Source organism: Myxocyprinus asiaticus, chromosome 9 (genome assembly GCF_019703515.2).
Source record: "Myxocyprinus asiaticus isolate MX2 ecotype Aquarium Trade chromosome 9, UBuf_Myxa_2, whole genome shotgun sequence".
Lineage (NCBI taxonomy): Eukaryota > Metazoa > Chordata > Actinopteri > Cypriniformes > Catostomidae > Myxocyprinus > Myxocyprinus asiaticus.
The window spans coordinates 39,244,641-39,369,912 of NC_059352.1; the positions used below are offsets into that span (position 1 = coordinate 39,244,641).

A 125,272-nucleotide genomic window follows, 5' to 3' on the forward strand; every position below is an offset into this window, starting at 1 on the left:
CCCGGTCTGTGGATCATCTCAAATTTGAATGGCTGAAGTGCCAGGTACCAATGGATGATCTGTGCATTGGTGTCCTTCATGCGGTGGAGCCACTGGAGTGGGGCATGATTTGAACAGAGGGTGAAGGCCCATCCCAGTAGGTAGTAGCGGAGAGTGAGGACGGCCCACTTGATTGCCAGACACTCCTTCTCAATGGTGCCTTACTTAGTTTCCCTCAGAGAGAGTTTACGGCTAATGTACAGCACCAGCCGCTCCTCCCCCCCCCCACCTCCTGCGACATCACTGCCCCCAGCCCTCTGTCAGATGCATCCGTCTGCAAAATAAAGGGGAGAGAGGAGTTCTGAGCATGTAAGAGTGGTCCCCCACAAAGTGCAGATTTTACTTTTAGAAAAGCCTATTGGCACGACTCCGTCCACTGGACTGGATCGGGAGCCCCCTTTCTAGTGAGATCAGTTAGTGGGCTGGTGAAATCAGAGTAACTAGGCATAAACCTATGGTAGTAGCCAGCCAGCCCCAAGAATTGTCTCACCTCCTTTTTGGTCTTGTTTGGGCAGGCTGCGATCGCTGTGGTTTTGTTAATTTGGGGTTGACACCTGCCCATGACCCAGTGTAACCCCAGATACCGAACTTCCTCAATTGCGCACTTCTTCAGGTTGGCCGTGAGCCCCGCCCGTCACAGCAACCTCAGGACAGTTCTCAGATTTTGCATGTGCTGCCGCCAATCATTACTATAAATGATGACATCATCCAAATAAGCGGCGGTATATGCTGTATGTGGCCTGAGAATTTTGTCCATGAGATGCTGGAACATGGAGGGGGACCCAAACAAGCCAAATGGAAGAGTCACAAATTGGTGTAAGACAAACGGTGTTGAAAAAGCGTTTTTTTCTCGGGAGACTGGAATTAAGTGGATCTGCCAAAAACCCTTTGTTAAATCCAGTGTCTAAACAAACCACCACCCCCGGGGTGGTCTCGATATGGTGCTCTATGAGGTTTGTACGACCAGGAAGATGCGAGAATATGTCTGCGAATTCCGCTTGCAACTTTGCCACATCCGTGAGCTGCGACGGTGAGAGATGGTCTCCACACGGGACCAGGGTGAACTGATTATGTTTGAGAGTAACCTCCAGCCGAGCTCCACCCTCTCTGGAACTACCATCGCCAAGGCCACAGGGACCACCTCCTTCCAAGATTTCAGGAGGTTAAGGTGGTAAATGTGATGCACCCCACCTCTATCCATTCGCTTAACCTCATAATCGAGATCTCTGATCCGCTGTGTGACCTCGAAGGGCCCTTGAGACTTTTAGAGCTTGAGGTGGGCAGTAATACAAGGACTTTATCTCCCTGTACAAATACAGGAGCTTGAAGGGGGAAAACCCCGTTGAGGCTTGCGAGACCTCCCGGACCGCAAATAATAGGGGCTCCAACCACTTATCCCAATCCCTCGCACCCCGTGTATGAACCTACGAATCATATTCATCAGGGTTTTATTGAATCGTTCGACCAAGCCGTCAATTTGCGGGTGATACCTGCTTGTCCAAATTGATTTAATGCCCAATAATTCGTACAGCTCGGGTAGTGTACATGACATAAAAGTAGTGCTTTGGTCGGTGAGCATTTCTTTCAGAATTCCCACCCGGGAGATGATTTTTAAGAGTGCCTCCACAACACTACATGCTGAGATGTTGCGCAGGGGCACTGTTTCCGGATATCATGTTGCATAATCCACTAGGACTAATACAAAGTGATATCTGCGTCCCGATCGCTCTAATGGCCTGACGAGGTCCGTGCCAATTCTTTCGAAGTGGACCTCAATTAGTGGTAGAGGGTGCAATGGTGCTTTTGGGGTGGCCGGTGGATTCACCAACTGGCCTGGCCAAAACAACGAGACATTATTCGATTGTGTTTTTTCCTGTCCTGTCCCCGGCCAGCCATCAGATTATAATGAGCCACCTGGAAAAGAGGTTCCTGACGGTTCTTCAGTACTAATAACTGGGTTGTATTTTCTTTTGTTTGAGTGTCCCTGCATCACTCGATACAACCAATCATTAATAACTGAAAAAATTTAACGCAGAGCACCTGATAGAATAGCACTGGGAAAGTGCTCTTCCCACTCTAGGAGGGAGAGTACTACGGAGACCACATCCTACCGCAGGGAGGTTAACACATGGAGAATACCTCACATGGACTTATTGACCGGGAAGTTCACATATGGAACTAAACCCCTGGGGAGGACCCTACCTATGGAGAGGGTACACAGCCACAGTGGCAGAGGCAGAGTGGAGCTCAACGAGGGGAAGTCACAGTGTTCACCCAGGGGGAAACCGAACAGTGGCAATACATCATACGGGATTACTGAGGGGGGAATCACCACTGAGCTCAAGTACACGGGCTCACCTGAAAAGGGGCATACCATGAGTGCTGGGCCTGGCGGCATTACTCCTCCACCAAGTTCGTCACTGGACAGTGCTTAAGAAATCGAGAAGGCATCCAGTGTTCACCAGTTGCAGGGAACTGTTGTGGACAAGATTATCACATCGAAAGGGGAAAGGCACTAATGCAAGCGATACACCCAACCGGCTGCCCGACCTTATCTATTGGTACCCCGTAACACTCGGGCAGAAACCGGTTCTATGCGGAGGTTGTAGAACCTCGCAAAGGGATTGAGTGTAGCCCAATCCGCTGCTCTGCATATGTCTGTTAGAGAGGCGCCATTCGCCAGTGCCCAGGGGGACACAACACCTCTGGTGGAGTGCGCCCGAACTCCCAAGGGGCACGGCAGTTCTTGTGATTGGTAAGCAAAAGATATGGCATCCACAATCCAATGGGCCAGCCTCTGTTTGGAGACAGCCTTCCCCTTCTGCTGTCCTCCAAAACAGACAAAGAGCTGCTCAGAGTGTCTAAAGCTCTGCGTGCTGTCCAAATAGATGCGCAGGGCGTGAACTGGACACAGCAACGATAAGGTTGGGTCTTCCTCCTCTGAAGGGAGCACTTGCTGGTTCACCACCTGATCCCGAAAGGGAGTGGTAGGAACTTTGGGGTCGTAACCAGGCTGGGGTCTCAAGATCACATGAGAGTGTCACGGCCCGAACTCCAGGCATTCGCTGGTGACAGAGAGCCTCTTGATAGAGGTGAGCGCTACCAGGAGGGTCATCTTCAGCGACAGAGTGCTGAGCTCAACCTGATCCAGGGGCTCAAATTGGGCTCTCTGTAAGGCCGGTAGGAGATCCCAAGAGGGAATCAGGCATGGCCTAGGAGGATTCAATCTCCTCATGCCCTTGAGGAACCTGATGATCAGGTCATGCTGCCACGAGGGTCTCCCATCCAGTGTATCATGATATGCTGCTATAGCAGCCACATACACTTTCAGGGTGGAGGGAGACAGCTGTCTCTTCAGCCTTCCTGTAGGAAGGACAACACAGACCCAACCGCGCACCTCTGTGGATCTTCCCCACGGGAAGAACACCAGTTCATGAAAAGACACCACTTCAGAGCGTACAGTCGCCTCATGGAGGGGGCTCTGGCCTGAGTGATCCTGTCTATCACTGTTGGCGGAAGGCCTGCTAGGTCTTCCGCATCCCATCCAGGAGCCAGATGTGGAGGTTCCAGAGGTCTTGCCGTGGGTGCCGGAGCATGCCCTGCCCCTGAGTGAGAAGGTCCCACCTCAGGGGAATATGCCAGGGAGGGGCTACTGCCAAAAGCATCAGGTCTGAGAACCAAGAACCTGACTTTGCACAATGTCTGTGCAACGAGGCTCACTTGGGGAAATGCGTACTTGCGCAGCCCCCGAGGCCAGCTGTGCGCTAAGGCATCCGTGCCTCAGGGATCCTCGAACAGGGAGTACCAAAGGGGACAATGAGAGGGCTCTCGGGAGGCGAAAAGGTCCACCTGCGCCTCCCCAAATCTCTCCCAAAATAGCTGGACTGCATGGGGGTAGAGTCTCCACTCTCCGCAGAGCGTTACCTGTTGTGAGAGTGCATCCGCTGCATGATTGAGGATGCCCGGGATGTGAGAGGCTCGCAGAGACTTCAACGTCTGCTGACTCCAAAGGAGGAGGCGGTGGGTGAGTTGCGACATGCGATGTAAGCATACGCCGCCCTGGTGGTTTATGTACACCACGGTCTCTGTGTTGTCAATACGGACCAACACGTGCTTGCCCTGAATCAATGGCCTCCACGGGGCCAGCGATATTGCCAGCAACTCTAGGCAGTTGATATGTCATTGCAGGCAGGGCCCGTCCAGAGCCCCAAAACTGCCTACCCATTGCACATGGCACCCCAGCTCAAATTCAAGGCAACTGTCGTGACCACGATGCACCTCGAGACCTGCTCTAAGGGAACCCCTGCCTGTAGAAATGCCAGGTCTGACCAAGGGCTAAAGGTGCGGTGGCACCATGGCATGATAGTCACATGCTGGGTGCTGTGGCACCATGCCCACCCTGGGACTCGAGTCTGTAGCCAGTGCTGGAGCGGTCTCATATGCATCAACCCGAGGGGAAGTACCGCCACCAAGGAATATAACCCAAGAGCCTCTGAAATTGTTTCAGTGGCACTGCTATCCTCCACCTGGAGGTTTTCAGGCAGGCTAGCACCGACTGTTCACGCTCGTTCGTGAGGCGTGCCATCATGGTGACTGAGTCCAGCTCCATAGCAAGAAAAGAGATGCTCTGCACAGGGGAGAGCTTGCTCTTTTTCCGGTTGACCTGAATAAGTACACTGCCAGAGCACGCTCTACCTGGGCTCGACATATCCCTTGGCCGCTCCGCCGTCAAGGGTAGTCAGGGTGGACGAGCCCGCGAAGCGTGTACGGGTGGAGAAATGCGCCTTCCACGACTTCGTGAGCTCCTCATGCACTTCCGAGAAGAAGGGCACCGAGGCAGGGCATGGCCATGAGTCACGCTCCGACCCCAGAAACCAGTCGCCCAGCCGCAAACGCTCAGGGCAGGGTGGAGGGTTCCACTCAAGCCCGATGTTCGCAGCTGCCCGAGCTGCTAACTCAGCGTCCGTTTCATCCTGAGCTCTACCGCCCAAGAGCGGGAGCTCAGTAGATTCGTCCGCTTCCGAAAGCAGGACCCACCTTTTGATGCTGCGACCGACAACTCATCCTCATCGCGAGCCCCGAACGAGACATTAAATCCGCCCTGAGGTGGACCGCCTGCCTCGCTCGTGAATTCAACCGGGCAGAACGAGCGTGCTGGGGGATGGGAGGTCCGCGGGGACTGAGCCGGTGGAAAAACTCTCATATCCACATCCAAATAGCCCACGGCGCTCGCCGTTCCAGCCGCCTGTGTTTCAACACAGGACGGACCGGGTCGGGAAGCAGCCACGGTGGTTCTCTGCTTCATAAAGAAAGAAAAGAGCCACGACCGCAACGTTCTTATGGGCATGTTCTCACAGTGAGAACATGATCCATCCACAAAAGCTGCCTCGGTGTGCTGGTGACCCAAGCACTCGAGACAGATTTCGTGGCCATCCGGCGGGAAGAGATAATGGCCACACCCAGTAGCACAAAGGCGAAAGGACATCTTTAAAAAGACGGCAATCTTTTGTGTGAGCTCTTTTAGAAAAAATATTCTCTTTTTGAATATACTCTTTTACACCTATGGACTCAGCCGCTGAAGCACCCAGGGGAAGCACAACACTCAACCGTGCAAGGGTGACCGCTGATACGTGCCGTAAATCCAGCAGCAACAGTAAGGTGATGGGATGAACACACATGTGCGCTCGGCTCCGAAGAACAAGTCTGAATGAGTGGTGCACGCCATCTCCTTTTATACCCATATGTCCGGGGCAGAGAGCAGCATGCAAATTCCACTCGCCAATTTTCATTGGCCTTTTCTGAATAAATCAAAGGTGATTGGGGCTCTCAAGAGCGAACCCCTAGTGTCATTACATCGACACAACTTCGAGTGAGTGACAGACGGGAAACTGCTTTTTCATAACAAAACATTGACGCACACACACAGTGGCTGCGTGCATCTCTCTCTCTCCCTCTGGCATCTCCGGCTCCTCCTTATCTCTCTCTCCCACTGATTGGGGCAACTCAGCACCAGGCGTGCATCCTCACGGACCGGCCACGCCCTCCTCCTCGTCACAGCCACATTTGGGGAAGCCTCTACTAGCAGAACATCTTTTCCCAATGTTTTTTTAGCTCCACTTTACAAATAGCACAGCAATCCCCTCCAGAAGACAAAGACAGGGAGCCAGGACCAAGCCATCTCACACAGCCCACTTAATCCTCTTCACACTCACTAGTTCCAGGACAGTTCTTTGGAAGTTGGACTTACTTTTATGCCCAAGGTCTGAGCAATATCCACCCCAGAACTCTCTTTACACAACTGGACCAACAGCTTAAAAAGATAAGCCTGAGTGCCCAGGACAACAGGGGTTTGGTCTGGACTGCGAGGTCCGGGACAGATCAGAGCCAATACCAAAATAATTTCCTGCGGCCACGTCCACACTAATATGTTTTCGTTAGAAAACGCATCTTTTTCATAATGTTTTGCCCTTCCTTCCACACCGAGACGCCATTTTTGTCCAGCCCATGTTGTGTTGCTGTGCCTGCTACCCACTTTGATAGTGCTGTTAAAGATAAATGTTACTTTGTATAAACTTTACATTGCATTCCTTCAAAGGCGATGGGAAGTTTACTCAGAATTGCTGTCTGACGACAGAACACGAGGACAATTCCATTTCAGACCTTACATGGAACAGAATTTTTTTTACATGCACAGTAAAGGGATTTAAGCATTTTTATACATTTCAATGTGGACGAGAATCATTTGGAATACATTTGAAAATGGCAGTGTGGTGGAGAGCATTTCAAAAAAGAAAAACGGCATTTTCAAATGTATCCGGAATAATGTGGATGTAGCCTGAGCTCCAATGACTACTGCTGGGATCTCCATATCTACAATCACATAGCCTAGATAGGGGTAAGTTGACTCACTTCAGCCCCAAATGGCCAAACCAGTTACTATGTGGATCGGAATGTCACACAGGTGCAGTGTGTACCAAGGAGGTGCACAGATAGTCAATATTCAGTTAAACATTCAATGCGCCTGTATTCAAATACCAAAATCACTATTCAGTTATTCTACATGTGCAATAAAGGTCTTTAACCCAAACCAAGCCCAATGCTTCCCAACAAACCATTGAGATTTGGGCCAGGTTTGAGCCAGTTTTTCAAGTATAGAGCGAGATAGGGGCTGTTGTATTTTTCTAAGTTAACATGCACTAGATGTACAGTACGTATGCTCCGCATCTCACTTTTGTTTCAGCATCTTGCATAGGACCGCCGCATTTTGTAGACACCATGTCAAGTTAAAAAGAACCTCAATATTAATAAATGCATCTTGAGACACGTGTTCTGTTTCATTTGTTGTGCTGCATTTAGCTTTTTTAGCACAGCTGTCACAAATATTCAACGTTCTGAAGAAAGTAAGGTTGCAAAGAGGACTTGGGACTGTTACACATGATTCCAGATTTGTTTTTTCACCTGGCAAAGTTTCAGGCTTGATAAATGGAAAGGCAATGATTTTTACCCCTTTTGCTCTGGTGTGCAGACTTTAATTCCACAAGTTTAATGCTTAACAATTTAAAAATCAAAGCACCCAAAACATGGCTGATAAACCATAGCAGTGTAACTCCACACTCATAACAAAACTAACATTCGCTGCCTCTCGGAAATATGCAACCTGCCCGGGCAGAGCACATATCAGGTTTAGCACTTAAATTATGTATTTTACGTTGGTTAAGAATACTATGTTGCAGACAGTGACAGTTTGATTATTTTTATTTGACTATAATGTGAGTGATTTTATCATTTGAAGATCTATGTATTGTGATATTAAGGCGCATTGCTCACTGTGGACTTTATTCCCTGTTATTTTGAATAGTGTCTGACGCATGTCCATTGAAATAAAAATGTTTTATATCCGAGTCGCCACTCCTGACAAATAACCATATAACCGAATATTACAAATTGTTCCCGTGCACAACCCTAGTTTGTACCAGGCTTCAAATATTATTGCTTAGTCACTGTCTAGTAACTCTTTACATGCATGTCCATTAACACTCAACTATACAACAGACGTCGGCCTATTAACCCTTCTGGAAGGTGCCTTGTTTCCTGAACCTTTACAGCACTCCTCTTTACTGAACAGTTGGTTATGCTGAAATTTGTCTCACAGGAGGGTGAGTCTCCACCTTTTGCCTTTTTCAGTGACTGAATCAGCTTTTGGATTACTTCGGCCTGGTTTTCTGGATTTTTGTAGTTTTATGCAAAATGTCCACTTTTCCCACAGCGGTAGAAGTAATGATCATCTGCATCATTGGAGGACTTGTGAAGTCTAGGCGTACTACGAATATTTCTGAAAGTTTCCACAGGTAACACTACAGCAGGTGTACTAAGCTTCTTCCCTTGGACTTTCTGTTGCAGTCTCTTTACTTGCTTTTTCAGTGCAGCCACTTCAGGATTAGAAAAAATCTTTCTGAATTTGGAGTCTTAAAGACTGGAGATACTGACACAACTTCTCCACTTTCTACCACAGTTAAGCAGGGTGTGGTTGCCATGAAAGCAAACATGGCTTTTAACTACTTTATCTCTGTTTTCAGGGTCTAAATTTCTATGTGCTTACTATCCACTTCTGTTTTAGTTTGGACTTTGTGCACTGAAGAGTTTAGCTTTGCTCAGGCCCCTTATTATTCTTCTCTATGCGATTCTTATTCAACAGCTCTAAAAAGGATGGAGAGCTTTCCTTCCTTTCCCTCAGCTGGAGGATGACTAACATATGGTCAGATGCTACAGCTCCTCTGAGCAACTGTTTTACTCTGGCTCAGTTCGCACAATCAGTGGGCAGACCACCACACTGTGAAATTTTGGTCAAGGTTTGCTACAGTCTCCTAAGAAAATCAGACAGTTTCTCGCTAGGGTGTTGCTGCATCAAGTGAAAAACAATGAACAGTTCTTCCCCATTTTCTGTGGTACCAAAAGTATTTTCAATAGACTCTAAGCACTTTTGGCTTAACATCTGCATCTGCTGCTTTTACAGCTTTCAGAACAGCCAGTGCTGGACCTCTTAAACTCTCCATAATTCGCCTTCTTTTCTCTTTCGCAGAGCAATCACTCTCCTCTACCATAAGATGAGCTTGCTCAAACCAATGTTCTAAAGGCTCTTCTCCAGCTGGCATTGGTATAGCCAGTTACCATTGGGATATTGTACATTTTCCCCATGTTTACTAATGGTAACTGGCTATACCAACATCAGCTGGAGAGGAGCTGTAGCATCTGACCTGATGTTAGTCATCCTCAAGCTGAAAGGAAGGAAGGAAAGCTCTCCATCATTTTTAGAGCAGTTGAGTAAGAATCAAATAGAGAAGAAAGATAAGGGGCCTGAGCAAATCTAAACTCCACAGTGTACAAAGTCCAGGCTAAAACAAAAGTGGATGGTAACCTTTTTCCCATGTGCTCGTCACTCACTCCTTCCTCCTCCTTACCCCACCACCTTGGCCCAGATACCTGAATGGACATCTATCATGGGTACAGTAAGTACACACTATTGGCTAAACAATAATGAACGTAAAACAAGAAAATACAAAATTTTCAATACAACTAAATACTACACTAAATTATTCCACAAAGTTACATATGTTTATTTTTTCACTGTAGCAATGCCCGATTCATGAATGAATCATTCTTTTCAGCTGGATATTTTCAATGAATCAGTGTAACTGGTTCACAAAACCATTCTGAACAATTATTTTACAAAACAGACTGAATATGTCTGAGTCTGAGTGGTTAAAACAACTCACTGACTCACTGAACTGAGAATCATTTCTTTTGAATGTGTCCGACTTGCAATGAGCCGAGAACCGATGAGTGAACTAATACTAAGATCGTTTGGCATATACAGTGGATTTGACTGATTGGGCAAAAAGTTAGTTACTTAATAGCCAAATTGCAGAGGTGTTAAAGGTATATTACAGATTTTTGAGCTCTCCATCAACATCCGCGGTTAAAACATAAAATTACAAGTTACTTTCGGAGGAACATTGTTTTGTTTTATACATCAGTTTCGGTACTGCTCTTCTGCACAGATTAATCTGATGGTTTTTGATATGCCCATTGGTGTTTGTGATAACCCTATAAGAGTGGATCTGACTAGCTACACAAAGAGTCACTTATAGTAAGAAGAAAGTTCTACAAGATGTACATGCAATAACTATGTTGTCTGAACATATCTGCTGCCAGACCTTCTCTTTATTGTTTTCGGATGTAAACACGCAAGGACGAATCACAGAAGCCTGAAATTTCTAGCCAAACTGAACCTGACAGCTCTTAATGTAAAATAATTATTTGTAGGCTTACCGTATAGTGACTCGGGGTAAGGCAAGAATACAGATTTGTTTTGCTGGCTCAGTAATAAGGTTTTGTTCATTTCTAAGCTAAAATTAAATGAGAAATCCTCCTTAGTGTACCTTTAAGATACAGAACATACCGGAAATATGTTTATGGTTTGAATGTATGACAGTTTGATCAACACAAATATGAAATAGCATTTTATTAATCTGCCATCCTATTCTCCCCCATTGCCGTTCGCTGGAGGGCGCCTATATATACTTGTTCAGCAGAAGCTGCTTATGTAAACACAGAGTCATGCGCAACATCGAAAACCCTGGTGGTCTAGTGCATGATCAATGAGTGAGAATGTTCCGAACTGGCAGGGCCCAGAAAAATGTAAATCCCCGGGGCCCTGGAGTACCTTAATGTGGCCCTGAGAGTAAATGTATTTACATGTTGTAAAACTACAAAGGAATGTGTCCTGTGATGTTGATAGAGCTCAAATATGTTTGAGTTTAACTGGATTTCTTACGTAGGAGTTTCTAGAATTATGGACAGGTACCCCAGGGCATGTTAAACAAACAGCATATATATTTGGTTACAGATCAGACCAATTATTACAAAAGTTATCTCAAAAGCAAAAGTGCATTCATTTATATTTTTAAAGCAGAGTTCAAAATCAGTTTGTGAAACTAAAACTTACTTCACCACACTAATGCAAGTGGTTGCCACATTTATGTGTAGATTACATGGTGAATATGAAATTATGTGTATTTGTTTGACAGACAAAACCCTTCCAAAGACATAAGGACACATGGTTATATGACACACTGAGTGATAATTCAAGTAATAATTAAAATGTGTTCATCAGCAGTTGGTTAGATATGCAATGTTTCCACATAAGTTTGTGTTTGGGTTTGATCAAGTTGAATGCTGAGTTCACGTGCAGGCTACATCATTTGAAGCGGTTTCTCATGCAGTAAAATAGTAACAGGACAATTTAGAAGACAGAGAGCAAAAATAGTGCTGGATGAAGTGGATATTTCAAATCAAATCAAATCACTTTTATTGTCATACAACCATATACACAAGTGCAATAGTGTGTGAAATTCTTGGGTGCAGTTCCGAGCAACATAGTAGTAGTGACAGTGACATATACCAATTTACAATAAACATCAGATTTACACAACACACTTTAAAATCTAATATACACATAATTACACACAACACAATATACAAATAATAAAATACAATGAACAGTATACAATACACACAATATAGAATACACATTATACAATAAAAATAGTATATATAGTATATATAAAATATACAGTAAGTTGTATTGTACTGTATTGACAATCAGGCTGTCGGTTGATAGTAAGTTGCCAGCGCGTTGTTAAGAGAGAATATAATTTATGACAGTCCGGTGTGAGAAAATAAGAGTAATAAAGTGCAGTGCTGATGTATTTGATCGTGAGAGATCAAGAGTTAAAAAGTCTGATTGCTTGGGGGAAGAAGCTGTCATGAAGTCGGCTGGTGCGGGTCCTGATGCTGCGATACCGCCTGCCTGATGGTAGCAGTGAGAACAGCCCATGGCTCGGGTGGCTGGAGTCTCTGATGATCCTCCGAGCTTTTTTCACACACCGCCTGGTATATATTTCCTGGAGGGAGGGAAGCTCACCTCCGATGATGTGTCTGGCAGTTCGCACCACCCTTTGCAGGGCTTTGCGGTTGTGGGCTGTGCTATTGGCGTACCAGGCGGAGATGCTCTCTACAGTGCAGGTGTAGAACCGTGTGAGGGTGTGGCGGTTCATTCCAAATGAGATTATTTACTTATAATCTAATAAAAACAAAACTTGCAAATGCATTAAATCATTTGTCATTGATGAAGTTCTTTGCATATGCAGCCTGTAAACTACTCTGTACCGCAGGTAAAGACATTTAGTGCATCAAAATACTTACAGAACACAAAAGCACTTAAAAGTACCCAAAAACTTCCATGGCATTATTATGTTTATTGGAGATGTGCCTTGGAGTACCATGTAAATATTATGGGTTAATTGCCATCCACCTTTAATAAATAAGTTCATTCTCTTACCTAACCTGGCTTCCAATTTTTTTTTTTTTTTTTTTTTTTTTTTGGGGGGGGGGGATAAATATATTGGACTATATTTTTAAAGTAAAACTATTAATAAAATGCATGTGTGTTTTATATGGTGGACATTTAAAAAAAAAAAAAAAAGAAAAAATAGTATGTTCTACTACAGTATGATGCATAAAGTTCAGTAAACAGTCATCGGACTATATTACATGATGTATGTTAATTTATGTACATGATATATGATACTGAATAATTAAGCACTCGTTAATAAATGACCTGCAGGAGTTGTAAACACTTAAATAATTGTTTTTATTTATTTTTTTCTTAATTGTCCACTTTACATTAAAGGTATACTTTATATGTTACTATTGTTGGTAGTTCATTAATAAATGGTTCACAGGTGTCCATTTTACATTAAGGTACACTTGCATAGCTTATTAATGTTGGTAAATCATTAATAAATGGTTCATGGGTGTCCACTTTACATTAAAGTACACTTTCTTAGCTTACTAATGTGGGTAATTCCTTAATACAGTAAATGGTTAAAGGGTAATTTAGTAAAAAGTCCATGGTTGTCCAGCTTGCATAATGGTACCTGCTAAATAGGTTTGTAAATCCACTTTACATAGTATTATAAGGTACAGATATTGTTACTTAAATGACCCATAAAATTTAGGTCAATAAAGAATATAGATATACTTTTGATAAATGAGAGAAATCAAAGTTACATGTATACATTATTGTTGCTGATGAGCATGAAGTTCTGAAAGGTGTTTAGCTGAGAAAATCCAACTTTGTTACATAGGTTACCACTCTGAGTAGTGGTGTTCTTTTGTCACCAACTCGACAAGTAAAGTGATATTAGTCAAGACATTACAGTAATGAATATAAACAAAACACTTTTTTTAATCTCTCTATAATAGTCTATTTTTGCTGCATCATGACATAAATCATGAATTATGACATTTTATGACTTTAATTGAAATAAGTATCTTTATTAAGCAATTATAACATCTGAGTTTAAATTGGCTCACTTTTTGGCAGGTATTGCATGAAAGTCACCCTTTTTTATTCTTGTTGTTATTTATTTATTTATAAAGGCATTCATTAGTGAGTGCCTTTATAACCCCCTAACAAAGGGAACCTTAATGTAAAGTCTTACCGGTTTTGTAACAGAGCAAATAAGTGCATCCAATGATGTCAAGGTCTATACAACTGCAAATAATAACAGTGAGATACAATCAAGTGTCATAAAGATTATTTCTTAAAAATACTAAGATTTACTCCATGCAACCAGCATCCTATAATGATTTAGAAGTTGATGCACTTTTAAGATCAGCTGCCTGTGGAAATGACAGTATTTGATCTTTCTGATCACAGACTCTAAAGACCTCTTTGCTACTCTGGTTCAGGCCCTTTTTGGCAAAGTTAACAATCTGTCCACTTACTGTCCAGTTTGTTAGCTTTTTTTCTTTTTACATGACAATAAAATAAAGAGGAGCTGCATAAAAAAAAAAAAAACATCAATGGACCACTTCTGGAAAACACTCAGGACATTTTGCAAAGTTGCACTGTTCCTATTTATTTTTATTTTTTACGTGAACTGATGTGAATCCGGGGCAGCAGATGGATAAAAAAAGAAACAAATGTAAAGTTTTGTTTTCACATACATATGTTTTAATCTAAGATCAGTTAGTAAAAGCAGCCACTCATAGCCCAACTTGGCAGCCAATTTATGCCTCCCTCCCTATTAAAAGTGTTCTGTTTGTTTAAAATCTTAGAGCATACAGAGGCAGGTGAGGCATGAAAAACAGATTGTATGAATCTCAAAGTACGAGGATCAATTAAAGAACCAGATCTGTTTTCTCAGAATTTATGAGGAGGCATTTGCTCTTATTCTACAAATTTTCTGCTTTATGCTGTTCTCATTCATGAAAATGTTATTAAAGATGTAAATTTGATTGTTTCTCATAAAATCCTGCATTCTCCCATCCCGTCTTCCTCTTTCCCAACATCTGATGAGGACTGCAAACCTCTCCTAACACTGGCTGCACTCAGGATTTAATTTACCAACAGGATTTTCAAAAAATGCGTTCTTCTTTTGCTTAAAAGATTTCCTGCCAGGTGAGATCACACGATGATCAAAGTGACAGTTGTGTTCTTTAAATAGAAGTAGATGCTTTAGAATTTCAAGAATTATTCCTCTGCTTCTCAATAATGTTTAAGTGTACATTTTAGTGAGGTCGAAAAGAACTTTGGGGTTGAAGATTATACTGAAAATTCCAGGTCTGTGAAGTGCAGTGTTATTATGTGTTTACATGAGTGCAGATTCTCTGGGCTTTTCACTGAACACATATTGCTGTTCACAGTCTGACTGCAACAGCAAGCACAAGATAAGTTAAAAGGCTAAATGTCTGATATGCATGCATGACTATGGAGCAACGCACCAAGATTACTGTACATATTATACATTCATTGCTCATTCAAATGGAAATAACTTGATGCTCACTGTGGATAGTGTGTATATTTGGTGCTAAATAATGTATTATTGTTTCGGTAGGTGTGCAAATTGGGAGATTGTTTTAAATAATTGATAAACCACAAGCGAAGGTCTCAGGAATGTCAGTAATTTGTGGATCGCTGTGCTATGCAAGCTATTAAATGAGACATGCAGGTTAACCTACTGCAGTCCTGTCTGCAATAGAAAAACAGACTATATTCCGTAAGCCCCTTGCACATCACTACACACTTGCTCTCTGCATCTCTTTCCTTAAGTGCTGTCACCACTTTGAAAAACACATTATTTTCTTGTCAGCAGACAGACGGACACAATTTATGTCTCTCCATCTACCTCCAACCGAGCCATTAGGAAGGGCAGCGAGTGGGCGAGGCAGGAACTACAGTTAATGCTCCATTTTAAATCTTTAAAAGCTTTGTGTTATGAAAGAGTGAAGTGAAGCCCTTTGTTCTTACCTCCTGCTACTTTCTTAAGAGTTACTGGTAAAGTACTTTATTAGATAGGTAATACTTTTAATAAAGATTAAAACACAAAAGTGATGGATGAGAATAAGTCTCTACTAAACTGTGAGCATGCAAAGATAAATGTTAAGGTGTGAGCATGCAGTTCAATTAGCCATATTTATTGACCCAAAACAGTTAATATTTATGCAAGCATGTCTGCATGAAAGCACATTTGTATGTATGTGTGTGTGGGGGTGGGTGGGGGGGGTGCAGGTTTAAGTGGTTTACGAGGACTTTTTTTAGGTTACAAACTGGTAATTACAAGGGTATTATGCTATAAATGTGGTTTATGAGGACATTTCTAGTGTCCCCATAATTTAATTCGCTTTAAAAAACATACTAAACAATGTTTTATTGAAATTTAAGTTATTTTTAAATGTAAATAAAAAAATGTACCGCTCCTGCATGAGACACCAGAAACACAGCGATGCATATGACAATTCAAAGAAGTCCATTTAGCACGTTTACACGCATGGATGGACGGAAAATACGCATTTGGTGTGAACAGCCCCTTATTTATATGACACAGCACCAGTTCAAGTTTCTCAAAGTTACCTCTCAAAAAAGTAGCCTTTTGTTAAAACTGATTGTAGGTAAATATCCACTTCATCATGCGATCAGTTTGATCTCCGTGTTCTTAAAAATCCTGATTATGAGATCAAGCTGTAATTATCACTGTAAATATCACTGTTTTTCTGAGTGAAAAGCCACTGCAAATTATTCAGTGCAATAGTAGAGTAGTGAAACGATTCAAAACTATTTTGCTAACCCCTCTGGCCAGTTCACTTAAAAGAACCGGCTCAAAAGAATGATTAATTCTTGAATCAGGCATCACTAGTTCTGATTCTACACAGTAGACAGAAATACGGGACACACGTCATAACTGCTGATATTGTCAGTCAGAGAAATTTTTGTCAGATATGTTGACGTGCTCATGGTATATATTTTGAAGGGATTCGACTGGCCTCGGGGTAAAGTCCACACTTGTTCGAGTTTGAGTCAAGACCGAGTACAAATGCTTCACAGTCCATGACAACACCAAGACTATAAAAATGTAAAACCAAGTCCGGTCGCGAGTACTACAACAATATTTGTGACATAAAAAGCAAATGATGCCATATGACCTCAATCAAATTGTACATTGACAGGAGCAGGGTATGTAACATTCCTGCTAATCATAGAATGTAACATAGAATTTAGGATTAGACCTGATGAATAAACAAACTGCCAGTGTGCCAGTCTGAAAGCTTCACTAAGGTGTTCACTGTTGCAAAATGTCCTCAGATAACACAACGCCTTATTAAAATAAAGCTCCCATTAATGTGGGAAAAACAAACTGATGAAACAGGACTTTGTTTAAAACAATTGCACTCACTTGAAAAAAAAAAAAGAAGAAAAAAAGATGTTTCTCTTTCTTTCTTTTTTTAATACAAATGATAGAGTTAGTCCCGGTCTACTGATTTGATAAGGACAGGCAGCATTCCAAGAGTGCTGATATTTCAACATGATCAAATGGAAAGTTGGCATGTTACTACCGAATGTTCCAATACTTGACATCAACCCCTTATTCTACCAAATAACTGACAAGCATCATCTCCCATCAGAAACATTTGCATCAATTCAAATGTGTTTACCTTTTCTTGTAGTGCTTTTGTGGAGCCTCAGAGACACATGTTCTGGTACAGCTTGGAGCGTAATGCTTAAATACAGTATTTCACACAATGAAAAGTAGGGTAGGGTTGGGCCTTATTAATTTCACTTATTTCCGATTAACACACCTACTGTATCTCTAATGGTAAACTTCACTGTATATCTACAGCTTTTTATTCTCAAAACATGAATAGATGAATAAAAATCTTTCCTTGCACATGGTCAAGACTACATGGGAGACTTTAATTAAAATTCAAACTGAGCCATGGGAACTAAAAGCCTTACAACTCAGAACTCTGACAAGGACTACTGAAAGGGTGAGTTAAGCACTATGGACTAAAGTTATCTACATCAGAGAGAAGATTATCACGCCTGACACACTCTGATCTCTAATCAAAGACAGAGAGATTGTAAATATCCTGATAAAGGGATATACTCCTCCCAAATCCACACACCCCTGAAGCTGTCAGATAAAGTGTGTATGTTGAAAAATATGCTTAAAAGAAGGACAGAAAAAGCTATCTCATCAAAACAGGTCACAGAATCCAAATGAGAACTACTGTACTAAGCTAAATGCTAATACATTCACTGGCTTGGGAAACAAGCTCATGTGAACTTAGTTTATTCAAGAAAAAAAGATGATGAAGAGTGCTGATGCCTCAAAACTAACTGGGTTGATGATCGTATTTGGTTCCAAAGGAAACTAAAGGGAGAATGCTAATGCTCATCAAACACTATGTACATCTAAGTGCACAGATGCATCATGGGAATACCAAGTTCTCAAAGTTTATGCAGAAAATAGTTTTGTGAGTTATGGGTTTTTATGTCATTAAGAGAACCTAGAACATAAAGTGTGGTGTGTTTACCTCATAATGATGTTCATTAGTTACACCTTTGTTCCTCGTATGTATGTAAAATTTATGGAGATTTATTTAACAACTGTCTGGCATGGCATACAATAATTTAAGGCTTCTGTTACTATTACATGTGGTCACAGTATTTTTGCAGATTAAGTTTACCTTCAGCATGCATGAACTCCCATGTGAGTTTCAAAGATAGTAAGCATAAAATTTATAGGATCATCTATGTGAGCATACTTAAACCCAAAAATATTATGTTTCCTCCTCAAAGATGTTCTTTCTATCTGTTTAGATTTATTAATATTTCATGATGAGCCTGCATTGTATTTGTCATGGAGTGCAGTAAGCTAGATGTTTGCAATTTCAACTGAATATGTTTACTTAACACTTTTATTCCCAGCCAATGTCCTAAAAAACATATCAATTATGAAATCACCACCCAACCACCGCCAGAGTCCCCACCTCGTTTTTTTTTGTTTTTTTTAATTATTATTATTGTTTATTTATTTAGGTTCCTTTTTTTAGTTTTTTAGTGTTTTTTCAGTATTCAATCAGGAGACACTTTATGGTTGCAGTCTCTGAGACAGTGATTAAGACAGGTCTCCCTGGTCCTAGGGGGCGCTGCTGCTGCGAAGAAAGAGACCCTGTGTCTTAATCAGCTCCCTAGCTCCCTATGTCGTAAATCAGTACATCTTGAACACGAATTCAGGCACTGGCAAGGGTGTTTATCCACTGAACATTGGGACACTTATGACTCAATGATCTCCGACACGATTACGAGGTCGTGCATTTAAACGCAGCTGTTATTAATCAGTAAAATCGCTGTATAAATGACACTGTCGTGGATTTTCGTGGAAGATATTAAAAGATAAATTACATGACTAAAGATAAAAAATATAACAACTCTAATATTTAAAAGAATGTTTTCCTTTCATGGTTATTATAGGTCAAAGACATTCCAAACAACATCTCTTTTGAAGAGAAAATAAGGATTCGACTTCATATTTTTACACTTGTGCTCATCTTCTGACAACTTGAAAGACTTCAGAAGACATGAAGACGTTTCCTGTAAGGGAACATAGTGAGCAACGATGCTCCCTGGTTTTTATGTTGCATTCTGGGAGTTTTTAGGGAGCAAATGTTTCAGTGCACTGGAACAGTTTTGCTACTGAGACAGCCCTACAAAAATTGCAGAGTCCCAGATCAGTGCTCTGATTACTGAACAAGGGAGCTGATTGAGAAACACTCAGAAAAATGGGGTACGGGAGCGACCGTGAGCACCTAGTAGTTCAAATGTCAGAGTCAGAGTGTCATCATGAAAAGGTCAAAGCCATCAGGGGCACAATTTTGTAAAAAGAAAACAGATGAATAGAAAAAGATAAATAAAGGAATGTGATAAGCAATTTATGAACCTGTTTGTTAGCTAGCTGTTAAGATGTTAGCTAGCTAACATTTGTAAGCTTATAAATAGAGTCCTCGCAAATCCAGCTACTTATGTTCAGAATATTAGCAATAATCAGATTTTTTTTGCCCATCTGACTCAAATCTGTTTCTTTTTTTTTTTTTTTTTTTTTTTTTTTTTTTGCAGTCTGAACGGGAAAAAAACACATGAAATCCGATTTGTATAAGCCTAATGTAAACCACCATGGGTGGTTTTATATCTGATTAAAATCAGATTTTCTTTTTTTTTCCAAATGTGTCTCAGTCTGAATGGCTAAATAAGTTCCCTTTCGATTACGGTTCACTCAACATTGTGACAAACGCTATGGGGAATTCCTTCTCCAACGTCTAGTTGAAGCCCTTATACAATACGCCAATCTTGTTATTGGCAATGGTGAATAAGCCCCGCCCATTTAGGTGTGCAGTTGGCCTATATAAGGGGGTGCGAAATCACCATTTCTGCAGAATTTTCTTCCTTCAAGACAGCGACATCATCTCTCGAACCGGGTGGTTCTGGACCAACATGTCTGGCTGACTCTCATGGAAATGCATGATGCAGAGAGAGCCGCCCTCCCTGACACCCCAGTGTCACTAGCCAGTCTGTTTAGCAACGCTGTGGAAGGCTTTGCAGAGCGCTTCATCGTGGCGCAAAAACATTTGCAAGCGGTGAAGCACTTCTTACCGAAGAGAAGCAGGTATTCCTCTCATCCAGCCCGCTACCCATCTACCTCGGGTCAGTGCCTGACAAAGAGCCACACACTTACCACTCCAGGGCTGCCAAAGGCTGCCACTGAGCCATCAGTGAAGCTGAGTAAACCGTGGTCTGAGCTGAAGCATTGTCCACCTCAGTGCAAACTCCACGCCGACGAAAAAAAAAACTGGGCAGCAGAAGCGCTCCTGATGGGCTCAGCCCCATGAAAGTGAGCCCAGAGCCCGCCGTTCTTCTCAGCCCAGAACCTAAAAATGTTTGATTAGAGGAACACAGTGTTCCACTCCTCTTCCCCACTGCAGTTCGTCGGGAACAGGAAGTTTTGCAAAATGTTTCTTCTGTGTGTCATGTTCAAATAAATATGTTCTCATTAAAAAGAGAAAGGCGCTCATTGCACATGCATGAGACGCTCATACATTCTCAATAAAGGGCTCTTTTCCTCTTCATGATTCTCACACTCCACACATTATGCTTAACCACTGTGGCGAGTGGCACTGTATCACATCTAACGAGCGAGTCAGTTTGCCCGTTGTCCCATTACACGGATGCATGATGGGCTCTAACGGGCATGTCCGACTGGGTGCTAAAAACGGTCGAATACAGCTATACGGTCCAGTTTGCACTCCGGCCGCCTCGCTTCAACAGTATTCTGCCTTATACAGTTCCGTCACGAAATGCGCCGCTGTTACGGGCAGAAATTCACAATCTTCTCGTAAAGGACTGACATAATTCACAATTTTATGGCAGTTGGCAAACCAGCTAATGGTGCATATCCCCCAACTACTGGGTTAGAGTGTGAAAAAGATCAGATATCATCATCCCCAGTTCTTTTAAATTGGACTTCAATGTGTTGCACCTGTGTCTTGTCCAATTATCTCATTAATGCTAAATTAATGTGTTATTTAGGATGTCCCATGGCCAGTAGCAATGTTAACCAACATGCAAACCATGAAATTGCTTGGGGCCCCAGACATTTAGTATCTCACAGGAGATTCTTCTCTTGTATTGATAGACGCAGCATCATATCGCTCCTTATTTGCATAAAGTTAAAATTTTCTTGACTTTGAACGTCACTGAACACACCCACATCCTGTCAACAACGGTCACTGTCAAGTATGTCACCTAAACTGAAGCTGAAAACCCCAAATACTGAATGCTGATCTGCATTTTTTAGTTACACTGACATGTGATCATATATGTGATTTAAAATCTAATTAATAAGTATTCAAGCAGTGATTCATAATTATTTATTAAGATCTCCATTCCTTTTCATGAAGTAATCACGAATAATGTTTTTCTCAAAACATTATCTCTCTCAATATGAAAAACACTAAAAGCCTTTAATTTGTCAAATGTGAACTGAATTGATTGACTGGTTTCTTTAATTTTCACATTGTCAACACAATGCAAATGGAAAAGCAGTCATATCCACACCTGCATTTCCTCTAATTTTCCATTAGAAACCATTATTTCCAGAATTCAAATTGGGAATTTGGGAACTCTACTTGGGAACTGTTTCACTTACGTCTTGTCTCTATTTCTTATTTTTGATGATCACACTTATATCACCTTGGTGAGCTTTGGCTGTATGCTAGTGTCTTTCTGAGCATTCACTTTCCCAGCTGTTCATTATTATTCTTGTCTGCATGATCATGACTCTAGTATTACTCTTTGTATTATGAATTATGGATTAATTTGTTATTGATTACTTTATTGTTGTCAATATACTCTGCACAGTATATCCCTTGTTTCTGTTGGCTGTATAACACAATTATGGGTCTGGGCTGTTATGCATCCATGCCATGCACTCTCTCTCTCTCTCTTTCCCAGTCTTTCTCTCAAGCAAAAAAATATACATAGCAACCAGCAGAATTACTTATTTTTTTATTTTTATCTGACATGAAAAGCTTTAAATGAGAACACAGAACTCTATTTCCAAACTGGAATTATGTGCCGTGTCTGAGCAGAGTGAGAGTAAAGATAAAGCCACAAGAATCTGCACACAAAAGAGCCTTTAAACCTCTCCTGACCCAATCCACACTGTGAATAATCAACATGTTTACGGAAGGAGGAGGTTGTCACCTCTCTGAATTGCATATTATCTGTATAGTGAAGATGCATTATTTCTCATTTAGAAGGTACTCTGTGATTACTTTTCAAGAAAGAAAAAAATAGTAGACTCCAATTTTCTGTCAGAGTTAATGCTAAAGTGTTTAAGTACAAGGAATTGGTCTTCTGTTGTACTTATTTATTTTCATGTATCCTGACTATAAGGGAAAGTTAAACAGAGTTCTAATGCAAGTTACCATAAAAATTAGCCTGAGATCCTTCCCTAGCCTAATGGTCAAGAATATGAACTGCCATGGTTGCTCTGTCCAAAGGACCGTCATGTCTAATCTCATAGTCATGGATTACCTGATGCATATAGTCCACTAAATGGTTAGAGATGGCAAAATCCACAAGTTAAAATCTGATTGGCTGGCCTCTATGCAATAGAGCGCAACAGTTGGTTACCGACTGTAAAAATCTCATTAACTTTCTCCATACACAAATTTATTTTTGACAATAACTTACCATAAAGACCTACCATAAACTCAGAGGTTGTTAATTGTATACACTCTCAAACTACTTTTATTTTTGTATATACATATCTGAATATTTTGCAATAAAATATAAATATGTTGTTTCTACACTTATAATCAACAACCTTAAACCAAGTTTTATATTTTTCCATAATTTTTAATTAGGTTACATCATTTGCAATGCTTCATGGGATTGTAGTTCATTTCCTCCTGAAAGACGGTAAGTACACAGTCTTGTACCGTCATCTTTTTGTCCAATTTTGAAATACTTTTTTGCTCTAAATCAAAGCTTGTAAATCTTGTGATTCACCTCAGAGCTGGTTGGTTTGATTCATGGCTTAGAATGCTTTTATGAAGGATTTAATGAAATCCCTATGGATTTTTGTTGGGGGGATTAACACTTCCAGAACCAAGATGGCTGAAAAGGTGCATCTGCACAGGTGTTTATCAGTCTGCCATGAAAGTTTTATTTGCAAGTTACCTGGTTGCTACAATGAGCACTTCCTAGGAAGATTGCTGGATTCGGCAGAATCTTTAAAAGACTATTGAAAGTTTTGTTTGAGGCAGTATCAAATTAGATATTCTTATGGCAAATTAACAAAAAAAATGTTTGTGTTATACTTGTTGAACATTAAAAGCTGCATTGTGACATTGTGTTTAAAATATCTTCTTGAGACAAAGACTATGTGAGGGTCAAATTCACCAGCAGAGGTCAATGTTCCCAAACTTCTGACATTTACTCTAATCAACTTGGTTTTACATGTCCTGTTTGTCTGTATGTTAAAGATATTTACCAACTATAGTTTTGCAAAATCAGGCTAGACACTACTTGTGTTTCTGAGCGCTCTTGTATCCATTTAATTGAGTACTCGCTTATTTGGAATATTTTTTTGTTGCCACAGTTTATGTTTGGATTTTAGTTTTTTAACTTTGTTTGCCATTGGTTTCCTCCAGTAAGACTCTGCACATGGATCCTAACCCAGTATCTACACTGTTAACATATTGGAGAACTACTGAGACCACAGTCCTGCTAAGTTGCCTGCGTCATTAAACAAGGCACATAAAGCACATTTGTTCAAGCAATGTTGTAGAAATTTAGTGGTAATGCTGTAGAAATGTTGTAGGAAATGTATAGTGTTGTTATAGTAATTTTATTATATTGTTCTTTTCACCCAGTTATATTCCTGTGTATAAGAACCTTTTGAGTTTCTTCTGTAACTATATGTCATTCTGCCTCCCACACAAACAAATCCATTCAAGTTAATGTGTGATTAGGAGACCAGACAAAATGCTTTTCTGCTATTGGCATTTTCAGGTGGATTTAATTTACTTTTGTGATCTTGTTCATAGGTTTTTTTTTTGAAAGTCTAAACACTTTGAAAATGTCAGTGCAATCTCAAATGCACAGCAGTTGTAATTTGGTTATATAAAAAAACTAAACAGCATATGTGTGTTGCATAAATTCTAAATTGTTCTGCATTTTTCCTTGCTGAGAGAAAGCCACAGAGGAATTTATGAAAGCCCAGAGTATATGGCAAAGAAAACATTTAACCACAGCCATGTCAATCTCTTCTTTGTGTTTTCCTTTAGTCAAACTGGTAACCCATATGGCCCTGCCAGTTTCAATCTGTTTGTACCTGTTTGTAGCTCAAAAATTGGCTAAACGTAAACTTCAATAGCAAGAGTATAACTGTAAAACACATTCATTTGACAGGATTACGTTCAGTTTTATTTTTTCATTAAAATTACAGAAACATCAGGCATCAATCTGTGCTCATTTTGGCATAAAAAAATACACATTAGATAACCACACAGATTTATGCTGTGTTGTGTTACTGCATGTGGACAAGGCCAGTGCTTCAGCATAACATCGAGTATGAAATTCCAATTATTCCTTACCCTAATATGCACCTCATTAATTTTTACAATACAATTTGATCAATACATTGTCTCTGATCTTTGAATACAAAATACAACATTTATAAAATTAAATAATGATAAACATTTAACAATAATTTGTGCAGTCCCAATGTCTTAACTCAGGAAGTCATAGGCGAAGATCTTCTATAAAATAATCTGGTTTTTGAAGCTTCGGTTGAGGTCTTTATGAGGCAAGACAATAGAATTTCGAATGATGACTTCTGATGGAATACTGACATTGCAGCCTGAAAGGAAACAAGAGAAAGAAGAGTAGATTTCCTATCGTGGAAAAAGTATTGCTGAATAAATGCAGTAGCACAATGCGGTAAGATGCTTGGTTGATATTATATCTTAAAGCAACAGCTCCACCTATTGGACAGCATCTACAATCACACCTTGTTTATTAACAATTGCTGAAACAGCACCACTTGAATCTGGATCTAGGTTTGTTTTTATAAATATATATAGTATTCACCATAGAATTATTCTAGCACTGTTAAAATAATTTTCTGTTGCAATGCAGCTAACCTGCTGCCAGTTACATCTAGATTCTATCATTAAAGGCATCCTGCCATTTATTGTCTGGTATGGAAGTAGCATCTCAAAAGACTGCAAGGCCAAGGACCTGCTGATAAAAGGTCAGCAGAGTATCACGCAAGATTGCATTTCCCAAACTGCAGGACATCAACATCAGGCAAACTAAAGCCAGAAGAATTCTTAAAGGGATAGTTCACCCCAAAATGAAAATTCTCTCATCATTTACTCACCCTCATGCCATTCCAGATCTGTATGAATTTATTTCTTCTGCTGAACACAAACAAAGGTTTTTAGAATAATATTTTAGCTCTGTAGGTCAATACAATGCAAGTAAATGGTGGTCAGAACTTTGAAGCTCCAAAAAGCATGCAAATGCAGAATAAAAGTAATCCATAGTACTATTTATAGTAAAAAGAACTTGTAAAATATTAAATAATTATGTTTCTCACCCACACCTATCATATCGCTTCTGAAGATATGAATTTAACCACTGGGGTAGTATGGATTACTTTTATGTTGCTTTTATATGCCTTATAGACCTTCACATACTGTATCTGGCCACCATTTACTTGAATTGTATGGCCTACAGAGCTGAGATTTTCTTCTAAAATCTTTGTTTGTGTTCAGCAGAAGAAAGAAAGTCATACACATCTGGGTTGGCATTAGGGTGAGTAAATGATGAGAGTTCATTTTTAAGGTGAACTACCCTTTAAAGCTTACAGCCTCCCGAACAGTGGTCTTTTCTAATTACTGCAGTCAGTCAAACCCTAAAGCAACTTGGATTCACTCAGGAGCTACTACCCCCAAGCCATCTGGATTCTAAATAATAGCACTGCCACTGGCAATAATACAATAAATTACATAATACATAAATATATCTAAATCATCTCCACATTTCTAAACTACTGTACATACATTGAACAAGTTATCTGTCTATGTTAGTTCTACATTGTTGCAAAGGCAAAAGCTTCATACCAAGGATGGTGATAGATGGAGTCAGTCCTCCATCCCTAAACAATGTCTCACTGTCGATTTTGGCATAAGGGTCATTGGGGTTCGGGTCACTTGGGGTTCCCTCCACTCTTGCCCACTTCCCCACTGTACTGTCCCACCCAACAATACTGTTTAACACACAGCAGTGGTCCTGAAAGAGGAATCCAAATTTTTACTTTGACAATTTTATTATCAGTTTTATTTCTAATGTCCACTTGCTTTTTTTGCAAATGTGAACATTACAACTATGCTGACTGACTTTACCTGTAATATGGCTCCATGTAAAATGATGGACTCCCTCACTCTTACACCTCCTCCAATTGTCACCCCTTTCCCAATGGAAACATTGGGACCCAGCTGAAGACAAAAATAGAATAAGTACAATACAGAAGCACATATTTAATTATTTGTGATCCATGTGCATCTACATTCTTCAAATCTACGTGTTTGAGGTTATCCATGTTCTTACCACAGCAGAGGGGTCAATATTTGCTGTAGGGTGGATGTAAACATCTCCTAAAGGTGGACCACAACAAAGGTTCAGTGACTTTCTAGCTGTACTAAATTGAATTTAAATAATACAACTATTTAGTGACATACTAATATTTAGGGTTAGGTGATAGACGCAAAACTTTATTTGTGATATTTTTTAATCATTTGGTCAATAAGAAATATATCACAACATACACATTCTTATGAAAAAGAGATTCAAAATTGTCTGAAAAAGAATGAAAGTTCCTTTTATTTTTTAATTAATGCCCAAAGTAATGGTAGACCTTTCACACATTTGAAAACCTTTTATTTAGTTTCTTGAACAGTAATGTACATTCTAATGAACCCATTAAATTAAATAATTAAATTTAGTTAAAAAAAAAAAAAAAATCTGTTTTATCTCATCCTCAGCAGGAATTCTCAATCCAAACTAGGCTTCTTTAGTTAAACAATATAAGTGTTTGCTTTGATTCTGAAACAAAATCATCGCTTTTTATTTATAATTTTTCTTTTAACATTGACGGATAATTCCAAACATTTACAATCATTTTGACAAACTAAGTGTGAAAAAGTGAAAGAGAGCGAGAGAGTTACCATGAGAAAAAAGCCCACATGCAAAAACAACTTGTAATTGACCCTTTTCACACCACCGCGTTTGTGAAGCGGAAGTCGTCGTAGTTGGATAAACTATGGCGCCGATCAGGAAGAACAGTAATAACCAGTGCCACTACGGTGTTCCTATTTGTGCAGATTCTAAAATTAGACATCCGGATTTGTATTCCCATGAATTTCCAAAAGATGCTGAACTTTTTACAAGCCCTGTGGGTTCAGGCAATTAAACGTGAAGAAGATAACTTCATTATTAAATGAGGAAGCACTTTCGTTTGTGGACAGTATTTGCAAGATGAAGACTTACACCAGTCGCTCACATTGTGAATTGTGAAACCCTTTTAAATCTGAGCTGTACCGTCACAGTTTCAATGGAATGATTACACATCACAACCAACATGAGAGTGTGTATTTGACAGAGTTAGAAGTAAGATCACTCCACTTCTTCACATCCTGCGTCACCCCCATCAGGTATTAGTTTCACCAGGTACAACTCACAGATTTGTTAACTGTGCCCTCTTTTTTGCATTTTTGCAATTTACAGATTTGTAGATTGTTCCTTTAATGCATAAATATGTGCCTGTTGATTTAAAGCACAACCTCTCATTAATAATTTATTTTTATTGACTTACCTTCGTATTCGTGCAGATAACCCTCGAAAAACAACTTGTAACCTTTGTTGAGTTTAGATTTAACCATTGATGAATGATGCGGTCAACGTCTCCAAACCTAAATACAAAACTTAAGGACTGTGAAAACGTCTCGGTAACGTATGTAACCTCGGTTCCCTGAGATGAAGAGAAAGAGACATTGCATCACTAAGCTGACGCTATGGGGAGTGTCCTTCTACATGACCTAGTTGAAACCTTTCTACAATAACGGCAATTCTAAAATTGGTTATGGTGTTTAAGCCCCGCCCTTGTAGGCGCGAAGATGTCCGGTATAAAAGCGGGCACACAAACACCATTTCTCCGAATTTTCTGACTGAGGGACAAAGAGCGCATCGCTCGCACTTCAAAGAACTCTGAGTCTGTAGTACGGCCAGCTTACGCAATGTCTTGTTTCCTTCCTCTCAGGGAATCGAGGTTACATACATAACCTAGACGTTCACTTACGATTCAGTTCACTTGACATGCGTCACTAAGCTGACAGTGACTGACATGAGTATGCCACAAGTGAATGACCTTCATAGTGAGCCAGGAGGGGAACACTCAGAATGGATATATGAACTATAGACATATAGTATGAATTAACCCCTTCACGAACCCAGTCAGGAAGGAATTTTCATTTATAATGAAAGTGCTTGTGACTTTGGGAAATACAACGGTCTGAATGCAGGCAGTTGTGTAAAATGATGGTAAGCCTGTACTTAAAAAGAGGGGCATAAATATATTTTTGTCCAACGAAATAGCAAGTGCTTTAGACAGAAAGGACAAGCGATGAGAGAGATGTTACGTCTAGGTTGTAAAACCTTGCGATGGTGTTCTGAAAAGGCCATCCAGCTGCAAAACTTATGTCTTATAAGGATACACCATCCGTTCATGCCCATGAAGAGGCCATGCCTCTAAGTGAGTGTGCTTTAACACCAATTGGGCAATTCGCACCCTGCGACTCGTAAGCCAGGGCGATCACATCAACGATCCAGTAAGTCTTTGCTTGGAGACGGACATTCTTTTCTTGCATCCTCCATAGCACACAAATAGCTGGTCAGACAGTCTGAACTGGCGGGTGCGCTCAACGTATGTGTGTAGCACTCGAACAGAGCATAACAAATGCAAAGACTTTTCCTCAACCAAATTAAATGGAGGAGGGAAAAAGGCTTGAAGGTGAACCACCTGCGCTCTGAAGGGCGTGGTTAAAACTTTAGGCAAAAAGACCAAAGTTAGGTCCCAAGTTGGGACTGTAGCTAGGCGACGGGGATTTAGCAGCCTCGCTCCCCTAAGGAACTTTATGAATAAATCATGTTTGCCTATAGAGGTGCTGGCTTCAGGTGTGTAATATGCAGATATAGTCACCACATAAACTTTGAGCGTTGATGGAGTAAGCCCTGCATCCAATCGGTCTTGAAGAAATATAAGAATTTCAGGTATGGGGCAGTTCACTGTGTCTTTGCCGCATGAAAAGCACTAATTATTGAACACATTCCGTTTCAGTGCATAAAGGCATCTCGTAGATGGTGCTTTAGCCTGTAAAATGGTGTTCATAACCAGCTGAGTCAGTTCTGGCATGTTTAGCGTGCTCCGTTCAGGGGCCACACATGCAGGTTACCCAGCTTGGGCTGGGGATGCCAGATTGTGCCCTGAACTTGAGAGAGGAGATCCCTCCTCAGCGGTATTTCCCATGGAGGGCTGTCCAGAATCTCCAGCATTTCTGAAAACCAGTACTTTTCTCTTTCAGACTTTGCGTGACAGAGTGAAGGAGGCACACCAGGGGAAACGCGTATTTGCGTTTCGCAGGCCATTTGTGGGCCCTTGCGTCCACTCCTAGTGGAGCTTGAGACTTGGAGTACCAGAGGGGACAGTGAGCATTCTCCACGGAGGCAAATAGATCAATCTCCGCTTTGCCGAATATTTCCCAAATCCTCTGGACAGTCTGAGGATGAAGTCTCTATATGTCCGGCATCGCTCCTTGGCATGACAATAGTTCCGCACCGTAATTCAGACGGCCGTAATGTTGTCCGAGCAAATCAGAACATGATAATTAGTTATTTCGGACTGAAAACCTTCAAGGCTAGGAAAACTCCAGGAGGTTGATGTGCTACGCCCTCCTCGCGCCTGTCCAGGTGACGAAAGCTGGGCGTCCATCACACACTGCCCCCCAATGTGAGTTGGAAGTGTCCATGTTCACCACTTTCTGCCTGAAAATCTGCCCCAGCATGGTACCTTGCTGGTAGAAGGCAGGAGCTGTCCAAGGTGCTAGAGCAGCTAGACAGCAGCACGATATAGTGATGCGCATGCGTCCTTGGCGCCAGGCATGTCGTGACACATGGTGCTTGAGCCAGCACTGAAGAGGTCTCATGTGTAAAAGACCTAATGGAATGATGGCGGATGCTGCCGCCATAAGCCCCAGTGCTTTTCCAAACAGCTCCAGTGGAAGTGTTCTTCCCAGTTTTCAGTGAAAAAGACACTGGAAAATGGCCTGAACGCACTCACTCGTGAGATGCGCACGCTCGCTCAGCAATAAGTCCCTGTGCTGGCATAACAGAACCTCTGAATGGGCCAGTAATAGCCAATCGTTGAGGCAGTTAAAAATGCATGCGAGGAGCCAGGGATAACTCGAACGCAAATCTCAAAACATCCTGTGATGTGGTACAAGTTTTACATAAAAGTACACGTCTTTCAGATCTATCAGCGCAAACCAATCGCGTGGGCAGGCGTGCGATAAGATCTGTTTTTGAGTAATCATTTTGAACGGGTAAGTGCTCGATTAAAATTATCTAAAATTGGCCGAAGCCCGCCGTTTTTCTTTGCTATAAGAGCTCACCATGCGTCCGCGTGATGGGACAGAGGGCAATTTGGTTCGTTCATTATATGATATAACGTGGTGCTCACAATTGGGAAGCGGTTGCGCATAATGTGTGGGCTTTGAAGTGGAAAAGAGCTCTTTGAGAAAGTGTGAGCATCTCATGCATGTGCAACAAGCGCTGTACTCTTTTTTTGATTCTTTATTTGAATGTGAGACACATAAGCAACATTTTAAACAACAGTATTCCTTTCCTGACAAACAGCAGTGGGGAAGAGGGGAACAGCATTGTGTGTCTCCAATCGAGCCTTCTTCGGGACCGGTCCGGAAGGAATGGCGAGCTCTGCATTCCGCTTCATAGGGCTGTGCCCGTCAGGAGTGCTTTTGCTGCACGGGGGGTTTTTCCCATCAGCGTGGGGCTCATGCTGAGGTGGCTGCCTTCGTTTGGGTCACGGCTTGCGTGGCTTTACTGGCGGCTCTGCGATGACTTTTGGTGGTGTTGAGGCAGCAGGTGTGGGGTTTTTAGCCGGGCGCTGGCCCGAAACTGAGCAGGAGCGAGCGGATTGTGATGAAGTACTGCTCCATTTTGGCATAAAATGTCTCATAGCCTGCAAGTGTTGCTGAGTCGTGAAGTAGCGCTCAGCAAACCTATCCACAGAGCTGCCAAATAGGCCGGCTGGAGACACCGGAGCATTAAAGAGAGTGGCTTTTTCCGCAACACGCATTTCCGTAAGGGTCAGCCAGATGTGATGATCCAAAACCACCAGGTTTGCCCATTGACTTGCCAGTGGCCTATGCAGTGATTTTAGTGGCTCGCAGCGCTAAGTCTGTAGTTGTGCGGAGCTCTTTGAACATCTCTGAATCATAGCCTTGCTCGTCCATTTGCTTGAGGAGCTTAGCTTGGAAAACTTGGAGCACCGCCATCGCATGGATTGCTGAACCAGCTTGGCCCACCACTGAGTATGCTTTTCCAGCCAGTGCGGAAGTTAATCGACACGGCTTGGAAGGATGAACGGGGCTTGATTTCCACGCCCCGCTACTCGCTTGGCAGAGATATGCCACCATTGCCTCTTCCACAGGGGGTAGTTGGGCATAACCTTTGTCTTCCCCGTGGTCCACTTTACTGAGGAGAGTGGAATCGCTGTGCGAGCAAGCTGAATAGAGAGCGCGCCAGGATTTTGTCAGTTCATTATGAACCTCCAGGAAGAATGGGGCAAATCTGTGGAACGCTGTCGCTTGACGACGTCCGGACTGCAGGAACCATTCATCAAGGCGAGATTTTTCTGGTTCCTCTGAAGGAGACCACTCGAGACCGAGCTCTTCGACCACCCTTGTAAGGATGCGAAGCATCTCCTTGCCAGTGGCACGTGCACGCTCCTCGCCCTCGCTGGGGGAACGTCCTCCATTGACCACTCACCAGATGCGGCGAGAGACATAACATCATCCCCAGTGGCAGAACCGCCGAACATGATGACGTTGTGCGCTCCTGCAGAGGGCCAAATCTCGTCATGCACATACTGTATGTAGCAGTACATGGAGATTGCCGGCATGAGGTCCACCTCAAATTCATCCTGCTGGCCCTCACAGCCCCACCGTGCCTCCTTGTGTGATCCCTTGGAAGTCACAGAAGAGGCGGGTGGGAGGGCGCAGGAGGCTGGATCGTCCCTCAGAATGAGGGCGATTCACGAGCGAAGCCAGAGGGCAGTCTGTTTCCATGAGAGCTGCCTCTGCGTGGGTGCGGCCCAGACAGCAAACGCAGCTTTCATGTTGAACTGACGGTGGGAAATGTCCCTCACATAAGGAACACTTATGGAACGACATTTTTAAAAAGTTGCGTTTACCCAACTATGACGACTTCTGCATTGCGAACGCAGATGTGTGAAAAGGGTCCATTATTTGCGGCGCCGTTTTGCATAATAGCGATATAGACAATCCAGTTGACACATTTCTATAAGTATATCATTTTAACCTCTATTTTGCAAACCCATACTAATGTTGATAAATTCTGTTTTATGAAATAATCTCAGGTTTATAGAGGTATACTTAATGAAAATGAATACTTTCTGCAGCATATTTCTACCTATTATTTTTGGGGTTCCATCTTGGTTTGTGGCCAGTCTCTCAGGATGTGTCTGATGGTACTGTTTGAGGTACAAGCGGCTAGCATATATTGCTGACCTGTCAATTACATTATATAACGTCAAAACAGTGGCAGAAAAAGGAGGGTAGAAGATAAAACTGGAAAACTGGGAAAAAGTGAAAGACTGAGAGAAAGATAGTATTTTTCATTTACCCCGCAGACTTGATCTGACTCCAGAAATGCTGGATTTTGTAGACATAGAGTTTTTTCTGTCCTGCAAGGCTTGTAAAGATGTCCTGTTCCAGATGAATCACCTCTGGCATCTGTCTGCTGTAAGTGAGCTCTTCTCTATGGGTGTTTTAGCATAAACAGGTCAGACTGACCGACTATTATATAAACCTCTACAGTAAATTAAATACAGCCACAAAGTGGTTTAGGGGCGGAACTATGTCAGTGGCACTCACTGGAGCCTCTCTTGTTGGTTCCTCTGGAAAACCTTCCCAATATGGCTGAAAATTTCTGGTGTGAAAAAATAGATGCCACAGTTGATAATGTCACTTACGAATGTACTGGGTTTCTCGACAAAATGGAGCACCTGAAAGAAAAAATCATAATTAGAATACTTCAAATTATTTTGAAGATTAAGTTTCATCTAAATGAAAACAATCAAACTAGATTGTCTGGCATTCAAGCTGTGTTGTAATATGCATACATCCCTACTCATGCATATAATATGCCAAAAACAATATGCCAATGGAGTAGTATGTCCAAAACCTCAGTACTCATAAAACTACCTGAGAAGTACCCAGATGGCCTTCTATTTCTGGCAAGAATCTGAAGTGCACATCAACTGGACACTTTACTATCCCATAATGCCTTGGGAGCTGAGGAGACGTCACGGTCAAAAGGCTGGATTTAACTTCAGAGAACCACAATTTGGGCAGCCCTTTTTAACTGTAAGTGATATATACAGGGTTCATACAGATTTTTAAGAGTGAAATTCAAGCACTTTTCAAGCATTTTCAAGGTACCTTGATCTTCTTTTTCAAGCACCTCGAAGCTTAAAATATTATCTAATTCTAAATGTTACTTGAAAAAATGCAATGATAAAAAAAAGCATCCTTTGTGATTTCAAACATTGCCAAATCTATAGAAATGAAAGCTTCAAGAATTCCTTTAAAACAGCTAAGACTTGAATCCTTAATATGATAACAACCAAAGTCTTGCATTAACACGTATAATAGATACAGTCAGCAGCATCGGTTATAGGGCATGATTTACTGTGGTGGAATACAAATCCTGGTTACTGTAGTTACTTATTCATTTCCATGTGGAAAATTAAAAGAACGTTTTTTGTTGCTGTTTAAAACTAATATTTTGTCTCCAACTATTCGAACAAAGGCTAAAAGAAAACTGCTTCGAAAAATACAAGCTATTAAGTGACAAAATATGAGACACATGTGAATCTCACCTGTAAACATGCACATCTGCAGCAGAAATACATTTAGTGTGATGGGATTGTTTTCCCCCACACCAGTATAAGACATGACTGCAATTATCAGACTGATGTGAAGAATATTAGGTTATTATGAATATGAGTGATTTCAGCTGTTCTACCAGCTAAATTATATAAGGGATAATTGTACAGCCAGGATAGGGCACACATTCAACAAGGCCTTAGAACATGTAACACTGCTTATCAGAAAAACAGGGTTTCTGTAATTTTAAAATAATCATGTTTTCCACTTAATGAGCTCATGGAATAATAATATATACATTTTAAAATTGGTAAATGTAGGCCTACCAACACATCAATACACAGCCGATGAATAAACAACATTTACCTACAAATTATACTAAATTATTTCATTTAAAACGTCATGAAGGGACGTCTGTGATAACTTTTAAGAGATTTCATAAGCAAACTGTAATATTATATTACTGTAATATAATATTAAATGATTATTGAATATGTTAATTTGATTGTAGTACAACTGTAATATTTCTGTCGTAATTTCATTACATGACACAGCACTGGTCCTATTAAAGTCTCAAGCCTTTTTTTTGACATTTGTATTTCTTGCATAGTTTTTTAAACATGCTCCTCATTTACAATGTGGTGAAATGCCACCTCCTCCTTATTACAAGAACGTTTTGAATTACGTGGAAATAAAGTGATTTCGTAGCACTTTGCATTCTCAACGCACGTATTACGAAAAACGCACCATGCACTAATAGCAAACCAACTCAGAGTCAGAACACTCCAGAGAAGGATGGAGTTTGTGTGGGCTGTTCACTTTTTGCACAATGTAAATCCAGACTGTAAGTACATTTATTTAATCAAATCGCAGCCTTTTAGGGGGTTTAATAAATCGCACTGGTTCATATCGCGATTTTTATTTTATTTTTGATTAACTCAGCCTTACATTTAACATATTTAATTGATCACATACTTTGGCGTTCTGCCCTCCTTTTAAGTATTCATGTGATACTACTGATTGTAAATTATTCCAAAGTAAATTCAATTTTTAACAAAATCTTTGTCTCAGCTTATACCTTCAGAGTGTCTTAGTGCTGATAAGTGCAAACATCCATTGGCATCTTTTTTTTTTTTTTTTTTGCACACTTGTTTTTGAATGCTTCTCCGCATAGAGATATTTTGTCTTGATGTCCAACCAGCAGTCTTTGAAACGGCACTCTGGCATGTTGATGGAAGCAGGAGGATGATGGCGGATTTTTTTGCCACCAATCTACCACAGTTTAGACTAGCATTTCCATGTGTGCACAACATCAAAGCAAGATGCGGAGCTGCACACGTGCGCTCCCACACTGATGAAACACCACAAACATAACAACTGTATAATATCTATTTCAAATCCGAAATTATTTTAGATCTTTTATAACTGTCAACAATCTAAGGAAAAATCAAGCACTTTCAAGGAACATATTCAAAATTCAAGCATATTTCAAACCTTGAAAACCTAACAGTGAAAATAAAGCATTTTCGCAACTTTCAAGACTCTGCATGAACCCTGTATATATACCAAGGAAGTTGTTCCTTGTGCTTAAATGGTGTTTGTTTAACCTTCCTATACTGTTCGGACATTTTTGACCAAAATCCATTTTTCGGATGTAATAAAAATGGTTCCCTTTCGATTCAGTTCAATCGACATTGCTGTAAGCACTATGGGGAGTCCTTCTTAGATGACCTTGTTGAAACCCTTATTCAATCTATATGAACCACATAATATGATGTTTTACCTTGTGAATTTTATTGTTTTTTTGAAAATGTACAGTAATTTCAAACCAGATGATTGCAACACGCTCCAAAAAAGTTGGGACTGTCGAGTGTTTACCACTGTGAAACATCACCATTTCTTCTAATAACACTTATTAAGCATTTGGGCACTGAAGACACAAGTTTGTTAAGTTTAGAAAGTGGAATTTTCCCCCATTCATTCATTATGTAGGTCTTTAGCTGCACAATTGTATGGGGTATTCGTTTCTGGCTGGTATGCTTAATAATGCGCCACACATTCTCTATTGGAGATGGTCAGGACTGTAGGCAGGCCAATCTAGCACCCACACTCTCTGATTACGCAGCCATGCACTTGTAATCCAGGCAGTATGTGGTTTGAAGTTGTCCTGCTGGAAAATGCAGGGACATCCCTGGAAATGATGGTGCTGGATGGCAATATATGTTGCTCCAAAGTTTGTACATATCTGTCTGCATTCATGATGTTCTCACAGATGTGTGAGTTACCCATGCCATGGGCACTGACACACCCCTGGCCCATACAGACACTGGCTTTTGGACCTGACGCTGATAACAGCTTGGATGGTCCTTTTCCTCGTTGGCCCGGAAAACACGACGGCTGTGTTTTTCAAAAACGCTTTGAAATGTGGACTCTTCAGACCAAAAAACACGGTTCCACTGTTCTACTTTCCATCTAAGATGAGACCGAGCCCAGAGAAGTCGGTGGCACTTCTGGACAGTGTTGATGTAGTGCTTCTGCTTTGCATAGTAAAATCTTAACTTGCATCTGTGGATGCAGTGGCATGTGGTGTTGACTAACAAAGGTTTACTAAAGTTATCCCAAGCCCATGTTCATGATATCCAATACAGATCAATGATATTTTTTAAGACAGCGATGTCTGAGGGATCAGAGATCATGCGCATTCAGAAGATGTTTTCGTCTTGCCCTTTACACACCAAGATTTGACCAGATTCCTTGAATCTTTTAAATATATGGTGCACTGTAGAGGGTGAAATGCCCAAAATCCTTCCAATTTGTCTATGGGGAACATTGTTCTCAAAGTGCTGGATTATTTGCTGAAGCATCTGTTGGCAAATTGACAAGTCTTGAACGATCCTTGCTCTTGAAGAACTAGGCTGTTGGATGCTCCTTATATACTATGACACAATTGCCTCACCTGTTTAACATCTCCTGTTTCACATCGCCTTGTTATTTCAACTCGTCAAATTGTTATTAGTCTTAAATTGCCCGTCTCAATTTTTTTGGAGCATGTTGCAATCATCCGATTTGAAATTACTGTACATTTAAAAAAATATATATATATATACAATTCACAAGGTAAAACATCTGTAGCTGTGGTGCTTTCAATATAGCAAAGGGTGAATATAATGTACAAATCACTCCTTTTTGTTTTTATTAGCATTCTTCATACTGTCCCAACTTTTTCGGAATTGGGGTTGTACATTTTAATATGACTTATAAGTCATCGACCTGTGGCTCCTTATGAATATCTCTATTTAGTGTTATAACTCTGGGAATGTAATGTCACGTCACATAATGTTACATTCCCCATAGTGCTTACAGCAATGTCGAGTGAACTGAATCAAAAGGGAACGTCTCCGTTTACACATATAACCTCGGTTCCCTGAGATAAAGGGAACGAGACACTGCGAAAGCTGGCCGAACTACTACTTCAGAGTTTCATAATACGAGTGACTTACTCTTGTCCCTCGGTCAGAAAATTCTGAAGAAATGGTGACTGAGCGGCCGCTTATATAGGCCAACGGCCCGCCCGACGGGGCAGGGCTCAGACACCATTGCCAATCACAGGATTGGTGTGATTGAATAAGGGTTTCAACAAGGTCGTTTAAGAAGGATTCCCCATAGTGCTTCCAGCAATGTCTCGTTCCCTTCATCTCAGGGAACCAACGTTACATGTGTTTCCTTTATCTGAGTGGTACAAGACTTGGTGACTTTCATCCACTTCCCATCTGAACACACACAAAAAATTAGGACTTGATTCGAAAAGTCTAAGTAGTCGTAAAAAAAAAAAAAAAAAAAAGCGACACCTTTACTGTTCGTGGTCATAATTGACCAACCATAGGAAATGAATGGGAAAGACTAAAAAAATACAATCTATAAATCAGCCACAATACAGAACAAAAATACACAGAAATGAAGGGGTGAAACTATACAACATGCTGCATGAGAAACATGCACAAATACACACTTACACACTCACAAACACATAGGTGACACTATAACACACAGCAATTTTTTATTTTTTTTTGTCAAATAAATATTATTAGAGTCACGGGAAAATGTCCACGTCCCTGGATGTAGTATGTCCGAAATGTATTTATAATACTGGCCTGCATACCAAAAGAATGTACTTTTTTATCTACTAAGAAGTACGTCCTTCATTAAATGCAGTACATAATCTGACAGTACATGATTACAGACGCAGGGTCATTTCCATATATATATATATATATATATATATATATATATATATATATATATATATATATATATATATATATATATATATGCATGCCCATTGAAGCAAATATCTGTATTCCTATTACCTCATTTGTTTGCTGCTTTTCAACAATGCAACCGTAGTTCAAGGATTGCTTTCTATTGGCCTGCAACAAGTAAAATAGTTTGGATTAGATTCCTAGATTATATTATCCACTACATATCAACGTTTTCATTCATTAAACTTAAACTTACTGTGGTTCCAAGAATGACACCACAATGACTTTCCCCATGTTGACGATGGAAACGTAGCATTTCTTGCAAGGGGAACTCAGAGCAAACGTCTGCATTCATGAGGAAAAATGCATCCGGCCCTCCAGACAGGATCTGATCACGAAAATGATAGATACCACCACCTGTACCAAGAGCGGCAAACTCCTGCAAGTACCTTCAAAAAATAAATAAATAAATGCATAAAAATACATTCTGTGTTTAAGCTCTGAAATACTGTGCAAATGCCTCTCATGCTGCAATTCCATTTGACCAATCATGCGACAGCATAAAGATCAGACCTGGGAGACAAAATATTAATATATCAATATAGCAGCAATCATATTACACTATAAAAAATAGTCTCCAAATGAGCCTCAATTTAAGATTTCTATTGATCTGAACTGCTCTTGCATTTACCTTATTGAGACTTTAAACTCCTGCTGAGCAGAAGAAATGAAGCGGTTTAGCTCCTCATTGGGCTGATAAAAACCTAATAAGATGATCTCTTTCATATCAGGAACCTGTTATAGAGAATAAATAAGTGGCACTTATATTGATGACTGTCAATAATGTTTAATTTAATAAACTCTACATGTGATCTAACCACAATCAACAGTGCTGTTAGCCTTACTTTGGCACAGGCTTCTATATGATGCTGCAGCATGGGAACCCCTGCCACAGGAAACAGTGGTTTGGGCACCTCGAATGACAGTGGACGGAACCTGGTACCTGAATACAAGAGAAAAAACAATAGACAAAATCATTTTAATAAGGTGTGTTTCATGTTAGGTTTTAAATCTCCATAGCATTTCCCAGTAATTGATTTTATATTAAAATATTAATTAATATTAAAAAAAAACTCTATCTTGTAGTTGAATTTATTTTAGTTTATTAGTGTTGGATAATTTTTTTTATTTATTGCATATTACACAAACAAACAATTAGCATTAAATTGGGAAAAACAGTATTTATACAGTTTACAAATGGAGACAAATAAAACTTAAATACAAAAAGGTCATACATGTTTACACACACAAATGATGCAGACTCTATCTTACAGAATACACATACATTGGACAGCAAAAGTAGCAATTAGACAATTTGTTGGATAGATATTATGCATTTTCTTAAAATGTACTTATCCTGTTAGAAACGCAATATTTTCCAGGTAGTTACCAGGCTCTATTTCAAAAAACATTCCAAGAAAATTAGCATTTAGGATATGTATAGAGCATGTTATCCGGCAATTGCCTTTTGTTTATTATGATGTTTTTATATCTAGAAGACAAACTCCATCAACTAAACTTTGGTCATGATTCTTCTCTCGCCAGCACTAAAGTGTGTTTTAAATAAGTGCACATAACTTGGTGAATTAAAAGTTATAAAGATTATCACCCAGGCTGTATTCTGTTTCCATGGTGAATTTGTAAATTTTCTATCAGATCTAGTAGTTACTGTGGATAGAGCTTTAACAATTAAAGGGTGACTTCAACATTCACATAGATAATGAAAATGACACATTGGGATTAGCATTTATCGATATTCTCAACTCTCTTGGAGTCAGACAAAATGTGACAGGACCAACTCATCACCATAATCATACGCTAGATTTCATTCTGTCATATGACGTTGATGTTGATACTATAGAAATTCTGCCGCAGAGCAATGATATCTCAGATCATTACCTCGTCTCTTGTATGCTGCGATCAACTAATTTTACTCAATCTTCACCACACTATTGTTCAGGTAGAACTATTCTTTCTACCACTAAAGATAACTTCACTAATAATCTTCCAGATTTATCTCATATACTCAGTAAGCCAAAAAGTCTAGAAGAACTTGATGTAATAACAGAAAATATAAATACAGTCTTCTCTAAAACTCTTGATAGTGTGCCCATTAAATGGCAGTTATCAAACCGCTTTTTAAGAAGCCACAGCTTGATCCTGGAGAATTGGCTAATTTTAGATCGATTTAAAATCTCCCGTTTATGTCGAAAATACTAGAAAATGTACTGTCCTCCCAACTATGTTCATTTCTATAACGAAATAGTATATGTGAACAATTTCAGTCAGGATTTAGGCCCCATCACAGTACAGAGACTGCACTTATCAGAGTTACAAATGACTTGCTCTTACCATTTGATCATGGCTGCATTTCTCTTCTAGTGCTTTTAGATCTTATGGCTGCCTTCAAAACCATACACCACGACATTGTCTTGAATAGGCTTGAGAATAATGTTGGCATTTGTGGACTTGCATTAGCATGGTTTAAGACCTGTTTAGCAGACCGCTACAACTTTGTCTGTGTAAACAAGAAATTGTCAAATCAAACAAAATTTAACGGCAGCAATGATCGATCATGAAAACGATGATTGATGGTGATCATGCATGATGTAACATTTCACTTAATTCGAAATTCAATGACAATTACCTGACAACTAAACACAAACATGTTAAAGAGGGAGCTTATTTTTAATTTTGAGATTTATTACGTTATGATTTTGAGGGGTACATTGATTGTCAGAAACGTCTCATAGCAACCAAACTAAAATACGACACTGCAATGCTATTATTATGATCATCAAAAGAGAGTGTATTTAACCTTGTTTTGAACACCTGTGTCTGCAGAACATTTGCTACACACGTTTTATTATAATTTAATGTAAGAACTTCGACTTGTTAATGGATATTATTAAATAAAAGTGAATGTTTGTCACTGACTGCAAACCGCCCTGCCCTGGGTGCCGAAATGTTTGCGTGACGTAACACACACCTGCATCTCGACGAAATGGGAGTTGAAGACACAAGTCCGACATAAAGTGTCATTCCGTTACACTTTCCCCAGTTAAAAAAAGTGTAAATCCAACTCTCTGAAGTTGAATGGAATGCTTCAAGAATAATCACAGCAACAACAATATGGAGCATCACGGCTTTCCCCACAGGAGCGAACAATTGGCGAGACACACACACAAACACAAACACCAAGTGTGTGGCAGTGGACTCACCGCAGCAGGCGAGTGTTTCAAACAGCTAGACAGAGCGCAGCTAAATGGAACAGAATGCAGCATCTTCAAAACTGAACTTCAACTTAACACGCATATTTAAAAACGTGATGGTTATGGCGTCACCTGTTGACCCAACCATGATTTGAAAATACACGGTTCAGACAGTCACTAAAAAAACTGTTGCGCGCTTACTAAGATTACTATGGTAACCTGAAGGAAGAACAGACAGAAGTGTGTTGTGCACATTCTTTCATTGAGTTGGGCAGTGAATCTTCACATAATGACAAAATATGATGCATTATATTTTGACTGCAATCTTTTGTACATTTTGTAACAGATTATTTTATAACAGCCTATAATAATGAAGACGATACACTGGAACAACAAGATGCAATGCAGCAGCCAAAGATGTTTGTCAGACATGTTATTATATATACATTTATGTACATGTCATTGTCCCTCGAGTACTTGATGAGTACTCGAGTAGACAAAATGACCAAAATGCCCATCCCTAGTATGGACTGCCACAGGGATAAATTTTAGGGCCTCTGCTTTTCTCCTTATATATGCTTCCCCTGTTAGACATTATCAGGAATCATAGAATAAGTTTCCACAGTTATGCTGAAGATATCCAACTTAATATTTCTTCGAAACCCAACAAAATTTCACAATTCTCCAAATTAGCAGAGTGTATCAATGAAATCAAAGATTGGATGGCCAGAAATTTCCTTCTACTCAAATCCGACAAAACAGAGGTACTAATTATTGGACCAAAAACCTCTAAAAATAAGCCGCTAAAATATAATTTGACTCTCGATGGATGTACTGTTACATCATCTTCTACAGCGAAGAATTTAGGTGTTATATTTGATAACAATCTGTCCTTTGAAAATCACATTTCCAGTGCTTATAGAACAGCATTCTTCCACCTCATAAATATTGCTAAGTTATGACACATGCTCTCTGTTGCTGATGCCGAAAAACTAATTTATGCATTCATGACCTCAAGACTAGATTATTGTAATACATTACTGGGAGGATGTCCAGCAAGTTCAATAAATAAACTTCAACTGCTTCAAAATGCAGCAACCAGAGTGCAGACTATAACCAAGAAATATGATCATATTAGCCCCATTTTATCATCATTGCATTGGCTACCAGTTAAATTTCGTATTAATTTTAAAATTGTGTTAACTATGTACAAACCTTTGAATGGTCTAGCTCCGCAGTACTTAAGTGACCTTCTACCATGCTATATTCCATCACTTTCATTATGATCGCAAAATTCTGGCCTGTTAATAGTTCCTAGAATATCAAAATCCACAAAAGGAGGTAGATCCTTTTCCTATTTGGCTCCTAAACTATGGAATATTTTCCCTAACACTGTTCAGAACACAGACACACTCACTCAGTTTAAGTCTAGACTAAAGACTCATCTATTTAGCCTGGCATACACTTAATTTATCCATTAACTCACAATTAGGCTGCTTTAGTTAGGTCTGCTGGAACCAGAAACATTTCTCATGATCTATAACTCTGCAAAAAATGTAATGGCATCTACACTAATATTATTCTATTTGTTTCCCTGTCTCAACCTCAGGATTCATATCCCAAGGTTACCAGAGCCGGCCAAATCCAGCTCCGTTCCTGCTTGGTGTCGGACTCCACTGCTACGTGCCTTTGAGTGATGATGACTAAATGCAGCCCGTGCCAGCCAGACATCACTTCAGTCTATTATGATGGACTTCAGAGGATGAACTGATGCCAACTCCAACCATAAGACATGGGATACTTCATATGCCACTGCCTGAACCTTGGACTTAGGACAGACCTCACCGAAATGACCTGACGGTTGAACTGTGATGCACCTCACTGATCTCTGCCTGCATCACCTTGGTCTAATGATGGACTACACTCTTAAAATGGAATACATAGACTATCAATTCATTGTCAACAAAAGCCTTCAGCAGCTAAATAACTAAGGACACTGCATCTATGTGAACTTCTGCAGTTAATCCAGGATGAACTTCAAAGACATTAGTCATTATCTTTACAGCATATAACCCCATTATAAAACCCCATAGGAAAATCCAGAGGAAAGCCATGGTGAATTCTCTTCAGGGTTTGTGGACTACAACCTGCTAAACAAGCTGCTAAAGGCCTCTATTAAACACATTGTTTTTCATAAGTGGTGGGAATACATTTGTTATGAAAAATGTTTAAAGTGGGCTCACATTGACTCATTTAATAACAATTAAGATTAATTAATTAATTAAATCGCTTAGTGATTTGCAAACCCACCAAAAACCAAATTGTTTATGCCCTTGTGAAGCATTCTCACGTTGTATCTTGTGTTGGATGCTGTCACACGAAGTTGCATGTATGACGTCCTTCCCGCCACGTCATCGTAATGTAATAATGTTGTTACAGTTCAGTTCATTCATATCTTCGTATAGGCTTAATAGTCATACAATAAAAAAATAAAAAAGAAGTGTCTCACCTTTTTGAGGGCCCCCAATTAAGATAATCGCTTTTAACATCGTCAAATTATGATGCAGTTCACTGTTCAAGACGATTAAATACTGGTTTAATAACGCTGTTTATATCCCGTCAGTTTTATTATTAGTATTATTATTATTATCGTAGCCGATTCAAGTAAAACTATTTAAAAAACGATCGGAAAGTTTCCAACTGCTTCAAAGTCTAGTTTTATAATAAAGCAAAACTGAGTAGTACACTTGTTCAATCAATACTAAGATGTTTCATTCCACCCATTGCCTACAGTAAAGCGGAAGTGTTTGTACTGCATCCCACCCACTGCTCCGCCCACTATGACGTATCTGCAGTTCTATTCTGATCGTCTGTCTCGGATGAAAATTACAAAATAAAAGACTGTTAGGTGTGCGCAGGGCGTCGACTGGAAGTCGTGTGTTGTGCACTTGGTCGACTTTTGTACAATACTGAGTGTTGATCCAGTTGTTCCATATTTAGGCCAAGCAAGCAGGCATTAAATACAAATTACAATTCTGTCCTCCTAATATTCAGCCATTGTTGACAGATAACAGAAAACACATCTTAATGCTTTCTTTCTTGTAGGCTACCCCTCTTTGGATTTCGCAAGAGGAAAATGATAAAGAAAACAGTTGGGTCAAATGAGACCACATTATTCAGGAAGCGCTATCTTCATCCTGTAGTCTAGTCATGTTTCATAGATTCTGTGGCTATGTGTGCTTTATACAACAATGGCAAATAGCTTTTAACTGTGAACTATTGTTGAACGTCATGCATAAGCCTCGATTCGCGATTGGTTTGAAAGGTGCTGATTGATCTGCAAGTCCAAGTCTCCATGGACATATAAGGTTCTGGTGTCACAAGAAGAAAGACCACACAGGCTGTTCTGTAAACAGTGCCTTCCCTAAATGAGAGCCTTTCCATTCTCAGACACAAAGTGTATAGCAGCATTCCTTTGACACTTCTCTGTGGACATGAACATTCAGGGATGTCCTCTCTCCTGTCACACCCACTGTTATTTTACTGTCTGTTTCAGAGTGTAAATGAAGGTATTAAAATAATACAACAGAAAGGAGGAAATTTGGAAAGTAAAATGTGTTAAAAGGAATGTGTGACTTGTGTGCTTCTATCCAGGGCATCACTGAAACTACCCATCTTGAGAGACAGTGCATTTGTTTGGCCTGTATGGTTATGTTTACAGTAGATAAAGATACAGTAGGGATAGTTCACTCAAAAATTAATTTACTCACCCTCATACTATCCCAGATGTGTATGACTTTCTTTCTTCTGCAGAACACAAACAAAGATTTTTAGTAGAATATTCCAGCTCTGTAGGTCTGAACAGAATGGTGGCCAGAACTTTGAAGGCCCAAAAAACACAAAGGCAGCATAAAAGTAATTCATATGACTCCAGTTGTTAAATCTATGTCTTCTGAAGCGATATGATAAGTGGGTGAGAAACTTAGATGCAAGAGTTGCCTTATAACCAGAACATGTAATGAAAGTCCTAAAGACTTTTATGTGGTGGCTTTAAAATATCCTATTGAAAATGCAGATTTGTTTAATGTTGGTGGAATGAAAACTGTGATGAAAATGTGGAAATGATTACGTTTATGTTCTTCAGGTACCATCTTTTGTCCTGTTAGCTCTTATAAATCTAATTAACAACTTAAATCATGGCATGTGTTTGTCATCTGGGTGCTCTCAAAGGAAAGATGAATAAACTCTGGCCTGTTTTTAAACAAATAATTATTTTGTACATTTAACAAAACTGACGGCAAAAAATTCAACAACACTAGTTTAGAAGTTAGTGGCCTATGCAAAATGTATGTGTGTGTGTGTGTGTGTGTGTGTGTGTGTGTGTGTGTGTGTGTGTGAGTAAACTTGCGTTTACTTATAAAGTTTAATAAAGATCATGTAATATATTAGGGTAGCTGACATAAAATAATTTTGAAAAGTTTAAACAGCATTTTGCAAATTATTTTAAAATTATTATGCATACGGCATTTATGACTTAATATTAATTGAGACTATGGAATATTGGTTGTTTTAAGAATTTATTTCTCACACAGCAGGACCATTTAAAATAAAATTAGTGGGGGCAAAAAAATTTTTTTTTAAATGAATGAACATAAGGTGACCTGTTACAGGACTCATTTTCTTTATTTATTCATGTATAATTTAACCTAAAATCATCATGCTGATGAACAAAAGTCCATGGACATGTTATCATGTGCAGCCACTACTCATAAACATTTAATATAACTATTAACATTTTCAGTATATTCATGATTCCATCCCAATTTTAAGGATTTATTTGTTCTTTCTTTCTTTCTTTCTTTCTTATGTATTACCTTTTATACTTGGCTATATTTTGCACAGTAAGGAATTAGCTTTTAAAACGATTACGTAGTGTATTTGTCTTCTCCCTTGAATACACTTTAGTGAACCATACAAGGACACGTGAGCCTAAATTCCAAGCCAAGAGAGAAGTTTACAGTGGAGTTAAGCTGTGGAAAAGATTGAGGAAAACATGCATACGAGTAGTAGTTAAAATGCTCCTAATAAGTCTGCTTAATATTCCTGCAGGCAATGCCAAATATATACTCCCAAAAGAGAGCAGAACGAAGGGGTCTTTTCATGATGTAGCCTTTACCATTGTTTCATTATTTACAACAGAATTAAGATTTAGCTGACTAGAGTTTCAAACCCACACAATGGTATTGAGTTGTTCAGTTTTGTGCCTTATCAGAATGAGACTCAATTTTGCTATCTGAAACTGGGATTGGTGTTTTCCCCTGATGGTTCCCCTGATTCAGATTATGCAGAATTTTCATTATCACTCATGACATCACATGCAAAAAATTGTAGCGTATACTACAGCTGACCATACATAAAAATCTCATCATTATGGTTGTCTTTTTTCCAGGATTGGATTCTCACAGAATGTAAGGGAGATCAATTGAAAAGCTCTTGCGATGTCAGTTAAAATACTTTTTTTCAAGCCAGCAGCACTGGAAAGTTATTCACTTTTTTGCCAAAGCAAAAACAGCACAGGATGAAACTATTTAATCGAGGAGACACTCTCGTGTTGCGTCCATCCTCCACATGCACACACACACAAAAACACGCACAGAGCAGCAGAGTAACAGAAAGTTTCATAGCCATATAAGGCTGCCCATGTAACATTTTAACATAAACTGTGGGAGACATGCAACTCTGATCAGTAAAATGCATCTTCGAAATGGTCCAATAAGGGGGCCTCATTTCTAGAGAGGTCAAAAGGTTAGGCACATCCAAACAAACACCCACATAATAGCAGGAACACTTATTTTCTGGTATCTCTCCAAGTACAAAGCACAACAGTGCTTAAAATGTGCAGGAGCCTGAGAGTGCATTCCTCTCTGTTCTCTCTCCATCTACCTTAATTTTCTCTTGATTAAAAATAAGTTTAATTACATTTTTGACAAGGGACATTCTCGCCTTTTAATGCGGTTATTTTCAAATCAGGAACTGATTAAAGCCTGATCAGTAGCTGATTTTAGATTTTTAACACTGTTTGTTCCCCTAACATAGAGATAATTAATCAGATTTTGATGCTATATGTTTACCTCCAAGCTCTGTTCTGCTGTGCTGATGCCCGTGCACTGGAAGTGTTTCCCTAATATGGCAATGGTGGTCCACGCCTCTGATGCCACACAGACATGAAATGTGTCCCTGTCTCCAATTACCCTATTATAGAGTGGAGTTTTAAAAAGCTTAACCATCCCCACCCTCACACATCTTTCTCTTTCCCTCTGTATGTGCTCTCTATTCTGTTTTCTCTCTTTCTCTCCTCCCTCTTTCTTTCTTTCTGGTCCAAGGGGGTTGTGCCAGGAGTGGGTTGAGTGGAGAGGACAGAGAGTTGCACAGTGACAGGAAACCACAGATAGAGCAGGACCACCACAGAGTCACTGGATCAGTGGGATCTTGAACGGACAGAGAGGGTACCTGTATCCATTTAAAGGCTTGTGAAAACGCAAGAAACCCTTACCAAGGAGAGACTGAGGAAAGACACTTTCCTAAATTTGTTATTATTTTATAGAGATTAGTAGAGGAAGACAGATGACAGACTTTAGGGCGGCTCTAAAACCCAGCTCTGGGCCTAAGCCAGGGTCTGAGATCAAGACTAACACCCCAACAAAGGTCGATTTCAGATCATTGCTCAACAAAAAAGATGGTTCACCCAGAGCGCCTGCTGCGACCCCACCCCCAAGCAGCACACCTTTAGATTTCAGGTCTGCCCTGAACAAGAAGAAAGCACCAGAACCAGAGAAGAATGAGACAAATGAGCAGAGCTCGAAACCAGTGTCCAAGACACCCCAGAAGGACAAGCAGCGTGGTATCAATGGTGTTAATGGTGGAGCAATAGACAAAAAGGCTAACGCAACAGAGAAAGCAACAACAGAGAAAAAAAGCAGCAGCACCAATGCAGGAAGGCCCACTGAAAAAAATGAGATATCTCCTGAGAAAGCCAGCCAGGAGAAGAAGAGAGACAATGGAGAGATAGCAGAGACTAACAACAAGGTGAAAGCTATAAATGGAGGAAAGAACAATGCAGGAAAACCACCTGTGATCTTAAAGCCTCTCTGTGACATCACTGTGGTGGACGGAGAGAGGCTGAGGTTAGAGTGTCAGGTGACCTCTGACCCCCAAGCTGTCATCACCTGGATACTTGATGGGAAAGTGGTGAAGCCATCCAAGTTCATTGTCTTATCACAGGAAGGTACAAGAAGAGATACATAACCTTTTTGCATGTCGTAGCTAAATTTTTTGGAGACACTGATCTAAAGTTCTTTAAGCGCACTAATAACGATAAGGTCACTGGTTTAATTCCCAGGGAATGCATGCATTGATAAAATGCATATTTTATATGTATATATATATATATATATATATATATATATATATATATATATATATATATATATATATATATGTATAGCCCTTTGTAGCCTATATGTGTCCGATAGGGTGGAGATAAATTGACCACATTGTTATTAGAATAACAATACAGAAATCAACATTGGATCCAATTTTATCAGAAAGATCTGACCAGAATTTAACGTTAAGAGAGTTGTAAAGCTTGTTTGTGCTACAGAAATCCCTTCCAAACCCTGAAATGTTACTTCTGCCTTTTAATTAAGTTTAACACAAGTTTAAATGTGTCCGACAAGTGTAATATGGTGTGGTAACATTGAGTTCTGTTTAGTTATTCAGTGAAGAGGACAATTTAAAACCCTGTTGTCATAAACACCCTGCTTTAGGGCTCTGAGCTTAGACGTGCTGTAAATCACAGACTGAGATGTATGATCATACAGCTGAGGTTGTTTCGTGGTCAACTGGAGTGCCCAGTGAGTGTTATCTTTGGTCTTTGGGATCTTTCACATTAGGTTATTCGATCTGAGGGTTTAAGGTCTCCCTAACTCCTTCCATTGAGATGAGATGGTATGATGAGCTGGGTCACAATTAGAAAGATCTAAAATAGCAAAAGAGGATTCCCTTCAGTCTGAATCACATAGGGATTTGGGGGGGGGGCGGTATGGGTGCTTGTGTGGTTTGAAAGGCCCTTTGTTTTTCTTGTGGATAATTTTTTCTCAAACGTTTGTGATTATCAATTTTGGATAAGAGAATCATTTGCTCTTAAAATAAATTGTACATGGAACCACTTCTGCATTTGAAACTTTTGAATAATATGGAAAATTCCTCTTTTAGCATTCAGCTTAAGAATAGATTCTTGGAAATCAAGGATCCACTTTCTCTGGGAGAGTCATTCAAAATGTATTGCTAAAAGAATTGTACAGCTTTTTTGTGCTAAAGGAACATCAATAGATTTTTTACGCTGTCATAATAGCTAGCATTAGAGTTTTAGTCCTTTCAAGGTAGGAGGCCAGGATTGCCCATAAGATAGGGAGATAAGTAAGACAAAAAAGATTTTACTTGGAAGATTAACACTTGCTAGCTAAGCTAATAATTTTTGATTTCTAACTTTTGTTTGGCATCAGGTGAAAAGTGCTCGCTTACTATCGATAAGGCTCTACTAGAGGATGAGGGGCGCTACACGTGCAGAGCAGAGAATGCAGATGGTAAAGCAGATTGTTCTTGTATGGTCATTGTTGAAGGTAAGTGCCCTGTCTCATCGTTGAGTGAGAGTGCAACAATACCAAATTCCTCCCAAAACTGAATGACAAAAACAATTACGAATATTTTTTGCATTTCTCTAGATCCTTTAGACCCATCCGCAGATAAGAAAAACAAGAAGAGCTCTTCTGCTACTCCAACTACAGAAAGTGAGTAGGAACACCTGTTGTGGTCTGTTCACAGCTCGAGCTGTTATTTTGGATAAAGACGCTTAGTGTAACAGCTCTCAACCTTATACCCCTCTTTGAAGCGAACCATCTGTAACCTCTTAGAAATATTAATAATTCAACATTAATACCCAGTTTGTTGTCCTTCACACTGCAAGCACATAATAAACTGCAAGCACGTAATCAGCTGGAATTAGGGCTAGATCACTAGGGCTTTGGCCTAACAGAGAAGCATTTAGTCCAGTCTTAAATACTCGCACACATCGAATGTACCGTTGCTGAAGCATAAGACGTTTAGTCCAGATTTCTCTTTCAAAATATCCATAATTTGAGATGATAACACCAGTGATAGTACAACAATCATCATATGCACTCTGTATAAACAGTCACTAGGGCTGCCAGCAGTACCAGATAATCAGGGGTGTAAAGTAATTGAGTAAAAATACTTAAGTATTATATTTAAGTATTATTTGTTGGGATTTGTACTTTACTCAAGTGCAATTTAAACAGAATACTTGTACTTTTACTTAATTACATTTCCAAAGAAAAAAATAGTACTTTTTACTCTTTACAAAACTTTATTTAAACTTGAAAAGTACTCACTACATTTTTGCAGATAATGTTCTTTCATCTTACTGGACTGAAGTCGCCTTTTACTGCATCTGACAAACGACAGATGACAGACCAGAGGTCAGTTCTGACCATCTGCAGAGGTGGAATTTCGGATCTGATCTGAGCTTCGGACATGTTGAAATATTTGTTTGACTAGACCGTATGTGACCGCACAACTGAATGTGATGTATTCATTCAAAACTATGAGTACGAAGTGTGAAACACTGACAGTTTTTGTCCTAAACTTTATTCTAAACACCTTTTTTCGCCTATGTCTCAATGGGCTGGGTGCTCTGACATTGCAATTTGTGAGGCCCTCTCTAGTGCAATGAACATTTTGTGACTGTGGCAATGTTTTTGCAAAATAAAAAAATGTGGTTCATTACATATCTCAAGGCATTTCCAAAGGGAAATGTCCATTGTGTGGTGCTAAAAGTGGGTGAAATGTTCTTCCGAACAGATGAGGTTTTTAAGATTAATGTTCTGTCGAGATTTAAATTAGCAAAACCCACCTCCCTACCCTAAACACTAAACCTAACCGATAGTGTCATAAAAAGCAAACGTGAGATGATACTAGATACTTGGACTTTTAATTGAGTACAATTTTCACTCAGTATCCATACTTTCACTTAAGTATAATTTCTGAGTACTTTTTATGCCCCTGCAGATAATACAAAATGATCTTGTATTTAATTGAACACTGTTGCACTTCATATTAGATCCATACGGGACCCCTCTTGACTTTTTCAGAGTCTTACACCCAAATAGCTAAGAAAGCTTTACTATTTAGCCTATTGCATTTTTAATCAGTGTTGCATTCAAGTAGCAATGTTAAAAATTACAGATTGTTTGACAAGCAATTACAAATATTTGAATGCTGTTGATTGTAGCTATGGTACACAGATGTTAGACTTGGGTGGGTGTAGTGTTGTGGGACACTTTAGTATAACATTATAATTCATTTATTTTTACAACAGATGCAATAAAGTCATATATCAATAAGCCAAACCCAAAGTGATTGCATCTCAAATGCATTTAAGCACTTAATTCCGTAAAGCAGGGACTGATATGTTTATGCACATACATACAGTAGCTTGGGGCAGATGCTGGGACTATAGCATTTCGTTTTTGTAGACAACATTGCCAGTTGTGACCTGCTACCATTGGATTATTTAAATCTCAAATGGCGAATGTGATATAAAGAAATTGAGAGAGAGAAAAAATAGAGAGTGTCCTTTTTTTTTAGGTTGGAAACCTAACAGCCACCCTTCTATAGAAGTCAAATGGCCTGTCTGATTCTTTTGTTCCAGCTTTTCATACAACAGTCACACTAAACCTTGACTATTAATCCGTGTGGTCAAAGGAAGAGAAGAAAGTAAACTCAGCCGATGGTGTTTTGGAACATTAGGCTACCAGTTGTACTGCTGCATTTGTGCCACTAGGATTTCATACACATAGCAAATACATATTGATTTACAGTTTGGAGAACAAAAAGCACCAAATTACTGACAAATATCAAGACAGGCAGCTGAGACTACACTATTCTAGTAGTGCATGTAAAATAAAAGCTCCGGTGTTTCAGAGACTCAGAGGGGAAATGAAAGATAGGAAAGAAGCATGTGAGATGAAAGTAGAAGACAAGGCCTAAAATGGTAGATTTCTGTGTACTGAAACAAATACAGATCTGACTCTTCTCTCTGTCTTCCTTCCTTCCCCTGTTCTCCCCCTCTCTCTGTTTGGACTGTGCAAGAGTATTAGCTGGGTTTACATGTTGCATTGTTTCTTGACGGTGATCAAACCTTAAATAAATAGTGGAGAGAGAGAGCCACAGCTTCCTGGATCTTTGAGACCCTATATTTAGCATGCCCCTATAAGGGGAATTCCAGCAAGCAGTGTCCACCCAGGGATGCTGATCAGCAGCGGCAGTCTCCCTATCAATTCCCCCATGTGCCAACAGATAAATATTGACAAGCTATTTCATTTTATACAATGTTAGATATACAGCAGGACTTCTGTCAACAAGGTGATTGGAGGACTGTTTAGCACTAGTGTATGAATGGAGAATGGAAAACATGTTATGCATCTAGTTTAAGTTGAGGTACTACAGGTGTAGGCAAAAATAAAAATTAAACTTTAAACTAATTAATTAAACTTTTTTTTTATTATTGTGACCAATTTCTACTTTTGAAATATGTAAATTAGGTTACATTTTATTTAACATGAAGAACTGTACATATTATGCCTAAAACAAAAGTAATTTTGTTAAAGTACCTTTATTTTTATTTTTAATTTAGTCATTAAACTCATTGGTTGGTCAAACCTTTCTGTCAAAAGGTTGTTTATTTAACAAAATATTTAATGAATTACTTTGTGGGTGTAAACATGCCCTTGCCCTTTTTTAAGATATAATAGACCATCAAATTGGGGATCTGTACATGAGCAAAATGTCACTTTTAGAAAAGATGCTACTATAATTGAAGGTTATATAATATCATAAAACTTCCATCTAAAATAATTGTATGCTTATTGTACCTCCTCTAATGCAACTTTGCCTTTAATCAAGATGGATCTCTCATAAAATGTAGATTCAGTTTTTCTTAACCATACCTCAATACATGCTTTGTGTTCTGCAGATGAAGCCAGAATAAAGAAGAAACCAGCTCCCACCAAACAGGGTAAGAATTCCTTCCCTCTATCCCTTACATAATCAGACAGAGAGAGAGAGAGAATATTCCTGATGAAAAGCATTGCTGCTCACAAGCTTATGTTGTGTTTTGGGTGCTGGTCACCCAGCAAGGGATGCTGGCGTACTGGTGACCCACCCAGGCTTTTAAACTAGCTTAACCAGCTTCACCAGCTAAGTTTTGAGGGTGAAAAGCATTGGAATTGCATGCTGGTTAAGCTGGTCTTTGTAGCAGGGATGATAACTCTTCTCTGTAAAAAATACTGAGTATGAACTCCATGCTTCCATGCAGGTTCACCACCTCAGTTCCTGCAGTTCCCTGGAGATCAGAAGATCAGGGCAGGAGAGAAGGTGGAGCTGTTGTGCAATTTTGGAGGGATGGCACCGATAACTTGCACCTGGCTCAAGTTTAAAAAGCCGGTAGGAAGGGGTGTAAAGGGACAGAGAGTGTGGAAGAGGATAGATGGTGAAATGAGAGTGGGAGAATGGCAGTGGAGTTACTGCTACCTACTGTAGCAGTTGCGTACCTGTCTGGTAAAAAAAAAAAAATGCTTAAAGGCTGCTTCTAATCCACAACTGTGTTTGTCAGACCACATGTTTATGGAGTTGAATACCTTGGAATGAGAGACTGGCATGTTGGTCTGACTTCACAAGTTTCCTTAGATCTTTTAAGCATCTGTCAATTTAACTACTGTAACAAACTCATTTAGCCCTTTATTAGAAACACTATGGTCCTAATAAAGTGCCCGACAGTCTTCTGCTGTTGTAGCCCATCCGCCTCAAGGTTATCTGAGTTACCGTAGCCTTTCTGTCAGACTGTTGTGCATGAAAATCCCAGGAGATCAGCTGTTACAGAAATACTCAGACCAGCCAGTTTGGCACCAACATTCATGTCAAGATCACATTTTTCCCCATTTTGATGGTTGATTTGAACATTACCTGAAGTTCCTGACTCGTATCTGAATGATTTTATGTATTGCACTGCTGCCACATGATTGGCTGATTAGATAATTGCATGAATAAGTAGGAGTACCAGCGTGTATAAGAAAAGGGGGATTGTCTTTCTGGGATACAAGTGGTAACAGTCAGTAACTAAATAGCGAATGCACAATTGTAAAAAAAATTGTAAAAAATAAATACAAAAATGCTCTGAAATAAATCATAAAATTACAGTGAGTCTTATCCAATATACTGTACATAAAAACACGTATACTACTCTCATATCTTCACACAAAGTTAAACTGTTCTACGAATTTCCAAGTTTACTATCCTCTAACTTTAGTTCTCATTGTTCCTGTTTAGATCCAGGCAGGAAGTGGGGTCATTTCCATAGAAACCACAGAGAACAGAAGCCAGTTGACAATCACAGCAAGTGACCAGGATCACAGTGGTTGCTACACGCTGGAGTTGCAGAATAAATTTGGCACCAAGCAGTCCTCACTCAACCTCACTGTCGTAGGTATGGAAGTAAACAAAGACAGGAAGTGACGGACTCTGAGAGGAGGGAAGGAGGCATATGGGATTATAAGAGACTGTACCATATGATTGTGTGTGCAATATTTGTTATTTGTACAAATCTCATTTTGTGTTTATGGCATTTTATGATTCTGAGCCCTGAGACTGCATCTTTTGATTTAGCTCATGACTGTTGCCATTTTAACCCTAAAATGCCCATGTATGGGTCACAGATGGGTTTATCAAGGAAATCAATTTAGAGTATAGCAGATTGTTTAGGGAATTGATTTATAGTATACTTATTACAGTGACAGCACTATGGAGGAATCCAGAATCCAGGAATCTTTTTTTGCATTCTAGGGCTGACTTGTTTAAGAATCATAAAGCTTTTATCCCAATTTGACAACTTTATAGAATCTTCCTGTAAAATAACTTTTTTATTAATGCATTGTCTCAGATTAAGAACAGGGTTAAGAACATGTGCCAGACTGATTTTGCCAGAAACTGGTCTCTGCTTTCAGAATTTTCAAATTGCTTAGTGGCCAGAGCTGGAACCTCAGCTGAATGTATGCGCATACCTTCACGCCACACATTGCGCAAGTGCGAAACATGAGCAAACATCCAAATGAAAATTTGAGTACTGATTACATTAATGTACACCTAATCCTCCTTACCCAAACCATAAACCTGACCCTAAAGGCTTAGATTCACTCACAGCAAAGTTCTTCTTTATTCATCGCTTAGAAAATGAAAGTCGAAACTGAGCAAGGGTGTACTGTTTGGGTATATTCGAACACTGCCTAAGCTGCTGGGGCCAGCATTTAGAGGAGATTTAAATATGAGACGCATGCTGTCCTAACAACAGATGTAAAACATTAACCAATGTGACATTAAAATATGTTTTCAACTACTACATACGTTTGTTTTCAATTACTCCCCCCCAGGCCAGATGGCTCCCCGGCCTGAGTTGGGCGATGGGGGTATATGGCGAGCAGGGCGTGGCCGAGCTATAACGATGGACGGCTTGGGGAGAATTATCGCAATCAGCCGGGAGAGAGATTAGGCAGCAGCCAGTGTTACAGCTAGAGAGAGAGAGTGACACACAAAGCTGTCTGAGTGTTGAATGTTCAGCTGAAAAGCCTATTGTGTTTGAGTGTATTTATGTAGATGCTGAAAAGCATAACGTAGTATGTGTGAAAAATAAAAGTCTTACGTTTGGATGATTACCTGGCTAACGCTTCCTCCTTGAGTTGAGAGCAAGAGATCTGCCACAACTTGAGATCAGTAAATGAAGCTATTGGAATAACTCAATGATGATTTAAAGTAATATAGATCCAGCAGATAATGTGTAATTCTTTAATAATGTGTGTTTACATTCTGCATTTGGGAGCTAATGCTAATGCAAACATGCTATACATAGCAATAATATACACCGGTTACCATCAGTTAATTTATTGTTATTATTGTTATTATTAATGTTGCCGTCAAAGTAGGTAGAGCACCGTGTCCAAAGTTTTAATGATAGTTTGCGCTGGCAAGCTGTTTCAAACCACTGCAACAAACTCAAAAACACCTTATTTTTGGCCATTTTCTGTAAAATTACGTCACAACCGTTCTTTCTTATATGTCACTAGAAGTATATCGGCGCCTTAACCCTAACAGTACTGAGACCAAAACAGCATTCTTTTTTCTTACCTATTTACAAATGTATTATATCGCTAGCCAAACATCAAAGTGATGTGATGTCAAAGTCATAGGGAGTCTGATTAATGTCGCATGAACATACACTACTTGGTGGTGCTTGTCTGGAATTTGTCACATCTGGTCCTAAATTTGGTGAAATATTTTTTTGGAACTAATGCCGATTTCCAGCGAGATCATGTTGCATGTTTCATTAACATTTAGATATCTTCTTGTACATACTGTATGTACATAAAAACATAAAGCATATTTACCAGCCTGTGGTCTCCCTATCTTACAATACATAGCCTTGTTATGTACACAAGTTTCTTGAGCAGTGCCTATAATAACTATAGCAGTGGTGAGCTGACCTCTCCAATTTAAACCTGTCTCCCAGATAAGCCGGATCCCCCAGCCGGCATCCCTGCTGTCTCCGACATTCGCAAGTCCTCACTCACCCTCTCCTGGTACGGCCCCACTTATGATGGAGGCAGCATCGTCCAGTCCTACAACCTGGAGATATGGAACTCAATGGAAAACACATGGAATGACCTCACCTCCTGTAACAGCACCTCCTACCACGTCCAGAACCTTCTCGCCGATCGTCAGTATAAGTTCCGCGTTCGAGCTGTTAATATGTATGGTGTTGGAGAGCCCAGTGCAGAATCTGAGCCTATCACAGTGGGGGTGGAGGAGGTTACAGGTGAGAATGAACATCTGTTTCATAATGAGAGTTAAATTGAGAAAATGGAAAAGATATGACAACCGCAATGAGCTGTTTCAAAAAATTCATATTCTTCTTCAGAAAAAAAGGAAGAGGAGGAAGCTGGAGCCACTGTGTCTGATGATGGTATGCAGTTCAGGCAATAAGCCTACCCATCCTTCCCTCCTTCACTTATGCTATGCAGTGGTTCTTAAACATTTCAGACCAAGTACCACCTTTGATCAGTTCAGAACATCAAAGATCACCTAGTCACTTCAATTTTCTCTCAAATTTTTACAGAAACTCCTCTCCTAATTTTTGGAACTTCCCTGGTTACATTACTGGTACCATGCTGAAAATGTATTATTGAATCCAGTGTTTCTGAGTCAAAAATTGGCCACTCTTAAAGCTTGCCCTCATAAAAACAAGCATCTAGATGTAGCTAAATATCATTTTCTTACTGTACATATCCAGTGTAGGTCTACCACAGTTTGATAACCACTGATATACTGAATTCAGAAGAGGACTGAATTCAGAACTTACTAAAATGATTCTCAAATGCTCAGTTTGATACATTTCCTGTTCATTTCACAGATGAGGAGAAAGAACCAGAGTACCGAGATGTGGCCATTAAGAAAGACTGCAGCGTCAAGGACTTCTATGATATAGAGGACCGCTTAGGAACGTAAGAGACGTGTCCATTATATCCATTATAAATAAAAAATGTGGGACTCTTGCCATTTCTGATTTATATATTTGTACTTCTCTATTCCCATTTCTGTCTCAATGTCTTCTCCAACAAGGGGTAAATTTGGTCAGGTCTTCAAACTAGTGGAGAAGTCTAACAAAAAGGTGTGGGCAGGGAAGTTCATCAAGGCATTCTCACAAAAGGATAAGGAGAATGTGAGGCAGGAGATCGGCGTCATGAACAGCCTCCACCACCCCAAACTGGTGCAGTGTGTAGATGCTTTTGAGGGGAAGTCTGATATTGTCATGGTCATGGAGATGTAAGTCGCAAACCTCTCATGTACTTTTGTTTATTTTGAATCAAAACTTTTTTGTGAAGGCCAAAGGACAGACAGTGGGGTGTGAAAGTCTATGATATTGAGAATCTTTTTTTATTTTTTATTTTTTATTTTTTTTTGTCTTTTCATTTAAACCTGGAAATAAACAGAAAGTTCTAGGATTTAGAAAAATGTGAAACAAAGAAAATAAATGGAAAAAAAATGAAGCAGTAATGTTTGAGATTCTAGGTCAATAATCAAAAGTGAGCAAATGGTGAAAATGAACATGTTAACTCTTTTGAACAAAAGGTCAGATTTCCACTGAAGCACACAGTATGCTCTTTGGAACTTTTTCATATTGTGATATGATAACATGGATCAGCTTGACATGTGCATGCTGTCATTAAAGCAAAAGGGTGTCATACCAAATCCTAAGAAATTCTGAAATTCATGTTCATTTTTACACTCAGATTGTTAATATATTATCTTGTAATGATTGTTATTATTATTATAAAAATGCAGTCTAGAAGCATTTTCACTAATATTCTAGGACTTTTGACCTCACTGTATTCTAGGGTGGGAGAGGTGAGTACATTAGATCACTTTGGTGAAACTAGCCTGTGCTCCCTGGTGGTGTGAATAGAGTCTCTTTGAACAGGCTGAGATGTTTTATAGTTGTTTTTTCAACACACTTAAATCATTTCAACCAGTTAAGCTTTTTATCAGAGGTTGGAATGCAAAAGCCAGCACCCTGTGATTAGAGAAGTGTGTGTAACATGTCCTTATATAAAGACAGGGAGAGAGGGAGAGAAGAGAGAGCATGGATGCTCTGCTTCAGCTTGGCAGCCATGATGGAAAATAGCCCATATTTAAATCTCATTGACTGTAAGAGAATTGTTTAGCACTCAAGGCACAGACGCAATTCATATGATGGTTCAATGGAAAGTCCACATGCCATTCTAATGCATTAATGACATAAAGCTGTTCAGTCATGACGTCAATTTGTAGGCAGACCCGGAAGGCTAATTTACCATGAGTTCCCTCAGGAATGTCTAATGAATGGCCCCTTTATGAATGTCAGAAGGCCCCTCCCTCCAATTACTTCAGGGCACCAGATAAGGAATAGTACAAGTAGTATAAGAATTATCCAAATGGACCACTCAATAAATTAGAAATACTGTATGTAAACTGGAAGGAGTTGGTCATCTGAATAATCTGAATAATTTTGTGAAATTCTAACCTTTAAAGCCTCTACTGTATTATCAACACAAGAAAGACACAGTTGTATTAAAATTAATTTTCTTTAAAAAATACATTAACAAGAATAACTAACAACAACTACAAAAAGGTACTAATATGCTAAAGATACTATGTATTAATTAGAACATAAAGTGCACAGGATGGAAAGATGCAAGTGGTTGAGTTGGATGTAGCTATGGAAGAGTATAAATTGTTATTTTATGGAAAGATAAATTGCTGTTTCTCTATTAACTAATAAGGTGAAGACCTTATTCCTAGCTGAACAAATAACTCAAAAATTATTTGCTAGACTTTGGATAAATAGGTTATGCAATTTAAAGAACATTAGATAAGCATAAGCTAGTAATATACACTAATGCCAAGGTCTCTGAAATGAAGTTTGCATAGTGATATTTACGTTCTGCTTGATCGAGCGATGTGCTAGGTAATAGCAATGTCTTCAACTGGTTGTGTTGGGGTGCGTTGCAGTGGGGAAAGAGGTGGATTCAATTTCAACAGCCTTGAACATTAAGCACTGAGGAATGCTTATCTCTTGGTGCACAGAGAGGGTTCTTACAATCTGGAACATGCAGTTGAAGCCCTGATGTTGGTGCAGATGTTCCTTAATCTGGAACACATAGATGCAGGAAACTTGAAGTGAGGGTTTGCTCGCGAGAGTGGAAAGGATTAGTTCACCCAAAAATATTTCTCTCATGATTTACTCACCTTTAAGCCATCCCAGATGTGTATGTCTTTCCTTCTTTAGCAGAACCAAAATTAAGATTTTTATAAGCACATTTCAGCTCTGTTTGTCCATTCAAAATAAGTGAATGTCTACCGTGAGGCTGTTGGCTGTTTGACAGTCCAAAAGGCATATTTAGGTAGCATAAAAGTAGTCCACAAGACTCCAGTCAATCAATGAATGTCTTCCGAAGCAAATCAATAGGTTTTTGTAAGAAACAAATTAATAATTAAAACGTTTTTAACTTTAAATCGTTGCTTCCGCCCACTGCTGTATTGCTGTTTGAAATGACCTAACTCTTGCGTGACGTTTCTTCACCATGGAATGCCATCTTGTCCATTCTTCACTACACACTTTTGGTAGTTTTTACTGTATTAAGCAGCTTGTTAGCAACCAAACATGAAAATCTGTTCAAGTTGTGGTAATCACAGACCTGTTTTACTCAAAAATTGAACCCATAGGAAATTCCAGAGGGAACTGAGGTCTTGAAAATGCTCATTTTCTTTTGGGTATAAGGGCTATTAACTGAATAGCTCTTTTGATGTAACAGTCTGACTGTGTCTTCTTCCAAACTCATGTACTTTAAGAGAATGTGCTGAATTTAATTAACAACTTATTTCTCAACCACTGATGAAGTACGTGCTTTAGAAATGCAGGTGTATAGTATAAATAAATTCCCTGACATACTACATCTGCTATTTTTGGCATTGTCCTTTGACCTATATGTTCTTTGATCCAGGTGCGGTTCTAGGGTCACTGGATATTAAGGGCTTAGCCCAGACCTCTGTGGATACATATGTGGCCATCCTTTGATTAAAATATAGGAATATAATACATTTTATAATAAAAGTTTAAATGTTACATCTGTGGGGTGTCATTTATATAGATCTATAAATATTAATATTGATAAATTATTGATAAATCTTTAAATATTACTAAAACAAAAACTAAAAGTTCCCACCAACTTTTGTCTCAGCCTCAGATATGCTCCAATATCAGAAGTAAAACAACAAAAACAACAACAACAAAAAAAACATTATTTTTGTCCCTATCGGCTTTCCGTAGTTCTGCGCACACTGTATACAGTTAATACTTTAAAAGACTATTTTTGATTTGTCGGGTGTTTTATGTTAGTTTAGAATTTTGCAGAATGTTAATAGGCTAAAATAGGTGATTATGATACCAAAAAAAATTATAATAATAATAGTTGCTAGATTTGCCAAAGTTTGCGAGGTTAATGGCGTTGTTTCTTAAATAAAAGGTTTTTGCAAATGTCCTGGCTTGTGACTTAAGTTTGCAAATTCCTCGAGCATATCTGTATATAATATTCTTTGTTTTCAGGGTTATCTATCTAAATATTTGGTACTTACTGCATCTGGATGGACCAACTCAGTGCAGTTTGTAATATCTTACCAAGACAGACAGGCATTTTGATCATTCGCACACAGCCGCAATCGCAAGTCACAAGCGCTCTTTTTGGTTGCGTGCACATGTGTATGAGTGCTGGAAAGCAGCTGCCAAAGTGACAGCGCATGGATACTGAATTGAGCCGGTATTTGGTATTATCGATACTGCTTTGACCTACAATATACTAACAAAAATGAAAACATTTATTATAGTACCTATAGCATTTACACTTGAAAAGAGTCCCCAGACTTAAAGTTCTCTGCCATTTTTTTATTTACTCCTTCACTTACTGCCTCATGAATACTGAGTTTTCAGACATTCTACTTATTTGACATACTGTTTTTTTGGGCGGGGGGGGGTTGTTTGCATACTGTGAAGCAGGCTGCACATATTCAGACATGGGTTGAGTTCGGAATTGCATACTACCCCTATGGCAGAAATAGTAAGAGTAGTATGGTAGTATGCAATTATGAACTCAGTCTGATTAGTTGGTGTCACTCACTGATGATGTCATTATGGTTCCCATTGACTGCAGGATCTCTGGCGGTGAGCTGTTTGAGAGAATCGTTGATGAGGATTTTGAACTGACTGAGAGAGAGGTGATCAAGTACATGCTGCAGATCATAGATGGTGTCCAGTTTATCCACAAGCAAGGCATTGTCCACCTCGACCTCAAACCTGAAAACATCATGTGCGTCAACAAAACAGGAAGCAAGATCAAGCTCATCGACTTTGGTCTTGCCCGAAGAATAGGTAAACTAGTGCTGACAACTGCAGTAAAACAAATAGGGTCTGGTAACCTTGAACAGCTGATCAACTGTTGTGATTTGTCTGTGTTTACAGAGGATTCTGGTTCACTCAAGGTTCTTTTTGGAACCCCTGAGTTTGTTGCTCCTGAAGTGATCAACTATGAGGCTATCAGCTACCCAACAGACATGTGGAGCATTGGCGTCATCTGTTACATTCTGTGAGTGACAAACCAGTGTCTACATCAGTGTTAATCCTCCAACTGTTGTTAAAAACTTTGACTAGGACAAAGTAATTAATGCTGAGGACTGGAAACATGACCTTTGAGGCCATCTATAAGCTGGTGTACTGCTAAAAATTTGCAGAATTGTCTTTTAGCATATATACATATTTAAAATTCCAGGAAAATGGACCAAAAATATTGATGATTCATCTTGCACTCCAATAAAATGCTCTCTAGAATAGGAATGTCCTTCCACTAATACCACCTAACTAGCAATAGTGAACAGGAAATCATGGTTCATAGCTGTGATGTAAGTAAAGGCTATTCATTTTAATTAATTTTTTTAAAGAAAGAGCCCTCAGATATGCCCCACCTCAACTTCCTGTTTCAACAGGAAGTTGGTCAACACAAGACAGCTGTGCCTGACAAGCAATTTCATGGTGTCTTTAAGGCCAAAGTGTTTGAACAACTTACATTCCAAGCTTAATTTTTTCAATGTTGCATGTTAACAAAATGTTGATTTCTTTGAAGTAGTGTAAATATATTTCAACTGACTTTCTTTTATATTTTAAAATGTTTAATTTGGTTGAATATGCAATAGCCGTATGAAATGTTAGCAATTTATACCCTTCTAATTCATCCTCAGGGTCAGTGGTCTTTCTCCATTCATGGGAGAAAATGACAATGAGACCCTCGCTAACGTCACCTCAGCCACCTGGGATTTTGAAGATGAGGCATTTGATGAGATTTCAGATCAGGCCAAAGACTTCATCAGCAGTCTCCTAAAGAAGGACATGAGGTAAGCATGAATGCTTAACAGAAAAAATTTAATTAAGGTTTGAATGTGAAACTTTATCATTTTTATCTCTTGGAATTAGAATCTGTTTACAAATGGAAATAACAACATTCCCTGCTAAAAAGACCACCTTAACCAGCATGTATTCCCAAGGTTTGGTTCTGGTCAAGCAGGTGGACCAGCTAGGTGGCCCTTTCCCACCTACAGTCCTGGTTCTTTTCCCTTTGTAACTTTCTAGATGAGAAATCTTATGAGGAACACCATACCCATGGAGACTTTTCTTCTTTTGCATTCCGACTCACAGAAGTAGCCCCCATAGTCATGTCATCTAGTATCGAACATTTTTCTTATTATGCTGTTTGCATGCGTGATTCAATAGCAGCAGCATAACTGTACTGAAATACTCACTTATTTATTTAAAAAATATGTCTTGATGCAAGTTAACCATGCAAAAACTGTCACGCAATACTTCCCTCATGTAAACTAGATTTCATGACTGTTTAGTTTATGATAAAGTAACAATTATACAACTCTCGATAAACATCTGATTATCCATCATCCCAGGAAACCTTTATGTAGTAATCCAGAAATCACTTTATTTTCTGTATAGTCACACAGTACAAACAGTACAGATGAAATGAAAACTCAAAGCGTGCCTCACACACACACACACACACACACACACATATACACATATATTTGTTGGTTTTATTTTATTTCTGTTAAGGGAATTGTAAAATTAGCGCAATCCTCTGAGTAGCAGGCTAGCAGCTAGTTTGTTTACAAATGGCAGTGGACTCCTCTCCTTTCTCAAAGCTATTTGTGCATCATAGGTTTTTGACCAATCACAGGCTGCACATGGTTCTTACAGCTTTTTAAGAGTGAAATTCAAGCACTTTTCAAGCATTTTCCAGGTATCTTAATCATCTTTTTCAAGCACCTCGAAGCTTTAAAGTTTATCCAATTCTAAATGTTAATTGACAAAAATGCAATGATAAAAATGTATCCTTCTGTGATTTCAAACATTGCCCAATCTATAAAAATGAAAGTTTCAAGAATTCCTTTAAACCCAAAGACAGCTAAGACTGGAATCCTTAATACGATTACAACCAAAGTCTTGCATTAACACATAGATACAGTCTGCACCGGTTATCTATAGGCCATGAATTACCATGGGGGAAAACAAATCCTGTAGTTACTTATTCATTATCAAATGGAAAATAAAAAGAAATGTCACATAAATGTACATTTGGCCATTTTTAATGAAAGTTGGTGTGGGTGTGTGTTTTTCACTTCAAATAAAAGCTAAAATTCTACAACTGATATTTTGTCCCCAGCTATTAGAATAAAGGCTAAAAGAAGACTGCTTTGAAAAATACAAGCTATTTAGTGACAAGATATGAGATGCATGTGGAATCTCACCTCTAAACATGCACATCTGCAGCAGAAATACATTTAGTGTGATGGGATAGTTTTCCCTCACTCCAGTATAAGACGTGACCGCAAATATCAGACCAATTTGAGGAATAATATGTTATTATTAATATTTTGAGTAATTTCAGCTGTTCTAACAGATAAAATATGTAAGGGATAATTGTACAGCCAGGCTAGGGCACACATTCAACAAGACCTTAGAACATGTAACACTGCTTATCAAACAGGGTTTCTGCAAGTTGAAATATAAAATAAGTTAATGGAAGAATAATATTCATCATAAATATAAATTTGTGTTAATCATATTAAAATTGGTAAATGTACCAACATATCAATACACAGCCAATGAATAAACAACAATGTTTACCTACAAATTATACTAAATTATTTAACATAAAGCAACATGGAGTCGCATGGCGCCATGCAGGGTTCGGACGTGTGAACGGCGAGCTCTGCGCACTTTGCTAGTTTTTAATTCCTTTGGTGTCTTAAACTGGTGAGATTCGATACACCCTGCTACATAACTGTTCTTTAGAGTCAACATGTCAAAGAATTCAAAATCCTAGGGCTCTGGAGATTTGAAAAGACACTTACGTGTTCAAGCTGATACCTCAGACAGGGCCACAGACCAGGGACTCAGTTTGGACGGTGCGGTGGGAGAGATTCAACGTCAGCTGTCCAGCATGTCTGTAATGCTGGTGAAGGTTGTGGCAGACTTGGAGGATCTTGCTGTAATACGTCGATCGATCACTGCGATGGTGACGAAATTCTCTGAGTTGGTTACAAGAATCGGGGAAGTTTGAGAAATGGATTGATTATCTGGAGTCATCGGAGAGGGAATTAGCTGCTAACCCGCTAGCAACCAAAGTAGATTTGGAACATATTTGGGAAAAGCTTGAAGACCTTGGGAATTGTAATCGTCGAAACAACGTCCAAATTGTTGGAATTCCTGAGCATGAGGAAGGCCGAGATATGGTAAAATTCCTAGATGAGCTCTTTCCGAGTATGCTCAACATAATAGGCCATAAGCTGGAAATCGAGCGAGCTCACAGAGTTCCGGCTCAGAGATCCGCTGGAGGAGACAGGCCCCGATCAATTCTGGCCAAATTTCTGAGATCATTTGATAAAGATCACGTTACGCGAGGCGAGGAGTAAAGGAAGCCTTTCTTGGAAGAATCACAACATTTTCTTGTTCCCAGACTTTGCAAATTCGACAAGAGAGAAACGTGATCGATTCAAGGAATGCAAGAAACTCTTACAAAACTTTGTTTTGTGGAATAACACTCCTTCAAGAAACTTTTGCATCGATGGAGGGTCGCTTTGCCCTGAAGTTCCTGGCCAGGTTGAGAATAGATGCTAAGGATGGCTGTAGCGTGTTTACTTGTCCCCAATATCCTTCATAAAGTATATGGAATGAGTGAGTCATTGTGTGGCGCTCGCTTTACAGCCTAGTAGACCTGACTCGCTGAACATTCACTTGACCATCCGAGAAAACTGGGCTCATGTTTTGTTTCTTTTTGTGCTGGTTCCACCTAGCGGCTGGAGTTTGTTTTGTGGAATAACACTCCTTCGGGACAGTTGTGGATGAATCTGCGCATTCCTTGTGTTTATGCCTCCTATCGGCTGGAGTGTGTTTTGTGGAGTATTTTTGCAGGACATTGGAAAGATTAGGTAATCTGCCGCATTCATGAACAGCCGGCTCACTGAGAATTCGTTTGACTGTCCGAGGAAACTGAACGTTTGTGTGTGTGTGTGTGTGTGTGTGTGTGTGTGTGTGTGTGTGTGTGTGTGTGTGTGTGTGTGTGCTGGTTCCATTAGTGGCTGGAGCTTGTTTTGTGGAAGAACACACCTTTGGGACAGTTTTGTGAATTAATCTACACATTATTTGTGTTTATTCTGGCCATTGTCTGGAGTTTGTTTTATAGATTTTCTTCTGTTGTGTAATTCTGTCTCACAAAATTAGAATAGAAACACCAGACTTAAGCAATCCGATGGCAAATTTGTGCGGGGACTCACGTAGGTGTACATGGGCTGTTTGAGTTTAGAGGGAAGGACGCGGTTGGTGCCGTCGTGCCAACCGCGTTAATGCGCACATTTTTCTTTTTTCTGTTTGTTTGGTTCTGGGGGAAGTTCGGGGGTTTGATTATTGCACTAATGTTGGAATGTGGTCTTTATAATTTTGTTTTTGACACACAATCTATTTTTTTCTAATATTTCAAAATGTCAAATGTTAATATGAGTGGATTGTCTCTCTCCACGTGGAATGTGAATGGGTTGGTGCACCCCATAAAAAGAAGGAAGGTTATTTCTTTTCTTAAACAAAATAAATATGACATAGTGTTTCTTCAAGAAATGCATCTTTCCCCACAGGAAGCTGAAAAATTTGGGAAGATATGGGGTGGGCATGTTTTCTTTAGTGCTGGCTCAAGTAAGAGCAGGGGAGTCATTACATTGATAAGTAAACATCTACAATTCAAAAGTCTCAAACAGATTAAAGATAAATTAGGAAGAGTTATTATTGTTTAAGCAGAAATTCAGGGGCAAATGTTGATTTTGGCTAATATTTATGCACCTAACGCTGATGATCAGAGTTTTTTATAAATTTTGAAGGGATGTTGCAAACCACTGGCACCCCTCATGATATAATATTGGGAAGAGACTTTAATTTTCTTAAAGGATGTGTACAAATCTTGGTCTTGCAGATATTTTGAGACTTTTGAACCCATCTAATAGGGACTATACATATTTTTCATCAGTCCATAAGATTTATTCTAGAATAGATTTATATATATATATATATATATATATATATATATATATATATATATATATATATATATATATACTGTATATACACACAGTTGTGCTCAAAAGTTTGCATACCCTTGGAGAATTGGTAATATATGTACCATTTTTAAAGAAAACATGAGTGAGCAGGCAAAACACATTTCTTTTATTTCTTATGGGATTCATATTCAGCTGTAGGTTATAACAGGATGGCACAATCATAAAACAAAACATGGCAACAAAGAAAAAAATGAAATGACCCCTGTTCAAAAGTCTGCATACCATTAGTTCTTAATACTGTGTATTGCCCCCTTTAGCATTAATGACAATGTGCAGTCTTTTGTAATAGTTGTCTATGAGGCCCCAAATTCTTGCAGGTGGTATAGCTGCCCATTCGTCTTGGCAAAATGCCTCCAGGTCATGCAAAGTCTTTGGTCGTCTTGCATGAACCGCACGTTTGAGATCTCTCCAGAGTGGCTCGATGATATTAAGGTCAGGAGACTGTGATGGCCACTCCAGAACCTTCACCTTTTTCTGCTGTAACCACTGGAGGGTCAGCTTGGCCTTGTACTTAGGGTCATTGTCGTGCTGGAAAGTCCAAGAGCGTCCCATACACAGCTTTCATGCAGAAGAATGCAAATTGTCTGCCAGTATTTTCTGATAACATGCTGCATTCATCTTGCCATCAGTTTTCACAAGATTCCCCGTGCCTTTAGAGCTCAACATCCCCCCCCCCCCAAAACATCAGTGAGCCACCACCATGCTTCACAGTGGGGATGGTATTCTTTTCACTATAGGCCTTGTTGACCCCTATCCAAACATAGCGCTTATGTTTGTGACCATAAAGCTCTATTTTGGTCTCGTCACTCCAAACTACATTGTGCCAGAAGCTGTGAGGCGTGTCAAGGTGTTGTCGGGCATATTGTAACCGGGCTTTTTTGTGGCATTGGCACAGTAAAGGCTTCTTTCTGGCAACTCGACCATGCAGCTCATTTTTGTTCAAGTGTCGTCGTATTGTGCCCCTTGAAACAACCACACATTCTTTTTTCAGAGTAGCCTGTATTTCTCCTGAGGTTACCTGTGGGTTTTTCTTTGTATCACGAACAATTCTTCTGGCAGTTGTGGCTGGAATCTTTCTTGGTCTGCCTGACCTTGGCTTGGTATCAAGAGATCCCCGAATTTTCCACTTCTTAATAAGTGATTGAGCAGTATTGACTGGCATTTTCAAGGCTTTGGATATCTTTTTATATCCTTTTCCATCTTTATAAAGTTCCATTACCTTGTTACGCAGGTCTTTTGACAGTTCTTTTCTGCTCCTCATGGCTCAGTATCTAGCCTGCTCAGTGCATTCACGTGAGAGCTAACAAACTGATTGACTGTTTATACACAAACACTAATTGCAATTTAAAAAGCCACAGGTGTGTGAAATTAACCTTTAATTGCCATTTAAACCTGTGTGTGTCACCTTGTGTGTCTGTAACAAGGCCAAACATTCAAGGGTATGTAAACTTTTGATCAAGGCAATATGGGTGATTTCTGTTATCATTATGATTTAAAAAGGAGCCAAACAACTATGTGATAATAAATGGCTTCATATGATCTCTATCCTTAAATAAAAGACAGATTTTTTGCATGATCAGTCATATTTTCAAAATCAATGCCAAAATTTCACAGTTTCCTCATTTCATTGGTTGTTGATTGCTCATTTGGAAACATCTTTGTCTCAGATCACGCCCTGATGAGTTTAGAGGTGTTGCCACATATAGAGAAAAAGAAATCATATAGTTGGCACTTTAATGTATCCCTTTTGCAAAATCCTGATTTCCAACAAATGTTTTAGGCTGAAATCAATGTTTATATGGAGACCAACTGGTCCTCAGTATCCTCTGTGGACGTGTCTTGGGAGGCATTTAAGGCATTTCTTAGGGGTCAGATCATACAGTATGCCTCATTCATCAAAAAATCCAAAGCACGAGAACTCGTGGAGTTGGAAGGGAATATTAAAAGTGCCGAGGCAGAGCTGAAGTGCCGAATGTCGCCTGATGGCCTCAGAGAATTGACCCTATTGAAATACAGATATAATACTATTTTGTCTCAGAAGGTGGAGTTTTGGCTATTCAGGGCAAGACAGTCATACTTTGAGTCGGGGGACAAAGCAGGGAAGAATTTGGCTAGATATATAAAGTAGAGAGAGTCTTTTTCTACCATTCCCTCAGTGAAATCTGCTGGTGGTGAAATTTTTACTTAGGCCATTGATATTAATAATGCTTTTAAAGAATTCTATTTTGATCGCTATAGTTTCACGTCTTCGTCTTCTGATGAAGATATTAGAAACTTTGTGGAACCTTTAGAACTCCATAAATTGATGACTGAGCAAAAAAAATTATCTTGATTCTGAGATAACCTTGGAGGAGCTTGGCGAAGTAAGTAATTTTGGAAATGTATGGGTTTGGGAGTACGTTTATTGGATGGATTAAGTTGCTTTATAGACACCAGGTAGCGGCGGTATGAACAAATTGATTAATTTCAGATTATTTTACTCTGGATAGGGGCACCTGGCAGGGTTGCCCTCTTTCCCCATTATTGTTCTGTCTTGCCCTGGAACCATTAGCAGCCACGATAAGAAAGGAGGATGATTTTTCAGGGGTAATGGTGGGAGGTGTGGCGCATAAACTTGTGCTTTACGCAGATGATATTTTATTATTCATCTCCGACCCTACTAGATCTTTGCCATGCCTCCACAGAATCATTCATTCCTTTTCTAAGTTCTCAGGATACAGAGTCAATTGCTCTAAATCCGAAGCTTTGGCTCTGACAGCGTACTGCCCAGTAACGGCTTTTCCAGCCGGGTGCCTTCCAGTGGCCCAAACAGGGCATTAAGTATTTGGGTATTTTATTCCCAGCAAATTTGTCTGATTTAGTCAGAGTTAATTTTGACCCTTTAATAAAAAAGGTATTCGAGCGATGTGGGCAGGTGGGCTTCATTACATTTATAGATGATTGGAAAAGTTAATGTTATTAAAATGAATTGTATTCCAAAATTCAACTACCTGCTACAGTCTCTCCCTGTAGATGTCCCCCTCTCTTACCTCAAGCAATATGATAGCATAGCGAAGTCTTTCATTTGGAATGGTAAGCGTCCCAGATTACATTTCAGTAAACTGCATAGGCCGATTGACAAAGGCGGTCTAGGCCTACCCAAGATTTTGTTTTATTTTTATGCGTTCAGTCTCAGACATTTGGCTCATTGGTCCCTTCCACCTGAAAGAGCCCCTCCCTGGTTTTGTATTGAACAGGAAGTTCTTGCCCCTATTTTGCCATTGCAAAGCCTTTCTATCAAACTAACCGGAGAAGGTAATTACACCCTGTTATCGGTATGGACAAAAGTGTCCAGAGTGTTTAATTCGGATATTTATCTAAATGTTGCCTTGAGCTTATGGCTGAACCCCAAATTATGTATTAATATGTCCCCTTTCTGCTGTTCAGAGTGGATTGTGAGGGGGGTTACTACACTCGGTGACCTATATGATAGTAGTGTGTTGAGATCCTTTGAAAATTTGGTTCAACATTTTGGGATCCCCAGACCTCAGTTTTTTAGGTATTTACAGCTGTGCCACTTGCTCTGTACTATTTTTGGGAATAGCATACACCCTCCTAAAGCGGCAGATACTATGGGAGTGGTGATTACTGCTTTTTGTGTGTGTGTCTATATCATTTACAACCACTGGGATGTTGTTGGGGGCCAGGGTGGGATTGGGGATTGGGGATTGGGGATTGGGAGGGGTAATAGTGGGGGTTAATGTTGATTCTGTGTATGTATGTTTTGTTTTTCTATGTTCAAATATGTGAATCCATAAAAATTGTTAATCTGAACATAAAGCATCATACATGGAAGTCCATTTCAAAAGCAAACTGTAATATTATATTACTGTAATGTAATATTGAATAATTAATGTTAATTTCATTGTAGTACAACAGTAATATTTCTGTTGTTATTTCATTACATTCACACAGCATTTGTCCTATTAAAACCTCAAGCCTTTCTTTACAATAAACTGAAGACATTTTTATTTCTTGCATATTTTTTTTAAACATCCTCTTCATTTAAAATATGGTGAAATGCCACATCCTATTCTGTGCCCCAGTGTCATGTTATTACAAGAATGTTTTTAATTATATGAAAATAAAGTGATTTCGTAGCACTTTGTGTTCTCACGTACATTATTCATGCATGTTATTAGAAAAATGCACCGCGCACTGATAGCAAACCAAACTCAGAACACTACAGAGACGAATGGAGTTTGTTTGGGCCGTTCGCTGTTTGTGAGCCGCTGAGACAGTTGAAAACACAGTGGCTGTGCTTGGTCAATCCTAATCCAGACTATAAGTACATTTATTTAATGAAATTACAACATTTTAAGGGTTTAATATATCGCACAGGCCACACCGCGATTTCGATTTTATTTTAATTAGCACAGCCCTACATTTGACATATTTAATATATAATGACTTTCTGCCCTACTTTTAAGTATTCATGCGATATTACATATTGACTGTAAATTATCCCAAAGTAAATGCAAGTTTTAACAAAATCTTTGGCTAAGTGCTTGTAAGTGCAAACGTCCATTGACTTTTTTTCTTTTTTCTTTTTTTTTTTTTGCACTTAGACATATGATTTCCTTTTTGTTGATCACTCCTCCACACAGAGATATTTTATTTCTCCTCTTCCAGCCAGCTGTCATTGAAACGGCACTCCGGCATGTTGATGGAAGCAGGAGATGCAGGTATAATTTCTTTGGCGCCAATCTACCATAGTGGAGATGTGCAGTACTTCCGTGTGCGTGACATCAAAGCATGAGAGAAAGATGCAGAGCTGCGCACATGTACTCCTGCGCTAACGAGACACCACAAACATAACGACTGTATATCTTTTTCAAATTCGAAATAATTTTAGATTGTTTATAACAGTCAACAACCGAAGGAAAAAATTAAGCATTTTTAAGGAACATAACGTATATTTCAAACCTTGAAAACCTAACTGTGAAAATCAAGCATTTTTCAAACTTTCAAGACTCTGTATGAACCCTGGCTGCAGCACCTCCCACAGTCCCTATATGCCCCAAAAGTACCTACCCCAGATTAGGAGCTAAAAATGTCCCCTTAAACAGCTTCGAGTAACTATAGTTCCTCGTCCCAGGGAAAGTACCTAAAACAGGCTTTAATGCCTGCAGCAAAACCTAGCTGGTGAATCTGTTTGACCAGCATGGACTTTCTGATGAAGCTGGTTAAGATAGTTTAAAAGCCTGGTGCAGACATCAGCACACCAGCATCCATGCAGAGGGACCAGCAGCCAAAAGCTGGTAACCAGCAAAGCTTGTCTTTTCTGCAGGGTTGTGCCAAGCTAACCAAACATCCTTATAAAGCACTCTGTAGATGCACAGTTGTCACATTTCTTGAACATCCCATGTAATCAAAACTTGATTTTTTTTATTTTAGTCCATCTTTATTATCTTTGAAGCCATCTATCTGCTAGTGTACGCCAAAATGTTGACAAAATTAACCTTAGATAAGAGATACAGAAATACACATCTAAAATGAACAGTCTTTTTCTTCTGGGAAATATTGATTATCTTGCACAATAGAGATTTTTGTCCAATCAACTGCTCTCTAGAATGAGAATTTTCTTCCAACAAGTACCACCTGTAACTGACTACCCAGTAGTTAGTCATAGTTCATGGCAGTGTTAATGGATGCAACAACAGCCTATTTGCCTCCTAAAAAAAGGCACAAGTGCTTTGATATGTCTTGCCTAAACTGCCTGTTTCAGAAGGAAATACATAAACACCATTTCATGGGGTCTTTAACAACTTACATAGAAGCCACACTATTTTAAAGGGACGAGAATGGGTAAGGTAAATTATCACACAGAATGCTTAATGGTGAGAAGGGGATTTTAAGCATTCAATTTGGATTCTTTGACCTCTATAAATGCCACTCTGTAGGGCCAGACTGACCTGTGCGCAGTGTTTAGGGCACTCCTGGCTCAAGCAGGACACCAGAAATATGGAGGCCAAACAGCTGTCCAAAGAGAGAATGAAGAAGTACATCCTGAGACGCCGCTGGCAGGTGAGTGGGACAGTCTATGGATAACATTTGTTATTTGTTATAACAGTTTTTATTTGAATTCTCATTTAAACAAATAATTAATTTCTTGAAAGAATTAATTTCAATTTGTGAGTGTCAGGATCTGAGCAAATGTGTGTTTTAACTGCGCAGAAAACAGGGAATGCAGTGCGAGCCATCTCCAGGTTCAGTTCTATGGGAATGTTAGGAGGCATTGGCTTTAAGAAAGGTTCTCCGACTGAAGGTAGTGTGCCAGCAACTAAATTCATATTGTTGTTGCAAATTGCCGGTGCATTGGAAAAACACAATAAATACCATGTTAATATGTATTTGATGTGTATTAAGCATCACACATGTATGTACTACCAGTCAAAAGTTTGGACACTCTTGGGGCAATTTATGTTTCTCATAATCTTAAAAACACTTTGCAGCAAACAAGTGCCCAGCGTACATGGGACCTCCTTCAGTACTGTTTAAAAGGCATCCCAAGTGGACACCTCATAAGAAGTTGGTTGAGAGAATTCCTAGAGAGCATGGAGCTGTAATCTTGACAAAGGGAGGATAACTTGAAAAAGCTAAAATACAAGATTTTGTTTATAGTTTTGTTTAAAATCCCCACGCTTCCCTTTGTGTTATTTCATAGTTTTAATAGCTTTACTACTAAAATAGTAATAAAAAAGTAGGAGGAGAGTCCAAACTTTCAACTGGTACTGTAGATATTTTATACATATTAAACATCATAAAAATGTGTGTGTTTAGAAGAACATAATGCGCCATTCCTTGAGTGTATCGAGGATGAAAACCACACCCCTGCGGCCCCCACCTTCTCCTCTGTCATAAAGGATGTGGAAGTGGTGGAAGGCAGTGCTGCCCGCTTTGACTGCAAGATAGATGGTAATGATGACCTCTGAACTCAAAGAATTTTACATAATAAGCTCCTTTAAAGAAATGTAACTGCTTCATTAAGCTTTTAGGATCAAAAGTGAAATGTGTAATTTTTTCGATGTTATTAAACATTCTCTTATCCCAGCTTAATATTCAGGGACAACTATAAGGAAGCTATTTGTTTGCTTAAACACTGTGGCTCTGTGGCATTCTCAAAAAAATGTGTGGCGAGTGGAGGCTTAAAAGTTCCAAGCTTAAAATTTAGGCTGGAAGCTATTGAAATCAAGAGGACTCACAGGTTCATTATACCAGTGAAGATAAGTGGCAGGGTCTTCCACAGTAAAGTGCATTTTATTCATAGTCGTTACTACATGGGTAAAACAGGATTCTACCCCATTAAAATTACAAATACATACATTTTACATACCGATACATTTGCACATTCAGACAATAAATAACTATTAATAGCTCTGGAAGGCAGGAGCGGACCACCAGGGAGGCAACCCACACTAGAGGAGGCCTGGAAATGCCAATTATCATACCCACCCTAGTACCCACACTGCAACAACCTAGTGAATTAGGACTCAAGTGCAAACAATTACAGCAAACGGTGAGAGTGGACCACGATACCCAGTAACTAGCCTCCCTGGGGCAGGCTCACAGCAGAGAATACTCATACAAAGTGGCAGCAATTTGTAAGAATCTCTGTACCATGGCAGTCAGTTAATTTATACAAGTTAAGACAAACAAAAACAAAGAGAAAAAACAGCAGCGCAGCCCAAGTTACCGCAGACGAGTAGGGGATAGATCCTTACTCACATACATGCAGTGAAGAGCAGATATCAATAAAATAGAAAATACAAACAGATATCACATCTCTCCATTTCAAGTTCATACTTAACGGTGCCAGCTCCGTGAAAGTGAGTGAAACGGGTACTGTTATAGGGGTCATGAAATGCTCTTTTTTTATATATATAGTTTTATCTTCCCTGAGGTCCAATGATAATGTTAGTAATGTTTTTTTTTTTTTTTTTTTTTTTTGCATTAAAACAGTCAAAATTTAGTAATATATGATCATTTTGCACCGTCTCTGGCCCTTTGTCTGAAACGCTTGGTTTTGACCTAAGCGCCTCCTTTAAACTTTAACATAAATGGCCACTGTTATGATTGGCTAACATCATGCAGCCCCTCAAATAGAGCCATTTTTGAAACTCAATCGGAAGAAAATTAATAAGCACCAAAACATTATAAAACTAAATGTCAGAATTTACATATAATGCACATCCAACACATTGCATCCGAATATATTAAACTGTTCATCTCAAGCACAACTGTTAACACTCACACCCTGTCTACACCGGACATGAGAGTCATGTCAAAAGCAATAGAACCCATTATAATCAATGATGCTGTCTACCATGGAAGCGTCTGTTGTGGCACATCGTGTTGCACTGACAGTAAACAGATGTCCCATTCCATTTTGTACTGCACGTGGTGGCGCTACTACTGCCAGCACCACAAATAAACGGTTTAGAAATTTCGTGCCGTTGCATCGCATCAGTGGATGTGCCCGGTGTAAACAGGGTTTCAGCACCATAAACTATCACACAGTCATGACATATGAAATATTCATGAATGAAACTGTTTACTCACCATTTTTGCGATTACGTCCAAGTGTTTTTAACTGCCCCATCCTCCAATAGCATTTCCTTTGCAAAGCTTGGTTCGTATTATGACTTGAATGATAATAGCCAAACATACAATCCACAAAATTTGCTGAAGACACATCCAAATCTATTTTCCAGTATCATTCCATCATGTTTTCATACACTAACAACTAAAATTAGTGCAGATGGGCGAAAGAATGCAAGGCAGCAGCTGAATGACAGAGAGCTTCTCCTCTTCAGAGTTGTAACTTGACACCGTGTCTTTTAAAAGTGGCCCGAGATATGTATCAAGCGGTCAAAGACGTCTGTCTGTGCATGTTTATTTAGAAAAACATTTAAATCCAGACAGTCACGTGAAGGTGTCCTGTGTAAGTCCACTTTGGAAGAATCTCCCATGACAGGCCCCATCTCTCTCCTCTTCATCTGTGTGACTGACTGAGCACAAGTGGGCGGGGCCAAGGATGTAGTGACGGAAAAATAGGCGTTGCATATGCAGATGTATTTGGTCCCTGTGACGTTACAAGTTCCACAAATTCCAAACGAGATGTTTTTGCAGCTTGGTTTAAATAAATGTTATTTTTCTAATAAGGAGGAAGTTTTCAGTTCTGAAACTTACAGTATGTTTTTATAGTACAATGACCTCTTGTCGGTCAAAAGATTCCTAATGTCATGACCACTTTAAACAATTGGGCAAAATTCCAGCTGCAAAACACAGGCTAATGTTACAAAAGTGAACAAATTTTATGAGTGCAAAACATATCTCACACACATATCTCTGTATACTACGAGGGGAACGAAGCAAATAAAAACCGGGCTGCACGACACCAATAGCCCCACTCTGGGAATGCCAGAGTTGACCAAGGGGTGCCACACACACCAGCACTGCACACTGGCAACTACTTATGATGGGCTTATTTTACCTTTTGCAATCAACCCAATTAGCAGAAGCACAGGTAATAACAATGAGTGGAGTTTCACTGAAGCAACACCACTCAACGAAGGAACAAGAGCTGTGCTTCCTGCTACAATCACATCAACCAGTGCATCAGTTTGGGGCTGGACTATCTGTTGGTCCAACCAATGGAAGATGGGGAGAGTGTTTTGGGAGACCTATTTGAAAACAATCATAATTTTTGCAGTTCTGTTTGGTGATGCTGACTAGCAGCTCAAAAATGACACTTCACTTTAATTCTTCTGTTCTTTAAGAAATTTAAAATCTTCATTAAAGAAATGTTCTGTGTTCAATACAAGTTAAACTTAATCGTTAGCATTTGTGGCATAATGATGACAAAATGTTAAGATCAAAATGTGTCTTTCATTTACACAGCATTTTTATGATTCAGGACATTTACTCATTTTTACTGGTTTTTTTTTTGTTTTTTTTTTTCTAAACATGAAGGCTGCCCAGACCCTGAGGTCGTGTGGTACAAGGATGAGCAACCTATAAAGGAGACGCGCCACTTCCAGATTGACTATGAAGAGGACGGCCACTGTAGCCTTGTGATCTCAGAGGTTTGCCCTGACGATGATGCCAAGTACACTTGCAAAGCTGTCAATAGCCTGGGAGAAGCCAGCTGCACCGCTGAACTGATGGTTGAGTTTATGCAGGGGGAGGAGGGAGAGGGGGACGGTGAAGGTGAGGAGGAGGAACAACAGGAGTGAATAATGATGGATGAGCGATGGTGTTAGAAAGAGATGCCAAAGAAACTATGAATCTCTTAAACATCTACACACTTTTAATGCTTTTTTTTCCTAACAGACACAGACTGTCTTTCACCAATGCAAATGTTTGTACACAATCTTTGTGTTTCTTCTTACTGTCTAGCATACTTTGCAAAGAGAAAAAACTTTTTTTGTGTGAAAACTCTTTGCCAAGATCAAAGACATTCCAGCTTGTGCCTTTCTGTCCAGACAGTTACCCCAACTGATTTACCAAAATGAACTAGAAAAAATAATATAAAAACCTTTGATGTTGGGGCATTTGGACTACCAAAGAAATCCATCACTTTATTTGGCTGATTACATTATTTCAAACCATCCATTTCAAACCATAATTTTTTTGTGTGGCATGAAATTTTGTGTGCACATTTTTAGTCTGCCCTGTTGTGCAATCTAGTGGTAACAAAATTACAATGCTTTTTTACACTGATCTAGTCTAGCACAGTGTTTTAATATCAATATGAAGCCATGAACATTATTTAAATACTGTTGGAGACCTTACTGTATAAAGATAATTATTTGCATTTTTTAAATCTAATGAGTGTATTGGCATTAGTTAGTTAATAGCTACCAGATTTAATGTTAAATCCTAAATGATTGAATGTAGTTAATAATGAAAATGACCCACATAAGTACCTTAAATTGTACACCTGGGTGAAGACCACTATTCTCTGTCATGGCTAGAAATTTGAAAGATAGGCAAAAATCCTGAATTATCTGTGCTTTTTCCACTTTGAGTTCAAAATGCTCTTGTGGAGTGAACCTGCTTGCATTACAGAGCAATGAGGTGAATTTGTGCAGCAATCTGCAATACCACCCCATATATATGGCATGTGGGGTGGTACTCAAACCTTTTTATTTATTTTTTTCTTCTTTTGACTTTTTCACTTAACATATTTTGGCTTAAATTTCCCTTCACATCCCAAGCTTCTTGTTGAAGTAGTTTATTACAAATTAAGCTAAAGTGAACTGAAGTCTACCCAACAGAAGAGTGCAAGTGTAGAAGAGTGTAGAAAATAGATGTGTAGATCATGTGATATAATAAGTACATCTAAAGAGCTCTGTATGTTAATTTAGGTTTATTCAGCATAAATTGCAATGATTATCTGAACACTGCTAATTGAAATAAAGCACCATGTTCGCTGTTACTTGTCAGAATTCCAGCCGCAAGGGTTAATATAAATTGGTGTTTCTTCAACTCTCATTAGTTTATTTAATTTGTCTACTAACAATATTCAACAGTGTATGTACATGCACCACATGAGATTTATGTCATTTTTGTAATTTTTTCAGAAGGTCATGAAAATTTCCACCACAGTATAATTTCCACCACAAATTCTTCATTGTGTTTAATTCCATGGTGGAAATGATGGTGATGGAAATGACATTGTTAATGTTTTTTGAAATAAAATGGAAGACTCCTTTGTCTAAGGCTGGTTTTTATAGCTAACATTTTATGTATCCTAAATACACATAATTAAATAATATTTTCACACTTTTTACATAATTTGGCAAAATTACAGCTAGACTGGAAATAATATTCAATTAAAATATTCAGCTCACATGTGATATTTACCTTGATTTTTCTTTGTTTTCATCAAACATCACTTGTCTCATATTTTAGCTCAAGCACTTCACAATCACTATTGGCAGTTTGGTTAACAAGAACACTAACTTTTGAAATAACTGCAAGTGCAAAATTGTGTGGTGTGGTAGAAATTATGCCAATTTTTTTTTATTATTATTATTAATGACATAAATCTTTTTCACACAAATCAATAAATATTTAAATGGTTTGTTTATTTTACCCTTTGTTTAGATTATTGCATTTTTAAACATGTATTTTATGACAAAGCTTTATATAGACCAAAGGCTTATAACTCTACAAAAAAAAAAAAAAAAAAAGAGAAAAAACATTTTTAGTTATTTTTCTGATTTGGCATTATATATTTTGGGGTGTAAATAAGGTAGCTCTGAAAAAAAAACTGCTTTTGTTTTGCTCCCAATCATGTCACCTGTACCTGAGTAATTTTGTGTTGATACAACAAAATTATTTTTCCTAGTGTCCAAAAATGTCTCCAAGAGTCCAGAGGCCTCTCCAAATACATTAAATAATAATTGTACATAAAAACTAATTACACATTTAAATGCAACAATGACCAAAGGTATGCTCTCTTTCAAAAGCATGCAGGCATGAGTAACGAGATCTCATTCAGTTCCATTCTGTGTCATTTGTGTCATCATTGAGTCTTTGTTATGTACTTGGCGCCATCTACTCATGGCCATACTGTATGTAATTAGAGTGAACGATCCTCTCTGCCCATATTTGAATAACTTTCACCTCTGGTTGCAGTGATCTGAATCGTAATACAATTGGTTTAGCGTTCCATGACTCTGGACAAAGAAACACATAATTTTCAATAAAGTCATCTGATCCAGGAAAGCTAACGTATTTTTAGCCAGATACCACACCATGTGCCATTTGTACATTGTGTTTCATGTGGATTATCTAATGATCTATCCATCCGATTACCTTGTGTGTGGGCTCGTTTTAACAGGAATCCCCTCCTCTAAGTATGTGATGTTTTATGTTCTGTTTATTTTTCTTAAAGTTATAATATAAAGTGAAAATGCAGCTTATAAGCAACACCTGTTTACATGTAACATGCATGTCAAAGACATGTATTTAATTATTACTCGCTATATTTTTGTCTGGGAGTAAAACAAATCAGCGGGTTGTATTAGGCTCTTTGAGAGCTTTTCATCGACATATGACAGATGGCTATTTGATCAGTTTAATGTTTTTAATGATTACAACAGTATGTACAGTGCTTATTTATTAAATAAAATGGAACACTTCAGAATTTGACAGCAAATTTCAAAGCACTTGTTCAGTTTTGGTCATATTGCCTACATGCATTGTAAAGTACAGCGTCTAAGCTTTTAAACAATACCTGTTTTGTGTTGGTCAAGACTGTAGTTATTACTATTTTGATCATTATTTTTTTTTCTCAGTGGGCCTTGTCTCGGTCTGGGACCAGGCTAAAACAATCAAATCTATACATAAAATAGATTTTTAATGTGACCTTCCTTTCACAAAAAGAAAAAGGTTGAAATCTGTTAGTTTTAATAAAAATCAGTCCCTTTAGGCATTCAGTTGCCTGAAGTTGAAGAAACAATATGCATATTTTGACCATATTGGTATTTTTAATAACATGAAGTATTTAACTTACCAATTTAATGTACATTTTTTTTTTATATTAATTTATTTTTAGATTTTTTAGAAGCCCTTTGCCTCATTTTATACATCTTGTCATAAGTTATATGTGGTCATTTATATGTACGTATTTGTTCTTAATGTGTGTAGAGTTACCTGCTCTAAATTACAGTGTTGCAGCAGCAAACATAGGTAAACACAGTGACCAATAAAATATACAAATTGAGTGGATTTATGTCTCTCATGATCTTAAAAACCTTTTTATATAAAGGCTTATGCTAGTTAGTTTTGTAGACAAATATAAAATGTATTGTTATTATTACAATACAAATTGTAAAATGTAAATAGATTTTTCAATGGATGAGGCCTGGAGGTTGGAGTAAAGGTAGCCAGCAAGAGCTCAGCATAAAGTTGCTTGAGAGAATGCTAAGAGTGTTCACAACTGTTATCAAGGCAAAGGGTGACTACTTTGAAGCAGGGGCATAGCAATCATTTTAAAAGTGAAGGGGATGGATTGTTTGCCGCAAGATGAACATAAGTATATAAGATATATATTTTTATATTAATTAAAGGGATAGTTCACCAAAAAATTTAAATTCCCTCATCATTTACTCACCATCTTTATGGTTTTATTATGCTGAACACAAACAAAGGTTTTTAGACAAATACCTCAGGTCCATACAATGCAAGTGAATTGTGATCAGGTCTTTGAAGCTCCAAAAAGGAGATAAATTCAGCATAAAAGTAATCCATATGACTCCAGTGGTTTAATCATTGTCTTCTAAAGCGATCCAGATGGTTTTGGGTGAGAACAGACTAATATATATCTCAGATGCTAGATGGCACCATAGGAAGTGTAATCGAGCTTGAAATCATGATCGCCAATGAGACTGCTGTCAAAATGTACAGTGAAAAGGAGTTACATTTTGGTCTGTTCTCACACAAAACCAACTAGATCACTTCAGAAGACATTAATTAAACCACTGGAGTCTGATGGATTATGTTTATGCTGACTGTATCTCCTTTTTGGAGCTTCAAATTTTTTGTCACTGTTGCATTGTATGGACCTACAGAGTTGAAATATTCTTCTAAAAATCTTTGTTTGTGTTCTGCAGAATAAAGAAATGTATACACATCTGAGATGGCATGAGGGTGAGTAAATGATGAGAGAATTTTCATTTTTGGGTGAACTAACCATTTAAGTCCAGAATCAACCTTATGCTGCTTTAATAACCAATACTGGGTAAAATTAAAAGGGATCATGTGGAATTTACTAATTTCATTTACCAGAAAGCTTTAGATTTCATATAGCCTATAAAAGGGGTAATTCTTGCATTAAGCAGCTATTTCTACCTGATCTAAAATATATATATATATATAATAAAATAAAAAAAACTTTTGTGGGTATAACTTAATATAATCAGGTTGATTTAATCATATTAAAGGTGCACTAAGTAGTGTTTGTCTTTGTGTCATCTTGGACTTACACTGACACCTAGTGGCTTGGATGCAGAATCATTTAAAATCAATAGTTTTCAGTTTCAGATGCCATTGTAGAAATTTAGAAAAGTGAAAGTGAAAGTGTCAAATAACAGGACGGTTACTGAGATTAAGTGAGAAGTATTCGGCTGGTCATGTGATTCTAACATGGCAGCCCCCATGTGCGGACCCTCTCCACATAGAATAAAACAGTTTTTATAAGGTTACTGAAATGACTGCAGTCTTCATTTTAATGTGAGTTGTCATGATTCCCTACATATATTGCAAAATTACAATTCATGTCTTTAGGAGTTAAACTTTTTTTAATGAGGAAAAATTACTGATTGCACTTTTAAATGATATTTTCTATTTTAAAAAGCAGTTCATTTAAATGTTACCACATGAAGCACATTTTTACCTAACACAAGCTACCTGACAAAACGTTTATACGAATTGGTAAAAAAATAATAAATAAATAAATAAATAACACCCATTCTTTGACGTTTTTGGTCACTACATAATTCCAATATTTGTGACATATTTTTGCTGACTTTACTATCATTCTAAAATGTGTAATAATAAAGACTGAGTGGGTGTATCAAAATGATTGACTGGTAGTAGGCTATAAACAGAAGGAAAAAAAATATCATAGTAAATACATTTAGTTTCTGAATAAGATTTTGGGACGTTACCATACATTTAGAATATTGCTTGTTATGTGCAAAAACGGCACATCACAAACGAAGATACACGCACTTTCCAAACTACAAATACCAGCATGCAACAGAACAAAACATTGCCTCCCCCTCGACTCCTCAGCATGGCTTTTTGGCACTCCCCAGCGGGGGATTGGTGCTGAAAGACTTCATTGTGTCGGGGATTGAATGGGGGAGTTTGCGTTTAGTCGAAGTCCGTCTGTTATCATCCACACAGCACGGATTAACTGGAGCTCGAGCCATGCCGCAAACCTTCAGCGGTGCATTTATTGTGCATGAATCTGATAAATGCGCTTTGCTTGTAACCCGCTGCCGTTGAGTGAACGATGCTCAACAGCTCCGACTCCGAGAAAATGTACGGAGGGCCCGACAGATACGGAATTACAATGTAGGGATGCTATTGTCGAAGTCTTGCATCTGATCCAGTGATCTGTGGGTTTGCATCGATGGAGAGGGCGTCTAGTCGCCTATAAAATTATTTGCTTGCTTTTTGGCTCTTGGTTATATTTTGGAGTTCATTACATTTTTCGAAAGGGTTAACAGTCGCTGGGCATCAACATCGGGAGCAGACAAAAAAACAACAACAAAAAAAACATGGGGAACGCAGAGAGTATGGATGCTCAGCTCACAGATTTCAGGGCGAGAGGCAACAAACCCCCCAAACTGCCCATGCCGGACCCCGCCGAACTGGAGGAGAGATTTGCAATCGCATTGGTAATTTTCACTTCTCATATTATATGTTGTGATTCCCAGGAAAAAAAACAACAACCGTCTAATTGTATCATGTGCACAACTAGTATGGAAGCTGGCAGCCCACGCCAGCACACACGCCTCTATTGTGTGGGGTTGGCAGCGAGCGATGCTTTGATGCTGTTTGCGCGTGCATGATAGCTACTAATTGCAGACGCGCGGCACCATTATTATGAAATGCTTTGGTTTTTGAATCTATTTTGGTCTTCCCAGAATTATGATCTTAGACGTTTTAATTTTTCTTATAGCGGTGATTATGCTTTCATATAAGGAGTCTGTCCTTAATCCAGCCAGCGCTGCGAGCTGCTCTGTAGGCCACTGTATTCACTACATTTGTTTTTAAATAGGGATTGTGCTTAATTTAACAGGACCAACAGCTCATGTTGCATGAAAAGTCCCTGTATTTAAATGCATTAGACTCTGTAGCACTACAGTGTCACTATGGTCTTGTTAGATGAAATTGCACAACCAGTCTGTATTGCCTGGGACCTTAAATGCATCATTTTTTGAGAGTTTCTCCTGCTGAAGGTTTTATTTGATCTCACTTGGGTTATTTCGGCTGTCCTTTGCTTAAAATGTTCTCTCAGTTGAATCCAAAGTCTAAATAAATAGTTAAGAGTAGTATGAGGTGGTGTTAAATTCCCCTCTGAGATCAATAAGGTGTAATTAGACCCATTTTTGGTCTTATTAATGTAACTACAATACTTTGATTAGCCTGACATTCGAAACCAAATTCTTTTGACAAGCTTTGGTTGTTCAAGGGTCTTTAATCAATACGCTTTGAATGGGTCATCAGTTACTTATCTCCCTGATTTGATTTGCAGAGTGTACTCCAAACAGACAGTCATTTGCTTACATTAGAAACCTGCCCTCAACAGTCAAGATCAAATATGTGCATTGAGAATCCAACTCAAAGTGTGCAAATTTGCATAACCGCTTCATGTGTGAGAATTTTGTATTTGTATCTGCATTTGTGCATGTGAGTGAAGAAATGGTGCGGGGGGGATGCAAAACATTCCATGCTACCACGTTTTCACAGATTTGCATAACAAATTCTACCCCAGTATTGACTTCTGTAGCCCAAGTCTCTCCACTAGTTCAGGCTGTTTGGTTTCCACTGGAATCAGAGGATTTTCTCCCATTAATCATTTAATTGAATGTGAGCCTGTTTTATTATTCCCAAATAGGGCAGAAAGTAAGAACCCTTTGATCATCTGGAACTTAGGTACGTTTCAGTCAGGTGTCTTCCAACCCTGGTTTTCCACATGGGACTCATTTAAATTCTCCATAATTATTCTATTAATCCATCACACTGCATAATATTTGTACCTTATAAGCTTAGTGTGTAACTTATGGGCAACAACCATTATAGAGGGGTTGTCGACATTAAATACTTTGGAGAAGTTGTCATGTCCTGCAGTGTCACATGCTGTTCTCAATCTAAAACTATTTTAAATATAATTTTGCCCTTTCTTTTATAATGATCATGCATGGCATTTTTATGACCTCATATTACTACACATGGAATAGTACTGTTAAACATTCGTTTATCACACTGCAGGACCATTATATTTGAACTAGTGAAGGCAAAAATGTATTAAAATGGTGGAAAAACTTGAATGGTGAAAGAAATTGTGAGCAGTCACAGCACCTAAAATATATACCCACACAACTTTTCATCTAAAACCTTAATGTTGATTCTAAAAAAGTGAATGGACATATTATGCATCAATTGCACAAAGGCATTTCTAACCGGCTCTCACTTTGTAAAATTTCATGGGGGATAGAAGGAAATTTGAATGCTGTTGATGTGGTTCTGTATAAAGCACTTATTAGAGGAGAACGTGGTTGTTTTGAAGATATATAAGCCATTTGAGAAAATCATACACTGCTGGTGATTACTTTTTGAGTAAGTAAAGATGAAAAATTCATGGTGTCTCAGGAATTCACTTAAAGGATGTTTTTGATGAGTATGTTATGTACAGAATGAAGACATGCATGAGGTGGATAAATGGATGGAGTGGTAGAAGAATGTTAACTCTCTCTCACTCTCTTTCTGCCTCAGAACTCTATGAACCTTCCTCCAGATAAAGTGAGGCTCCTTCGACAGTATGACAATGAAAAGAAATGGGAGCTGATCTGTGATCAGGTGAGATCAACTGTTTACACCCATTCTGCATATGCATTATAATCTGTCCATAATATTCATGAAAAACCCTGCTATAGTCATATCAGAGGTCTAATTATTCTCTTAAAAGGAACAAAACAATTTGCAGAAATCTCATAGCTGTTGCATAATCATATCTTAGTCCAGTGGTCCTCTACTGTTTTGCTTTAGAACCCATGTTTACATTAGATGTCTAGTGGCCACCAAATACAGTACCAAATTTACTGAACAAAAGTAATAATTGTCTTTTAAATCATACATGAAATTTATTAACATTATGATGAACTGCATACACCGATGAGCCAAAACATTATGACCACTCACTGGTGAAGCAAATAATGTTGATTATCTCCTAACAAGGCCACATGTCAAGGTCTGGGTAGATTAGATGGTAAGTGAACAATCAGTTCTTGTAGTAAACGTGTTGAATGCAGGAGAAATTGGCAGGAGTAAAGACCTGAGCAACTTTGACAAGGGCCAAATTGACTGGGTCAGAACATCTCTGAAATGGTAGGGTTTGTGGGGTTCTCCCGGTCAGCAGTGGTGAGTATCTACCGTCAGTGTTCAGAGGAGGGACAAACCACAAACCGGCGACAGGGTGTTGGGCGCCCAAGGCTCATCGATGTGCGAGGGCAATGAAGGCTATCCTGTCTGGTCCGAACTGACAGAAGGTCTACTTTGGCAAAAGTCACAGAAAATTTTAATGATGGTTACGGGTGGAATGTGTCACAACACACAGTGAATCGCACCCTGCTGTGTATGGGGCTGCGTAGCTGCAGACTGCCCATGATTACCCCTGTCCACCATTGAAAGCTCCTACAATGGGCATGCAAGCATCAGAACTGGACTTTGGAGTAGTGGAAGAAGGTCGCCTGGTCCCATGAGTTCCTTTTACCTAGGTAAGTGATGGCACCAGGATGAACTGTGGGAAGATGACAAGCCATTGGAGGGAGTGTGATGCTCTGGGCAATGTTTTGCTGGGAAACCCTGGGTCCGGCCATTCATGTGGACGTCAATTTGACACATGCCACCCACCTAAACATTGTTGCAGGCCAGGTACACCCCTTCATGGCAATGGTATTCCCTGATGGCAGTGGCCTCTTTCAGCAGGGTAGTGCACCCTGCCACACTGCACACATTGTTTGTGAATGGTTTGAGGAACATGATGAAGAGTTTAAGGTGTTGCCCTGGCCTCCAAATTCTCCACATCTCAATCTTGAGCATCTGTAGGATGTGCTTTACCAACAAGTCCGATCCACGGTGGCTCCACCTCACAACTTGCAGGAATTATGACAGATGGCTTTGCTCCAAAAGTTTTATTGAATGTGTACAGCCTTTGACATCAACAACAAAAGACATGGGAAGCACTGTCTCCTTCCTTTTTAAAAGCTGATAAGCCTATTTATATTTTAGATATATATTTTGATTTCCTGACTACATTGCATTCAGAAAGTATTTAGACCCCTTCATTTTTTCACATTTTGTTATGTTGCAGCCTTATGCTAAAATGCTTTAAATTTTAAAAAAAATTTCACATCAATCTACTCTCCATACCCCATAATGACAAAGCAAAAACCAGATTTTTGATAACTTTGCAAATTTATTAAAAAGAAAAAAAACTGAAATATCACATTGACATAAGTATTCAGACCCTTACCTCAGTACTTATTTGAAGCACCTTTGGCAGCGATTACAGCCTCAAGTCTTTTTGGGTATGATGCAACAAGCTTTGCACATCTGGATTTGGGGATTTTCTGCCATTCTTCTCTGCAGATCCTCTCAAGCTCTGTCAGGTTGGATGGGGACCATCAGTGGACAGCCATTTTCAAGTCTCTCCAGAGATGTTCGATTGGGTTCAAGTCCGGGCTCTGTCTGGGCCACTCAAGGACATTCACAGAGTTGTCCCTAAGCCACTCTTGCATTGTCTTGGCTGTGTGCTTGGGGTCATTGTCCTGTTGGAAGATGAACCTTCGGCCCAGTCTGAGGTCCTGAGTGCTCTGGACCATGTTTTTATTAAGGATACCTCTGTATTTTGCTGCGTTCAGTTTTCCTTCAACCCTGTCCAGTCCTCCAGTACCTGCCGCTGAAAAACACCCCCACAGCATGATTCTACCAACACCATGCTTAACCATTGGGATGGTATTGTGCAGGTGATGAGAGGTGCCTGGTTTCCTCCAGACATGACGCTTGGAATTGAGGCCAAACAGTTCAGTCTTCATTTCATCAGACCAGAGAATCTTGTTTCTCACAGTCTGAGTCCTTTAGGTTCTTTTTGCGTGTCTTGTACTGAGGAGAGGCCATTTGTCATAAAGCCCAGATCAGTGGAGTGTTGCAGAGATGGTTGTCCTTCTGCGAGTTCCTTCCATCTCCACACATGATCTCTGGAGCTCAACCAGAGTGACCATCGGGTTCTTGGTCACCTCTCTTACCAAGGCCCTTCTCCCTTGATTGCTCAGTTTGGCTGGGCGGCCAGCTCTAGGAAGAGACCTGGTTGTTCCAAACTTCTTCCATTTAAGAATTATGGAGGCCACTGTGCTCTTGGGAACCTTCAATGCAGCCAGATTTTTTTTTGTAGCCTTCCCCAGATCTGTGCCTCGACACAATCCTGTCTCTGAGCTCTGCAGGCAGTTCCTTTGACCTCATAGCTTGGTTTTTGCTCTGATATGCATTTTCAGCTGTGAGACCTTATACAGACAGGTGTATACCTTTCCAAATCATATCCAATCAACTGAATTTGCCACAGGTGGACTCCAATCAAAGTGTAGAAACATCTCAAAGATGATCCAGAGAAATGGGATGCACCTGAGCTAAATTTCAAGTGTCATAGCAAAGGGTCTGAATACTTATGTCAATGTGATATTTCAGTTTTTCCTTTTTATAAATTTAAAGTTATCAAAAATCTTTTTTTTTTTTTTTCTTTGTCATTATGTGGTATGGGGTGTAGATTGATGTGAAGGAAAAAAATAATTTAAAGCATTTTAGCATAACGCAGCAACATAACAAAATGTGAAGAAAATACACATACTTTGGGGTCTGAATACTTTTTGAATGCACTGTATATATGACCATAAATGGTTAGTTGCATTTTATCATTTGCAGAACAAGCCTGCGACCCATTTTTGGACTGCAACCCACCAGTTTAGTCAATTTTTTTGCATTTATATCGTTGTATTTCTTGCCAGCTTTAAAAATGTAAAGAGATCCAACTTGAAGATAAGTACAGATATAAAGGCCTTAAAGTGCAGAGGAAAGTTCCTTTATCAACATCCACTGCTAAGTAAACAGATCCTTTATTAAAACATTCTCTCTACATCCACCCTATCATGTCACCATGGCTACACTGACGTAAAAGAAGAGAGCATGCCTAACTGGTGAAATGTTTGTTGAGGTGAAAGAGTGTGAAATGCCTGCCATCTAAATAATGAATGATCATATCTCAGTGATTGCCAAGATGCTTTCAAGACTGAAATGTGGTTTAGAAGTGATTGGCTGAAAGTGAGACTCTATTTGTGTGGAGCTGAATGATTGGGATTTACAACCGAGGATATGACTGAACAGAAAAAATTTTCTCAGTAAATGTTTCATGTTGAAGTTGGGGAGGGAGGTTTTGAACTTGCTTCAAGAGAAGTGTTAAATTTAATAATACAAATATAGTATCATTTGCGTGTCTAACAGGAACGTTTCCAAGTGAAGAATCCTCCTCATACGTATATCCAGAAGCTCAGGAGCTTTCTGGACCCTGCCGTCACCAGGAAGGTGAGTTCCTATACATATGCACACCATCTCTATGGCCTTTCATTTGCTCTGTTATTAGATCACTAAGATCTAAAGATCTGGGCCGGTTACCCAAATGTTGTAGGTTCAAACCCTGCATGGGTGATCACCATTGTGCCCTTGAGCAAGTCACTTAACCCAAGGTTTTTCCAGGATAACTCTTGTTGTAATTTAGCAGGGTATCCACTGGTCATTAAAAAGTATTTAAAGATATTAAATCAATTTGGTGAAAAATAAGGCCATTAAAAATTCTTAAATTACAAACCTGAGGTATTATTTTTTTGATTGTTTGAATATTTCCCTCCTTGGGTCATAAGGTTGAATGAAAACCTTTCACGCCTTGCAGATAGCAGTGAATAGAGTGGCCGCGTGGTTTTCACGTGTACGTTCAGTGTACATATGCGCTCTAATCCCATGAGTGCTGCTCTGGGGCTCGAGATATTCCCCATTAATTTTCTCCATTGTCATTTCAACATTAACAGACTGGGCGATTACATGAGAGAAGACACATTTCAGTAAATTGTACTGTATCTTTCAACATACCCTCAGAGGTTCATTCGAGCTTTTTTTCATGCTATAAATTGGAGAGAGAGAGCATGCCGTGCCCCGCTCTGTTTGAATGGCCAGCTACCGCAATCTGTCACATGCACCGTTAAAGAGTATTAATACCAGGAACTAAAAACAAAATGTTTTTCATTTCGGTTCGTTCTGAGCAAAAAATGGTTCAGAAGTTCTGCAGCCTCCTTTCCAAAAGGTTACCGGTTAGAATAAATAAAAGAACGGTTAATAACATTCTTTTTAAAATGACAGTACTCTGCGCTATAAGGGATGGGTGAAATACCACTTGCAGTGTTGCCAGATCTTGCTAGTGAAACAAGCTACATGGTTTATAAAAACAAGTTCAAAATTAGCCACTTGCCTCACCAAAATAAGCTATTTTTTTCCTGTGTGGTGGATTTATCGGCACAGAAATCATAAGCAGTTAATTAACAGTTAAGTATAATTTTTATTACAGATCTGCTTCTCGGTCAAAACCCAGCAGCATCAAATATGTATTAATGCATCATATCTAACAGTAATTCAATGAAGACTTGGAAACAACTGAGAAATTTACTTTTTACCTCTAATAATGTTTTCCTTGTATATGGATTAGCCATGCATGTATATGTAGTAATTATACGTAGTTGTTAAAAAGGTCTTCATTCAGAGAATGCGACATCCACAACGGGCAATTAGCCAAAGAAATGTGTGATGTAGCAGTTTCTTTCAGGATCAAAGCACATGTTTCATGAAGTGGTGTAGTTCCAATAATTTACTGTGATAAACCCTTTGGCCTTTGGTTTCATGAAATAATTATCCGAACAAAATTAACCGGTTATAACCATTTATCAGCATTTAAAAATAACTTCTTAACTCCGGAGCAGTTGAAAATCACTTTTTTCCAGTTTTCGGTTACGTTCTGCAAAAAATTTTGTTCGTTTTCGGTTTTCGTTCCTGTAACCATTTTTAGTCCCTGATAAATACAACATTTATTGTTTGAATTTCGAGATAACAGTGACATGATTTAAAAGCTTAAACTAAAATCGTGTTTCTCCAAAAAATTACATCTGAGTCAAATGATGGAGCATGACACAATTTGTGCATCTGTAGCTGTAACTGGCACTGTCCTGTGCTTTCACTCTACCTTGGTGTGTGTGTAGATAACGAGATGAGATGCCAGTGACATCAAAATAAAAGTCCCAAATTGAATTAACTCATTTTGAAATTAATATGAACATGAATTAAAAGTTAGTAAAATATTTTACAACACAGATTATTTTAGGATATCACATGATATGGTGAAATTAACTATATTCAAACGCTTTTTATAAATAAAAAAAAAGAAATACAAATAATTCAAAATGAGGGTTAATCTCTGCTACATAGATAATGGTAAAACTGTAAATATCAAGCACAGTCTATATGCAGTTTGGAACAAAAGACAGCTATGTTTGTGATATCTGGAGAATATATCCACCACTGAGGAACAGAGAATATGAATGATCTGAAGAGCGACTTTGTGATGCGTTGCAATGGACCCACCAGGCATTGCTCATTCTTAGATCACAGGGAGCGAGAGGGGACATAGACCTGGAGGAGTGAGTTGAAGAGGGTGCTGTTCCATTGGCTGTCCTGAAGGCCAGAGTCAAAGCCAAGTTATTACACAAATCTAAAAACAACATGACACAGTATCACAGAAAAGATGACAGTGTTTAACCAGATTTAAAATGAGGAACAATGTAAACTGTTAATTAAAAACACTGCCCTTTCCGCCAAAATAAAGGCTCCAAGTCTGCCAAAATAAAAGCTCCAAGTGAAGGTGAAGTAAATACTACAGAAATATATTACTATTATATCAAAACAAATGTAAACCTCAAAATTATAATAATAAACTTGAAAGGAACCCACAGTGATAGTATTATTAATAATATAATAAAATAATATTCAAATGGGTTCCAAAAAAGCGTGACTGTTAATTCACAAAAATGTTTTAGTAAAAATATATGTTGGTAAATACTGCTTTTTATTAGGCCAACTGAATTGCTGTATTGGTGCAAATAAATAAACAGCAACTGATTCATTGCAGACTGAAGTTATGTGGCATCTCAGAACAGTGGTAAAGCACCACTCATTCAGATTGAACTAAGATATTTGCCAGCTTTTTCAAACAATGTTCCCCGATATGGCAAAAATATAGCTCAGATAAAGCAAAAAGTTTCACGTGTGGCATGACAGCATATATAATTTGATTTGGTCTTTTTGAAGGAGAAGCTTGTTGGTAGGGTCAATAATGCAGGGCCATTTGTGCACGTTTAACGAGAGCCTCAATGAGTGCACTGAAAAACAAAAACAAATGGATGTTTAAGATTTTTGGAGTGACATCCAGTCAAGGTACCTTGAACAAAAGCATAAGTAATGAACTTTAATAACTACTGTAGGTGAACACTAGGCATACAATATCAAACCAGCCCTTTACTTTCACATTAGCAATGTTTCATTTTAATATGTGACTTCATGTTGCATCTTGTGGTGGGTAAGTATATGCATTAACCCCAATAGTGATTGAAGTAATGAGCAAGTCTTAAATATTTTTGAAAAGGTCTTGAAAAGTGTATTAAAATGTATTAAATTGAATGAGCTGATACCTGCAGATATCCTGTTTAAGCAAGTACATCTACTGTATAGAAGGGTATACCAGGCTGGCAGAAAAATGCAGATGGAATGTTTTAGAGTGAAGCAAACCAACTGATAACACAAATCATTGCAGAACTCATCAAATCTATTGCTAATAGAGCTGTTCATTCAGGTCGTCAATTCGTAGGCCATTCCGGAAGGCTAATTCGCCATATGTTCCCTCAGGAATTTCTAATGGGCTTTTTGAATAGCTATTATATTATATAACGTTTCAGGGAGAGATCATCTGTGTTTGGAGGCATAATTACCAACAAAAAATTATAATTAAGCCTGTTGCAATCTTATTTTGGTTTGATTAATATTTATTGATTTACATTAAATAGCCTCTACTGAAAATATTCTCACTGACTGCAACTGCTACACTCATAGCCTTGTGGTAGTTTTAGGCCTTATTTAGCAACTTAACATTTTACATGTTTAAGTTGTAATTTATCTTGTAGAACAAAACATGAAATTATCTTAAATAATCTTAATAACATGTAATGTTTAAGTACTTGTTACTTATTTACTCATAAATTGAAAACTACTATTCTAAAAACCCATAGGGAATCCCAAAGGAACCTATGGCTCAAATTTCAAATTCTTTTACAGGTTTTAAGACTACAGACTGATGTTTGTGCTATTGTTTTTCCACCAGAAATTATTTAACTTCTTGGAAAATTTCATAAAGAAATGGCATTTTGTTAGATACATAATTATATATATATTCAATTATTTATAAGAAATAAGAGATATAAGAAAAAATAAAGGAAAACATTTGTAATTTTCCTGTTAGGACTTAGTGCATTGTATCTGGGGACATGGTAAAAATTATCAACATCCGCTCAAACTAAAAGTAGTAAAATTAAAACAAACTAATATGATTTCATTCTTTTAAAAAGTGTGATTACTGTGGCATTTCCCTTTTTGATTTGTAACTAGTAGCACCTAATAAACATACAAAAAAAAGTTTGGAAATTTTAAATAATACCAAGCTATAGAAAGGTTTTTTTTTTTAATCAAATTATTTATTATGTTACCAGGAGTGTTGGTTATTCATGTTTTTGAGACGTTACAGACATTACAGCTGATTTTCTGTAAAGCTGCTTTGGAATGTGTATTGGGAAAAGCACAAATAAAAAAACTACAACTAAAAATTATTTGACTTGGTTTTACTTTTATGTTACATTGGGGTTTTTTTTTCTACTTTGCAACAAAATCTTAATGTTCTTTATTCTACCAGATGTAGTTTTGTTGGCATTTCTCCCAAAGACAAACTGTGCTGTGATCGGCGCCATGTTCTTTTGTTACATGACTCCGTACGTATGTTTAACCCTTTACTGACAGCCCAGAGTCTCCTGAAGTGAAATCAGTTGGTTTAAATGAAATGAAATTATGCATTGCGTCAGAGGTGCAAAAACCATATATGCAATGTATAAAATGCATTGGGGCGCCATATTAAGGGGTGCATCGGCGACTCTTTAAGGGGGCACAACTGGGACAAATGAAGGCAAAAATGTTCAAGGGGGACACAAAACCAACTTAACGTCCCATCCAGAATGTATTGTAACACAAAGGAAAAACTCATCTGTCTCTTATATTCCATCAGAAGTAGGCATCTCTCTCTCTCTCTTTCTTCTCAGAAATTTAGGAGACGAGTTCAGGAGTCAACTCAGGTGCTTAGAGAACTTGAGATATCTCTTAGGACCAATCACATCGGGTGAGTCACATGTCCAGTCTGAATCAAACTCAAACTAACTCATGAATTAGGTTATTTTTGCCGTGAAAGGCTTCATTTGAGGTACTCTATAGGCAAAATGCTTTTAAGTTAGTTAATGTTTTAAGATGCTTTGTTCTTTGCTTAGGTGGGTGAGAGAGTTTCTCAATGAGGAGAATAAAGGACTTGATGTACTAGTGGAGTATCTGTCCTTTGCCCAATATGCTGTCACGTAAGTAGTTGTTTTCCCTGCCTATCTTTATTTCTCTTGTTTTTGCTTCTATATTATGTTTATGTTCTGATTAATCAAGAGTAGTTGCCCACTTACTGCCTCAATAATGGAATAATGGAAGAGGATATCACAACTAACTACTGTTATTGTAGAAATTTTGCCCGTCCTCTCTTCAGGGTCTGTAACACTCACTTCATAGAAATGGAAGAGGGGTTGATCAATTAAATGCCTCAGATATTGTATAAAAAAAAAAAAAAAAGTGTTAAACGAATTAAAATAAACAGTAGTGGGAAAAAAAAGAACAATAAATCCCTGCACAGAATTAGTGTGTCAGGATTAAAAGCGGACTATGGGGATTTAACTATATGCTTGGCTTAACAGAAGAGTCTTAAGTCTAGACTTAGAGTGTGTGCCTAAGTTCTGTGCTAGGAAGGCCATTCCAAAGCTTTGTAGCTATGTACGAAAATGCACTTCCTTCTCTTGTGGATTTAGTTGTTCTTAAGTTGGCACTATCAACATACCCTTTCATACCCTTAATGGGTGTGAGGGGTAATAAGGTGGTAGGAGGTCTCTTAGATTTTGAGCGGCTAGACTAAAAATTGCTTTATGTGTAAGTAACAGCATTTTGTAACTGATTTGGATCATAACAGTTAAACAGTTTAGAGATTAAATTAATGGACTGACATGATCATATTTTATTTTGTTTTTATTGAGCTGCAGCTCATTAAGGGAGACAGTGGGGTGGAGCTATCTGTTTTCAACCAGTGGCAGAAGGGGTCATTGTTTTTGCAATTCCATTTGGTGACACTAGTGGCACAAAAATGAAACACTTTGCCTTTAACTGTAGAGTGCGACATAACGGTCACTTTTGGCTGGCTCCCTGGGGGTGTAAAGACAAATAATATTTTTGAGACATAACCTATAATCACGTTTTTCCTCTAACCGTACAATGAAGACTAAGACATTACATCCTCATTTTCTGTTACAGCATAATTTTCTGTAAAGCTGCTTTGAAAGAATGTGTGTGATGTTAAATGTGCTATACAAATAAAAAATAACTTAAAAAATGACTTAACAGTGGAACCATCAGACAAAGATTGTAGACAAACAGCTTATTTCTAGAAGCCCAATAAAGAAATCTTGTATATGGCCATATATGAACGTATTTATAAAATTATATTTCATTTATTTAGGCATATATTAAAATTCCACTGTGATTTTGAAAACAGGTATTGTACATGAACATGCATATTATATGTGTTTTACTTCCATTTTATCAGGATTTAGCATAAGAAAATACTAGACATCTATAAATGTCCTTAATGTAATCCACCAACTTTGAAAACTGAAAATTCTTCTGGTCTTGAGGAAATTCACAGATGTTCGTTGTCTGCAAACAAATGAAAGCAAATGCCAATAAAATCACTTAAAGGGAGCATGTGAAAGGAGAACAACAAAGGGCCTAAGACTGAGCCTTGCAGCACAACATACTTTATAATTGTTTAGTCAGGCAGTTATTAATTTACACACACAAAGTGATAGCAATGTGACCAGTTGGATCTTAACCAGGCCTATCTACAAATGCCAACATCTAAAGAATGTTATGATTTATAGTATCAATAGCAAGTCATTTGTTACTTATGTATGGTCTTGGTACTGTGATGGGGCCCAAAAACTTATGAATACCATTTCTGACCAAGAAGGTCCAGTATTTTTGACAAAGATTTGTGTAAGATTTGAAATTAACTGTACAATTCACAAGTTCCAAGATGAGATGTAAATGAGGCTAACATCTTAGTTGGCAACAAGTTTTGTGGACGTAATAAGCCTGGCCAGTAAAATATAATAAAACAATCAGGGAAGTACACCAGTCAGGGCTTCTTAAACATAGAATCTGTCACTACTTGTAGTAAAGTGACATGGGAGTGAGGGTTAGGCATGTGGGTGTGTGTATGTCAGCTTGTGTATGTATAGAGAGAGAAGACGGGACTTAAAAAAGATCACAAATCAAACCATTGATCAACTCCCAACAGCAGCAGCTATATCAAATATGGCGACTACAGTGCAGGTTGGATGTCAGTTACATCAATCACTGGTACATACTGTACATCATTGGTTCTTGTGTGTCTCCTGACCAAACATCATGACATCAAACCTGAACAATACTTGCAATATTTGATTTTGGCATTTATCAATGCTTTTATTTGAGAGCGAATAAACACTAAAATTTCAGTCTCAGTAAGTGATTGTGTGGCTTCAGAAGACTTGGAAGTGCACAAGTTTATTACTTTTATTGTGTTTTCCTTTATTGAGGTTGACAGTCTTTATTCCCTTTCAGAATATATGAGATAATGATGACAGAAATGTTTGTGTTAACTATCTCTTTAAATGAATTATGTGCAGATGTGTATTGTTTATGCTTTAAACTCTTATTTCTTCTTTCAGGTTTGATGGAGACATAACAGAGAGCACCACAGGTGAGGCTTCTGTGGAGACTCCATGGAGCAGGTCTATAGAGGATCTCCATGGCGACAGTAATCTTCCCTCACCGGTCAGCGGCAGCAGCATACCACGATCCACACGAAACTCCTTAAGGTAAAAACACACATACAAACAAAAGCACATACGTTTTCACTATGAAAGTCGCAAAGTATCTTACAAGACACCCCTTAATATTGTGATATTTTCTTAGATCGAATACTTTGCCTAGTCGCAGAACACTGAAGAATTCCCGTCTGGTGTGTAAAAAGGATGATGTTCATGTCTGCATCATGTGTCTCAGGGCCATTATGAACTACCAGGTAAACAGACTGCAGAATTATTTACACTACCATACACTTACACTATACTGAATTTATGTTTCTTAGTTTTGTAGACAAATATAAATATGAATTTTGGTGACTTTACTATTTTTCTCAAATTTGGAAAAAAGTATGGTGTCTAAACTTTTGGCTGCAATTGTATGGGAATAAAAGTCTCCATGTTTAATGTTTCCTCAGAGTATGCTTAATTTTTATTCTGCAGGTTTTTCAATTTTATTTGAATAATTGTTTTTTGTGTTTTTTGTGTTTCTCTGTCTGTCTCACTCCTTCTTTAGTATGGCTTCAATATGGTCATGTCCCATCCCCATGCTGTCAATGAAATTGCTTTGAGCCTTAACAACAAAAATCCCAGGTAACCACACGCAGTCTTTCTTTTAGCCCTCATGTTCTGTTGAGATTGACTTTACTGTTTTTATCTTTTACATCCCAGAGACCCCAATGATTTATATGTAAAAATAATAGTGATTCCAAAGTAACCTCTTTATTTTTTCCTCAAATCTTTCAATAATTTCCTTTGAACTAATCAAACCCCAGTAACCAGTTATTATTGGTGCTTTATCCTTTTGTTTTACCACAAAGTCAGAATTTTAGAAATCTGACTGGTATCCATTATAGTAGCATTGTTTTATGGAGTACGCTTTAAACATGTTGACATTTTGTGTATAATCGATTCTAATAAGACTAGGAGATGTTCAAGGCAAGCATATTATTTCAGCTAATAAAATTGTATTGGGGTTTGAAATGGAACATGAGGGTTAACCAGTATCTATGTGAAGACTTCATCATTGCCCTCAAATGTTTCTCCAGTTTCTGTATTTAAACCTCTCAAATGGTTAATGAGAGCTCTTATCTGTCAAGGCTTTTATCCAAACTCTGCTATTGCATTTGATCATAGCCCTTTTTTGGGAGGAACATTCTGGGGTAACTTTAGCTATAAAAAGATGAATTGTCTGTCAGCTGAGCTGATTAAGGTCAATAGAAGATAACTCTTTGTAACAGATGGTTTTCTGAGAGAGAACCTTTCAAAGCCAGTAACAACATTTTTATGAATTGCTCCTTTTATACGTGAGACAATACGTCTGTAATTTGTCAGCCATAAACCAGTAGGACCATTTGACCTGCCCCTTGGATTTTTCTTGATTGGTTAAGAGTTGTACCTGGGGGGCCTGGGTAGCTCAGTGGTAAAAGACGCTGGTTACCACCCCTGGAGTTCGCTAGTTCGAATCCCAGGGCGTGCTGAGTGACTCCAGCCAGGTCTCCTAAGCAACCAAATTGGCCCGGTTGCTAGGTAGGGTAGAGTCACATGGGGTAACCTCCTCGTGGTCGCTATAATGTGGTTTGTTCTCGGTGGGGCGAGTGGTGAGTTGAGCGTAGATGCCGCGGTGGATGGCGTGAAGCCTCCACACGCACTATGTCTCCGTGGGAACGCGCTCAACAAGCCACGTGATAAGATGCGCGGGTTGATGGTCTCTGACGCGGCAACTGGGATTCGTCCTCCGCCACCCGGACTGAGGCGAATCACTACGCCACCACAAGGACTTAAAAGCGCACTGGGAATTGGGCATTCCAAATTGGGTGAAAAAAAAAAAAATTGTACCTGGAATCCTTACTTTTTGCTTGGAATGTTTTATCAGAGCTTGTAGCACTCGTATTTTGTGCAGGTTTGGTTACTTAGTGTTCTTTTGAATTTGTTGTACAGGACCAAAGCCCTTGTCCTAGAGCTGCTGGCCGCTGTGTGTCTGGTCAGAGGAGGACATGAGATCATCCTTGCTGCTTTTGACCATTTCAAAGAGGTAAACAAATATCCTGTTTTCTATAATTTTTGTATTTTTTATATTTTATAATAATTAGAATTCTTGTATTTAGGGCTGTCAAGGTTAATGTGTTAACACGTAATTTTTTTTACGCCATTTAAAAAATATAGTGTAATATTAATTTATACTGTTTTATATATTAATCGCAATTAATTCTATTTTAAATATTTAATTGTTTTTAATATATTTAAAAAGCCATATTTTTATAGATACTGTGACATTGTATTTAAATCATTGTTTCTTCTTGTCTCAAACCAAAAGATAAAATGCAAAAGAGCAAACTTTCAGAATCCAAAATGCACATCACTCACTAAACACTTCTTTATTAGGAACACTATGGTCCTAATAAAGTGCCAGATGTTGTCTTCTGTTGTATCCCATCTGCCTCAAGGTTCGATGTGTTGTGCACTCTATGCTATTCTGCTCACTCCAATTGTACAGAGTGGTTATCTGAGTTACCAAAGCCTTTCTGTCAGCTCGAAACTGTTTGGCCATTCTCCATTGACCTCTCTCATCAACAAGGCATTTCCATCCGCAGAACTGCCACTCACTGGATGGTTTTTGTTTTTGGCACCATTCTGAGTAAACTCTAGAGACTGTTGTACGTGAAAATCCCATGAGATCAGCAGTTACAGAAATACTCAAACCAGCCCGTCTGGCACCAACAATCATGCCACGGTCCAAATCACTGAGATCACATTTGTTCCCCATTCTGATGGTTGATGTGAACATTACCTGAGGCTCCTGTCTCGTATCTGCATGATTTTATGCATATCACAGCTGCCACACGATTGGCTGATTAGATAATCGCATGAATATGTAGGTGTACAGGTGTTCCTAATAAAATGCTCAGTGAGTGTATATTGCCTGTGTGTTATTAAAATGCCTTTGCTTTCTTTGAATTTTTCAGGTCTGCTCGGAATCCCAAAGGTTTGAGAAATTGATGGAACACTTCAAAAATGAAGACAACAATATTGATTTCATGGTGGGGTCTATATTAGAGAGTTGCCTTTTATACTGACATGACTTCCTGAGTGTGCTCTCTCTCCACTATTGATGTCATATCTCATAATTTTTCTGTATGTGACTCAGGTGGCATGTATGCAGTTCATCAATATTGTGGTCCACTCAGTAGAGGACATGAACTTCAGAGTTCATCTCCAGTATGACTTCACCAAGCTCGCTTTGGATGACTATCTAGAGGTATGAAAGAAAGAAGTCTTTTTACCAGGGTCCAAAATGTACTTTTTGCAACATCTGCCAATGGTTAGTAAATTGAGAAAATGTACCAGTCATCAATTTATCTTACTGGATATGTTTTTTTGTTTTGTTTTTTGCATTTTCTTTATTTAAAATATAAATTTCTGTTTTGATTGCTTAATGCAAGGAATATTCCACATATGTGTCGCCTTGAGGCGAACGAAATTGAAAAACTACCTCTAAAAAAAGTCATTAGAAGACATGCACATGTTTTCTTTAGTAGAAAATTTGTTTGTCAGATATTCATGCTTGAAGTTTGATTAAACCATGTATTGTGTTGCAATCCCTTATAAAGTTACCAGCCACACTTGTTGAGTTAATTTTGGACCTTCCTACCTTTCAAAGTGTTCAAAGTATCTGTGTTCTTCTCACTTACTCAAAAACTCATGTCATCTGATAAGTGTGTTTTCATGTGCACAGAGACTAAAGCACACTGAGAGTGATAAACTCAAAGTGCAGATCCAGGCTTACTTGGATAATCTGTTTGACGTGGGGACACTTTTAGAGGATGCTGAGACCAAAAACGCTGCCTTGGAACGTGTGGAAGAACTGGAGGAGTCTCTCTCACACGTAAGGAAAAACCCAGACACCACACTTTCACCTATTGTCTTTTTTAAAATAGATTCCTCTTCCACAAAATTTGAGAACAAGAACAAATGTTTACAATCATTTAAAATTATATAAGATGTCACATCAGTAGTCTAATAGAATCTGTTGTTGAGATTACATACTGAAACCAGAGAAAAACTACTAAGTCTTTTACCTTCAGCTCGAACTCCAGAACTGAATGCTGCAGGAAATTTCTGTCTTTCCTGTATTTCTCATTGTATTGATTTCTCCTATATTGACAGATGAATGATAAGCTCTTGGAAACAGAGAATGAGGCCATGTCTAAAATTGTGGAGCTTGAGAAGCAGTTAATGCAGAAGAACAAAGAGTTGGATGCCGTACGGGTCAGTCAAACATCACACTTTATAGTAACCCACCAACCTACACATCATTGTAAATGATTCACAATTAAACTGAAATAAAACGATTTGAACTTGTGCTAAGATCATATTAACCTGCTGGACTGTGTTTATGCTTTGTGTAATTCAGACCGTGTACCGGGACGCCAGCTCACAGGTACATACGCTCCGACGGATGGTTCGTGAGAAAGATGAGGCCATTCAGAGGCAGTCCACACTGGAGAAGAAGATCCATGAGCTAGAGCGCCGAGGTAGTCTCCAGATCCAGGTGAGGGGTGAGGGAGACGGGGAAGGAGATGTGTCCCCCCTGCCGTCACCGCCTCAGCCCATGGCTCTTTCTCCTTGCCCTGATGCCATGGTCGGTGCAGCATACAGCTCTGGCAGCATTTCCCACACTGGCACCCTTCGGGCAATGGCCACACCTCCCCCTCCACCACCTCCTCCACCACCGATGCCAGATTCCTCTGGTGAGTAAAGCCTTTAATGAATCTGATGACGCACAGCAGACATTTAATGGAGGAATAATGAAAATGATTATGAATGATTAATATTATGGGTCACAGGGGGGCCTGGGTAGCTCAGTGGTAAAAGACGTTGGCTAACACCCCTGGAGTTCGCTAGTTCGAATCTGAGTGACTCCAGCGTGCTGAGTGACTCCAGCCAGGTCTCCTAAGCAACCAAATTGGCCCGGTTGCCAGGGAGGGTAGAGTCACATGGGGTAACCTCCTCGTGGTCGCTATAATGTGGTTTGTTCTCGGTGGGGCGCGTGGTGAGTTGAGCGTGGATGCCGCAGTGGATGGCATCACAAGCTACGTGATAAGATGCGTGGATTGACGGTCTCAGACACGGAGGCAACTGAGATTTGTCCTCCGCCACCCGGATTGAGGTGAATCACTACGCGACCACGAGGACTTAAAAGTGCATTGGGAATTGGGCATTCCAAATTGGGTGAAAAAAAAAAAATATATATATATATATATATATATATATATATATATATATATATATATATATATATATATATATATATATATTATGGGTCACAGTATGACAGCCTTAATTACATTTGATTTTGGTGGATGTAGCCTAGTATTTAAAGATCTGGGCTTGTAGTTTAAACCTTGCAAGGGTCGGCCCATGAACAATCTGGATTATGTGGCACTTGCTTAACTAGGGCTGTCCCTGTAAAATGTAAACCATAACATAGGATGCACTGAAAGGGGTAGTTCAACTTTAAAATGAAAATTCACTCATCATTTACTTACCCTCAAGCCATCCCAGATGTGTAAGACTTTCTTTCTTCTGCTGAAAGCAAACAAACATTTTAGAAGAATGTTTCAGCTCTGTAGGTCTGTACAATGCAAGTGAATGGTGGTCAGAACTTTGAAGGTTCAAAAAGCATATAAAGGCAGCATAAAAGTAATCCATATGACTCCAGTGTTTTAATCTATGTCTTCAGAAGTGATATGATAGGTGTGGGCGAGAAACACATCAATATTTAAATCCTTTTTTCTATAAATGTCAATCAGTTTTTACATCTATAGAGTTGCGCTATGTTTAAAAAATATTATCCAATATTTTAAAAGTTCTTGGAGCTTAGATGTTATTGTAGTAATGCCATCTGATGGAAGGACATGCATAATCCCTTTTTATTCCACACAAAGTCTAATTCAAAAGAATCCTTTTTGGATTTCATTTCAGTTTTAGGCCCAGTGTCAGAATTTATGGTTTCTGCCACGAATTTTCATTTGGGTGAAACACCATGTGTAACACCATGTCCTGTGCAGGCACATCACGATAAATGCCATCTCTTTTATGTAAATCTAAGTTGTTGTCTTAGACAAGCATGATAATTTTGTCTGTCGCTTTGTTTCTAATTCTGTTGCGTTGGTCCAAAATCCTTTTGCAATTAAATGTACATATATTAAACATCAAATATTTTCTGATTGGCTGTTATTGTGCTGTGTAGCTTTTAGTGTGGACAAATAACATTACTTATTCTGGTAAGCCTAGTTAGGACATGGTGTACTGTAGTTGCTTTGGATAAAAGAGGCAACTAAATGACAAACTAGTAGGCGTTTGATGTTACATGCTCTAATTCTGTTAAAGGATGTGTAAAGATAACCCTAAAATGAAAATTATGTCATCATTTATTCACCCTCAGGTCGTTCCAAACCCAAATTAACAGAATTTTTATGCAGAATACAAAATTCTACAAATAGAACATTGTTGTAAAGTGTCACCAGCACTAAAGAATGGCAGACTTTTCTTTCTTTTTTTTTCCCGCATAATAGAGAAAATCTTTTGAAACGACATGAAAGTGAGTGAATTATAACAGAATATTCATTTTGGATAAGTGGATATAGATTTGCTCAAAAGTGTTGTCTTCAATAAATGATTTAATTTATTTCTGACTCATCTCTCCCCTCCTTTAGTTCCTAACGGACCTTCGGCAGCTCTCGCACCTCCGCCACCACCACCTCCCCCACCTCCTCCTCCACCACCCCCTCCTCCCCCTCCTGGGCATTCAATCGAGATCTCTGCTCCCTTACCCCCACCTCCACCTCCCTGTGCTCCTCCCCTCCCAGGCAGCGGCACGCCCACTGTCATATTCAACTCTGGCTTGACAGGTATGTATATGTGTGTGTACATCGGTGTTTCAGTATGGGTGTGTCATTGGCCACGTACACACTGCAAAGTTTTGGGAGTGACAACCACATTTAAATGCTGGAGTGAATACCCTAAATTATAATTTGTGTGTTTACGGAATACAGGAGTCACTCCCAAAATGTTGATGGTTGACATAACCATAGCTACATTTTGGCGACTGTAAACAAGAAACATGAATGCCAGCATTTTAAATGAATGTTCCAGTTTCAATACAAGTTAAGCTCAATCAACAGCATTTGTACTTTTGCAGTAAGGCGCTTGCAAAGGAAGTGAATAGAGCCAGTCCATAAATATTCAAAAACACACTGTTTCAGAAGTATAGCCACAAGACATAAATATTATGGGGGAGATTCACTAAAGAGTTGCTCCACATTTGAGCGTAGTATTTCAGCGCAAATGCCTGCGTCTAATTCACTTACCACCCGCAATCACGTTTAGCAGGCACAATCAGCGCTGAAATTGCGCTGCATGTTAAATTTTTAAATAAAGTCATTGTCATTCCTTTCTGCGCAAACACGCATCATATCTATGTAAATTAGGCTCATTAAAGATTGCACTTCATTCACAAAACTCCATGCAATCTGCCCTGTGCAATTTACATTGCACTATTACCGCCAAATGAAAGTAGGCCGTAAAATGAATTTTATTTAAGAGATGTTTGTAAACATTTTCAACCGATCATTTCAGCAGTAATTAATCAAATACTCCTCAAACGATGTTGAGTGTTATAACCTGGTATATATCCAGATGTGCGGTGAAATCAAGCACAGGTTATGCATGTTTATCATCGCCTGATCTGCATAATTCCTTTAGTGAATTGGGCGCTAAACGAGCGCAGTTAGCGCGTGCAAAAAAAACGGCAATTTTAGTGGGTGCAATTCTTCCTTGGTGAATCTGCCCCATGTGTTAAAGGTGAACTCAGTAACTTTTGTCTTTGTGTCATCTTGGACTTACACTGATATGGCTTTAAAATCAATAGGTTTCAGTTTCAGATGCCATTGTAGAAATTCACTATTCACAATCAGCCATGGTAACTTTAATCAATGAGTGAAAGTGTCAAATAACAGGACGGTTACTGAGATTCAAGCGAGTAGTATTCAGCTGGTCATGTGATTCTAACATGGCAGCCCTCATGTGCGGACCCTCTCTATGTAAAATAAAACAGCTTTTATAAGGTTACTGATATGAATGCAGTCTTCATTTTAATGTGAGTGGTCGTGATTTCCTACATATATTGCAAAATTACAATTCATGTCTTTAGGAGTTAAACTTCTTTAATGAGGAAAAAAATTACTGAGTGCACCTTTAATATGATTTTAGTGTGATAAAATCGCCTAACCTTATCTATGTAAAGTTATATCCAATATTCAAACTTTGTTGTCATGGCAATTTAATGGTAAACCCTGTAATCTGGTAAAGATGGTAAATCCCTGATTTTATGTTAATACGTATAATATTTACGTCTTGTGGCTATTCTTTTGAAACCGTGTATTGTTGCATTTAAGGACAGGCCCTTTTCACTTCAATTGTAACTGCCTAACTGTAACCGCGTTACAAGATGAAATGATTTTTTGTAGTATCAACATTATGCCACAAATCCTGTTGATTAAGCTTAACTTGTATTGAACCTGGAACACTCCTTTATCCTGTTCAGTGTTGTCTGTTTTTGACAAAATATATATTAGCTATCAGTATTAACATCCAGCAACTATGAATAAGGGATTTTTTCCTAGCACCGCACCTCAGATGAGCTGTACAGTATATGTCCACAAAGAGTGACTTCACTGCATTAACAACTAATTGTTCGATTCTGTGGGCGTATGCGTGCAAACTGTGGTTGTATTGTATGTTAATGTGTAAGTGGCGCAAATCGCAATTTGCGATTTTTTTTTTTTTTTTTTTTTTTTTTTTTTTTTTTTTCTGAGAAATAGACCATTACGCTAAGACATCTGAGAACCACGTCTGTTCTCGGTGTAAAGTTTAAACTCAGTTCCTGCATTTGCCATTTGGGGATTCCACCAGAGGCTGATATCAAAGAGATATCACTTTTTTAATACTACCCATGATTTGTGTGTCAGTAAATCAATATGACTAATTATACTTGCACTCTTTATTATTTAAAGCAGTCTACATCCAATTAGTCCTAACGAGCACTACATTTGCCATGATTACACTGCTGGCCAAAAGTTTGGAATAATGTACAGATTTAGCTGTTTTGGAAGGAAATTGGTACTTTAATTCACCAAAGTGGCATTCAACTGATCACAAAGTATAGTCAGGACATTACTGATGTAAAAAAACAGCACAATCACTATTTGAAAAAGTAATTTTTGATCAAATCTAGGCAGGCCCCATTTCCAACAGCCATCACTCCAACACCTTATCCTTGAGTAATCATGCTAATTGCTAATTTGGTACTAGAAAATCACTTGCCATTATATCAAACACAGTTGAAAGCTATTTGGTTCATTTAATGAACTTTGTCTTTGTGTTTGTTTTTGAGTTGCCACAGTATGTAATAGACTGGCATGTCTTAAGGTCAATATTATGTAAAAAAAAAATGGCAAAAAAGAAACAGCTTTGTCTAGAAACTTGTCAGTCAATCATTGTTTTGAGGAATGAAGGCTATACAACGCTTGAAATTGCCAAAAAAACTGAAGATTTCATACAAAGGTGTACACTACAGTCTTCAAAGACAAAGGACAACTGGCTCTAACAAGGACAGAAAGAGATGTGGAAGGCCATATGTACAACTAAACAAGAGGATAAGTACATCAGAGTCTCTAGTTTGAGAAATAGACGCCTCACATGTACTCATCTGACAGCTTCATTGATTTCTACCTGCTCAACACCAGTTTCATGTACAACAGTAAAGAGAAGACTCAGGGGTGCAGGCCTCATGGGAAGAATTGCAAAGAAAAAGCCACTTTTGAAACAGAAAAAGAAAAGGTTAGAGTGAGCAAAGAAACACAGACATTGGACAACAGATAATTGGAAAAGAGTGTTATGGATCTTAACCCCATTGAGCTTTTGTGGGATCAGCTAGACTGTAAGGTGCGTGAGAAGTGCCCGACAAGACAGCCACATCTATGGCAAGTGCTACAGGAAGCGTGGGGTGAAATGTCACCTGAGTATCTGGACAAACTGACAGCTAAAATGCCAAGAATATGCAAAGCTGTCATTGCTGCATTTTTAATGAGAACTCTTTGAAGTAGTTTAAGATGTTCTGATTTTTTTTTTTTCAAATTGTAATAGTTTTTCATGTTATTAATGTCCTGACTATACATTGTGATCAGTTGAATGCCACTTTGGTGAATAAAAGTACCAATTTCTTTCCATAAATCTGTACATTATTCCAAACTTTTGGCCACCAATGTATATAAGAAGCATGTCAGTGTCATAGAAATATGCATGAAATTCAACAAGGACTTAGTTAATTCGGAAAGGAACGTACAGTAAGACATAAATGGTCCATATTTCTATTCCCATTAACAATTCTAAATTTTTATGAATGGGCTGTCTTCATTTATAGTGATGTCAATATACAGTATAATTATATTAACGTTTTGTACACGCTATTTCGACAACCCACTAACGGCTAAGTCTTAACGCATGCTTGCATGAAAATCCCATAACTTCATGGCCACTCCCACTGACTTTGTTCGTATGATGTATCGCATAGCAATGCGCTTAAAACATAGCGGTCTTAAAATAGGGCCCTTAATGTAAATTTGGCAGTCACTACCTGAATTTTTTGGGTGTAAATGTAGAATGCAGTTGTCATTCCTGTAAATAAATTCAGAATGGGGTTTACCACTCAAGTGTGACAACCAAATTTAGCTGCAGTATCTATGTGGGCATTATGAATTTATATTACTTTAGTTTTTGAATCCCAAATGATTATTTCTACTCCTCAGTGGATTTTTGTTCAATACTTAGTGCTTAGAAGCCTTTTCTGCTTTCTCTTTCTAAACTTTTGTGCTTTTATAACTCTCTAAATGTTTGTTTTTGTGTACTCCCTTTCTCTCCTGCTTTCAAAGATGGACCAATCAAGCTCTTCTGTAGGTTTCCTGATATTTGTCATGACCATCATTTACTTGCTGTCATGATCTAGTTATATTGTGTGTTGTGTGTCTTTTGAATAACATGTTTTAAGTATTCCTGTGATTGTGTTCATTTGAACCTAATTTGATAAGTCATGTAGATGTTTTGGTAGTCACAGGCCTCTTTTCTTCCTTTGCAGCCGTGAAAATTAAAAAGCCAATTAAAACCAAGTTCCGCATGCCAGTGTTCAATTGGGTGGCTCTGAAGCCCAATCAGATCAACGGCACTGTCTTCAATGAAATTGATGACGAGAGGATCCTGGAGGTACTTGTCTGCAGCAGAGTTCATATTGTGAAATATGTGATCTTTGACACTTCTGAATGTATTACACCTCCTATGCTGGACTTCTTCATTATCACGTTGCTGTTTCATTACTGCTACATATTAGGAAGATGCCAGATGGTGTTTTTCATTTATTTATAGGTCAATCTTGTTTTGACTGTACATTTTTAGCAGTACGTCCTTTAACTGCTGGCACCGAAATTACATGAGCAAAGGGTAATGAAACCTGAAAGTCAAACATAATTCACAAACCATTTTACCTCTGTAATCAGACATAATTCTGTGTGAATCAGTATATTCAACAAAAAAATGGACAGGACTTTATTTTATCCATCAACAATTAATTGGATCATAAGAAGTGTCTATTACATACCAGAATGTAGCCAGGGGGTTGAAGGGGAGGAGTTAAAAAGTTAAAGTGATTTGTGACATAAGTCAAAAAAGAAATATTGTTTGCTTTTGATAAAAGATTACAGGTACAAACATGATTTTATTTGGAATAATGTGCACCAATGAATCATACATAATAAGACCAGGAAAATGAATTTAGAAAGTAAATAGGGTTTTTGATTTCAGGTTGACTTTAAAATGACTCAAGTGGTGCTGTGGATTAGAGCTTTAAAAGAACTTTTGATTTGCAGGATTTGAACGTGGATGAGTTTGAGGAAATGTTTAAGACCAAAGCCCAAGGCCCTGCTGTCGATATGACAATGCAAAAGCAGAAGGCTCCTCAGAAGGGCCCCAATAAAGTGTCACTACTGGAAGCCAACAGGGCCAAAAACCTCGCCATCACACTCCGCAAGGCAGGGAAAAGTCCAGAGGAGATCTGTAAAGCAATCCAGACGTAAGTTCCCACTTTGCCTTTAGGCTCCTTATAAAGATGCATGGTTAACCATGATATATGCATACAGCAATACATTATATTCAGTACTCGATGCTGCATTATATTACCACATATATAGCTATTTGTTCTGCCATAAGACAAGATAAAGAAAGTTCTTGGTTCAACCCCAATTCCAAAAACTTGAAAAATGCTAATAAAAACAAAAAGTAGTGATTTGTAAATTATATTCACCCTTTGCTATATTGAAAACACTACAACTAAACATTATATGATGTTTTACCATGTGAATTTCATTGTTTTGTTTTTTTAATGTCCTGTAATTTCAAATCAGATGATTGCAACACGCTCCAAAAAAGTTGATACAGGTGCAATTTTAAGACTTTAAGACTAATAACAATTTGACAAGTTAAAATAACAAGGCAGTGTGAAACAGGAGGTGTTAAACAGGTGAGGCAATTGTGTCATAGTATATAATAGAGTTTGGGAACTTGAGTTCGGACTCGAGTCCGAGTCACGAGTCCAGTTTTAATGGACTTGTCACGGACTCGGATGCATTTTTACTCTGACTTGACTCGGACTCGAGCCTTTGGGACTCTGGATTTTTCATTTTTGGGTGAATTAATCCTTTTAGAACCAAGGGAATGTAAACTTTAGAACAGGATCATTTGTTTAAATTCAGTTACTATTTTTGTCTTGTGGAATATATGGGAGTATCTGTTGTCAAATAGTTTCTTCAAGGTAGTACAAAATAAATTGTCATGATGCCTCAAAAAGCCAGTGTCTGTATGGGCCAGGGGTGTGTCAGTGTCCATGGAATGGGTAACTCGCACATCTGTGAGGGCACCATTATTGCAGACAAATATGTAAACATTTTGGAGAAGCTTATATACTGCCATCCAGCACCGTCTTTTCCAGGGACATCCTGGCATTTTCAGCAGGAAAACTTCATACCACATACTGGCCGAATAAGCAGAGAGTGCGGGTGCTAGATTGGCCTGCCTGCAGTCCTGACCGTCTCCAATTAAGAGTGTGTGGTGCATTATGAAGCGCACAGTACAGCAACAAAGACCCCATACAATTGTGCAGCTGAAGACCTGCATAATGGATGAATGGGGGAAAATTCCACTTTTTAAACTTAAACTTGTGTCTTCAGTGCCTAAATGATTAATAAGTGTTATTAGAAGAAATGGTGATGTTTCACAGTGGTAAACACTCGACTGTCCCAACATTTTTGGAGCATGTTGCAATCATCTGATTTGTACATAAAAAAAAAGAAAATTTAAAAAAATGAAATTCACAAGGTAAAACATCATATAATGTGGTGTTGTAGTGCTTTCAATATAGAAAAGAGTGAATACTGTCCTGAAGTTTTTGGAATTGGGGTTGTACTTAAGTACTAAATTAACCCTTAAATGCATTGGAATTTCACCATACTTATTTGGGTGTTTAGAGGCCCAGTCTACAAAATGCCTAGATAGTGTAAAATTTTCACAATATTTTCAAGACAATTAGAAAATAATAGAATAAAATATATGTTGATGTTTTATTTTTCATATATCAAAGAGATAATGCAACAAATCAGGACAAATCTAGAATAGGATTCATTACTTTCACACTGAAATTTCATGAGATGCAACTGGCTGTCAAACACATAGTGAGCTTTAAGTAAATGAGCCTAATTGAATCTAAATAGTTGCACAATTTACATAATTTCAGCAGTACACGCAAATGACAATAGTCATATCATACCGTTCATTTGTTACACTTGCTATAGTTTACTTCCATGTTGTTTCTTCATCAAATAGCAATATCAAATGTAAATCAAGTCAATCACTGAAACAACAGCGTCACCTTGAGTAACAAACAGCATGTATAATATGTATGTGTACATGCATATGGGATACTGTTAATTGTTGCACAGAAAATCAACACGATAAAGTATTTATTTGAATGAGTATAGTACTTATTTCTCTTGTAATAAACACACAAATAGATATCATGTGATTGTAAACTTAAATAGATATGAAATAATCATACAAATATAATTTATGGAAGTGCAAAAAAAAAAAAAAAAAAAACGACGACGTACCTATGGTCTCTAATGACCCTATACACTTTTGGTACTGAAGCCACTGTAAAAATATTTTATTTTGCAATTTTGGCTTTATTATTTTATTTGTACTTTATTTATAATAGAAAGATTGAGGAATACTAAAAAATGGATGAGGTACAGTGGATGGAATGAGATCCCGGGTCACTAAATACCCGAGGTTATGCATTTAAGGGTTAAATGAACTACATGAATGGATAATGTTAGATTAATAAACTAGATTTTAAAATTAGATTGAAAGAAAATGCTCCTGTATGTGAATGAACTGGTCTGTCTCTCCCCCTTAGGTTTGACCTGCGTACAGTGCCACTGGATTTTGTGGAGTGTTTGATGCGGTTCATGCCCACTGAGGGTGAAGTAAAGATGCTCCGCCAGTATGAGCGGGAACGTCGGCCAATGGATGGGCTCACTGATGAGGACCGGTTCATGATGCTCTTCAGCAAAATTGAGAGGCTGCCACAGCGGATGACCATAATGGCCTTTATGGGCAACTATAGTGACAGCCTGCAGATGCTCACACCGGTAAGAAAGGTGGTAAAAGGGAGTGCACGGGATTGTTGTTTTATGGAGTTGAGGAACAGTTTAACAAAAATATGGCAAAATTTGAGTAATGTAACACTGTTCCGGATATCTTTATCATTTTGAGAATAATTATCTAATTATTTCTACTTATGAATTTTGTGTCTTTCATGCATGAGCTTATTTTTGTCTATTAAATATCTTATTCTGTTTTCTTTTGCTTTTTTTCACAGCAACTTCATGCAATCATAGCAGCATCTGTGTCCATAAAATCATCACAGAAGTTAAAGAAAATCCTAGAGGTAAGACACTAATGTGAATGTTAAAGAGTCTTGTGCCTTTGTAGTCTTGCAATTAATCCATCCCTTCCTGTGACCTCTCTCACCTCAGATCATTTTGGCCCTGGGGAACTATATGAACAGCAGTAAGAGAGGAGCTGTTTATGGCTTTAAGCTTCAGAGCTTGGATCTGGTAATTTCTATATCATAACTCTCTGCGAAGCTGCTTTTTTAAATCCTTTTTTCTGAGACATTTTGTCAGTTAAATCTTATTACTTAAAAATTCCATTCCTTCAGCTGTTGGAGACCAAATCCACAGACAGAAAGCAGACACTTTTGCACTACATAGCCAATGTGGTGAAGGAGAAATATCCAGTTGTAAGCATTTTCTACAACGAGCTGCACTACATTGAGAAAGCTGCTGCAGGTTAGAGTCCTTCGGAGGCTCCTCCTCCTCCTGACCTATTTAGAATATTATTTACATATTACATAGGGTAATTCTGTTTGTAAATACATTCGAAATGTTCATTATTTACATTTCTCTTTTTTTCACATTAACAGGATATTGTTTATTTGATAACACTTTACAATAAGGTTCAATTTGTTAACATTAGTTAACATAATTATTATTAATTATAATTATTATAACATGAACTAGCAATTAACAATACTTTTACAGTATTAATCTTTGTTAATGGTAATGTTCATTTCAACACATAGTAATACATTTTTTAAATCAAAAGTTAACTATGTTAGCATTAGTTAATGTACTATGAACTTACATGAAATACCAGTGAAGAATTGTATTTTTATTAACTAACATTAACAAAGATTAATAAATGATGTAAAAAAAAAAAGAAAAAAAAAAATATATATATATATATATATATATATATATATATATATATATATATATATATATATTGTTCATTGTTAGTTAATGATATCTAATGCATTAACTAATGTTAATGAATGGAACCTTATTGTAAATTGTTACCCTTTACACCTAGAAAGATATGTTAAAGAGAGAGTTCATCCAAAAAGAAATGCTGTCATTTATGTTGTTCCAAAAACATATCGCTTTCTTTCTTGACCGTCAAACACAAAAGGCGTTAGACAGAATGACATCCGCAGTCTCAATTCACTTTAATTATATGAAGAGAAAAAAATTAAAATAAAGTGAAAGGTAAATGAGACTGTAATTCTGCCTAGCATCTTATTTATTTATTTATTTATTTTATTTATTTATTTTGTGTTCGACAGAAGAAAGTCATGCAGGTTTTGAAAAACATAACCATAAGTAAATGATGACAGGATTTTCTGTTTTGGGTAAACTATCTCCTTAATTTTATAATAAGTTTTTTGTCCTTTTAATATGCATGTTATCTGGTGAAACTAAGTTTGTTTTTTATGCATTGAGCTCATTAATCCTATTTTGCAGTCTCTCTGGAGAATGTTCTTTTGGATGTGAAGGAGCTACAGAGAGGATTGGATCTGACCAGAAGAGAGTTCAGCATGCATGGCCACAATTCTCTGCTCAAAGACTTCATCCATCATAATGAAGCCAGGCTGAAGAAACTCCTGGATGATGCTAGAATTGCACAAGTAAATATGAAACTTTCCATGAGGTGTTGTAATAGTTAAAGATCTGTGCTGGTTAAAGAAAGGTTGTACGTTCAAACTCCATAAGGGCCATCCATGAATTATCAGCAGTGAGTCTTACCACAGTGTACTCACTTTATTATAATAGATTGATCTGATGTAATATATTGTTTGGCTGTGTGGCCATATGACTTGCATGTTATTACAGGATGCCTATGACGATGTTGTCAAGTTCTTCGGGGAGAGCGCCAAGACCATGCCACCCTCTGTGTTCTTCCCTGTGTTTGTTCGCTTCATCAAGTCCTATAGGGTGAGGATTTTATACTGCCTGACTGTGTACCATGGAACCCCCTCTGGTTCACACACTGCCTAGATCTAATTCCTCTATTTTTTTTTGCTGTCATTTTCAGCAAGCGAATGAAGAGAATGAGCAGAGGAAGAGGCAGGAGCAGCTGATGATGGAGAAACTTCTGGAGCAGGAGGCCATGATGGAAGAGCATGAGAATCAGCAGGTAGAATGCATTGGAGGAAACATTTTATGAAGAATTGTAGATGTTTGTCATAAAATGCAGTTTTGGGGCAACTACTGTTAAACTGTCAACCTACTCATAATTTAAAGATTTATGAGTAGATTTGCTATTATGACTTGATTGAATTTAATCTTTTAACTGGTTCATTGAATTCTGAATTGTCAGAAAGAACAGATTAGCTAAAATCAATCAGACTGGAGAAAGAGAAGACATTTTAGGGGAGTATGTTTGTTGCAACAGCTCACTCAGTTGTAATGCTTTGCATACAGTACAATGTGTTTTGTCGTGGTACACCACTACTTGTTGGAAAAAACTGCTTGATGCTGGAAAAGCTAGACTCAACTGTTTGGAAAACAACTGAGTTACTACAGTCACTAAAAATACGTTAAGTTAATGGTGACGCTATTTGTAGTTAGTTACTCTCATAAACAGATAATCATTATAACTCAGTTATTATTTAAAGCCCCTTGAAATCACTTGATGAGCAGTTTTCTTTATTGTGTTGACATTTTGTATTGAAACATGTTGTAGTGGGACATAGTGATGGGTTCATCCCCTCTTTTATTTTTATAAATGGCCAGTTGGTATAAATGTCCAATTGGCTTTAGTTTATGTCATAGCCATGATCTGTAACATGCTATTGCTAGTCTGAAGTTGGTAGTATTAAGGATGAGACATTCTCATTTTAAAGAGTATTAGTTTAGACAGAAATGTGGATATGTCAGTGAGTGCAGGATGAGTCATCAGTATTTTGGTCCATTTAGCCTGAAGAGAAAGACTCTAAAGTAGATTTTAAATGTGTTAAATTCACTAAAAAAATAGTTTGTTACCACTTTCTATGAATCCCATATTTAAAATGCATTGTAGAGGCATTATAACTGCATTATAATGCTTTCACAATGTGTCATATGTTTTAACTTCTCATAAATAATTGTTACTACAGTGATAATACAGTATAATGCTTAACCTGTTCATAGTTATACCTTAAAGATTATAATGGTAAATTGCCAACCCGCTCTACCACCTGAGCCACAGCTGCCCCATGCATTATAACACAATCAATATCCAATTTTATTTGCAGAAGTTGTGATATAATGTATATTAGGGAATCATGCATGTGCTGCCATGCAAAAGCAGCATTGTTTAGACAGTCAAAAGGGGTGTGTTTTGTATAAGAAGTAACAAAGATTTGGCTATGTGTGATCAACATGCATATTTTTTCGAGAGCTACTAATATATTTGAACCTTGTAGCTTGTTTTTTTCTTTGTCTCAAATTTACATTGAATGCGAGAAGAAAGTTGGGGGACCAAGTATGGTGAGTCTTAAACCACTGTTAATCAACAATGAAAGCACTGAAGTTTTTCACTGATTCACACAGGATCACAGCTGTCTGAAAGCAACACTAATCTCACCCAGGGTAACTAAAAAAATAATCCCTTTTCATAACATAAAACAACATATTTAACATTAAACTGAACTCGAAACATAACTATGACCCCAACTATATTACTTTTAAATGTTAATTGATAAAACCCCCAAACCTTACACAGACATACCTCATTAATTATGCAAACACAACAGCCAATAAAACAGCAGATGTTCCTAATAAAAACAATCCTCCAGAGGTCCAACTACAATGTGATATGATGCATAGATCTTAAAATAATCTTGGAGAAAATGCAATATCTTTTCTGTCATCCTGGGGGATGGGCTCTAACTTTTGTAACTACAAAGCGGACCAATCACGGCTGTTGACTTATGCGTTGTCACGACACATTGTTACATTTTTGGAGTGGTGCACGTCAGATCACAGTGTAGGCTACGCCGTAGGTTCAATGCAGAAGTATAACTCAGCCTTTACCCTTAACCCTAACCCTTAACCCTACTCCTAAACCTTCCAGTACCATAACCTCAGTAACCGAAAATGTGAATCTTGTGAGAATTTTGCAGAACAATAAATGTAGTTACACAATAAGTACTTTGCATTGTATGGATTTTATTGTTAGTAAAACAACTTGTGTAAAGTGGGACCCAACTATGAAAACAAGTATTTTATTGTATTGTAATTGTGGTAAAAAAAAAAAACACAAAAAACATGAGAGGTTATAACATATATTATAAGGCTTATTATGGGACATTACAAATGCATTATGGATTAATAATGCATTATAAATATGGGCTTCATAGAAAGTGTTACTGTTCGTTTGTTGTTGATGTTGTTTCAACTTTTAGGAGTTCACTGCATATAGATGGCTTCAAAATTAATAGACAAGAACTACAAGCCATAAAAGTTTCTCCCCAGTTTTGATATCATGGGGACTTTAACCACTTTTTTTTTTTTTTTAATCTTTTTTTAAACACTGTCCTTAACACATTTTCCCCCTTTTACCTTTCTAACTTGCTCACACAAACACCAGTCACCATCTCATAAGGGCAAGCGGCAGCAGCAGGAGCTGATCTCTGAATTAAGGAAGAGGCAAGGCAAAGACAGCCGTCTTGTCTACGAAGGCAAAGATGGAGCCATTGAGGACATCATTACAGGCAAGAAAGCTTCTGAACGCAAAAAACGCATTGAGATTCATTTGGTTTTACTTCTGACAAATGAATCTGTTTAGCTAAGTGTGTATTAGTCCTGTTTCTTTCAATAGTACCAGTATACATTGCAGTAGACGTCATGCTGTTTTAGTCTTAGTGAAGTTCAGAGGCTTTATGTTTCTCTCTGATTCTATGCTGTTTCTAGTGCTTCTAGCTTTGGTGTTTCTGTGTTGTGATTGGCTATTATTTTGCTGCAGTGCTGAAGACCGTCCCCTTTACCGCACGATCAGCCAAACGTGGCTCGCGGTTCTTCTGTGATCCCGCCCTCTCCGAGGACTTCCATTACTAAACTAAATTCTCTCCCCTCAGAAAGGTGCCTTTAAGTCTGTCTCCTCTTCTCTCGTCCCCTAGTCATTCCCTCCATCCTTCTCTTTATCTGTCTCTTATATTATCTATTACTCTTTACTTGCATAAGGGCTTTAAACATGGTATTGAAATGTGAATTCTCTGCATAAAAATGCATGCCTTCCTTCCAGTACTTCATCCATTCTGCATGGTATTAAGTTACTTGTAATTTATTTATAATGTAAAGTTTTTGTTACTTTATGGGCTGGTTTTCTCACTACTCACACATAAACATCTCTTGAACAGTGTCCAATCATTTTGTAGTTCTTTTACAGTATTAAAGGGATAGTCAATAAAAAATTTAAATCCATCCGGGTAGCTCATTGAGTAAAGACGCTGACTACCACCCCTGGAGTCGTGAGTTCGAATCCAGGGCGTGCTGAGTGACTCCAGCCAGGTCTCCTAAGGAACCAAATTGGCCCGGTTGCTTGGGAGCGTAGAGTCGCATGGGGTAACCTCCTCGTGGTCACTATAATGTGTGGTTCTCGGTCCGGTGGGGCGCGTGGTGAGTTGTACGTGGATGCCACGGAGAATACCACTCCGTGGTAACGCGCTCAACAAGCCAGGTGATAAAATGCGCAGATTGACTGTCTCAGACGTGGAGGCAACTGAGATTCGTCCTCCGCCACCCAGATTGAGGCAATTCACTATGCCACCACGAGGACTTAGAGCACATTGGGAATTGGGCATTCCAAATTGAAAAAAAAAAAAATGAAAATCCATTTACTCACCCTGATGTTGTTCAAACTTGAATGGTTTTCTTTCTTTTATGGAACTTAAAAGGAGATGTTAGGCAGTATATTAGTCTCAGTCACCATTTGATTTCATTGCATCTTTTTTCCATAAAATAAAATTGAATGCTGACTGAGACTGTCAGTCCTTAAACTTCTGGCCTAAAATCTCCTTTTGTTTGAGTTTGGAACAACATTAGAGAAATAAATGACGACAGGATTTTCAGTAAAGTAAAATTTCCTTCAACATATCATACAGATCTAGACTAATCGGAAACTAACCAAACATCCAGACACCTGCCTGTTTTGTACCCATCTTTGGCCCTGACTCATCCATACCCACAGGCCCAGACTGTAAATGTGTTCAGTATCTAACTGTGTACCTGTTTGTCTTCAGACCTGCGCAGTCAGCCCTTCCGACGGGCCGACGCCCTGAGGAGAAGTGGGAGGAGGAATTTGGAGGCACAACACCATCAGCTGCTCAACATGGAAATCACCACCTGCTAGTCAAGCTTGTTCAGCCTTGAGGACAGAGGGTGGGCCAATTCTATGAATTAAAAAAAAAGAACAAAAATAGCACAAAAATCATTACATCTGTATTAGGACTATGGAAGATAAATCTTGGTGTTTTTCTAAGGGAAATTTCTGCTATATGAAGTGGGATCATTTCACTCTGGATTTAATGGACTAAACTGTTCAAAAGAAAGATGGAGAGGATTGGAAGTGTAGATAGTAAATGAATCTCAAATGCTGGACCTACACAGTCATTGGTTGTGGACTCTTCAAATGGACGTTGTGAAGGAAGGTGTAGTGATGTATTTTGGTGCTGTCTTTTGTGTTTCACACTGTTCAGAGATTGTGTATTAAATACAAGAAAGGAACAGATACAGGAAGAGCAGAAATGGCGAACGAAGTCCTTGGATTGGCCCACTTGATCACTGTACCACACCTCTAGTTTAACCGGCTTTGTGGTACAAACTTCATGCTGAGCAGCTTTTTCTTTTGACAATTTACGAAATGCACTTTTAATTTTTTAATATTGAACTTTGATCATCTTAAAAAACAAGGATTAAGAGCGCAAGGGAGATTTTAACATAAGCTTGACTTGATACTCTAATGCTATCAAGAATGGCTTCTTTCTGTGGACTGAAACATCCCATGAAGTGTTGAGAGAAAATGTTTACTACTAAGCATTCACAGCCAGTATGACATTGTATATCTACATCTCATTTTAAACAGATTTCCTCTCCCACTGGTTTTATCTCATGTGACATTTGTGAGCTGTGGATGAAAAAAAAAAAAACGGTTTTTTTTAAGTGTACAGATATTTTGCTACAAAATTGAGCCTCTTATTTTTTACATTCTTCATCCATTGTGGTGCTGTACATATTGTTCAAACAAACCAACATTTCTGCAATATCACTGAAATGTTATTAACTTTTTTTTGTTGTTTTAGTATGACAGTATTATTTAATTTGATGGTGAAGACAGTGAATCAACTTACTCTGTGACCATAATGGCTCTCATCACTATTGTTGCATATGGTAAATGTCTGTGGTTTGCACGTAACACTTGAAAGCTTGAACAGACACTAGTGGCACATATAACTTCTTTTCTACTTTGATCTCTTAAAACAAACTGGAATCAATGGTTGTGTGTAAATAAAGCAATGACACCAGCACCGTTAAAAAAAATAGTAGTGCTTTTGTGTGGTCAGTGTTAAATTTAGATGTACTGTGAATTCTTGCAATCGATTTTTATTGATCTAGATTGGAAAATGTGAATGCTCAATGATGGATGTGATGTTTGAGCTTTATTATTATGATTTTCAATATTTTAGTATAATAGAAAAGTCCAAACTATGAAATAACTCTGCAGAATGGTCAAGAAACCATTTCCAAACTATCTAAAAAAAAATTGTTAAGTAGCTAACCTTGCCCTGCATACTCTGCATTAAACCGACTTCATGAGGTAGTCACTTGGGATGCTTTTGCAACCCAGAAATAAAAAAAATAGTTTTGAAAAGAACACAGATACATAGGCACAATTTATATTAGGAAAAAAAAAGGAAAGCATTTAAAGGTGCACTCAGTAGCTTTTGTCTTTGTGTCATCTTGGACTTACACTGACACCTAGTGGCTTGGATGCAGCATAGTTTAAAATCAATAGTTTTCCATTTCAGATGCCACTGCAGAGATTTAGTATTCACAGACAGCCATGATTACTTCTTAATCAATGAGTGAAAGTGTCAAATAACAGGACGGTTACTGAGATTAAGCGTGTAGTATTCAGCTGGTCATGTGATTCTAACATGGCAGCCCCCATGTGTGGACCCTCTCCACATAGAATAAAACAGCTTTTATAAGGTTACTGATATGACTGGAGTCTTCATTTTAATGTGAGTGGTCATGATTTCCTACATGTATTGCAAAATTCCAATTCATGTCTTTAGGAGTTAAACTTTTTTTGAGGAAATAATTACTGAGTTCACCTTTAAGACTTTAGATCAAATGGTTTTTAAGATCAGAAACATAAATTTAGTCACATGTATACATGAAAATACTATGTAATTACTGGTTCGCCCAGCTGAGCCTGGTTTCTCACAAGGTTTTTTTCCTCCATTAACTAATATCTTACGGAGTTTTGGGTTCCTTGCCACAGTTGCCTTTGGCTTGCTCAATGGGGGCCTTAACACAATTTTTAAGGCATGATTTTCAATCAAGTTTTAATTTAAACTGCTCAATGAGGATTGTTAGACATTACATAAATTACAGCATTCATTTTTGTTAGCATCATTTTCTGTAAAACTGCTTTGAAAATATGTGTGCTGTGAAAAGCGATATACAACTAAAAATAACTTGACCTAAAGGGATAGTTAACCCGAAAATGAAAATTCTCTCATCATTTATTCCACCTAATGCCATCCCAGATGTGTGACTTTCTTTTTCCTGCTGAACACAAACGAAGATTTTTAGAAGAATATGTAGGTCCTCACAATGCAAGTGAATGGTGTCCAGAACTTGGAAGGTCCAAAAAGCACATAAAGTGAGCATAAAAGTAATCCAAACGACTTCAGTGGTTAAATCCATATCTTCAGAAGCAATATGATGGGTGTGGGTGAGAAACATCAATATTTAATTGTAGCTTTCACTTTCTTCTTCTGTTTTTGGTTTCACATTCTTCGTGCATATTGCCACCTAGGGGCAGAGAGGAGAATTTAATGTAAAAAAGGACTTAAATATTGATCTGTTTCTCACAAACTCCTATCATATTTCTTCAGAAGACATAGATTAAACCCCTGGAGTCTTATGGATTTCTATTATGCTGCCCTTATATGATTTTTGGATCTTCGAAGTTCTGGCCACCATTCACTTGTTTGGCATGGACCTACAGAGCTGAGATATTCTTCTAAAAATCTTGTGTTCTGCAGAATAAAAGAAATTCATACACATGTGGGATGGCATTAAGATGGCGTAAATGATGAAAGAATTTAAATTTTCGGGTGAACTACCCCTTTAATGTAACAGATTTAGATATCAATATGGCATGGACAGTGATGACATAATACTGCCACAAGGTGGTAGCAACCCCCTGGTGTGTATGCCTGTCTGGTACCAGTCCCTCCTGTGAAATTTGTACAATTATGCATGGTCATTTTAATTCTTTAAAGTTCCTAATAAATATATAGCTTTTATTGTAATAATTGCATAATATGGAGTTCAAACATCAGTAGATGTCAAGAATTACTGTCTCAGTCAATGACATTATTATGTCAGAGTATTGTTAACTTGTATCAAGGCTAAAATTAGTTGCGGGACCTCTGTATCACCATAGCAATTAAAGCAGGAAATGGCATGTACTGATGATTTGAGTTAAAAAATAAATAAATAATAAAATAGGTAAATATAGATAAATTAGGTTTCCAAAACCAAATACAGTATATGCAAAAATATGAAAATAATCCACAAAATGGCAGGGGCTTAAGCCAAATGTTTTTTGTGTGGCTTTGGATGTCAGACAATTAATAAAAATAGTAGTATAAGGGTGTTACTGTTCAGGATAAATTTAGAATTTAGACATACTAGTTAATAGCCTAGTAAAATTCTTCAAATTATCAAAATACTTTCTAAACTGAAACACAGTTCCTAATTTTCAAATACATTTTAAATTTATAAAGCAGTGGAATATGGAAAGCAACAGTTCCTACAACTAAATGGGATACTACAGTTGAAGTCAGAAGTTTACATACACACCACAGTTTTATGTCTAATACCTGTTTTTAATTGCAGTAAACAGTGGGGAGAGCGATTAAAAAGGGGCCACGCCAGAGACGAGGGGAGAGAGCTACCAGACACAAAAGACTGTGTTGAGTTCTGACTGCTGAAAAGCAAGCCTGTTGTGTGTTACCCCTGAGTATTGTGCTGAAAAGCCATTTTGAGTTTAATGAAAGTCCTACCTTTGAGTTGAAATCCCAAGTTTCCTCCTTTCCCACCCAACGAACCTTTTAACACAGATTTAATATTAGCAAACTATAGTTTTGGCAAGTCATTTAGGACATCTACTTTGTGCATGACACAAATAATTTTTTCCAACAATTGTTTACAGACAGATTTTCACTTTTAGTTGACTATATCACAATTCCTGTGGGTCAGAAGTTTACATACAACAGGTTAACTGTGCCTTTAAGCAGCTTAGAAAATTCCAGAAAATGATGTCAAGCCTTTAGACAATTAGCCAATTAGCTTCTGACAGGAGGTGTACTGAATTGGAGGTGTAGCTGTGGATGTATTTTAAGGCCTACCATCAAACTCAGATCCTCTTTGCTTGACATCATGGGAAAATCAAAAGAAATCAGCCAAGACCCCAAAAAAACAAAAAACAAATTGTGGACCTCCACAAGTCTGATTCATCCTTGGGAGCAATTTCCAAAAGTCTGAAGGTAGCATATTCATCTGTACAAACAATAGTATGCAAGTATAAACACCATGGGACCATGCAGCCATCATACCGCTCAGGATGGAAATGCATTCTGTCTCCTAGAGATGAACATAGTTTGGTGCAAAAAGTGCAAATCAATCCCAGAACAACAGCATAGGACCTTGTGAAGATGCTGGAGCTAACAGGTAGACAAGTAAACAGGTATCTATGTCCACAGTAAAACGAGTCCTATATCGACATAACCTGAAAGGCTGCTCAGCAAAGAAGCCACAGCTCCAAAACCGCCATAAAAAAAAAAACAGACTACAGTTTGCAAGTACACATGGGGACAAAGATCTTACTTTTTTGAGAAATGTCCTCTGGTCTAATGAAACAAAAATTTAACTGTTTGGCCAAAATTACCATTGTTATGTTTGAAGGAAAAAGGGTGAGGCTTGCAAACCGAAGAACACCATCCCAACCGTGAAGCATAGGGGTGGCAGCATCATGTTGTGGGGGTGCTTTGCTGCAGGAGGGACTGGTGCACTTCACAAAATAGATGGCATCATGAGGAAAGAAAATCATGTGGATATATTGAAGCAACATCTCAAGACATTAGCCAGGAAGTTAAAGCTCGGTTGCAAATGGGACTTTCAAATGGACAATGACCCCAAGCATACCTCCAAAATTGTGGCAAAATGGCTTAAGAACAACAAAGTCAAGGTACTGGAGTGGCTATCACAAAGCCCTGACCTCAATCTGATAGAATATTTGTGGGCAGAACTGAAAAAGCATGTGCGAGCAAGGAGGCCTACAAACCTGACTCAGCAACACCAGTTCTGTCTGGAGGAATGGGTCAAAATTCCAGCAACTTATTGTGAGACGCTTGTTGGAAGGCTACCCAAAACGTTTGACTCAAATTAAAGGCAATGCTACCAAATACTAACAAAGTGTATACAAACTTCTGACCCACTGAGAATGTGATGAGAGAAATAAAAGCTGAAATAAATCATTATCTCTACTATTATTCTGACAT

At 38.5% G+C, this 125,272-nt stretch overlaps 3 protein-coding genes across 8 annotated transcripts; 2 read left to right on the forward strand and 1 right to left on the reverse strand.

Annotated features, from left to right (window-relative positions):
• Positions 1-24,416: 24,416 nt before the first annotated feature.
• Positions 24,417-48,070, reverse strand: gmppab (GDP-mannose pyrophosphorylase Ab). Of its 3 annotated transcripts, XM_051706280.1 has the most exons (13): positions 47,938-48,070; positions 45,577-45,613; positions 39,440-39,537; positions 39,226-39,329; positions 38,791-38,983; positions 38,643-38,702; positions 33,262-33,392; positions 33,011-33,145; positions 32,798-32,895; positions 26,624-26,670; positions 26,419-26,511; positions 26,137-26,305; positions 24,417-24,869 (listed from the first exon to the last, which is right to left on the reverse strand). In XM_051706280.1, exons 3-13 carry the CDS (start codon positions 39,470-39,472, stop codon positions 24,769-24,771), a joined length of 1,164 nt encoding a protein of 387 aa, XP_051562240.1. In that variant the 5' UTR covers positions 39,473-39,537; positions 45,577-45,613; positions 47,938-48,070; the 3' UTR covers positions 24,417-24,768. The 3 variants fall into 3 exon arrangements, with proteins under 3 accessions (XP_051562240.1, XP_051562239.1, XP_051562238.1); XM_051706279.1 differs by lacking the exons at positions 45,577-45,613; positions 47,938-48,070 and adding an exon at positions 44,316-44,620; XM_051706278.1 differs by lacking the exons at positions 45,577-45,613; positions 47,938-48,070 and adding an exon at positions 44,117-44,210.
• An 81-nt stretch (positions 48,071-48,151) lies between these two features.
• mylkb (myosin light chain kinase b) lies at positions 48,152-80,003 on the forward strand. The gene is made up of 17 exons (XM_051706227.1): positions 48,152-49,091; positions 50,371-50,487; positions 50,590-50,655; positions 53,919-53,960; positions 54,261-54,388; positions 55,271-55,427; positions 57,501-57,806; positions 57,909-57,953; positions 58,401-58,491; positions 58,610-58,813; positions 62,734-62,951; positions 63,042-63,165; positions 63,815-63,967; positions 74,188-74,311; positions 74,462-74,552; positions 75,068-75,202; positions 78,260-80,003. Exons 1-17 carry the CDS (start codon positions 48,431-48,433, stop codon positions 78,520-78,522), a joined length of 2,925 nt encoding a protein of 974 aa, XP_051562187.1. The 5' UTR covers positions 48,152-48,430; the 3' UTR covers positions 78,523-80,003.
• A 4,135-nt stretch (positions 80,004-84,138) lies between these two features.
• On the forward strand, positions 84,139-121,669 carry fmnl2b (formin-like 2b). Of its 4 annotated transcripts, XM_051706222.1 has the most exons (28): positions 84,139-84,705; positions 86,807-86,890; positions 90,584-90,664; positions 95,539-95,615; positions 95,761-95,844; positions 98,290-98,439; positions 98,537-98,645; positions 98,942-99,018; positions 100,366-100,459; positions 101,391-101,465; positions 101,573-101,683; positions 102,161-102,310; positions 102,592-102,693; positions 102,839-103,175; positions 105,144-105,338; positions 109,419-109,439; positions 109,622-109,746; positions 110,406-110,608; positions 113,006-113,240; positions 113,471-113,539; positions 113,628-113,708; positions 113,813-113,942; positions 114,957-115,120; positions 115,326-115,427; positions 115,528-115,629; positions 118,066-118,189; positions 118,441-118,556; positions 119,717-121,669. In XM_051706222.1, the coding sequence occupies exons 1-27, from the start codon at positions 84,586-84,588 to the stop codon at positions 118,530-118,532; spliced, it is 3,294 nt and encodes a 1,097-aa protein (XP_051562182.1). In that variant the 5' UTR covers positions 84,139-84,585; the 3' UTR covers positions 118,533-118,556; positions 119,717-121,669. The 4 variants fall into 4 exon arrangements, with proteins under 4 accessions (XP_051562182.1, XP_051562181.1, XP_051562184.1 ...); XM_051706221.1 differs by lacking the exon at positions 118,441-118,556; XM_051706224.1 differs by lacking the exon at positions 109,419-109,439.
• Positions 121,670-125,272: the final 3,603 nt, after the last annotated feature.

Excerpts from the sequence above, each read along its gene's own strand:
- fmnl2b (XM_051706221.1), top strand. The coding sequence starts at position 84,586 with ATGGGGAACGCAGAGAGTATGGATGCTCAGCTCACAGATTTCAGGGCG. Across the intron at positions 102,311-102,591 it reads TGGAGGAGTCTCTCTCACAC|ATGAATGATAAGCTCTTGGA; the intron begins GTAAGGAAAAAC and ends CTATATTGACAG. Across the intron at positions 109,440-109,621 it reads TGGACCAATCAAGCTCTTCT|CCGTGAAAATTAAAAAGCCA; the intron begins GTAGGTTTCCTG and ends CTTCCTTTGCAG.
- mylkb (XM_051706227.1), top strand. The coding sequence starts at position 48,431 with ATGACAGACTTTAGGGCGGCTCTAAAACCCAGCTCTGGGCCTAAGCCA. Across the intron at positions 49,092-50,370 it reads CATTGTCTTATCACAGGAAG|GTGAAAAGTGCTCGCTTACT; the intron begins GTACAAGAAGAG and ends GTTTGGCATCAG. Across the intron at positions 54,389-55,270 it reads GGCTCAAGTTTAAAAAGCCG|ATCCAGGCAGGAAGTGGGGT; the intron begins GTAGGAAGGGGT and ends GTTCCTGTTTAG.
- gmppab (XM_051706278.1), bottom strand. The coding sequence starts at position 44,195 with ATGCAACTTCGTGTGACAGCATCCAACACAAGATACAACGTGAGAATG. Across the intron at positions 38,703-38,790 it reads GTGTCATTCTTGGAACCACA|GCCAATAGAAAGCAATCCTT; the intron begins GTAAGTTTAAGT and ends TACTTGTTGCAG. Across the intron at positions 33,393-38,642 it reads AAAAGCAGCAAACAAATGAG|GTGCTCCATTTTGTCGAGAA; the intron begins GTAATAGGAATA and ends TTTTTCTTTCAG.